Below are 144,179 nucleotides of genomic sequence, written 5' to 3' on the forward strand. Positions count from 1 at the left end.
AGATTATTTAAATGATGTTAACATTTTATCTGTATAATGTAATAAACATATTTTGCTACATTTCATCTTAAAAATGATATCGTCATCATATGTAAATACGCGCTTTATAAAGTGGCTCAGGTTGTGCAATATTATAACTGTAGTGCAAGTTTACAGTGAGGTGATTGTACTAATAAGTTCAAACAGTTCTACAAGGAGCACTTGATGGACTGATTGAGTGTGTTTATAGTTCTTGGGATGAAACTGTTTCTGAACCGTGCTGTCCCTACAGGAAAGGTTCTGAAGTGTTTGCCTTATGAGAGCAGTTCAATAGACAGCATGGCTGAGGCAGTGTGCGCTTGATGCTGTATACCGATAATTCTCTTTCCGATCAGATTGCACACTCAGATACAATGGGATAAATAGTCTGTGTGGTGCATTAAGAGTAACAACGCTAAAGCAGTTATGGTATTTGGAATAGTTTGGCCATTCTGTGGACCATTGTATTGTTACGGATAAATTACAATCAGATGCCTTAAACTAATAAACAATATGCAGTTAATTTCAGTGTATTTATAAAGCTGTGTCAGGGATGTGGATCTAAAAAAGAAAGGGAAACCACACTGGAACAAAAGCACTGCTTTGACACTGGGTGCCGCCAGTTTGCAAAACCAAGTGGAGAACTTGTGTACGCCAAGCATTTAACTAACGTGAAAATGTGCGTGGCTTTACGCCAAGTTTAGGTTTCATACATCGCGATTTGAGAGTGGAAACGGGAGTACGCAACATTTTTGTGCGTACTGTGGAACGAGCCCTGGACACAGACAGACGGACATGGTTTTAAGTCACCCAACACATGTTTATTATAAACTATTTACAACTATTAGACTGCACAAACCCCAGTGCCACAGCACCAATCACCCCAAAGTCCAGGCCACAACCACAGTATGCCTTTCTTCAGACCGCCTCCTTCTTTTTCTCTCTTCACAGACCTTGTCCTCTTCCACCCGACTCTAGCCCCTTTGTGAAGGGAGGCGGCCCCTTTTATATGCACCCAGATGTGCTCCAGGTGCTTCCCGGCAATCTCCCACCGGCACTCCCCAGTGTGGCCTAAGTGCCGGCTGCGTACCCGGAAGCACTCCGGATGTCCCCACTCATCTTCTCCCTAGCACTTCCTGGTGTGGCGGAAGTGCTGGGGTCCAGGGCTCTCCAGGCATGGGGGCGCCCCCTGGCGGTGACCACGGGCTCCTACAGGGTTGAGCTTCACAGCTCCGTACCCGCGGCCCCCAAAGGAACCAGGGCGGTCGCCCCCTCGTGGTCTGGAAGTGGCACAATCCCTCCTTCGGTCTTCCTCACCCCCAGCCGGGTGCCACAGTACCCACCATTTATACATGAGGCCCCAGGAAACTGGCACACCAAAAAGGGGCAAGGCAAGAGAATAGCCCAAAAACTAGCATGGCTCTAAACCTAGAAAAAAGAAACTCAGTTGTCAAATCACAATATGTAAAACAAAAAATCCCTGGCAAAATAAACTTTTTCGAAGTGTTTTATCGTATACTTGAACACTGCGGTATCGGCACCACCAGCTTAAATAATGGCAGTAATGATGATGTTATTTGACATGATGCTGCAAATCCCATTTTCAGAATTGAAATCATGTGAATATATTGTATACACAAGATGGTGGGGTGAAGACAGCACAAAGGTAACAGTAAAATGTATTGACAAAAAGAAAAGCAAAATATTTGGGCAAAAAAGTGACAGAAATGGAATGAAAAAGTAAAGGCAACACTGCTTTTGCCCGCTATATGAGCTTTTATTTGTTGTTAATGACAGTGTTCTTCCTGAGTGTAATTTCAATCAGATTTTGTGATACACAGTGTGGAAGTCCAGCCCCAGACACAGACAGGCAAACACCAATGGTTCCAAAACACACACATTTATTTACAGTTCTATTTACACTAAAGTCCCACACAGCACACAGTACCCCAGCACCAATCACCAATAAGTTCAGGCCTTCAAATGCCTTCCTTCACCATCTCCACTCCAAGCTCTGTCCTCTTCCTTCCGAGTCCGGTACATGACTGGAGGGAGGCGGCCACTTTTATCTCCACCCAGACGTGCTCCAGGTGCCCCCTGATGAGCTTCCAGAAGCACTCCGGGTGTCCCTGGTAATACTGGAAGTGTGAAGTGGAAATGCTGACGTCCAGGGCTTCACAGTCTTCTGGCACCCCCTGGTGGTGGCCACGGGCCCCTATAGGATTGAGCTTCCATGCTCAATTCCCGTGGCCCCCACACAAACAAGGGCGGCTGCCCTCTTGTGTTCCGGGGGAGGCATAGTCCCTTTCCAGATCCTTCTCTGCATCCCGGCTGGGCACAGCCCCCAGCCACCCGCCACAACAGGTAAAAACAAAATGGCTTCTATTACACAAGCTAATGTTTTCCTCCAGTTTTGTAAAGGCTACTGTGTGTTAGAAACTCATGATTTTTGCCTCCTCAGATCTACTGTTGGGATAGGCACATATTTTCTTTTAGACAAATGATCTTTTTAAACAGTGTAAGTAGCTATCACATTCTGAACACAGTTAGCTTAAGAGGTTAGGCTTCATGTTTTTTTAAATGCCTCCTTTCTGCACTGTTTAAAGTCTGGGAAGGGTCAAAGTGACAGTACAGTTCAATGAGTTTTATCATGAGCTTTTAGGTGTCACGTTATATGCAAAAGTTGTGTAATATTTTATCATTGAAAGCTGCGCTCTTATCTGTCTCACTTTTTCTTTAAAGTGCCACTACTGTAGCTAACTCATTAAAGATAAAAGGATTCCTCCATCTTCTATAATGGTATTAAGTGTTCTTGGGAGTGTAATGAGTATAAAGTTAAACCTGATGAACAACTTTTTTAGCAGGTTTGACCACCCTAACCCACTCTCACTCTCACCTCAGAGTACTGCACCCTCCACCCATCCTTCTGCTGATACCAGCATAGGATAGAGTTTCCCCCCATCCACAATTACAGCAGCCCAGGTAAGCAGAGAGCTGAGGAGACTTTGTGCCAGCAAAGCAGCGGGTCCAGATGGAGTATCACCATGACTTTTGTAGGCCTGTGGGTTGGAGCTGGGGAGTCCTCTACAGCGCATCTTCAACCTGAGCCTGGAACAGGGGAGAGTCCCGAGGCTTTGGAATACATCTTGCATCACCCCAGTCCCAAAGGTATCACGTTCTGGTGAGCTGAATGACTTCAGGCCTGTCGCCCTGACGTCACATGTGATGAAGACCATGGAGCGGCTGCTGCTTCACCACCTGAGGCCACAGGTCCGCCACGCCCTCAACCCTCTGCAGTTCGCATACCAGGAGAAGGTGGGAGCGGAGGATGCCATCATCTACATGCTACACCGATCCCTCTCCCACTTGGACAGAGGCAGTGGTGCTGTAAGAATTATGTTTCTGGACTTCTCTAGCACCTTCAACACCATCCAACCTCTGCTCCTTAGGGACAAGCTGACAGAGATGGGAGTAGATTCATACCTGGTGGCATGGATCATGGACTATCTTACAGACAGACCTCAGTATGTGCGTCTCGGGAACTGCAGGTCTGACATTGTGGTCAGCAACACAGGAGCACCACAGGGGACTGTACTTTCTCCAGTCCTGTTCAGCCTATATACATCAGACTTCCAATACAACTCGGAGTCCTGCCACATGCAAAAGTTTGCTGACAACACTGCTATCATGGGCTACATCAGGAGAGGGCAGGAGGAGGAGTATAGGAACCTAATCAGGGACTTGGTGTGTTAAATGGTGTGACTCAAACCACCTACACCTGAACACCAGCAAAACCAAAGAGCTGGTGGTGGATTTTAGGAGGCCCACGGACCCAGTGATCATCAGAGGCGACTGTGTGCAGAGGGTGCAGACCTATAAATACCTGGGAGTGCAGCTGGATGATAAACTGGACTGGACTGCCAATACTGATGCTCTGTGCAAGAGAGGACAGAGCCGACTATTCTTCCTTAGAAGGCTGGTGTCTTTCAACATCTGCAATAAGATGCTGCAGATGGTCTATCAAACAGTTGTGGTGAGCGCCCTCTTCTACGCGGTGGTGTGCTGGGAAGCATAAAAAAGAGGGACGCCTCATGCCTGGACAAACTGGTGAGGAAGGCAGTCTCTGTTATTGGCACATAGCTGGACAGTTTGACATCTGTGGCAGAGTGACGGGTGCTGAGCAGACTCCTGTGAATCATGGAGAATCCACTGCATCCACTAAACAGTGTCATCTCCAGACAGAGGAGCAGCTTCAGCCACAGACTGCTGTCACTGTCCTGCTCCACTGACAGACTGAGGAGATCGTTCCTTCCCCACACTATGCGACTCTTCAATTCCACCCGGGGAGGCTAAACGTTAACATTATACAAAGTTACTGTCTGTTTGTGCCTCACACTTTCCACCTTGCATTGTTTAACTTGCACTGCATTTTTATCACTCTTTAATTAATACTGTTTTTATCAGTATGCTGCTACTGGAATATGTGAATTTCCCCTTGGGGATTAATAAAGTATCTATCTATCTGGGTTAGGTTCAGGTTTATTTGTCATATATAGGTTAACACAGGGTCAACATACAATGAAATGTGTATGATGAGAAAAACAAGTCACTCAGCCTAGATCCAATACAGCTAAAAAATAATTAAAAAAAAAAATTACAAGTTAAAAATAGACAAGCCATATAAAATAAAATGTGTACGTTTTAAAAGAAGTTGTAGAGCAATATGAGTTGAATGAGCAGCAAGTACAAATGACAGTTATTGCACAGATAATGTTTTATAAGTACAGATGCATATTCTATAAAGTGCAGATCTATCTATCTATCTATCTATCTATCTATCTATCTATCTATCTATCTATCTATCTATCTATCTATCTATCTATCTATCTATCTATCTATCTATCTATCTATCTTTAAAGACCCTGACCCTTACTTTAATCATGATTATAAGGATTTATTGCATTTTTTTAGCTTTAACTGTATATTCCATCACAATTCATATACAAGGCTAACAAGATTACAAAACGCTAAGCACCAGTGGGAGACACCATTTGAACCCTGGGCAGATTTTAGGCAGTAAGAATCAAAATGGTCCTTAAAATCAAGGATTGGTAAAGTATAAAATTGCAGAACATGTGGATAACATTTCTAATAAACCACACAGCAAACAGACTCTAATAGAAAAAATTAATAAAAAACTACAAAATAGAATACAGAATAACAAAAAATAGAAACCTAATAAGGACAGCCGACTAAATTAACGTTTTACACCAAAGTGGTGGCAGCACAGTACAGTCACTCTGAATGGCAGCAGCCAAGGAAAGACACAGATGAAGGGAAAGCAAAGGCCAGAGGGAAACTTTACTATGAAGTGTACTGAGTTATGGAGTGATGAAGTAGTTCCTTTCATGCCTCTCTGTTAGATTTATAAGCAGTGTTCTATCAATTCAGTCATCCAAGAAAGGGCTAATGATGCAATGTGAATTGGGAAATAAGAAGACTAAAAGAAGCAACACAATCAGATGAACAGGCAACAGGCCTGACCAGGAGGTCAAAGAGATCATGTGCAAAAACTCAAAAAGTCAACAAAAACTCAAGAACCAAAACCAAAGCAAAATTCTAGCTGCCTTTATATGCTTTCCTTAAATAAATTAACTGTCCATGAATTTGCTTTTAGAATGCATTCAGATGCTTGGATGCTATTGTTGTCATTCTTTCATAGCCTGTTAATTACATGGCATTCAACAAATGTCATTGTCAAAAATAATAAACTCTCAGTGTTACCTGAAAATGGTGTCCTGATGCCAACAACAAGATAGTAAAAAATAGTAACAGTGTAAAATATTCAACAACATTTTTAAAAAGGCTCCAAAAACTAAGCACAACAACAGGGGATGCATATTTAAATTGGGTTTATCTAGCATGTGAAGTATGTCTCACAGGCCTTTTGCATCAGCATCTTTTGTTTCCTTCTTTCCAAACAGAAATAAATGAATAAAAAGTGCATACAGAAAATGATAAAGAATACTAATCCCATCACATTGCCCATGCAGATTTTTTAGTTAAAATGGCTTTAGTTAATGAAGTACAGTTATGTTTTCTGGACTGCTTTTAGATATGTTAGGCCTAAAGCAATTCACAACATAAATATACAAAAAAAATTTTTTTTAAATCACACCGAATCATACCGTTTTCCAAGATTACAACCTCTGGTTTTCTTACTTTGTGGCAGCAACGCTACTACCTGTGCCACCGTGTCACCCATTACACAGACAACATCGATATTGAAATGCAGCATTGGTTTGTTTTTTATCTCTTGTAATACATTAGTTCAAGAATGGCTTTCCATGCTTTTTTCAAGTGTGCTATAGGAAATGTTATCTAGAAGGTGTTCTCATTAATCACAGGTCATTTTTATGTGACTCCAAGATAAGACAGAACTACAGAATGTAAAGCAAAACCAAATTGTACCCACCTTCTAATTACACAAATATGATGTAAGGCTTAAAAAATGACAAAGCAACAGTAAATACACCTACAAGACGACCACAACTATCAAAAAAATTATCACTGTTTCAAATCAGTCTCTGAAAAAAATAAGAAGGTTCACAGGTTTCTAGAGTAATTCTTGTCATGTGTACAGAGTACAGGGAAATTCTTAACTTGTATGTCAACACTCTCTAATTCTTTGATTAGTAAGTATAAACACCTCACCTTGAAACTTCTGCTTTCATTCCCTGAAATAGCTGAAAAATCAGGAATAACACATCGAGCGGTAGACTTTTAAGCATCCAGATGTTGTTTCTGAGAATTAATAATGTGCCTCAGTGGCATTGTAGGTTTAAAATACGGTAGGTTATAAATGTTGTGGAGGGGACTGCAGCACACATTGTCAGCATACATTGAATACACTTTGACAGACTCATATCACACTGTCAATACTGGAATTCACACATTTGGTTTCTGTAATAGTAACCACATCTATCCAAAAAACATTTTAATTCCTTTATTAACTATTTGTTTTAAACACTCAAAATATAACTTTTAAAAATACATTTAACCTTATATTATTCCAGAGACATGTTAAATCCTCAGTTATTCCTTAGGTCTTTTTATGCTGAACATTGATTCTGGGACGGCATGGTGGCGCAGTGGGTAGTGCTGCTGCCTTGCAGTTAGGAGACCCGGGTCCTCCCTGCGTGGAGTTTGCATGTTCTCCCCGTGTCTGCGTGGGTTTCCTCCGGGCACTCCGGTTTCCTCCCACAGTCCAAAGACATGCAGGTTAGGTGCATTGGCGATTCTAAATTGTCCCTAGTGTGTGTGTGTGTGTGTGTGTGCGTGCGCCCTGTACTTAGGATATAGCAGGTTGGATAATGCATGGATGGACATTGATTCTGCACAGGTTATAGATTATTTAGTAATTAAGCAACTAAAATTAAATGATTCAGAAATCAAATCAATTGATTATTATAAAACATGCTAGATCCAGTCCATGATCCTGTGGGCCAAAGTCAAAATGATTCATTAACGGACAAGGTGCTAATCCACAGCAAGGCTCACTTACTGAATCAATATCCTTATCACTCACATCTATGAGTTGTAAGAAAAAAGCAGAGTAGTGGGAGTAAAACCAAAGAAAACACTGGAAGAAAGTGCACACTTGACATAGACAGTACTCAGACCTGGCATTGAAACTAAGGCCCTCATGGCATTAGCTAGCAGGGCTAACCAACACTGCTAACTCAGAGCTCACTAAGTTCAGAGATCATATTAACTACAAACCTATCATTTTTCACAGTGTTAAAATGGACATAATTGCATGATAGGCTAGGGTCAAAACCAGGATATCAAGAAAATCAATTGTCAAAGCTGAAAAGGCTAACCAACATCAAAGATATAATTTCCTACCAGAAACTTTAAACACTAGAAAGACAAACACAAAGATTGCGCAGAAAGCAGTTGATATCCATAATCTTGAACAACCAGTAAGTGCACAGTGCTGACCTTTATATGTTTAACCTGTGTGGCAAGCCACTGGATCCTCCAGCCAGAACAGCACGTCGGGGCAGGTGAGTGGAACTGGCCCCATAAAGGATAAGGGAGACCCCACCGAAAAGAACCGTGATGTAAGTGATCGGATTCAAGTAGGGGGGTCTCCGATAGTGGACGCAGCAGTGAGAGCCGATCGCTTGGTGAGGGGGGATAGAGCGAGAGGGCAGACAGGATGCGTGCCTAGTGCCCTACGCCCCGAGCCAGCAACGGTTTCACGCTGCTCTACAGGGATGCAGATGGGACAGGGTCTATACCTTTCTCATAGGAAGACCGAAACTGTCACAGCGTCCCAGAGAAAGAGGAGGAATCATAGGAAGAGAGCTGGTTCCTCCGATAAAGGAGGACGTGAGACTGGGAGCTCACATCCGGAGAATGGCCATCCTCTGCGGAGGCAGAGGGAAACCCCGAAGATGGCTAAGGCAAAGGGGGTGCAAGAGGTCCCAACCAGAGGGGCACGGAACCCTCGGAGGGAGTGCTGAAGTGGCAAAGGCTGGGGTGCCGGTAGGAGGGGGGAGCATTGCCTGTGTGGGGCATGGAAGGACACCACGTGGTGGTGTCCATGCAGCGTCTCTGCCCTGTGTCTGCTTTTTGTATTGCAGGACCAGACTCTGGACATACGCAAGTAGGACCCGCTTCATGGGAGACCTGCCCTTGTGGGAAGGGCTACTGGCCCCTATGGGTCTCAGCTGGCGGATGGGCAGTGTGGCAAGTTGCTGGGGGTGGCACCCAGCCGGGACGCCCGGAAGGACCGGAGGAGGGATTACGCCTCCTCTAGACCAGGAACAGAGCTTAGAAGCTCAACTCTATAGGGGCCCGTGGTCACCGCCAGGCAGCGCCCCAATGCCTGAGGAGCCCTGGCCTTCAGCACTTCTGCCACACCCGGTAGTGCTGGGGGGAAGAAGACCAGGGACACTCGGAGTGCTTCTGGGTGCGCAGCCAGTACTTCCGCCACACTTGGGAGTGCCGGCGGAAGATTATCGGGAGGCACCTGGAGCACGTCCGGGTAGGTTTAAAAGGGGCCGCCACCCTCCATTCGTTGGCTTGAGTCGGGAGGAAGGCAGACAGAGCTCGGGAGGAGAGGAGTGGAAGTGGCCTGAAGAAAGAGAGGCATTGGAAGGGCCTGGACTTTGGGGAAGTACTGGGGTTGTGTGTGGCACTTTGCAAATATGAACGGTGTAAATAAACGTGTGTTGGGTGAACTATCGGTGTCCGCCTGTCTGTGTCCGGGCCATATTCCACACCTGGTTATAAGGTACATGAAAGTCAATATCCCGTAAAATGCCAAAAAGGGACTTTGCTCTGTTGGGCCTTGAGCAAGGCCCTTAACCTACAATTGCTAAGTGCTTTGAGTAGTGAGAAAAGTGCTACATAAATGCAATATAACTAATAGTTGATACATCATTGGTACCAAAACAGAAAAAGTCAAATTGGAATGAGAAGTTCCTTGTGCATAGTTATGGATGGGAAGGTCAGCTAATTCCAACTTGAGTACTTGTTGAGGGATAGGAGTTCCAAAGCACACACATCCCAATAAGTTCCAAAAACACTTACAAAATGCTCACTAGAGAGGGTATAGGACCAAATGCCAGCTAGATATGGTAGCAACACAGAATCTTTATACAAATGAAAAGCTTAGCAGAGCACAAAAGGCAAAAAAGAAATCTAAAACAAGGTCAATAAGAAAAAAGCAGAGAAATAACAATCTGAAATCCAATAAATCAAAGAAACACAAGAAAACACATCCACTCATTTGCATAAATGGTTCTAAATGAACCACCAGGAACTGTGGGAGATCTTCCAGATTTATAGGGTGGAGGGCAGCTCCTGGTATTGATTGACAGGTGGCCCTGCCTCCTGATGAACCACCCACCAAACACATGGAACATAACATAGGCAGCTTGTATACGTACACAAAACCAAAAATTAAACCAAAGATGCATATAATCAACAAAAAAATAATTAAAAATGAACAAAAGAGACATCAAACATGAATTTGAACACCAGTCAGGGGTGGCTGAGACATGACCTACCTAACCCGTCATCCAAAAACAAGAAGATGTTAACACAAAGGACAGAGGACCTAAAAAGCATATACTGGAGAACTACTTGAACATCAACTGAGTTAATGAATTCTGTTTCCTGCTGCTTCTTTCTAATTTCTATTGATATTTGGGTGTACTCATGGAACAGACTGAATCCTTTGAAAGATGTATAGCTTAGGACTTATCAGTTTTTATTTCATATAAAGCTGTTAACAGCATGAAGCATCAAAACAAATAAGAGTACAATAATGCATCAAACGTATGAACTAAGCAGGACAATAATAACATAAATATTGGGAAAACTTGGAATAATATCTGGTGTGGCAAGCAGCTGGCGATGCTCGGAAGGACTGAAGGAGGGATTACGCATCCTCCGGACCAAGAGGGAGCGACCGCCCGGATGGCTATGGGGACCACAAGAAAGGAGCATGGAAGCTCAACCCTATAGGGGCCCGTGGTCACCGCCAGGGGGTGCCCAGATGCCTGATGAGCCCAGGCCCTCAGCACTTCCGCCACACCCGGAAGTGCTGGGGGAACAAAGACTAGGTAAACCAGGAGTGCTTCCGTGTGCACAGCCGGCACTTCCTCCACACCAGGAAGTGCTGGCGGAAGTTCATCGGGAGGCACCTGGAGCACGTCTGGGTGAGCATAAAAGGGGCTGCCTCCCTCCATTCGATAGCTAGAGTCGGGTGGAAGAGGATGAAGCCTGGAGGAGAGGAGTGGAGGCGGTGAAGAGAGGCATTGTGTAAAGCCGGACATGAGGGTGATTGGTGCTAGGACACTGGGTTGTGTGCTGTCAATATTGTAAATAATAATTATGTATAATAAAGGCGTGTGTAGTGGTAAACCTATGGTGTCCGCCTGTCTGTGTCCGGGCCAATCCTTACACTGGAAAATTAACAGGATGCACTAAATGAAACATTACAAACAAATAAGTTAATATATAATATTTAAAAGAATTGTACAATGAAAAAAGTGACAAATTATCAGTACAGGATAGTCTGGTAAATGCAGGGTAGAGCTTTCAAACTTTGTGGTATGTGACAGTACTTCTCAACTGAATATCAGAGACTGTTGAAACTTGTAAATGAAACAACAATAAAAGAGATGTAGTAAACAGGTGTGAATTAAGTTAGGGACTGAATGCCAAGACAAACAGAACATTACAAATGTAATGCCACATTTGCATCTGCATATCAGGAACTTGCCTTCTTGGCCGCAATGTATCCATCTACAAATGGAAAGTTTTCAAAAAGTGATTCCTGCATGCTTCCACATCTAGAGTCTAGAGCTAAAACAGCTGGATGGAAAAATGCCAAACTCGAAACTTAAGCCTATTATGAGATTAATTTTTGAGCCAAATTGTGCAAGAGAAAGAGGCACTCTGAAGGAACCCTCAGATACCGTTATTCTGCACTCAGTCATGAAATCTTCTTGTCAATTGCTATTGTAATGATCAGAAAAATCAGCATCACAGTGGTAAATGATTGATGTAATTTTATAGAATAGTTCAGGGTAACTTGGTTCCTAGGGTGCAAAGCCTAATGACACTCACATCCGATTTTTTTCTTTTTTTTTTACGTGGTTTGTGTTAGTCTACAATGCTAATCGTCTCACTTTTTAAAACTTTAACACTGGCATACTTTGGTGTGTGAATCTACAACCTGATCCTGAATCCAGAGCTGGTGGAGATGACAAACTAAAGGCTATTCCAATTGCATCCACATTTTCTATCCCAGATGAACTTAATGCATTCAAGATCTTATGACAACAAAGATCCTTCCTCTGCAAGTTTTTGAAAATATGCTTGATTCAAATTTTCTCTGTGTCTGTTAATGTAATAAGGAGCCAACATCCATAAAGCAGGCTGTCCAGATGGACTATCAGGTCATATTTTAAAACTTAAAGTGACCAATTAACTGGCATTTCAATGGGCTTTAAAACACATGGGAAAACAGGTGAAAACTCACATTTCCTACTTACTTATTCAGGCCTAATACCCTCCCTGGGAAATAGCTCATTCACAAGATCCTCCATTCATCTCTTCCAAGAACTTTTCTTTCTAGTTAGCTGAAGGTGACACCCATCTTCTTGGTATTTACCTTGAGGTTATGACACCAGTAGTTTCTTGGCTGTCCTCTTTTTCTCTTTTCTTGAAAATTTCAGGCCAATATTTGCCTAATAATATTTTAAGAGGGCAAGCAAAGAGTGTGGTCAATCCATCTCCAATGTTTATTTTATAATTTCATCATCTACCGGCATTGGTTTGTTTTCTGCCAGAGTTTCTTGCTGCTAATAACGTTGGGTGAACACATCCACAGGATCCTTCATAGACAGGTGTTGATTAATATCTTTACTTTCTTGATGGTCGTCTCTGTTATACTCCACGTCTCTGCTGCATAAGATAGAACTGACCAAGTTAGGTGGATTTACAGATGATTTGGAATCAGTTGAATCATTACAGAGGAACTTGGGCAGGCATGGGCACATTTACGGTAGATGAAATCTAATGTAAGCAAATGTAAAGTATTACACTTCGGAAGTAAAAATGTTAGGTTTGAATACATAATTGGAGGTCTGAAAACTGAACGTACACCTTATGAGAAGGATTTAGGAGTTGTAGTGGACTCGTCACTATTAACTGCCAGACAATGTCAGAAGCCATTAAGATATCTAACAGAATGTTAGGTTATGTAGCACAAAGTCCAAGAAGCCTATGTTCTAGCTTTTTAGTATAATGACAAGGCCTACCCTGGAGTACTGTGTTCAGTTTTGGTCTCCAGGCTACAAAATCGACATAGCAATGCTAGAAACAAGTCCAGAGAAGAGCAACTAGGCTGATTCCAGGGTTACAAGGGATGAGTTATGAGGAAAACTTAAAAGAGCAGAGCCTTTTCAGTTTAAGCAAAAGAAGATTAAGATGAGACATGATTAAAGTGTTCAGAATTATGAAGGGAATTAGTCCAGTGGTTTGAGACTGTTATTTTAAATGAGTTCATCAAGAACACAAGGACACAGTTGGAAACTTTTTAAGGGTAAATTTTGCACAAATGTAAGGTTTTCTTTGCACAGAGTACTACAGACACATGGAATAAGCAACGAAGTAGTGTGGCAGACAGTAGGATTTTAGGGACTTTCAAAACTCGACTTAATTTTATTTAGAATAATTAAGTGCATAGGAGTAAAGAGCTTTGTGGGGCTGAACGGCCTGTTCTCATCTAGATTGTTCTAATGTTCTAGTCCTGAACAAGTTAAAGGTTATGTTCTCACCCCTTCTCCTCCTTAACTGTCAGGTCAAAAGCTCTTGTCAGTAGAAAATCATCTTTTTTGCCTTTGGCCTGCACTGAAATACCAATGTGGCATCCCACAATAAACATGTCCTTTGCTACCTGCAGGCCCGAACAAGATTAATTCAGTTTTCACAGTATCTATTTTCACCCTAGGGTAGATTGCTGCAGTGATTGTCAAAAATGCTTTAAAACAATCATCAGGATATGCTGAAGTTTATTTTGGAATATTTTCAAATATTTGAACTGTAGAAGTGAGCTATGACATTTCTCTCGACACAAAGTTCCTTTACCAAACTTTGGAGCTAGCAATCAACAACTTCCAATCCTTGGCTGGGCACACTTTAATGCAGCAGGTTAAGGCAGTGTTTCTTTGGTGTATAAGTACAGCACATACTGTAAAGTTCATTTTTGATAAATGTTACTTCAGCAGTTTCCATTCTCACCTTTTCATTGATATTTAAGGGCTCCACAAGCTTTATTTGTATAATTTTTTAATGAAATTTTCATAGTCTGAAACTAACTTGTGCAAAAATGTACTTAATTCATGGTTTGGTTTGTTTGTGCCAAAGCTTTGTTGTGCAGGCTTATTCTGTAAAGTAAATATGCAGTCTATTCATAGACAGTGGCAAGACCAGAATAAACGCCCGTGAAATAATCCTTTTAGAGTCGATATTCAATGAGTTTATTTAATCTATGTACACTGTTAATATACCATGACCTGTTTTCCATATTGTGCATTGTTTAATGTGTATTTGAGAACCTCTGAGCCCCTCCTAGGTTTATAGAGTGGAACAGTAGCTCTTTTGACAAACTCCTAGGTAGATATTTACACAATGACCAACATAAACACATTCACTTCACCGGGAGTTTTCTTTAAACTTAATTATGTATGTTTACAATAGTTTTATACTGCTAACCTGCTACGACCTTCTAACACAAAGAGACCCTTCATGCACATTACTTGATGGAGGGATTCCAGCAACCCTAAGGATGGTGTGAAGTGGTGCTTGACAATGCTCCTCCAAAGTACTAAAGCTCATGCGATGCCACTTCTGGCAGGGATGCCTGATTTCATCCTTACAAAGACAATGAGGCCAGGCAGAGGTAAAGGATGGGTCAGTGTGAAAACAGTGGGGACTGATGACACAGCTGTTGGAGTTGTTTTATAGACTTGGATCGCCAAGGCCAATGGAAGAATCAGGGGGGCAGGGATAACACACAAAAAAACACTAAAATGAGTTTTAGGTTAGTGTCAGTGGAATGAACAGATGGCTACCTCTAGCCTAGGAAATGTTTGAAGGGCATGATTGGAAATGACCCTGAGTGGGAGCTCAAAGCTACCTCTGCGACAGAGAAATATTGAGCTAAGAAGGGAATGGAGTGAACTCTCCATTGGAGGAAGAAACACCCTTATCAGAAACCGAAGGAGAGAAACAGGAGGTGTTGAGGTAGTATGTTGGTGGACAAGTGGGCGCACCATCTAACCAGATACACTAAGATCAAAATCGGGTTAAATAGACCAGGAAAGGCAGCAGGTTTTGTAATTGTATCTTAATTTATTTGTATCTGTGTATTCCCTTTATATGTATCCCTTTCTGTGTTTATGTTATGTAATATGTATGCCATTTTGTAATCTTTGTAACCTTGTTACACATGCGTGTTGGAGGTATTTAATATCCCACTGGGATAAGAGGTGGCACTGCCGCTAACATTGTCTTCTCTTTTCTCCTTTGCAGTGTCGAGAAACCACCCCTTCAGGTCCAACTGCCATATATCCCAGGTGTCCCTGAAGGAGGTGTCACTTTTGGCATGGTCAAGCCAGACCCTACTTTGGTTCTTTGAAACCCCAGGCCAGGGGAGAAGCCCCAAGACACGCCTTTTTCGTTCTGTTGGTTTATTATTTTACCCTCGCCCTTGGACAAATAAAGAAGAGAACCCAGTTGGTGTCCCAAACATTTGCATTGTTTGAGTCTGTCATTGCCACACCCGACCACAACCTCTTCAGAATGTTTTTGAATGCTGAATACAGATTCAATGGCCCCCTTCTACCAAAATGGAAAAAATAAGTAAGTTACAATGGTTTACTCTTTTCAAAGAGTTTACACAATATATACATTTCAGGGTAAACAAAAATATTTAAAATCAGTCTAAAATACTTCAGTTTTCCCTTATAAGGCCTCAGAAGACTATAGCGAATCCCCGTAGCTTCAGGTGCAAGGCAGGGGTCAACCCTGGGCATCATTAATTCACAGAGCACATTAACATTCACTCTCACCTGGCCAGTTTAGAATTGCCATTGAGTCTAACATGCTGTGACATGTAGGGGGCACACTTGCCCCTCAAACACCCAGACATAGCCAAACCACACAGTCACAGTTTCTAGTGACATTCCTTTCCTTTCCTTTGTCACCTTTTTGTTCGCCTCCTTCTGATTCCAACTACTAGATGAGGCGGAGTGGCTGCTTTTCAGTATGAACTCTGGAGCACTTCCACTGTAACAGGTGTGGCGGACAGCCGGGACCCATGCCCAGTTGGGATGCCCCTTTGACACTGGATCCGAGGGAGCAGCCATGGGATGCACGCTATGTCCCCAATTGTGGCAGCCCCCCTTGGTTGCATCGGGGCCAGTATTTTGGAACACCGGAGCTCATTCCTGTTGGGCTCCGTGGCCACCTCCAGGAGTAGCTGCATGGCCTAACAAGCCCATTTGGGTGGGAGAGCAGCCACACCTGGAAGTGCAGCCGGAAGTAGGTCAACAAGCACCTGCAGCAGTTCCAGGTAAGCTATAAAAGGAGCCGACAGTCACCACTCTGGGCACCAGAGTTGGGAGGAGAATGACGAAGCTGCCTTGGAGGAGAAAGAAGAGTGTTTTGTGGTGGTGATTTGCTTTGCGGTTTTGTGTGTTTTGGGACTGTGTTAGGGCTGAGGGTCATGGGGAAAACGTGGCCCCCAGCTGAAGAAAAGAAATCTATTTGTTTATTTTTCATGTGCCTCCATTGCCAGTCTATGTCAGGTCAATGCCTATATAGTGCCTTTGCCACACAGGACTGTCTCCTGGAAGTCCTTCCATATCCAGCAAAACCTCTCTGTAATAGGGGAGCCTGCTCCAAACAGCTCCCCCTAGCGGCTCCCAAGAACCCCAAAAAAGGCTGCCCATCAAAACTGCAACTTCCATGTAGCCCTGGAGGTGTCCAAACAGGAGCCATACCAGAGGGACACTGCCACCCAGGGTACTCGGGGAACACAAAGCCTCAGGAGGCAGTCGCCCCCTGTTCTTCCTTCATAATAGCCTCCCAACTGGGAAAGGTACCACAAACCAACTCAGTCGGGATACCCATCCATTAATCTCCTTCCTTCATCATTAATTCCTGGCTGGGAAAGGAACCATCCACAACGGCCGGGGTGCCAATCAAACCAGGTCTTCTATGACAATGCTAATCTTTGGGATGAGAGAGATAAAGTTGAGAACAACACAATAACAATACAAGGAGACCAGGTAACATCCACACAGATAGGGGCTGGGTCAGAATTTAAAACCAGACACCCTGGTTAATAAGAGAACATTAACCATTATGCTGCTCTGCTTCACCTTCTAGGATGTATCCAGACCATTCCCCTGAGTTTAAAACCCGCTTATTAAGAAATTGTATTAGTGTCAGTATTGCAAGACAAGATCATTAAACTCAGATGTGCAGTTTTTTTTAAAATTTGAAACTAATAACAAACGGAGCAATAGTACAACAGCTAATGCAATCTCAGAAAATACCATTTACTATAGTCGTGGTTTATACATTTTACATTGTTCCATGATAGCCTGGCATCAAATCCAGGATTCATTTCTGCCAAGCCCTGATGCTGCCAGTAAAGAGCATAAACCCCAACTTGGGAAAAGCAGGTAGAAGGAATGGATGGCTGGATGTTGTAACACAGTTATACTAATGAACTAATCCTAAAGACCTGGAGAAAATTTACAAATGAGGCACCTGCAAGGAGTACAGGGAAACCACGATTATGGCACACTGACTGGGATTCTAACTTGTCATCGAGCCATGTGAGGAGGTAACAGTACCCACTGTGCTGCTGTCCTGTCTCCCCCATCTTTTTATTGTAAAGCACAGGCCTTAGCATAACAATAGGAGACACTCTACAAACTAGCACAGTACTTGGAACTTTCCTAAACAGAAAATAATCAATAAGATTTTACAAGAGATCTCTATAAACATTCATATGTTATAAGAATTTATACACTTCCTGAGAGAAAACCTACTGTAATTGAAGATGAAATTTATTAATTAACTTAAGTTTATAAAAAAAAAACATTTTATTCTTATAAATTAAAGACCTCATATCTCTGGGCTCACAGAGATAACAAACTTTCTGATAAAAAAGGGCTCTATAGTAATGGACCACAATAAATGATATAAAAGTGTCCGTGAAAAACATCTCGCAATACTCGTGTCACATAATCCACACATAGTCATCCGGTCATATTCTCACAACAAGCAAAAAGCATGCATTATTTGTTTAAATACTGTTAAATAAAATCATAGTATTGCACGCAGAGAAAACGCGTTCACACCAGGATCATGCTTATGAAAGGAACACCTGCCTCTTCCCCTCATTCAATGGCCAAGAGTCCTGTCTTTAATTCAAAAGTTCTTTCCTACTAGGGCATGTGTACTCTGCGTACCCTTCTCTGATTTTCTAGAATTATCTCTTTAACAATATTTTAGCAAAAAGCATGTATTTTACCCATTGTCAGTATATGACTAGGCAATCTGATGAGCGGATTACATTACATAAGTAATGTGATATTTTTTCACTGACATTTTTATATCAGTTGCCGCAGTCCGGCATTAGCCACCAACCTATTCTATCAAAATATTTATTATTTTTGTTCTTCATGAAAACTTTAAATTCAAAACTATTATTGGCTATCACTTTAAACCACATGAGGTAAGGTAACATATACAAAAATATGGAAGTTCGTGAGCATGGATGGAGACATCTGGCCTTTCCTCATTTATCTGAGGTGGTAAAGGTATTGTTGAGCCTTCTTGATGATTCTAAGGATGTGTTGTACCCAAATAAGGTCATTGATGATGGTAACTTCAAGAAATTTAATCTGCTTAGCCTCTCCAAAACATACCATCTGATATAAATGGGAATGTGCTGTGGCAAAATATGGACTGGGTAAATAAAAATATGCACTTGATTTCCATAAAGGCTCTCACAAGACTAAAATAATAAATTTAATAGAATAATGAACAATAATGAAGCATAGTGGTAGTATAGTATTACTTTCAGCACTCAGTTTCATTGTCACACTGAGAGAGTTTGTTCATTCTGTGTTTGCTTGGACTTACTTTTATTTGCAAAATGCAATGCTAGGCTAAATGGGGCCAATACATTGGCATGATAAAAACAAATGTTGGTGTGGGAGTGGGTGTATCACATGAAGTAATCCATTATTTATATTTTAATAGCTGATACAACAAAGTCAACCACAGAACATTTTTGAAGATGAATTTATTCAAATATTTCCTATCCCAGTTTATCCAGGTAATTGCCATCATTAACATAAATATTTTATATAAATGTTCAATCGCTAAAGCCGTGCCTTAGATTAACATCCAAGTTGCCTCTTTACTCATGGGACAATAGTGCCTAAAAGCCCACAAAGGACACTTGGTGTGAATGAAGCTCTGGTCAGTCCTTTCTTCCCAAGCAATCATTTGCAAAGCCATAACTTTGTAAATATTTTACCACATTTGTAATGCATAGTTATCTGCTTTGCATTCAACAATGAAACAGAACCACTCCTTTTATTACAATTTCTTATTTAACTTTGGAGGGTCCCTTTAAAGCTCCACGCACATTGGTCAGCTGTAGGAAAGCATGTATATAAAAATGTGTCAAAAGAAGTGCTGAATTATTAGGTAGAAAGGCACAGCAAGAATGAAGTGTTACCTGATCTTCATCGCTCTCTTCATCAGCTCCAGTGTGGGTAAGTACTGGAGATGTTTTAATGCTATCTTACTTAGGTTTTGGTGTGGCATGATACCTAACTGGGAATTAAAAAGAGATTTGCTGCAGCCAATTGATTTTCACTTACCAGCAGAATATGGCACATACTCAGTTCCTTAATGTAAGTAGTCATTTAAAGGAATGACACCTGCCTTTATCAAACTAAAGCGGTCAAATTAAACAGATGTGACAATAACCACACTTTAGGTCTAATGTGGGAGTTCACAACACAATGGCACCACATCTGAGCAGTACCATCCATCCATCCATCCATTTTCCAACCCGCTGAATCCGAATACAGGGTCACGGGGGTCTACTGGAGCCAATCCCAGCCAACACAGGGCACAAGGCAGGAACCAATCCCGGGCAGGGTGCCAACCCACCGCAGTGAGCAGTACCTTTGTCTATAAATAAACCCAGATATTTGCTTCTTATTAATTTGTCAGTATGGAAAAACACAATCAATTTGTTTCCTTTAAAAAAATACAAGAAATTGAACTTAACATAGAAGTAAAAAAAAAATTCAAGAGAATTAAATCAGTCTTCCAAATATTATGACTCTTTATAAACATAAAAACTTAAGGCGCATAATATTACTGTTATAATTTATAATTAAGTACAGGGCATTCAATAGAAATTCTGATGCTTACAGGATCAAACTATACTCAGTGATCCTGAACAACCCTAGATATACTCCAAAAATAAGAAAATTATGTACTTTAATGTTTTGAGTTGCTTAACTAGCACCAGGTAAATACATTAGAAATAAATGAGCTAAGGGAAAATAAAAATCTGTACAGTTTGATAGAACTGTATAAACCTGGATGTGTGTAGATAGCAATATTTTAATAGTCATACAGGACTAAATAAATAATGAACACTAGGGGGTAATATTGAGCCTCCCTAAACTGGAAAAAACACTATAAAGAGCTCAAGATAAGGAGAAAGGAAAGATGAATTAGTGATAATAACAGTAAGTAGAAGGGTACAAGATATCTAGGAGACAACAAGTACAAAACAATAAAATAAGGAGAACTCTATAATCACTCTAGGCCTTTATAATGCACGTTCTGCTCATGATCTGTGGCTTTGCCTACTTTAATGTAACTTTGTAGGTCTGTCTCTGTTCTTCCTTTCACATTTGCCTCCTTTCAGTGGCCTCTCATCCTTCCACTGTTGAGTGTTCACCCACACCTATCCTCACATGATTACAGTCACTGAAGCAATACCTGGAAGAATCTTTATAAGCACTGGCCAGGATCTACTTCCAGGGACAAACCAGTCTTCATTTCTGGGGTCAAGCTGTCTTCTGAAATTCCTAAGGCCATTGTCTTAGAAATCTCCACAGTGGTCTGCAATCTTTAACGTTAGTTCTAATTTAAAGGGCCATACAACATTCTGGTAGGCTGTCTACTTTAATGTGTACTAGTGAGTCATAAATACCATAATAAACTTATTTTCTTCTGCCTTTGGAATGTCAAACTCCTTGTCCTTCCTCGAATCCTAAAGTCCAGAAGCATTTACTTCTGGAGCATTTCCTACTGCTGCAAGGTGTCATACTGCTTTTGACAGAGGGTCATCCAAACCCTGTTAAGTACTGTGTCAGTTGCCCTTTAGCATTAAGCAGAAATGTAGCTGTTGTGTTCACAGAACACTCCATTTGTCATTTCTTATCAGAGCCCTTACTGGTTTCATTTTTGGGGCTCTCCACACAATTATGCGTCTTAGAATTATTAAATGGTAACAACACACTTGCATTGTTACAATATACTTTGTCACTACCTGCACATACGGTACTAGGCAAGAGCATCTTATGGCCTGGCATCTTTCCTGTTACCCAAGAAATTTCCTTTGCACCCCAATTCTGATGAAGTCCCCCCGTACAAAAGGAAAATACAAGATCACGGGCAAAATATACTGTACTTCAAGGATGTAGAGGTTCCAGTTTAATCATATAATCACACTCATAACTTCAGTGTAAATAAATAAAACATGCATTTCCTGACCTCATAATGAACTGTGATTTCTGTGTGGACCGGGTGGGCTGACAAATGCAGTCTGAGACCATCCTCATTTGTTGTAGTGAACCCACCCTCTCATCATTCAATGCAATTTAAACTTCTTGAAGTTCCAGCATACTCCAGCTTCCAGCTTCACTCCTAACTCAAGTAAGTGCAAACTAATTTGCAAAATGGGCATCATGGTGGTCAAGTGGATAGACAGTGTTACAGCTTTCTGAGTTCTGATCCTGTACCTGGACATTTTTGACTCTGAAGTTTATTTGCCCATAAAGGTATAGTTTTTCTTGGGGTACTCTGGTTTGCTTCCCTCATCCCATTGATGTTCCGGTTGTGTTATACTAAATTGACCTCTTGTCAGTGCATGTGTGAGGGGGCCTGGCAATGAACTGGTGTCCTGCTGAGGAATCTTTTCAGCTCGGTGCCGAGGGTCACACAACCCTGAGTTGGATTAAGTGGGTTGGGGAACATTACTTTATGTTAGTTTATACAACATCAATAAATCTGGATAGCAACACTAATAAAATAAAGCCTTCAAAAGAATGAAATATCCAGAAAAAAAGAATAATATAATTTTATTGAAAATGAGCCATATAAGGAAAAAGGTCAAATAAACAGCAAGTAATAAATATTACTGGGATCAGACACATTTTATATAAGAACAATTGCATTGTATTTTAAAAATAATCAAAACCAAACATTAAGCTGTCAGTAACAAGTCATGGAAACAGTTCTGAAGCAAACCCTTTGAACTAACCTCATATGCTTTTATTTCTTCTGTATATTTGGGGGGCTACCAATGGCTCATTTGTGGCTCAAGTAGGATATCCCTATAAAGTAAATGGGACGAGAAAGACAACTGCTAACAAATGAAATAGTCAACCCCACCACTCCCACTTAATTTCTTCCACCTAATGGCTGAAATAAAGAAAAAGCTGTCCAAACACAGGACTGTTCTGAACTCCCAGATAATTGACATCGACATATAGGAAGTTCAGCTCTTTAATTTATTTAAAAAATATTAATTGCAAATATATAAAGGATTACACAAAAAGAGTTAAAATCTAAAGTTATGCTCATTAAAGAACATTAAATTTCTATGTAAGGGTTCAGCATGTACAGTTTGGACATGCATGTTTTGCATAAGATGATTAATTACTAAAGTATGTACAGGAAAAAGAAGCTTAAGCTACTCACATTGCAAAGCTGCCTTTAAACATCAGTGTTATACTCCTGTACCTCTTTTGCAGCACTGGATTGCCAGCAGGTGGATGGACGTCTGAAACAAATTGATGTCAGCCTGGGCCAGGTGTTTGGTGTGAACAGCAACGACAACATCTACACCCGCTATGGCAGCACTTGGGTGCAACTGCCAGGAGCTTTGAAGCACATCACTATTGGACCTGCAGGCGTGTGGGGTGTCAACAAAGATAACCAAATCTACAAGATAGTGGCTGGCCAGTGGGTTAATGTTCCAGGTAGACATTTTTTTCTTCTATGGTAGAATAATGCGAGAACTGTGAAACTGTCAGGGAGATTTTTTTTTTCAGCTTGGACTATTATGAATATCTCTGAGACAATACATACTGTAACAATAACGATCACAAGACATTGCGAAGGTTTGGGGCAGCCACCCATGTAATTGTTCCCGGCTGCAAAATTTCTTTAACAACAGTTCCATGTTCACTCTACTCAGTCCAAAACAGAACTGACACAATATTAACAAGATGGTGGCTTTAAAGGCCATTACAGGAAGTGATGTCATCAGGACCGGAACCAGAATTGACGTCATTGGCTGCCCCAGAGCCAGGCAGGATTTCCCTAGAATAGTCTGAAAGAGATCGAGAGGGAGAATTAGTGCACTTCGCCACCCCCTGGTCAGGCATGGAATTACATGTATTCGAGCCCATTTGCTGCCTCCTAAGCACACGTGTGTGACAATACATACAAGCATCAAATGTGAATTTTCTCACATAATTTAGCAGCAGAAAATGAATACAGAGAGTGAGCATCTAGAAATTGCCAGTTTTAATTTTTTTAGAGGCATTTCAAGGAATAGACCTTTCACTTAATGGGTTCAAAGTGGCATAAACAGCTATAATTTTTGCATACTCAAATATAGTTCTGCAGTGTGGAGTTGGAATGTTCCTCTTGTGTGTAAATTTCCTCAGGGGTTTGTGGGTTAATGTTTCTGTTCAAAAGTATAAAATTAATTATCTAAGCAGCCACTTGTAATTTCTTGTGACTGTGTGCCTAAATTGGAATCTGGGACCAAATTGTTTTAAAATGATGTCTTATTCTTAAGCAGACTTAAGCCTTATTCTGATTAGAATGAAGGTAAACTAAAATCTGAAGTTCTTACCATGTTATCCTTAAATTCAGTATTTAAATCTTTGTATTATTTCCTCATTCACTACAGGCTTGCTGAAGCAGATTGATGCAGGTGGTGATGAGTTTGTCTCTGGTGCAAACATGGTTGATGGTATCTTCTGCATGGGCAGGCAAGCCACAATGGCATTTAGAAATGCCCAGACTCCGACTGCATGGGAGCAACTGCCTGGAGCCCTTAAGTACTACTCATGTGGCCCCAATGGCTGTTGGGGTGTCAATTCTGCAAACCAAATATTTATAATGAAAGGTGTGACGCCTACTGCTTGCAAGGGCAGTCAACAGTGGCAGAACATTCCAGGATCCTTGGCAATGATTGAAGTGGGCACAGATGGCAGTGTCTATGGAGTAAACGCTGATGGAAATGTTTTCCGCAGGTAGGTCTTCTTTCATTGGCACGTCTTTCTGTAAACGCAAAAAAACAATATTATAACACTTGTCACAAGGATAGCTCTTGATTAAAAAGCTAGACACTGGTTTGAATTGCAGAAATGGTTCACTGTAACACACTGAACATGTCAACGTAGCTGCTTGTGCTCTAAAGGAACCTTAGCCATAAAACCTAACAGATTAAAAACTGACACTTCTTACAATTACTTTTTTAAGACTGCCATTTGTTATTTACTGATTCAGAAATATGCATAGATGCATACATAAAGCACTATTCAAGTCTATCCGTACATTTTTAAATCATCTTGTAACAATTAGCTATCACAGCTTATAACAAATTGAGGTACAAACCAACCAAGGTTGAATTCTTTGATGTTACAAGGGGAAGAAATAGCTATACACACCTTATATACCATGCAATAAAGGCAAATCTATTGAGAATTTATATTCAAATCACAAGGAGATTCGCATACAGGAATATCTAAATAAGAAAATATATTACAAAAAAAACCTAAATATTATTTATTTTTAGCACTTCCTTTATGAAGTAAGATTGATCTCAACCAACCATCCAATGGGCTTTTCTTCTTCATAATAATGCTGGTTGCTTTTCCTAATTATAAAGTCTGAGAACATCAAGTGAGTATAATCCAGTTGGTGAATCACCCTGAGGATTCTTCATTTTAATTATAATCCGTAACCACATTATAATCTCAAATAAAAGTCCAAAATGTTTACATTCCCAAGTATTTATGAAGGTAACACATAACAGTCTTGGTTACAGAGATGGAATACCTAGCCTCTTCTCCCCAGGGGCTTCTTTATTCATTTTTTTCTCTTCTTTTTTCCTCTGCACTCCACAAGATGGTGTCATTCCTGTAACATTTTGCTTCACAATAAAAGTCCTTCCTGTCATCACATAAAAACAAGGCAGTCTTTTCAAAATAAAAGCTAAACAAGGAATTCAGGATTCTTCCTCCCAAAAAACATTGTAACTAAAAAATAATAGTTTATTGTGGCTTTGTCACAAGCTTATTGATTCACCAGGTCAAAGGGGGCCACAGCCTATACTATCAGCAGTGGAAGAATGACAGAGCACCTCCCTGGATAGTCAGTTGACTTCTGGGCACAAACACGCACACACATCCCTACACAAGTCAGCCAAGAAACATGAACATTTTTGATATGTCTGAAGAAAATGGATTATTTTAAGAAAACACAGGCTGTGACTGAGTCAGGATTTAAACCCTGTGCAGCTGCAACACTGGTCACGGCACTGCCCCATTTCCAAAATCAAAGTGCTATGTATGTAAATAATGAATAATGACTGTTGTCAATTCTGTTCCAAGTTTACACGGAATCTGATAACGTTTGTGCTTTTTTCACAGGGATGGAATAACTGACAGCAATCCTGCTGGTACTGATTGGACACAAATTAACATATGTGGGAAAATCAAGCACGTGTCCTACGACCTTGGGCAGTTATGGGTCATCAAGGATGATGACAGCATCTGGACCTGTAGCTAATCTCCTCTAGGATGAGTCCACTTGCAAGCATAACCCATTTCTAGTGATAATTCATTTGAAAAGTCGCAGAGCTTAACTTCTTAATCTACTTTCCAAAACCAAAAATATTGTCCTTGTTCATAAACACATCATAATGTGTCTTTATAGATTTACAGTTTTGTTCATGTTAAGATAACCATAATGAGCTTCAGAGAAAAGAGAACCTGTTAAAACATCTCTGTCACTTTCTTACTATCTGTAGTGCAACAGAGCAAATACCATACTGTTAAGAGTTGTGAATGGAAAATGAACTTTAAATTCAAATACCAGACACTTTCAATACCTCTAAAGTAACTTAACATAACAGGAAAGTAACTTACATTTCTAACTGTCTTTAATTCTGAAGTGATATTTTATTCAGCTATGCATGTCTCTGCAATACTGTGCCTTAATTAAATAAAGCAACTTATTAAAATTCTTCATTTTGATCAATTATCATTTCAAGCAACTCGCCATATTTAAGTTAATTCATGTTAATTTAAGTTAATCTTGCAGCCCCGGGATGTTCACTGGAAAAGTTAAGATGGGCCTGTACATGTGCCTTCTTGAGCAGGGGGACCTTGCGGGCACTGCAACATTTCAATCCATTATGGTGTAGTGTGTTACCAATGGTGTTCTTGCTGACTGTGGTCCCAATTGCCTTCAGATCATTAACAAGCTCCTCCATGTAGTTTTGGGCTTATCCCTCACCTTTCTCATGATCATCTTCACCCCATGAGGCAAGATCTTGCATGAATCACCAGACCGAGGGCAATAGATGGTCATTTTATATTTATTCCATTTCCAAATAATCGCACCAACAGTTGTCACCTTCTCACCAAGCTTCTTGATGATGGTCTTGTAGCCAATTCCAGCCTTGTGCAGGTCTACAATCTTGTGGACAGGTGTGTTTTATACACATAACAAGTTGAGATCAGGAGTATCTGTGATTGATTGATTGATTGATTAATTGATTGATTGTAATCTGTGTGCCACATGGGAACACAGTCAATCTATGGGAGCCAAAATTCTGACTGGGTTGTAGGGGATCAAATACTTATTTGTCTCAATGATATGCAAATCAATTTATAACTTTTATGTAATGTGTTTTTTTGAGGATTTTTGTTTGATTTTCTGCCCCTCTCCACTAAATCGAAACTACCATAAAATTAGAGGCCGTTTATTTCTTTGTAAGTGAGCAAACTAACAAATTCAAAGGGGGATCAGCTACTTATTTCCCCCACTGTACATTCTTGAAAAGGCTAAGAACATCTGCTTGTACATTGCTGAGAATATTTGGCAGAGTGCAATATATCAAGGATGCCTAGCGTTAAGTGGCAAAGCACAATGAAAAGCAGGGTAAGAAGAACGTGACTGCTCTAAGGTGACTAACAGATTCAACCTGCCATAAGCAACAAGGAGTCATGATGTGAGTGGAGATTCTGTCAATAAGGGCAACCTCAGAGAATTTACAGAACGGTTTGCAAAGTATGCTTATCTCTTGACAGTTCAGTTTTTCATTAATATTGCTTTCTGCGTCTCTGACATGTCACAGTTCACACAAAATGATTTTATTGTTGCTGCTTTAGGAGATTAATGATGAAGTCAAAACGTTTTGGCAAGTAGATGAGACAGCAGGCATTTCATATTGGTCATTATGATTATGCACGTGGATATTACTGGCTTAACGTGGGAGTGTTTCATTTGTTTCTTTGATTCATGAGATGCAAAAGCATATGAAAAACTCTGGTAAGGCGACAAGGAACACTTAACAAGTACATTTTTGACTCAGAGACAAGGTTTGAGAAGGCAGTTTATGATATAATTACCTGTAAAATACCATGCTCTCTTTACTATTCCATCCTGCTACCTTATGCAGACTGCATGGTGGATCAAAGGCCAAGCTGAATCGGAACATAAGACAGAGAGCTGCCTGGCAGCAAGCATCTATCCAGGTCATATTGGTATTACTGTCACTCTCACATCTACTACTTGCTTGTATTTAGCTTCATATGTTTTTTTCCTCTTTCTTTGTCTTTCACCCTTTAACACCACCCACATCCTTTCCCTTCCACACCACCTTCCACTCAACTTCTCGTACACTCTCTACTTCTCTTCTTCTTGTAATGTCCTTCTCCTCCCCATACATATGACATTAGCAATTCTACACCCTGTTTGGACAGGTTGCTCACCTACCTGGGTGGGTAAATACAAGGCGTAAATATTGATAGGATCTCCTGTTCATGAACTGATTTAATATATTGTGCAAACAAACGTTCTATTTATAACTCTTCTTTAACTCTTCAGCACAAATATGAAAGTAAAATTAAAATCTGTTAAAGGCTTTCTGAAACATAAATCAAGCAGAAGTTAATTTAGGAAGCCCATCTATATGTGTGAAAATGAAGCAGGGAGAGCTAAGCAGGGACACATTCATTGGTAAGGACACAGACAAATGAAAAACCAGTATTATGTTAAAAGCATGTCTGATGTAGTGCCATTTTCTGTCATAAATCTGCTGAAACCAAGAAGACACTGTTTGTTGAAATATCAATGTGTCAGCTGGTCTTTTCATTAAGCTCTTTGAAAAAGCCTTAGCCAAAGACAGACAGAGTGAAACACATATGCTCGAAATGCAAAATATACATCAAAACAAGCAGAACATGCAAAATTAGATAATTAACCCACTTGAAAGCTTGGACTGAGCAAAGTGAAATGCAAATATGACCATGCAAACACAGCAAGATTTGCATAAAGAGTGACAGGACTCAAGGTAAACATTTTGCCTAGAATCTCTCCATAATGCTCAGGTTAATTTGTAGTTCTGTTCCAGAAGAATATCTTATTGAATTGCCAGACATAAATCAGCTTAAGTAGAATTTACAGTTTAACTGGTCAAACACTAATAAACCTCTTTTATGGGTATTACAGTGCTGATCACATCATTAGTCATGATGGGTGGTATCATTAATAAGTGAGGTGAAAGGTGATGTGCAGGGCCTGCTGCGAAAGAAGCCTGCTAAGACACATTTCCTGTGCTTGAGTTTATAGGTTTGTTGGTCATTATTGTCACATTAACATAATACAGTGAAATTCTTACATGACTGTGCTAATCAATGTGGGAATTCACTTTCCAGTGCCATTATTATTGATAGACAGGAAAGATAGAAACTATTCATTTAAAACTGTACTCAGCAAAAAGTAAATGGTGTTTTGCTTTCTACAAAATCAATGCCATGGATACAAGGGAAAAATGTTTACTTCTTGTCTGTAAGTGTATTCATGCATTAATTCATATGTTTCTGCCTGTCATTTAGTATTTAAATAAAGATCTCTAGAAAAAAAATGTCACGTGTTGACATTTTGATGTGCCGTCATGTGTGTGTTATGGAGGGATGTACTACAATGTCTTTTTTGCAGATTATGATGAGAGTCCTGGTGATGGTTATCCTAAACGTTTATTGGAAACAGTAAAGAAATTTGAGGATCTATGGGACATGACACGTGCAAATCTTCAGCCAAGATGAGGCAGTTGCTTGTCCATTGGGATTGGAGGGGTGGGATGCAGCTTTCTGCAGAGGCAAGTGCTTTGTGGCGTTAGCTAAATGATGAGCTCCACCCGTCTGCCACACAGAGCCTGTCTCTGAGGACTCTGAGCAGTGCGGTTCCCTGGTGACATCGGCTGATCTCTCTGTGTCAGCCTCCACGTTCTCTGCACAGCACAGAGGCAGAGCGTTGGGACACCCATGGGAAAATCTGTATCATTGAAAATGATTTCAATCAAAATAAAACATGTGAAAATGCAAAACCATGTCTTCACTGATCAGAATTCTATTCTAACTGCACAAGACGGCGTGTCTTCCGATCATATGGAAGTGGGGCTGGAAGAGGTGGAAGGACACCAGAAGTGATGGTGCTGGAAGAGATTTATCAATCTTCTGGTCAGCAGAGATAGGAAAAGAGAGCATGTTATCACATAGTGCCACCCCTAGGATTGGAGGAGATTTACCATCACTTGAGCCCTTAAACTGTCTCTCGTGCACCTGAGTGTGATAATAGCCAGATCCACCATTTGTGTGGGGCCCTTGCAAATTCAAAAGAAAAAAAATCCCAGTAGCAGGAACTGGCACTGAAGGTTCTCATTGAGCAAAAATGTGAAAATTAGCAGAGTTTTTTAGCAGACTTTGTCAATTTTCAAAAAGCGTTCAACTCAGTGGATCGAGCTGCCCAGTGGGCCATCCTGAGACTTTGAGGGATCCCCCTGAAGTCACTGGATGTCATGGCCAGCCTCTACACTGGTACTATGAGTGCTGTGCAGAGTGGAGGCAGAACCTCTGTGTTTTTCCAAGTTGATTCTGGGGTTTGTCATGGTTGTGTTCTTGCTCCTACTCTGCTCAATGCTTGCATGGACTGGGAGTTGGGCAGGGTTGTGAGGTACAGTGGCTGTGGGGCAGCATCTGTTGGTGAAGAAAGCTTCACTGATCTTGACTTTGCCGATGATGCTGTGATCTTCACTAAGTCAATGGAAGCTCTGATTGGGGCCATTGTGAGACTGAGTGAGGAGTCTGAGTGTCTGGGCTTGCGAGTATCCTGGAAATTGCGCGAGTTCTTTAATGCAAACTTAATGCACATTCAGTATGGTTGTTTTGTTCTGCACTAGAGTTCAATTGGTGAGTTCACATCTCCCTCAACAAACTGAACTTTCAGGGAAAAAACTGGCCCAACCAAACAAGTGTAAAAATGCATTTAGAGAACTCCATGATATGCTGTTGTAGTGTGAAGTTATAACCACTGGCAAAGACACCATGTCATGACACACTGCTTCTGCCTACCAACTCCATTGCGATAAAAATCTATTTTAAACTGTGCTTAATAGTCAGTAGAGACTCATGCAATCCATCATTCCCCTGGTTATCTTAACCTAATCTGTTGCTGAAAATGTGTCTAATAATAACTTTTTGGATAACAGAAACAAGTGGTGGCTGGTGAAAAAAATTTGGGAGAGGGCACAGTTTTTGAGTGTACAAACTGAATCAACACGTACCTTACCTATAGTGCCTTTCACATCTATCTATCTATCCGTCCGTCCGTCCATCTGTCTGTCTGTCTATCTATCTATCTATCTATCTATCTATCTATCTATCTATCTATCTATCTATCTATCTATCTATCTATCTTTCTTTTATATAATGTGTTTCACATCTGTCTATCTTATCATTCTACATGCTCTCATGGTCCTCATCATATTATCAATGCACATCAGCCTGTCTAGTACCAGACCCATAGGACAAATCCAGGCTAAAACGCATTATACACTTTCCACCATGCTGTCCAATCTGATGCCAGCTTTCCCATTTCTGCTGTGCTCCAAAACTGCAGTCCGTGATGGACCATAACGATGGACCATAACGTCCATCCATCCATCCATCCATCCATCCATCCATCCATCCATCCATCCATCCATCCATCCATCCATCCATCCTCTTCCGCTTATCCGAGGTCGGGTCGTGGGGGCAGCAGCTTGAGCAGAGATGCCCAGACTTCCCTCTTTCCGGCCACTTCTTCTAGCTCTTCCGGGAGAATCCCAAGGCGTTCCCAGGCCAGCCGGGAGACATAGTCCCTCCAGCGTGTCCTGGGTCTTCCCCGGGGCCTCCTCCCGGTTGGACATGCCCGGAACACCTCACCAGGGAGGCATCCAGGAGGCATCCTGATCAGATGCCTGAGCCACCTCATCTGACTCTTCTTGATGCGGAGGAACAGCAGCTCTACTCTGAGCCCCTCCCGGATGACTGAGCTTCTCACCCTGTCTTTAAGGGAGAGCCTCACACTCCTCAGCCTCCCTGGAAAAGTCTATTCAGGGGTTCTGGAGAGTAGGGTCCGTCGGATAGTCGAACCTTGGATTCAGGAGGAACAGTGTGGTTTTCGTCCTGGTCGCGGAACAGTGGACCAGCTCTACACCCTTAGCAGAGTCCTAGAGGGTGCATGGGAGTTCGCCCAACCAGTCTACATGTGCTTTGTGGACTGGAAAAGGCGTTCGACCGTGTCCCTTGGGGAATCCTGTGGGGAGTGCTCTGGGAGTATGGGGTACCGGACCCCCTGATAAGGACTGTTCGGTCCCTGTACAACCGGTGTCAGAGCTTGGTCCTCATTGCCAGCAGTAAGTCGAACCCGTTTTCAGTGAGAGTTGGACTCCGCCAGGGCTGCCCTTTGTCACCGATTCTGTTCATAACTTTTATGGACAGAATTTCTAGGCGCAGCCAGGGTGTTGAGGGGGTCCGGTTTGGTGGACTCAGGATTGGGTCACTGCTTTTTGCAGATGATATTGTCCTGTTTGCTTCATCAGGCCGTGATCTTCAGCTCTCTCTGGATCGGTTCGCAGCTGAGTGTGAAGCGGCTGGGATGGGAATCAGCACCTCCAAATCCGAGACCATGGTCCTCATCTGGATAAGGGTAGAGTGCCCTCTCAGGGTTGGGAGCGAGATCCTGCCTCAAGTGGAGGAGTTCAAGTATCTCGGGGTCTTGTTCATGAGTGAGGGAATAATGGAGCGTGAGATCGACAGGCGGATCGGTGTGGCGTCCGCAGTGATGTGGGCTCTGCATCGGTCTGTCGTGGTGATAAAGGAGCTGAGCCGTAAGGCAAAGCTCTCAATTTACCAGTCGATCGACGCTCCTACCCTCACCTATGGTCATGAGCTATGGGTAGTGACCGAAAGAATGAGATCGCGAATACAAGCGGCTGAAATGAGTTTCCTCCGCAGGGTGTCTGGGCTCTCCCTTACCATAACATGCCCTATACATTTGGAAACGAACAGATATATCTGCCACTGAAATTTTTGTTACACCTGTCTATAAATTGCACAATCATCTCCAAACTTGCCCAGTTCCCCATTCTGCCAAAACCCACACCATAATGTCCTCACCGCCACCTCTGTAATCTTCCAATAACATGCACTTCCATCTGTCCTATAACTCATTCATTGCCTAAGTCCAATCCAAATCTTATTGTTCCTCTATTAATAGAGTGCCCAGTCCTTTGCCATTTCCACAGTATTCCATATATCCAAATCATGCAATCACTAGTCCTCTGATTTCTCTCAATTCTTGTATCCCAGTTTATCATTTACCATACACATAGAGTCATTCCCACCCTAATTTTATTCTAAACTTGCTACCAGTATACCCAGTCCTATGTAAGCTTGCCAGGACACAAATTCACATTGTAAGATGCACAGACCCCCACATCTTAAAACATAACTCGCCCCTCAACCTGTCTTGTACTTCACCCACAGGACAAGTCGAACCTAAGTGTTATTCTGCCTTTACGATCAGGATACCTATATTTCCTTGAACATAAATTTATGACCTGCTTTCCTCCAGGTCTGACAATTTCTCAATTACTAACTGATTAAATTGAGACATTTCACTAAGCCTGCCAAAAAAATTTAGCCTAATGCTATTTTCTAGAGCTGTATTTTCCAACCTATATTCTTTGGTGGCACACTTTTTGTAACAAAAACATCCTAAGGCACACCACTATCTTACTAACCACAACCACATTATATCTCACACATGTGTTCAACTGTCTGAAGGGGTGGGACTACACAGACACTGCACTCAGTGAGCACTTTGGTGGCATCTCCAATCTGCTTCATCCCTGTGCCCGCCACTCCCTGCCTCAGAGTCAACTCACATACCCACTAGCCACTGGCCTTGTGAGACTCACTGGAGACCACACTCCCATGGCAGATGGACTCTAGCAGCCTGGAGATATGTCTGAAGTGCTACAAGTGCTGTGTCTGCAACATAGCAATCACTGAGCTGCTTTTATGCCAGCTTCTCCAGGTAGTCCTATCCTCCTCAGACAGGTCTCAACCACCCGAGGAGTTTGTCTCTCTCAGGTTCAGATCCAGGTCCACTAAATATTATTTCCATGGCACACCTAGGTAGCTCTGACAGCACAACACTGTGCCGTGGCACACAGGTTGAAAAACACTGGTCTAGATGACTGCAGCTACTTTAATGCTGCTTGCATTTTTCATAAAGATGTTTTAGGTATCATACCCCTATCACTGTCCACAACACTTTAGTACTAACACTTTGAAAAAACAATCAGGGAAAGCTATAAAAGATATTACTTACACCATATTCAGTTAATCCACTCTATTTGTCATAACAAGAGGTGAAAAAAGTCCAGGTGTAATCTTGCCCTCAGTCACTTGCCTGCTGCTAAATTCTTAAGTCACAATAGTCTGGTCGAAGCTCCTTTATCTTCTTTTTTTTTAATTCAAGTGAACAATTTATGAAGTGTTTCATTAAACAAATAATACAATTTTTTTTCTTTGATTTCTGAAGTTCTACTTGAAGGTGCCTTATTCCCAAAGTCATGCTCGCTCATCTAGCATTAATGGCAGGTGTGAACTGCGAACAATTGACGTGAACATGAACTAGTGCATCAACAATTGTCCAATCAGATTATATTAAAAAAAAACAAAAACAATACGAATTCACTGCCAATAAATGTGGTAGTGTCCAGGGCACAGAGAGCTGCATCCCCGTAAATATCTGAAAGCAACCAATTAAAGGGGAGCCTCTGGTCACTTGCTTGCCAAAAGATGAAGGACTAGCATTCAGTCTCACCTGACCAGCGTCCTTCACTCAGGAAATATAGGTATTCACAAAAAAATTAATCAAATACAAGTCGGAACCCATTTTTAGTGGATGTTGACATGCGCTGACACCAGCCACATTGTGCAAATAAACACATTTATTTCATAATTATTTCACATCACCTAATTAATTTAAGTCCATCCATCCATCCATTTTCCAAACCGCTGAATCCGAACACAGGGTCATGGGGGTCTGCTGGAGCCAATCCCAGCCAACACAGGGCACAAGGCAAGAACCAATACTGGGCAGGGTGCCAACCCACCACAGGGGACACACACACAAACAAACACACCCACACTAGGGCCAATTTAGAATCGCCAATCCACCTAACCTGCATGTTTTTGGACTGTGGGAGGAAACCAGAGTACCCGGAGGAAACCCACGCAGACACAGGGAGAACATGCAAACTCCACGCAGGGAGGACCTGGGAAGCGAACCCAGGTCTCCTTACTGATAGGCAGCAGCACTACCACTGCGCCACCATGCCGCCCTTAATTTAAGTCGAGTTTTTAAAATATTTGGGGTGGGGGTGCCCCAGCACCCTGCATTAGAAATCGACACTGACAGAAACCTATATTCTGATATTATCATTTAGAAAAATAATCCCAGCCCATTCAAAGTCCATAAAATAGTTTTCCCAAATATAACTAAGACAGTCATAAACACCTGTATTACAGTCCATCCACGATTTGTGCATAATACAAAGCATCTAAACCACCAATTACCTACTTGTTTAACATTTGTTAGCCTCTATTGTGTGTGTCTAGTCTTGAATACCAATTACGTTTCCCTCTACACTGGAATGGACAGGCGCTGTGATAAAATTAAACAATGAAAACACATAACAAATGGATGAAACGCTCAGGAAAATAAAATAAGGCAATTTTTAAAACGTGGCTACATATCGTCAGAAGAGTTGAACTGCACTTGGGTGGAGAACAGAGGGGATGGTGAAGGGGAATTACTCTCCTTGTCCACTTCCATTTTTTGTGAAAATTTTCCTTTAATAAAGGGGCAAAAAATAATAACAAAAAATAAAAGGCAACACAGTTTTAAACAGTGAGGGCACCAAATGCAGTCCAGTGAACAGCTGAGCCACCATCTTTACAGCACTGCACTTAAACTTTTTGCTGGCTTGTGCTTTTACATTTTTTGGATACATATTCAAAATGTGGGTTTTTGATGTGGATAGTGAACTTTTGATGGAAATATAACAGCTCAAAAGAGATTACAAATAATGAAGGACTGGTGAAGAGTTAAGTAGTATAAGCCCGCAGTACAGAATAAGAGTTGAGACCACAATATAGTTAATAGATTTGCAATGGTAATTCCATCACAAATCTATAAATTTATAGGCAGCAATACTAAAACAAAGATACTGGTGACTCTTAATTATCTGTTATGAATGTGTCCTTCAATATCATTTCTGTTTTTCACCTGATGTTTTTGGAATGAATTATGGACTTCATGACTTTGAATTGGATTGACCAGATTAAAGCTGGTATAATTTTTTTTTCTGAACCTTTACATTCCAATACAGGATCACAGAAGCCTGGAGCAGGGTGGAAGCCAACCCAGGACAGAGAGGTAGTGAATCCAATAGTCACTTATGTGCTCTAGTTTTATTGAAGAGAACACTGGTTATTATTACTTGAATCTTTTAAGAACATCAGAGATTAAAAAAAGCAACTTATAATAAAATGGAAATGGTTAATTTCATTCAGTTAAAAAAAATGTATCTCACAGTGCTGATAAGTAAAATATTTGGTAAGCCTCACATTACAATTTAGCAAACATTTCCCTGAGAACTGTTTACAATGTGCCGTCTCCCACCATTTCCATGATTAACTTTGGGTCACAAAGTGAATTAACATTCTGGATAATACTTAAAAAATTAACACTTTTCCCTAAACTGCCACTCAATTTATCATTATACTTTACTGTTCTCACGAAGCAGCATAGCTTGACGCCCTGATATTGGTTAACTTTGATAAAGCTCACATATAAAAACTGGCCACAGGAGTTCTGATTTAATCACGAGGAAAGACAAAGAAAGAATGAAGAGTTTACTGATTCTCATTGCTTTCTTCATCAGCTCCAGCGTAGGTAAGTGCTTTTCACTACTGGTGTTAAAGATATTGAGAAGCTATTCATATGAAGTGTGTACGTTCCTTCTATGCCACCTTGTGTTTTCTTGCCACATCACAAATACTTGAATATTACATTGACTGGCAACTCTGAACTAAATCAGCGTGGGTGTGTGCACAAAAGTGACTGTGGTCAATTGGTGACCTTTCCAAAAGTAAGTAAAGATAAAGCAAAAGCATGACACATTTGAAAGACATCTTTTGAGGTAAAGAAATGAGACACAAAGACAAAACTACACAAAAAAGCATATGTCTTTGACACCTTCATTTGCACAAGTCTATGCCAACTTAATGTGGAATATATTGTACTTTGTTTGTAGCTCTGAATTGCCAGCAGGTGGCTGGGAGTCTGCAACAGATTGATGCTGGTCTGGGTATGGTGGTTGGTGTAAACAGCAATGACAACATCTACATTCTTTTTGGTGGCACCTGGGTGCAATTGCCAGGAGCGCTACAGCATGTCACAGTTGGTCCGGCTGGGTTGTGGGGAGTGAACAGTGCAAACCAAATCTACAAAATGGTGAACGGAAATTGGGTGCAAGTTCCAGGTAGGCATTTTTTTCCTGTGAGATTTAAGCACATAATTGACATGAGGGATGTAAAAACATTAGAGTGGAGACTGAGTATCTGAGATTTTTTCAGGAAGAAAGATTAAAATGACCTCAAAGAAAGGAAGAAAATGAAGACAGTATTTGGAAGCAGTCCAGCTATAGTAGCAATACTTCACAACTAAATGTTTCCCAATATCACACAAGATAAACTGCGTGGCATTTCAAGAAAACCAGGCAAGCAACCTAATGTGCCTACAAGAACTAGAAGATAAGATGCTAGAGAATGATTAGTGCAGATCTTTCTACAAATGCGAGTCCCAACCACTGGGACCATTCAGTAATGAAAGACAGTATTTATTCAAAATAGCAGATGTACTGAGGACATGTGTACAATCATTTGAACACTTCAAATTAGAAATGTCCACAGCCCCTTTGTTTTATTTACAGTGGATTCCAGGGGACCCTAGTCTTCTCTTACAGCTGGAATCTAAATCAACATCCATCCAGTGCTTTGTGCTAAGATCAGATACTGAGAGCCCAAGGACCATGAAGTTGAGAAGCCACTCTACGGCAGAATGAATGGTTTAGTCTCAAACACATGAGAATGAATGGCAGTGTGGCCACACTTAAATCTAAAATTTAGGCTCATCATGTTGAGTTCATCTTTCCCTTTTCTATAAGCAAGAAACAAGTGTCCCTTCATTCTTGACTTGAATATAAAAATGCAGACTGTGATGGCAGATCTTTGGTTATATTTGCCATGCTTAGGTCACAAAAACTATTTGAAATGTATTAATGTTTTCCTCATTAACTGCAGGTTTGCTTAATCAGATTGATGCAGGAGGTGATCAGTTTGTTGCTGGTGTCAACATGTATGATAATATCTATTGCATGGGGAGGAATGGCGCCATGGGAATTTCAAGCAATCAATCACCTGCTCCATGGGAATATCTGCCAGGATCCCTCATGTACTACTCTTGTGGCCCCGTTAGCTGCTGGGGTGTCAATTTCGCCAACCAGATTTTTATAAAGAAAGGAGTGACACCCACTACTTGCACTGGCAGTATATGGTGGCAGCATATCCCAGGCTCCTTGATAATGATCGAAGTGAGTGTTGACGGCAGTGTATATGGGGTGAATTCTCAAGGAAATGTGTACCGCAGGTAAGTCTTCTTCTGCTCCCTGTCCTTCAAACAGGCTGATAATCAATATTATCATTCTTTTTCAAGCATTCAAAAGATTGCTGGTTTAGTGAGTTGAGTGAATCCTACTGTACTTGTGCTGTAAGATTAGGGCAGGTGTCTCCAAAATGAGTTTTGTCATAATATTAGCGTGCTTACTATTTATCAGACATACCTTTTAGTATTTAAATTTAGGTAACTATATTTATATTTCTGTTAACCAATATGTGTATTGATTTGTTTTTCCAGGGACTATTAGTATTTGGCAGGGGGCACAGATTTTTAGGAAAATACAATCGCTTCTGTTTTCTGTAAAGAGTAATTAAATTTATCTTCCATAAAAGGTGCAACATACCATGTAGAATAACGAATAACTGATTGTCCTCTTGACTTTTAGAGCTGCAGACCAAACTGAATCAACTTTGTGCTCTTTTCGCAGGGATGGAATAACTGCCAGAAATCCTGCAGGAACTGGCTGGACTCATATAACGATAAGTGGAGCATGCCAGCATGTGAGCTACGACCTTGGACAGTTATGGGTCATCAAGAATGATGGTAGCATCTGGACCTGTAGCTGAATCCTTTAAAATGATCATTTGTCTTAAGTCACATCTTGAAATACTTCTTGTGAAAAACAGAACTGTAATCACTGAGTAGATCAGCCACAATCAAACTGTTGCCTAATAGATATAAAATATACAATGAGTTTTTTTCTTAATTTTAGAGGACCCATACTGTGCTTTAGTAGATATACTATAATCATTTCTCTCACACTGATTTTTCAGAACTTCAACACTGACAGTTCTAGGCTGTTCAGCTTATGAAAACCTGATTACTGTACAATGATGAGGTCCCATAAGTCCAGATAATCTGCAGTCTCAATAACTCTGTAGGTCTGCACAGTGACCAGCAGTACAGTAAATCAAAGTGACTCTGAATTTCAATAACTGTCTTTTTCTCCATGTATTTCCCATTCATAGTGTACCTTAATGAAATAAAGTATATTATTTGAAAGCAAACCTTTATCATGTTATCAAATTATTGTACTATATTTTTACATTATGCTCTTCACAGTTACAGAGACACTCTGAAACCATTATCAATAACCACAGAAAAACTGTAATAAAACACAAAGCAACTATTTGGCAGTTCAAGTTATTGTAAAGGAGAAACTGAAGGCAACGGTGAAAATGAAAAGTGGAGACAAATGCAATGTTGATGAAACTGAATGTTTAGTTAACCCTTTAGTTACCTTCAGTCCTTTTCCTTATGTTTTAATAATTCATTGTTACAACTTCATTTAAGCATATACTGTAATAATTTGTAAAAGATTATACATTAACTAAAAAATCCATACTGTATGACTCAGAAGTGCTCAAGATGACCACTGTTGCGACACCAGAAGCATTCCTGGGCCTGGTTTAAAACAAGACTGCCAGCATCTCCTCAGTGAGAAAGAGTCAAATAGCAGCATGCAACACTCAACAGGAGGGGAGAAGGAGAAGAAATCTGCATATACTTGTGCATTTGCCTATTATTTATTAGAAAAGCATTGGTAAAAAAATAACAATTGTTTATTTGAACCCCGAATTGTGTTATATAATATTTTCTCTGTGGTTGGGAGCTCGGTGGCACCCCCTTGTGGTTACAGTATGTATTCCCTGGTGTAAGCGATTATATAAACCATTTCAAGTCTGTTCTAAACCAGGCTTTTAACAAAAATGAGATTTAACAAATGGAATGAGACCATCTTGTTTATCTTTATTTTCCTGTAAGTGACAATGCATTACTTTCTGAATTGAACCCTACTTCATTTAAATCTATCCATTTGTTCACACACTTGGCTTAGTAGAAAAGGCCTTCATTAGCAGTATTTCATGTGAAAAAAAAACATGCCTGGATGGGACACTAGCCAAAAAAAATTGTAGGGTGCCCTCATACATGCTCACAGTTGGGACACCAGTAAATGCAACTGCCTATGCCAGGAATAACAGAGAGAAAACCCACGCAGAAATGTAAAAAATAGTGATGAGAAAATCCAGTGGAGTTTGCTTTACCACGAAAATATCATGAAATGCATTGAATTAGGGAAAGTTAGGGAAGCAGAACCTGAACTAGCTTTGAGTGGACTATAATGGTGCAGTGGTCTTTTATGTGATCCTGAGAGCTAAGGAAGCATCTGCCAACTATGCTAGACAAATTACCGTGGCCAAAAATGCGACCTGAATTGAGAGGCAACAGTACTAACCAGTTTGACACCACAAAAGAAGCAGATAGAATGATAACCACAAACAAAATGCAACAAATGGCCAAATATTAGCAATAAATAAAAAATATATTATTATGCTCTTAGTGTTCCAATCTTAGGACACAAATTGGTCATGCCTCAAGGCTTTGGGTGCAGCTGTAGCTTCATTTTTGTTTCCCATCTATTTGTGCAGATACGTTGCACTTTTTTTTTCTATCAAGAAGATAAAAACACATTGTAAATAGTAATTAGTCTTTCATTATTATTATTTTTTCACAGGTTCTCATTTTGACTTGAGAAGCGTGCAAAGAGACTAAACCAGTGCACAGAGATCAGTGTTCTATAGCCGGTAGCAGTACTCATATTCTCATAAAGCTGGTATCCCGAAGGTTGCCGGTTCGAATCCCAATCACTGCCAAAAGAGATCCTATTCTGCTGGGCCCTTGAGCAGGGCCCTTAATCTTCAATTGCTCCAGGGGCGCTGTACAATGGCTGACCCTGCGCTCTGACCCCAAGGGGTATGCGAAAATTAAGAAATTCCTAATATGAGAAATTGTATAAGGTGAATTAAAGAATAAAAAAAAAAATTATGGTCAGCTAATGTACCATTCAAATAAAAATGCTGCAGGTTTTATCTTTTTGGTAAATACATGCAGATGTAGATCTGTTGGATCGGGGGGGTATTTTTCGTACGTGGATTAGTCGTTTAGCCGTATTGTTGATGATTTGGCCTGATCCTGGATCTGTCGGTTTTTCGAAACTCTTGCTGGAAGTGTTGTCATAGCAACACATCCTAATCCTCAAACCTGCTCGGAGCAGGTTTGTTCTACGTAAACAAGGATTAGTTTACACACGTAATCAGTGATGGTGCATGGGAGTCATCCAGTCATGGCTTCGCCGTTCATGAATGAGCGACCAATTGATATTGGTGCGCAAATTATACGAAGAGAATTTCATATAGAGAGGGTTTTGCGCGACCAGCAAGATCCTTTATTGCTCCCGGATGAAATTCTTTTCGAAAGATACCGCTTTAGCCAGGGGGGAATATTGTACCTCAAAGATTTATTAGCACCTTATATTCGAAGTCAAACTAGGTGAAGTTGGGTTCTCACAATCACACAGGCAGTATGTATTGCTTTGAGGTTTCTTACAAGCGGCACTTTTTTTATATACTGTAGGCGATACGGAAAATGTAACTAAAAGTGCAGTTTGCCAGGCAATTCGTAAAGTCTGTTTGCCTCTGAAATATTTCCTTCGGGTTTTCATAGTGTTTCCTGGACACCTGCGTGTGCAGACAAAAGAGGCGTTTCATGCCATTGCAGGTAGGTAATATACAGGCAAAAACACCCACAGTTCCATGAAGAATCTCACAATCAGCCTAACATTCTCATTACCAGGATTTCCTAATGTGATTGGGGCACATGGGACTGATCAGAGTGGAGTTTGATCAAACATTATTTGGAAAATGTACCTCTCCTCCTGATGAATAATCAGACACAGTGTCTTCATCAAATATTTGACCTTTGTCAATATCTCGTTGGTCAGAAACAGGTTCTAGGGATATGACATTCCCTGCAACTGACCCAACAAAAAAGAGAGCTATATGGAACATACCTATGGCACACATGGAGGACAAATATATGCAATGACCATCCTTTACCTGAAATGAAGTGACCACTGCATCCTGCCACTGGTTCTGAGGAGGAGCTTCCCCCTGGAATGCCCTCAGAAACAGGGTGATGGGCATTTGGCTGGAGAGCCAACTCTTCTGCAGGGGTTAGGTCTGGACTGCGTGGACCTCCACCTTTTTTTTGCTTGTCTGCCTTCTTATTAGCTTTAAAATGAATGTTTTTTATATTATATATGATTATTTATGTCAACAATTCTTTAAATAGTTATATACCGATATTTACCAGTTTGAAGTATATTCTTGTACTTCACTTTAACCTGTTCCCATGTTCTCCTTGTGCTCACGTTTGATCTGGAATTATGACATATTAAATAATAATTAATCTGACACATGGGAAATGAAACGCTGCATTCAGTAAGTACAATACACACTACTTAGCGTTTAATTTGTCGGCCACTTTTTGCCAGCCGTCTTTTCTGGTCTGGGCTGCTTTCGCAGTGTTACCCCTTGTGCATATTAAATCTTGAAATTCTTCATGTCCTTCGAATTAAAGGTCTTGCGCCGCATGTGTGAAAAAAAAAATGTGCCCGTTCTTTCATCATTTTGTTACAGCCTATCAAAGACTTGCTGATCATGTTTTCTAGACTCAATATATATGGGCTTTTCACTCAGCGTGGGCGCGCGCATTCATCTCGTATGATTAGATCCAGCTAGACTAATCTAATACACGGCTGTGTTTGAAAAACCGACCTATCCTGGATGAGTGTCACCGGAATTAACTTATCCAAGATGAGGCACCTGATCTCGGATGATTTAAGAGACGTACGAAAAATACCCCCCAGGTCACGACATCACAAACGTGAAGCAGATATGTAAACAATCAGTACACCTTGTCACAAACTCCACACTGAGCCATAGCAAGGTTTGGGGCAGCCACCCGTATATTTGGTATCCTAGCTGCAAAGTCAAAAAATGAATACAGCACTGATGTATACAAAGCCAAGTCCAAAACAGAACTGAGGGATTAAGGGAAAGGTGGAGGCTTTTAAAGGGGAAAACAGAAGGTGAGGTCAAAGGGGTCAGGCTCACAAGGGTCTTTAGCTATAGGCTCGAGCCCGGAAGTGACATCAAAGGGGCCGGAGCCGGCAAGGTCTTCCTCCATAGGCTTGGACCCGGAAGTGACATCAAGAGGGCTAGGTGAAATCTCCCGTGAATGGTCTGCAGAAAAGGGAGAAAAAGAGTCAGTGCACTCTGCCACATCCTGGTCTGGTTCAGAATTGCCTTTACCCAAGCCCTTTAGCTGCCTCCCATGCGCACGTGTGTGACAACCTGCATAAAAGTTGTGCGCATGGCTGCTGTAGCTCTGTATTGTCATGCTAGCCTCACAAAACATCATGGGGCGCTGGGAAAAAAATGCTCACCTGAAGCCAAATAATGAATTTCAGGAAAATATTCGGTTAACAAGGTCACCGGCTACCATGTTATGGCAGGCAAAACAGATTACTAGTTTCTTGAGTAAACTAGGAGATGCAAGCAAAATGCAAAACAAACAAAAATTAAAAAATAATAATAAATAACAAATAACAGGCAATAAGTTGAAAACCAGGCAAGACTTGAAAAGTAATCACATGAGGAGTCAAAATGTAAACAAAGTTTTTATGTGCAGATTGGATGAGGCTGAGAGCAAAAGGCTGAGCTTTCATCTCATGTGCTAATAAACTCAATGTCACAACTCCAGAAACCATGCCCCAGAAACATGGCACATGTTCCTGACAACAGTACACAAAATGGCTTCCTCAACAGGAAAAGGCTACAAAACCTCAATCTTTACCCTAAATCATGACACCGGTGAACAGAGCATATTCACAGCAATAAAACTCTGTTGAATTTCGCCAATCAACACTGGAGATCATGCAAATTCTACATAGACAGTAGCCAGACCAGGAATCGAACAACTGAACTCGTATTCCTGAAGCTGTAAGTTAGTAGTGCTAAACACTGCCACATCATGCACCCTGAGTCATTTTCATTTTGAGGTATCTGCCCATTCATCTACTACCTAAACCTGTTCAATCCATTTTTTCCAACCTACCCTATCACAACTGGGCACTGGGCAGAAACTGGTTCAAAATGGCACATCAGCCTAAAGCTGACTGCATTCATGAACAAAATTACTCAGGATAGCTTGAAGATACCAACTAGCCTACTTGTCTTTGAAAAGTGCTATGCAACTGGAGGTCATGGCAGCACTCCACTGCTGCCTCCACCTCACTAAGATTATGTGAATGAAATCTGTGACTAAAAATCACTGTAACAGCTGGATAAATGTGGCAGGGCCTTTAGACACAGACAACTCCATTCATCTCTTCATTCTAAAACCAGTTTTCAAAGTTTTGCAAGAACATTAATAGACCTGTGCATGAGTTTATAGGTTTGTAGGTCATTATTGTCACATTAGCAGAGTACAGTGAAATGTTTACAAGCCTGTGCTAACCAATATGGAACATCACTCTCCAGTGCCATTATTAGTGATAGACAGGGTAGAGAGAAACTATTCACGTCAAACAGAATTCACAGTAAAACTCAATCTTCCAGATCAGTAAAAAAATTTGAAAAGCAAATGGTGTTTTGCTTTCTACAAAATTAATGCCATGGATACAAGAGAAAAGTGTTTATTTTTAGTCTGTAAGTTTTTTTCATGCATTAATTCACAACTCTACCTGTCATTTACCTTTCATTTAATATTTAAATAAAGATCTTTATAAAAAAAAAAAATCACTCATTTCTTGTCACATGGAGACATTTTCTAGTGCCACTTTGTAGCACGTACATCAATGTCTATTTTGCAAATTATAGCGACAGTCTTAACAATGGTTATCCTAAAGGTTTATCAGAAACAGAGGCTCTGTGGGGCAAGACACATGCATATATTTAATCAAGATGAGGCAGTTGCTTGTCCATTGCGATCAGAGTTGTGCGGTGCAGCTTTCTGCAGAGGCAAGTGTTTTGCAGTGTTAGGTAAATGAAAAGCTCCACTAATCTGCCACCTAAAGCCTGTCTCTGAGCACTCTGAGCGGTGTGTTTTCCTGGTCACATCAGCTGATCTCTCTCTGTGTCAGCCTCCACTTTCTCTGCACAGCATCTCCACTACAGCTCCATTTGTTTTATGTGAGTTTTCAGCTATCTGAGGTAGCTTCTTTTCTTGTGTACATTTTCATAAAGCCTGTTTTTTAAGATTATTTCTAGGGTTTTATACTATCCATTGTTAAAGATGACTCTTTCAGAGTGACTCCTACACCTTTACTAACAGTTCTTCACCCATGTTTCTTTTCCTTCTGTATACCGCATTTCTTTAAAGCCTGCTTCTCAGACTATGCTATAATTTTCAAGGCACCATTCTGACCTTTGATGGTGACTCTCTCACTGTGCCTCCTACGTAGTTACTCCTCCTTGTGCGTCTCACATTCACATTTCCCCTTTTGTCATGTCACCTAATCCAAAACTGACCAAAATGCTTAGTTACAAAATGCTCAGATTAACTTTGAGAAAGTTGCCGTCTGAAGTCACTGACCAGGTTAATGCACACACGGAGAATGAGGAAGATGCTGACCTTTAAAGGCCCTAAACATACACATTTAGAAACATTGCCAGGTTAACCTTTGCAGAATTTCAGGCCGATTTTGCCTTTTCAAACTTGCATCCCATTATACCATCAGGATCAGCTTTGTCAACATTTCGAATTATGTTTACTCATATTGTAGCTCTTCCAGGTAAATTGTCAGTGAATGAAACTACACATGTGAAAGGCACTTGCACAGAAATGTTAACCTCCAAATTAATTTAACTAAACTGCCAGGCTTTTACAGCATTTAAAATTTAACATGTGCCTTGCTAATATTGCATTCATGTATGCTGGTTGTATGAGACAAATGGCAAAGAGTTTTCACAAACTACATTTTTGTGTTTTCTCTTAACCCTAACATTTAAATCAAAAAGTTCAAAGAAGACTTTGGATATCTTTAATTCAGGCTGTTGGTCCACAAATTTGACCTCATCATCTTGGTTAAATGTAGGCAAAATTATGGTATTTAGGACATTTTCACATTCCTAGTTTGTTTGCTTTGTTCTGAATCAGGAGACGTTTTGCAAGTTTATTTCAATTTTTAGTTAGTTTGGTTTCATTCCACACTGTAAACTTTCAAGTAAATTAAATATATCAATAAACTTCCCATGGGTGTGCCGTGGACTTCTTTCATTGGGCAGAAAAAGTTTGTCCCAAGGAAAAAATATGGTGGATATTTGCGCACCACTGTATTTTCCAAAGTTATTAATTGGAAGACTACTTGAAAATTATACACTACTACATTTATGCGCTGAAGGACACATTTCAAATAGCTGAGGATACCACAAAAAGCAAGCTCTGTTGATGGTCTACACTGAAATGATAGTAGATGGTGACAATGTTACTGTGGGAATTGAGAGGACACTTCACATGCACACATGGTGTATTAATGGTGTAAGATTAGGATGTTTGATCGGTGGTTTTATAAACCACTGCTGCTCATTTCTTGCCAGCTTTTTATTTGTTCTGATCAACATGATCAAAAGTAATTTTACTCCAATCTTTTATTTTTTTCAAACATCAACTGCTTGCCCAATCATGCGTGCAAGAGGCTTTGACTCTGAATCAACTGCTGAGTAATGGTGTGAGTTGTTTTATGCAAATGGTGTATGTAGTATTATTAAGGAGGACTTTAAAGGGTTGTCAATAGGGGACAAGCAATTGTAAGTGTAATAATAGATCATAATATTTGTTCTTTATTATTTGGAGGAATTTGTTAGTTTAAAAACGTTAGTTTTCAAACGTATAATGAGGGTCTGTTGGGAACGTCTGGTGAATGAACCGGTCAGAAAGATCTTTAACTGCCACCTCCAGCAGAACTTCAACCTCATTCCGAGGGAGGCGAAGGACATTGAGTCTGAATGGGCCATTTTCCGAGCCTCCATTGTCGAAGCAGCAGAACGGAGCTGTGGCCAAAAGGTTGTTGATGTCTCTCATGGTGGCAATCCAGGGACCCGGTGGTGGACACCTAAGGTTTGAGAGGCCGTTAAGCGGAAGAAAGAGTCCTGTTGGGTCTGGTTGACCAGTGGGACTCCAGAGGCAGCTGAGGGGTACCGGCGGGCCAAGCGTGTGGCGGCATAGGCTGTTGCAGAGGCAAAAAGTCGGGCATGGGAGGAGTTTGGGGAAGCCATGGAAAACGACTTTTGGTTGGCACCAAGAAGGTTCTAGCAAACTGTCAGGCGCCTCAGGAGGGGAAAGCGGTGCTCCACCAACACTGTGTTCAGTGGAGATGGGGTCCTGCTGACTTCAACTTCAGACGTTATTGAGTGCTGGAAGGAATACTTTGAGGATCTTCTCAATTCTACCAACATGTCTTCCTTAGAGAAAGCAGAGCTGGAGGACTTTGTTGGGGTGGCGGGGGGGGGGGGGGCCGGGGGGGCGCCCATAACAGGGGCCGAGTTCGCTGATGTAGTTAAAAAGCTCTGAGGCGCCGTTGCCCCTGGGGTGGACAAGGTTCACCCTGGGTTCCTCAAGGCTCTGGATGTTGTGGGGCTGTCCTGGTTGGCACATCTCTTCAACATCGCATGGACATCGGGGGCAGTTCCTCTGGATTGGCAAACCGGGGTGGTGGTTCCCCTTTTTAAGAAGGGTGACCGGAGGATGTACTCCAACTATAGGGGGATCACACTTCTTAGCCTCCCCGGTAAGGTCTATTAAGGGGTGCTGGAGAGTTCGGTCGATCGTCGAATCTTGGATTCAAGAGGAACAATGCAGATTCTGTCCCGGCCATGGCACACTGGACCAGCTCTACACCCTGGCCAGGATCCTAGAGGGGGCATGGGAGTTTGCCCAACCAGTCCACATGTGTTTTGTGGATTTAGAGAAGGCATTCAACTGTGTCCCTCAAAGTATCCTGTGGGGTGTGCTCCAAGAGTACGGGGTACAGGGCTCGTTGTTGTGAGCCATTCAGTCCCTGTACAGGAGGAGCAGGAGCTTGGTCCGCATTGCCGGTAATAAGTCGGACTCGTTTCCTGTTGAGGTTGGACTCCGCCAGGACTGCCCTTTGTCACCGATTCTGTTCATAAGTTATATGGACAGAATTTCTATGCGCAGCCAAGGAGCGGAGGGGGTCTGGTTTGGTGGCCTCAGAATCTCGTCTCTGCTATTTGCAGATGACGTGGTTCTGTTGGTTTCATCGGACAGTGACCTCCAGCTGTCACTGGAGCGGTTTGCAGCCGAGTGTGAAGCGGTAGGGATGAGAGTCAGCACCTCAAATCCGAGGTCATGGTTCTCAGCCGGAAAAGGTCGGAATGCTCTCTCCGGGTTGGGAATACATTACTGCCTCAAGTGGAAGAGTTCAAGTATCTCGGGGTCTTATTCACAAGTGAGGGAAGAATGGAGCGGGAGGTTGACAGACGGATCGGTGCAGCATCTGCAGTAATGCAGGCTCTGCAATGGTCCGTCATGGTGAAGAGACAGCTGAGCCAAAAGGCGAGGCTGTCGATTTACCAGTCGATCTACGTTCCTACCCTCACCTATGGCCACGAGATTTGGGTAGTGACTGAAAGAGCAAGATCGCGGATACAAGCGGCCAAAATGAGTTTTCTCCGCAGGGTGGCAGGACTTTCCCTTAGAGATAGGGTGAGGAGTTTAGTTATCCGGGAGATACTCGGAGTAGAGTCGCTGCTCCTCCACATTGAGAGGAGTCAGTTGAGGTGGTTCGGGAATCTAGTTAGGATGCCCTCTGGACGCATTCCCTAGGGGGGTGTTCCGGGTATGCCCCACAGGGAGAAGGCTACGGGGCAGACCCAGGACACGCTGGAGGGATTATATCTCCAGGCTGGTCTTGGAATGCCTTGGGGTCGTCCCAGAGGAGCTGGAGTGGCCAGGGAGAGGAAGGTCTGGGCTTCCCTGCTTAGGCTGCTGCTCCCACTGCCCGACCTCGGATAAGCGGTGGATAATGGATGGATGGATGTTAGTTTATAGTTTTTGAACGCTCTTGAGAGACTTCCAGGGTGGTTGGATTCTGTTTGGTGAATGAAGCTGTTATTATAAAGTAAAGTCATTTGCTGGTCCCTTCATCATTTGTCTTTCTGGAGGATATCACAGTGTTATATTTGTACCTGTGTGAGTATTATTTTTTTTTCATCTTTTTATTTTTTTAATGCTTAATGCTAATTCTCGACTCATTATACTATGAAGGACATTCCCCAATTACTGACAGCAGACGCTCAGCGTGGCTACCACAGTACAGAAAATGTCACACATAATGCACAGCATTTCAAGTAGTTAAACTGGTCCCATGCTGCGTCACATTTAAGCCTCAAGCAAACCATTCTGGGGATTTTCTGGTACTGCACTAAGACCACTTTTTCCTAAGGGGTACAGTGCTGTTGTTTTGGTCCACACTAGAGATTATTATTGATGTGTCCACATCTCCTTAAACAAGCCAGACTTTCAGGGACAAAGCTGGTCCAGTTGAACTAGGAATGAAAATGCCTTCAGAGAACTCCATGATTCGCTGCTGCAGTTTAAAGCTTTAGCCAGTGGCAAAGACAGAATGTCATGACACACTGCTTCTGCCTACCCACTCCATTGTGATAAAAATCTAAATAATAAGTAAAGACCTCATGTAACCCATCTTCACTATTGCTATCTTAACCTAATCTGTTGTTGAAAATGTGTAATGTGTCAAACAATGAATCTTTGGGTAACAGAATCCTATATTCTGATATTTTCATTTGAAACAATAATAATCCATCCCAGCATATTTGAAATCCATTAAACAGTTTTCCCAAAGATGGCTATGACACTCTTAAAAACTTGTATTACAGTCCAACCACAAGTTCTGTATAACACTTCTAAAACACCAATTACCTACTTGTTTAACATTTGGTAAACTCTGTTATGTCTGCCTAGTGTTGGATACTAATTACGTTTCCCTCTACACTGGAATGGACAGGTGCTGTGATAAAAAAAAACAATGAAATCACATAACAAAAGGATGTTACTCTTAGTAAAATAAAATATGGCAATTTTAAAAGAATGGTTACTTACCGGCTGAAGAGTTGAACTGAATTTGGGTGGCAAGAGGAGGTTATTGATGGTGGAGGGCTGCAATTCTTCTTGTCCACATTCTTTGTGATTATTTTCATCTAATAAAGGGGTAAAAATAACAAGCACCACACTTTTAAACAGAGAGAGCACCAAATGCAGCCCTGTGAACTCCTGAGACACAACTGCCTGTAGTGCACTCTTCATCTATTAGAATATTAGAACAATCTAGACAAGAACAGGTCTGTTATAATATGTTTGTTATAATATTAAGTTTAATGTCACTGTCTCTGTGCACACTGTTATGGATTCATTCATACAGGCAGACCAAGTATGGTACACAGGGGCTCAGCATTTAGAATTGCCGAGCCAAGCATAGGACTAGATAGCCAAAGACAACTGGAGGATTGTATAGATAGTATACATCTGTCCTCTGTCGGCACAAAATCTTCTTTGCTTGTTGGGAGAATGAGAACTGCAAGTAGGCATTGTGCTATTCCTGTATTTTTTGGAGGTGGAGTCGAGTCCTTTCCTGTCCTTGTTTGATAGACCAGAGAAAGATCCTGCACGTGGAGCAACCAGTATATAAGGATGGACCTACTGGACACTTTGAAGCTGATGGACGGAAGATTATGTCATCCATCCGGAAAATCCTTTCAGCGTGGTGACGAAAGATGGCAGACTGCGTAGATCAAGATTCCCGCCTTGATAGAGTCTGTCATAAGCTTCCCGTCTGTAATGCCACGTAAAACCATCAGTAAAGAAAGCTAAAGGTATATTTTTTTTCTCATGTGACTTTGTACCGCCGTATCACTATGGGAGGGATATCGCCATTTGCATTATATAGTTTCTGGTTAATTTAAAAAGAACATATTTCCAAAGAGCTAGTGCCTCTTAGGGAAACAAGGCTATTCAGCTCAACAAAGCCCACCAGTGTTATCCACTTATTTCTTCCAAAAAAACGTCAAGTCTACTTTTGAAAGTCCCTAAAGTCTTACTGTCTACCACACTACTTTGTAGCTTATTCCAAGTGTCTATCGTTCTTTGTGTAAACAAAAACATCCTAATGCTTGTGCGAAATTTACCCTTAACAAATTTCCAACTGTGTCCACGTGTTCTTGATTAACTCATTTTAAAATAAGAGTCTCTAACCACTGTACTAATTCCCTTTATAATTTTAAACACTTCAATCATGTCATCTCTTAATCTTTTTTTGCTTAACTGTAAAGGCTCAGCTCTTCTAATCTTTCCTCATAATTCAACCCCTGTAGCTCTGGAATCAGTCTAGTCGCCCTTCTCTGGACCTTTTGTAGTGCTGCTATGTGCTTTTTGTAACCTGGAGACCAAAACTGCACACAGTACTCCAAATGATGCCTCACCAGTGCATTATAAAGGTTGAGCATAACCTCCTTGGACTTGTACTCCAAACACTGTGCTATATAACCTAACATTCTGTTAGCCTTTTTAATGGCTTCTGAACACTGTCTGGAAGTCCATAGCTTAGAGACCACTATGACTCCTAAATCCTTCTCATAAGGTGTTCTATCAATTTTCCGACCGCCCATTGTGTATTCAAACCTAACATTTTTACTTTCTAAGTGTAATACTTTACATTTACTGATATTAAATTACATCTGACACAAATCTGCCCAAGCCTTTATGCTATTCAAGTCCTTCTGTAATGATATAATGGATTCCAAATTATCTGCTAATCCTCCTATATTGGTATCATCTGCAAACTTAACCAGCTTGTTACTTATATTCCTATCTATATCATTTCTATATATTAAAAATAGCAGCAGCCCTAGCACCGAATGCTGTGGAACACCACTCTTAAAATCGGTCAATTCTGATTTGGTTCCTTGCACCATCACCCTCTGCTTCCTGTGTCTGAGCCAATTCTGCATCCATCTTAAAACATCACCCTGAACTCCCACTTGTTTTTAGTTTGATGCCCAACCTCTTATGTGGTACTTTATCAAATGCTTTCTGAAAGTCAAGATAATATCATAATCTCCACTTTGATCAGATCCTTTTGTTGCCTCCTCATAGAATTCCAGCATGTTAGTAAAACATGACCTCCTTCTTCTGAACCCATGCTGACTGTTCAGAATAACTCCTATCCTTGCCAGGTGTGGCTCAATCTCATCCTTAATAATTCCTTCCATTAATTTTCCTGTGATGTATGTTAAGCTTACTGGCCTATAGTTGTCCTGTCACCCTTTTTATATAACAGGATGATATTTGCCATTTTCCAGTCCTTTGGAATCTCTTCAGTGCTCAGTGACTTCCTAAAAATATGTGTCAAGGGTTTATATATGTACTTACTAGCTTCCTTAAGAACTTGAGGGTAAATATTATCTGGTCCTGGTGATTTGTTTGATTTCATCCTATTTAATCTGAGCAGCACTTCTCCCTCTACAATTTCCAAATCCCTCAGTACCTCCTTAGTGGTCCCGTTTACCTCTGGGAGGTTATCCACTTGCTCACTTGTGAACACCTCAGAAAAATTTAAGTTTAGGGCATCTGCTATTTCATTGTCTGTATCTTTTAATTCCCCTTTACTATTTCTGATGCACTTCACCTCCTTCTTAACTTTGCTTTTACTACCAAAATACTGAAAGAATCTCTTAGGGTCTTCTTTCACCTTATCTGCTATATTCCTCTCCAACTGTCTTTTAGCCTTCCTGATATCCATCTTAATGGTTGCCCTCATGTTCTCATACACTCTACGATTCACTATGCAGTCATTAGTCTTATATGCCTTATAAAGCAGTTTTTTCCTTTGCAACTTCTTTTTTAAATCTTTATTAATCCACTATGGAGTTTTTTTTTAATTTCTTATTAATTCCAAATTTAGGTATGTACCTGTCCTGCATTACATGTAAAACATTTTTAAACCTGTTCCACTGCTCCACGACTGTCTCCACACTTAAAAGCTTATCCTAGTGTATCCTACTTAGACTTTGTCACATCTGCTCAAAATTTGCCCTATCAAAGTTCAACTTAACAATTTTAGTCTTTGTGTCTGCACTCTTACAAAATACTGAGAATTGTATCACATTATGGTCACTTGACCCTAGTGGTTCAATCACCTCTACACCCTCAATTCTATCTTGATTATTACAAAATACTAAATCCAGACACGCTTCACCCCTTGTTGGTGCTTTAACATACTGTGTTAAAAAAGTCACTGATTACAAAAAAAACCTCATTCTCTTGTGTTCCTCTATCTGCAAGGTTATCCCAGTTAATATTTGGATAATCAAAGTCCCCCATGACTATAATATCTCCCTGCAAACTTGCCTTTTTGATATTACTAAAAAGATGTGTGTTGAGGGCGGCACGGTGGCGCAGTGGGTAGCGCTGCTGCCTCGCAGTTGGGGGACCTGGGTTCGCTTCCCGGGTCCTCCCTGCGTGGAGTTTGCATGTTCTCCCCGTGTCTGCGTGGATTTCCTCCGGGCGCTCTGGTTTCCTCTCACAGTCCAAAGACATGCAGGTTAGGCGGATTGGCGATTCTAAATTGGCCCTAGTGTGTGCTTGGTGTGTGGGTGTGTTTGTGTGTGTCCTGCGGTGGGTTGGCACCCTGCCCGGGATTGGTTCCTGCCTTGTGCCCTGTGTTGGCTGGGATTGGCTCCAGCAGACCCCCGTGACCCTGTGTTCGGATTCAGCGGGTTGGAAAATGGATGGATGGGTGGATGTGTGTTGAAATTACTGTCTGAATTGGGTGGTCTATAAGACTTCTTTCCCTAATATTTTCCAGATGAAGCCACATGGGGCTCATCATCCAGCTGAAGAGGACTTGTGTTTAAATTCTGTTTGGCATAAATAGCAACCACACCTCCTTTTCTGTTCTGTCTATCCTTCCTAAACAATGTGTATCCCTCTATGTAACACTCATCCCTATCTTTCTTACTTAGCCAGGTTTCTGTTGTAGCTATAATATTATAATTATGCTCTGCTACATACAGCTCTAACTCATTTACCTTATTTTTCATACTTCTACCATTAAGGCAAACTATTTTAATGTGTTACTCCTTCTACATTTAAATGTTTGCTTAGAATTCATATTACTATGTATTTTTATTTCTACACAATTGTTTGTACCTCCATGCATAGATTTAAACCTGGCCTATCTGAAACTCCCTTCCTCCAAGTCCCTAGTTTAAACAATCCTCGACTAGCCTACTCATACGCATCCCCAATACATTGAGCCTTTCAAGGTTCAGAAGTAACCCATCATGTCAGAACAGGTCCCATCTGTTCCAGAAGGAGTCCCAATGCCCTATAAACCTGTACCCTTCTACCCTGCCCCAAGATTTGATCCACGTGTTAAGCGTTCCAATCTTTAAGTCTTACTTGGACTGGTGTGTGGCACAGGCATAACTTCAGAGAAGACTACCTTGTCAATTCTGTTCCTCAGCTTGGCACCTAACTCTTTGAATTTGGATCGCAGAACTGACAGACCATCCCCATGTATGTCATTTGTTCCAACATGGACAATAACAACTGGATCCACCCTCGCTCTGGCCAAGAGCCTATCCATCCTTCCATGGAGGTCCCCCACCTGTGCACCCAGAAGGCAACACACCGTGCGAGACTCTCTGTCTCTGGAGCATGCCTGCACTTCAATGCCCCTAATGATTGAGTCCCCAGCTATCAATACCTCTCTTTATTCCGCACTAGTGGACCACTTAAACTTTTCAATGGTGTGCTTTTAAATTATTTTGTAGGCAGATTTAGGATATGGGGTTTTCATGTGGATAGAGAACTATTGATGCAAATATAACACTGGATTTATAGAATCAGAGATTACATATAGTGAAGGAATGTTGAACAGTTAAGTAGTAAAAGCTCACATTGAAAAGTGAAAACTGTAACTGCAATATAATTAAAAGTTTTGTAATGGTAATTCCAGTCCAAATCTGTAAACATAAAGCCAGAAATACTGAAAAATGCTGGGGACTCTAATTGTCTTGTTTTGAGTGTGCCCTATGTTGCACTGGCACCCCATTCAAGATCATTTTTGTTTTTCACCTGATGCTGTTGGAATGAACTCTGGACTCTATTGCTCTGCCTTGGTTTGACCAGGTTAAGGTTGGCATTTTTTTTTCTAAACCTTTTCATTTCAATACAGGGTTGTGGAAGCCAGGAACAAATTGCCAACCCAAGACAGAGAGGTAGACAATCCAAGATGAATTGATGTGTTGTAATTTTATTGAAGGTAACACTGGTTATTGCTTTTAAGAATATCATAGATTATAAAAAGCAATTTCCAATAAATGGAAATGGTCCATAATTTTCAGTTCAAATAATTATATTATTTATAGTGCTGACAAGCAAAATATTTGATAAGCTTAGCATTATAATTTAGCAAACATTTCCCTGAGAACTATGCAATTTCCCAGCATTTTCATGATTAACTTTGGGTCACAAAGTAAATTAACATTCTGGATAATACTTCAAACATGAACACTTTGCCCTGAACTGCCACTCAATTTATCTTTCTTGTTTACAGTTCTCAGGAAGCAGCATAGCTTGACACCCTGCTATTTGTCAACTTTGGGAAGGTTTATGTATAAAAATGGGCTCTGGGACTTTGAGTTAATCAAGAGGACAGACAAAGCGAGAATGAAGAGTTTACTGATTCTCGTTGCTTTCTTCATCAGCTCCAGCTTGGGTAAGTACACGATAAAGATATCGAGAAGTTATTCAAATAAAGTGTGTATGTTCCTTCTATGTCACCTTGGGTTTTCGTGCCACATTACAAAGAATATTGAATATTACATTGACTGGCAACTCTGAACTGAATCAGTGTGGGTGTGTGCACTAAAGTGACTGTGGTCAGTTGGTGACCTTTCCAAAATGACATTTCTGCTGATACCTCGAGGAGAGTCTGAAGCTCCTTACACCCCTAAATTCTGTGAAGAAGGTTGATCATGAATGAATATCTTAGCTTTGATATTTTTTGTCTTGGTAGAGTAATACTGTATATTACTCTATAATGTATTATTCTACTTTCTCCTTTTGTATTATTAATATGTAGCCTTTGTCAGAATGCCTTACATCTCACAGACTTACCACTGTTTATAAGGTATTGTACCATATAACTTCTCCCCACCTTCCCGTCTACATTTATAACCTCAGGCAATTGCAATTGCTCTGTGTATGAAAGGACAGAGCCGGTTATACTTCCTTAGAAGGCTGGCGTCCTTCAACATCTGCAATAAGATGCTGCAGATGTTCTATCAGACAGTTGTGGTGAGCGCCCTCTTCTACGCGGTGGTGTGATGGGGAGGCATCATTAAGAAGAAAGACGCCTCACGCCTGGACAAACTGGTGAGGAAGGCAGGTTCTATTGTTGGCATGGAGCTGGACAGTTTGACATCTGTGGCAGAGTGACGGGCACTCAGCAGGCTCCTATCAATTATGGAAAATCCACTCCATCTACTAAACAGTGTCATCTCCAGACAGAGGAGCAGCTTCAGCGACAGACTGCTGTCACTGTCCTGCTGCACTGACAGATAGATAGATCTATCTATCTATCTATCTATCTATCTATCTATCTATCTATCTATCTATCTATCTATCTATCTATCTATCTATCTATCTATCTATCTATCTATCTATCTATCTATCTATCTATCTATCTATCTATCTAATTAGATGTAGTAAAAGACAAGCAGGAGTTAAGTTACACTTTAAATGATGTAATAATGTATTATTGATAATATTCATAAACAACAGCAATATGCAAAGTACATTTGAATATTGGCAACCATACAACCTGATAAATGGTGATGTGTAGTTTCAGGCGGCACACAGACTTGTTAGTTACTTAAAATGTCTCTACTTAAGTCCTCATTTTTGGTCAGCTTTCTTCAGAACAGGCCGCATGCCTGTCTCAATACGGTTGCCAAGCTGTGCTCTTCATTGTGTTGTTCTTTTCAATTCATGGTTTGAGATGCTCCTTTTTCAGATGGTAACGGTTGGGGTAAAGCAAGCAAATTTATTGATTTTCTGTCCAACCCCTACAGCCAATAGGGCGTCATGGTATACTTAAGATTAATGGGGCAGAGACCACCTTCACACTTGTCCCCAAAACCATTTGTTAAGGTAAAGCTTGCCAGCTCGGCTGTCTGGCTTTCCTTTGGGGGTTGACGGAGAGAGTCCTGCAGAGAATCACTTGCCAGACTTGTTTTTGAGGCACTTAGCCCAACCCTGTCATAAAATTCACTATCCTGACTTAGTCCTAGGGGTTAAACATGAATGCTTCTCACTAATGTAATACTAATATTGCATTGCTTTGCCTAAGTTACAAATAAAGACATGCAAAATATTTATCAACTTGTACGCAAAATTTCATGCCACAACAGATATCGTTTGAATTAATCTTGGAAATGTAGCAATGGTGGGGCTGAGTAAGGAGAAAGTACAAGCATAATACATTTGAACGAAGTCTGATAAAAAAATAAAACACAATAGTGAAACTACATAGAAAGCACATATCTTTGACATCCTGATTTGCACAAGTCTATGCCAACTTAATGTGGAATATTGTATATTGTATTTTATTTGTAGCTCTGAATTGCCAGCAGGTGGCTGGGAGTCTGAAACAGATTGATGCTGGTCTGGGAATGGTGGTTGGTGTAAACAACAATAACAACATCTACATTCTTTTTGGTGGCACCTGGGTGCAATTGCCAGGAGCGCTACAGCATGTCACAGTTGGTCCGGCTGGGCTGTGGGGAGTGAATAGTGGCAACCAAATCTACAAAATGGTGAACGGAAATTGGGTGCTTGTTTCAGGTAGGCAGTGTTTTTTTTTCTTTCCACATTTAATCTCATAATTGATATGAGGGATATGAAAAGATATGAAAAAGATTGAAGACGAGATTGGGAATTCAAGGTTTTGTTCAGAAGAAAGATTACAATTCCCTCCAAGACATGAAGACAATGAAGGCAGTAACTGGATGCTGTCCACTTATAGTTGCAACATTTCATAACTTAATGCTGCCAATATTATACAACTTAAAATGTGTTGCATTTCAAAATGATCAGGAAAATAAAATGAAGTACCTACAACACCCAGCAAATAAGACGCTAGAATTAATACAAATCCTTCTACAAATGTGAATCCCCATCATTGAGACCATTCAGCAATGAACAACAGTATTCATTCCAAATAGCAGACATACAGAGGACATCTGTGCAATTACTTGTAAACTGCAAATTAGATATTTACACAGTCCCCCTCTATTTATATTTGGATTCCAAGGGACCCTAGTTTCCTCCTACAGTTGAAATTTAAATTGGTGTTGATCCTATGATTGTGCATCAAGATTAGTTTTTTCTTTCTCTTTTATATAAGCAAGAAACAAGTGTCATGGCATTCATGATTTGAACATTAAAATGCAGACTGTGATGGCAGATCTTTGGTTATATTTGCTACGCTTAAGTCACAAAACCTATTTGACATGATTTAATATTTCCTCATTAACTGCAGGTTTGCTTAAGCAGATTGATGCAGGAGGTGATCAGTTTGTTGCTGGTGCCAACATGAATAATAATGTCTACTGCATGGGGAGGAATGGTGCCATGGGAATTACAAGCAATCAATCACCTGCTCCATGGGAACTACTGCCAGGAGCCCTCAAGTACTACTCCTGTGGCCCCATTAGCTGCTGGGGTGTCAATCCCGACAACCTGATTTTTATAAAGAGAGCAGTGACACCCACTTCTTGCACTGGCAGTAGGCAGTGGCAGAATATCCCAGGCTCCTTGACAATGATCGAAGTGAGTGTTGACGGCAGTGTATATGGGGTGAATGCTCAAGGAAATGTGTACCGCAGGTAAGTCTTCTTCTGCTCACTGTTCTTCAACTAGGCTGAAAATCGATATTCTTTTTGAAGCTTTCAAAAACTTGCTGGTTTAGATGGTTGAGTGAATCCTACTGTACTTGTGCTGTAAGATTAGGGCAGGTGTCTCCAAAATGTGTTTTGTCATATTATTAATGTGCTTACTGTTTAACAGACATACCTTTTAGTATTTAAATCTATGTAACCTCTTATATTTCTGTTAACCAATATGTGTATTGCTTTGTTTTCCCATGTACTACGAGCATTTGGCAGGGGGCACAGGCTTTTAGGAAAATGCAATCCTTTCTATTTTCTGTAAAGGCAAATTAAATCTGTCTTCCATTAAAGGTGCTACATACCATGTAGAATAATGAATAACTGACTGTCCTCTAGACTTTTAGAACTGCAGGCCAAAGCGAATCACCTTTGTGCTCTTTTTCGTAGGAATGGAATAACTGCCAGCAATCCTGCAGGAACTGGCTGGGCTCAGATGACGATAAGTGGAGTATGCCAGCATGTGAGCTACGACCTTGGACAGTTATGGGTCATCAAGAATGATGGTAGCATCTGGACCTGTAGCTGAAACCTTTAAAATGATAATTTGTCTTAAGTCACATCTAGAAATACTTCTTCTGAAAAAACGACACTGTAATCACTAAGTAGATCAGCCACAACCAAACTGTTGGCTATTAGATATAAAATGTTATATAGAATGAGTAATTTCTTAATTTTAGAGGACCCATTTTGTGCCTTAGTAGATATACTATAATCATTACTCTCTCACTGATCTTTCGGAACTTCAACACTGACAATTCTAGGCTGCTCATCTGTTCAACACCTGATTACTGTACAATGATGAGGTCCCATAAGTCCAGATAATCTGCAGTCTCAATAACTCTGTAGGGCTGCACAGTGACCAGCAGTACAGTAAATCAAAGTGACTCAAGAATTTCAAGATCTGTCTTTATCTCTGTGTATTTCCCTTGGCCATAGCCCCTTTCATAGTGTAGATTAATGAAATAAAGCATATGATTTAAAAGCAAACTTTTATCATGTCATCAATTTATTGTATTTTATTTTTACATTATGCTCTTCACAGTTACAGAGACTCAAACATAAAACAGTGCAGATATTGTTAGTAACTACAGAAAAACTGTAACAAAACATAAAGTAACTATTTAGCAGTTCAAGTTATTGTAAAGGAGACACTGAAGGTGAAGGTGAAAATGAAAAGTGGAGACACATGCAGTGTTGTTAAAAGTTAAAAACTGAACGTCTAGCAGATCTAAGCCAGCTAGACAGTTTACAAAGGACTATGAACAAACACTAAAACAATGCTTTAGATTGAGATGGACTGTCCTTGTTTGGACAATTCAAACATCTTCAAATACCTTCATGAAATAAATCATATTATTTAAACACAAATGTGTTTCATATTATCAGATTATTGCATTTTGTTTTTACATTCTGCTCTTCACAGACATAAGACAGTGCGGATATTTCCAGTGACCACAGAAAAACTGTCATAAAACATAAAGCAGCAGTTTGGCAGCTCAGGTTATTGTAAAGGAGACACTGAAGGTGAAGGTGAAAACAAAAGGAGGAAATGAAAGTCTGGACACATGCAATGTTGAGGAAACCTCAGACTGAAAGTCTGATAGATCTAAGCCATCTAGACAGTTTCCAAAGGACTATGAAAAAACACTAAAACAATGCTTTAGATTGTGATAGACTAAATTTCTTTCGACAATTCAAACATCAATTTAAATTATCTATTTGCTGTGCTTAATGGTAATGCTGTGCATTGCTCAATTACCTCATTTTAAACTTGGAAAATCAAGCTTCTGGTTTCTGTAAAATAAGGCAGACCACACATGCTCAGTCTTTAAACCATGTTTAGTTAATCCTTTATTTACCTTTAAAACTTCAAAAATTGCTAGTTTATGTTGCCAATAATGTGTATAACAATGACCAGATATGCAATCCTTATACAAACAGCCATGCTCGCATCCCCAAGCTCACATCTAGAGGTGCCCCCAATGTACTTCCAGCTGTGGTCTACAGTATGCTGTTCCATTAAAAGCAGTCGGTTATCTTGCTATAAGTAGGAATCAATCCTCACTTAGGAAGATGTCAGACTACTCCCATTAATGAAAGCCACGAGCTTATGCTTGTAAATTGCAAGGGTTGTACCCAAGCTTTTTATTGGTGTTAAAATATTCTGCCACCAGCTGGGATTCTTGGTTTGTATCTGGTGTGAGGGATGGCCGGCCTGTCATCCCGACCAACACACCCAGGCTGCCAGATGGAGTTCTCCCTGCGGCATAGAGGTTCCCCGAATTCCAGCAGGGACTCATGGACCTTGTAGTTTTTACAACCAGCCCTACTGGATACCATGGGGATCTCCAGGAGACGCTGTAGGGAGGCTCAGGGAATTCTACATGCCCTATAACCTGGAAGTATGTCATAGGCAAGGCGACAAGGGAATTGATGTGCTTCCGGGATGAAGAAGAGGATTTTTATCTGACCCGGAAGTGATAGGAAATCACATGGACTGAGGGATTGGAAACACTTCCGGGTCAGGAAATATAAAAGGACTATGAGAAATCCCAGACGATGAACTGATCTGGGTGGAAGGGTGGCAACGCGTCTGGGAGTGGAGGATTGATTATTGTATTGGTTTATTGTGTATTATATGAGTATAGTGGAGTGTAGAGTGCTTGGTGCACATTATTATTATAAAATAAAGTCATATTGGACTTTTATCTGGTGTCTGACGTGTGATCTGAGGGTTCAAGGGGTCGAAAGTGCCTCTATCTTTCACACTGGACTTGCCAGTTTCACAAACTGCACACTCAACATTCCATGCATAATAAACTCCATTTCTGTTGTGCCGAATTATTACTTTGTTTTGCTATTTTCTGTATTAGATAAGGCTCAAGAAGCCAGAGTATTAGTTATTTATCCTGTATTGCCATAGACTATTTCTGTCTATATAGCCCTAAGTACCCCATTTCCTGAAAACACTGTTAAGTACTATCCTACAAATTTCTTTTCCCTAACACCTTGTTCTGCAAGCTTTAAAAAGTTTGTACTGTACATCGTATCTAATTTAGCAGGTTTCATCCTAACACCCATTATCACACAATTTGTATCCTAATGTTGTATCTACTGTAATGCTAATGCAAAATTTCCATTACATTAATATTGACATTTGTTCCATCCTTCTGCATCAAATATTGTTAGACAAATAAAATGAATATCCATCATAAAACAATAGTTATTAAAAATGGTACATTTTGCTTGTTTAAAGAGTCTTCTAGTTTAAACTATATCTTCACCTTATATTAATGGATTTAAACATTTTGTCCTGAGTGTCTCAATTCCCAAATTTATTAATATTTACCATACCCTAAGTTTACCACCACTCTTCATAGTTAACAAATTTCTTTATATGTTAAACCCAATATTATTCATTCTATTATTAAAATCGATTACCGAAAAAGCTTAAATTTTAGCTGGAAAGTGATAATGTGATAATTACTAATGTAATGTTATAAGTGCTACTAATCATGTATTAAACTCTTATTAACAGTTCAAATTACATACTGTATAATCATTTATCCTTAAAGGTAACTTGTGTTCTCATACTAAGTATTGATAGGCATAAAAAATATTTATCTAAAAATAATACTCTTACACATTGATTTTTCTCTAAGTGCTAACCATGTTATGCTATTCACATTTTTCTAAACTATTCATTTATAGTTGCTATACAGGTTAAAGCCATATGAAAGACACGGGGACATACCTCTCCCAAAACCCAAACACAGACAGACACAGAGACACACAAGTGCAAAGTACACTTCAGTGCACAGTACACAGTTGCTCTGCACAGTTACTACTACTCAATCCCTTTTTCTCTCTTTCTTTCTTCTGTCTCTTTCTCATCTGCTGCCTCCACTCCCCTCCCAGCAAGCTTTGTCCTCCACCTCCTGACTCTGACTCCTTGAATGGAGTGAGGCAGCCTCCTTTATAGTGCACCCGGAAGTGAACCAAGCGCATTCCGATCCTCTTCTAGCAGCACTTCCAGGTGTGGCTTATGGTGTATTCAACACCTTATAATTTAAAATCTATTTGTATTTAAAATGCGTTTAAGTAATTAGTACATCAAACTATTGCATACAGCACTTTATAGAAAATATTCTAATATTTAAAATTTAACTATGCTTAATAATATTGATTTCTTTTACCCATACCTTCTTGTTAAGGCTAATTGTTCATGCATGCTTTTTCGCTGATATCTTCCGAGATGTTTCTTGCATCTTTCCCAGAGTTGATTCTGTAGATAAAGCACAGTCTACTTTTTTATTACTTAATCCTCCTTTTGTATGTATATCTTGGTATTGTAAACTACCTAGACTTGAGACTAGTGCTCATCACCACCATCTTTTCTAATTTAAAGAATGTCTTCTTTTTACTTAATTTTAATTTATGGCCAGTACTAAAAGGAAAAGGCTACACATGTTTACATTAAATCTGAAAAGTTTTTTTTTTTTTTGACCTTATTCGTTTTAGTTTGAATTCAAAACAAAGTTTTATTATTATTATTATTATTATTATTATTATTATGGTTGCGGGCAGCATGGTGGCGGAGTGGTACCGCTGCTGCCTCGCAGAAAGGAGACGTGGGTTCACTTCCCGGGCCCTTCCTGCATGAAGTTTGCATGTTCTCCCCGTGTTTGCATGGATTTCCTCCGGGTGCTCCGGTTTCCTCCCATAGTTCAAAGACTTGCAGGTTAGGTGTATTGGCGATCCTAAATTGCCCCTATTGTGTGCTTGGTCTGTGTGTGTGTGTGTCCTGCGGTGGGCTGGCACCCTGCCTGGGGTTTGTTTCCTGCCTTGCGCCCTGTGTTACCTGGGATTAGCTCTAGCAGACCCCTGTGACCCTGTGTTAGGATATAGTGGATTGGACAATGACTGACTGACTGATTGTTGTTATTTGTTATATACTTATTTAAAGTGCTTACATGATCTTTACCCTCTCATGCTTACATTTATTTCACTTGACACAGAGAATGTACAAATCTGAACGGACATTTCTTGTTGTCAGGCAGCAGTGCTAACCACTGCGCCTCCTTACCACTGTTACATAAATTACCTAGCAATTCATGTAAAGCAATATCCATCCATCCATCCATTTCCCAACCCGCTGAATCCGAACACAGGGTCACGGGGTCTGCTGGAGCCAATCCCAGCCAACACAGGGCACAAGGCAGGAACCAATCCTGGGCAGGGTGCCAAACCACCACAGGACACACACAAACACACCCACACACTAAGCACACACTAGGGCCAATTTAGAATCTCCAATCCACCTAACCTGCATGTCTTTGGACTGTGGGAGGAAACCGGAGTACCGGAGGAAACCCACGCAGACACGGGGAGAACATGCAAACTCCACGCAGGGAGGACCCGGGAAGCGAACCCAGGTCTCCTAACTGTGAGGCAGCAGCGCTACCACTGCGCCACCGTGCCGCCCTAAAGCAATATCTACAGTATATATATATATATATATATATATATATATATATATATATATATATATATATATATATATATATATATATATATATATATATATATATATATATATATATATATATATATATATATATATATATACACAGTATATACGAACAGTCACATTTAGAACCTATTTAATAACTCAGTTGACATACACACACTAGTATTACCTATGCTCGATAAACATCCTGCACTTTCCAAAACCATCATAGTACACTCAACATCACACACACACATACCACTACCATTATATTCGTGAAAGAAATCATCTCCTTTGTATTTTCTAATTACTAAAGAACATTTTTCCCTAAGACTTGATCAGAGTCTGAAGAAAAGATATTTTATATGTTTGTAAACATTTTTATAAGCAAAAATGGAGATGTCATCATTTTACCATATATAACACCTAAAATATTTTAACCTAACTTTACATAGAGCTCTGGAAATTTATATCTGATTTTTCAGATCTTGTGACCATAACATATTTAATTACAATTACAAATATTATAATTACAATTACTGCAGCCCAGGTAAGCAGAGATCTGAGGAGACTTCGTGCCAGCAAAGCAGTGGGTCCAGATGGAGCATCGCCACAACTGCTAAAGGCCTGTGTGTTGGAGCTAGGGAGTCCTCTACAGCGTATCTTGAACGTGAGCCTGGAACAGGGGAGAGTCCCGAGGCTTTGGAAAACATCTTGCATCACCCCAGTACCAAAGGTATCACGACCTGGTGAGCTGAATGACTTCAGGCCTGTTGCCCTGACATCAAATGTCACCACCTGAGGCCACAGGTCCGCCACGCCCTTGACCCTCTGGAGTCCGCATACCATGAGAAGGTGGGAGCAGAAGATGCCATCATCTATATGCTACTCCGATCCCTCTCCTACTTGGACAGAGGCAGTGGTGCAGTAAGAATTATGTTTCTAGACTTCTCTAGCACCTTCAACACCATCCAACCTCTGCTCTTCAGGGACAAGCTGACAGAGATGGGAGTAGATTCATACCTGATGGCATGGATCGTGGACTATCTTACAGACAGACCTCAGTATGTGTGTCTCGGGAACTGCAGGTCTGACATTGTGGTCAGCAGCACAGGGACTGTACTTTCTCCAGTCCTGTTCAGCCTATATACATCGGATTTCCAATACAACTCGGAGTCCTGCCACATGCAAAAGTTCACTGATGACACTGCTATCGTGGGCTGCATCAGGAGTGGGCAGGAGGAGGAGTATAGGAACCTAATCAAGGACTTTGTTAAACCACCTACAACTAGAACACCAGCAAAACCAAGGAGCTGGTGGAGGATTTTAAGAGGCCTACACCCCTCATGGACCTCGTGATCATCAGAGGTGACTGTGTGCAGAGGGTGCAGACCTATAAATACCTGTAAACCTTCAACATCTTCAATAAGATGATGCAGATGTTCTATCAGATGGTTATGGTGAGCGCCCTCTTCTACGCGGTGGTGTGCTGGGGAGGCAGCATAAAAAAGAGGGATGCCTCACGCCCGGACAAACTGGTGAGGAAGGCAGGCTATATTGTAGGCACGGAGCTGGACAGTTTGACATCTGTGGCAGAGCGACGGGCAATAAACAGGCTCCTGTCAATCATGGAGAATCCACTGCATCCACTAAACAGTATCATCTATAGACAGAGGAGCAGCTTCAGCGACAGATGGCTGTCACTGTCCTGCTCCACTGACAGACTGAGGAGATCGTTCCTCAGTATAGTTCCACACAATGCGACTCTTCAATTCCACCCTAGGGGGGAACGTTAACATTATACAAAGTTAATGTCTGTTATACCTGCATTTTTATCACTCTTTAATTTAATATTGTTTTTTATCAGTATGCTGCTGCTGGAGTATGTCGATCTATCTATCTATCTATCTATCTATCTATCTATCTATCTATCTATCTATCTATCTATCTATCTATCTATCTATCTATCTATCTATCTATCTATCTATCTATCTATCTATCTATCTATCTATCTGTCTGTCTGTCTGTCTGTCTGTCTGTCTGTCTGTCTGTCTATCTATCTATCTATCTATTTTCAGCAAATGTTTGAATAATCAGTTTAGTATTAGTATATTTAAAATAAAGAAATCCAATTCACACAACTGCACTACACTCTCATTTCATATTCAACTTTGCTGCGCATTTAGATCTAGATATTTTAAGTAGCTACAGTATGAACCTAAATCCCAAGTTAACCACTAGAGCAGTATTAAACAGGAATTGTTTGCCTCAGTTCAGCCCTTCACTGGTTTTACTGAAAGAATATAAACATATAACGAAGCAGTATTCAAGTACTTTCTCCTACCAACTGAGTTTCGCAATATTATATTTTCATTATATTGGGGCAGTACCCAACGAACTGTAAGTATTCAAGGATTTTCACTTTTTTACAAACATATTTAAATATCCTTCAATTTGATCCCTCAGGTCTACACACTCACTGTTCTTTCCGTACTTTTTAATTGTAAAAGAAATCTTCTTACCACGTCTCCTTTGGAACAAACAAATTAATAGCAAAAATGCTTACCTTTAAAGGGCGCTACATTTGTGTTATTTCCTGGAGTCTTGCTCTGACCTAAGCCTCTTCTTCATCCTACATGGCTTGCCAAATTACAGTATGTTGTGAAAAAAATGTTCCTCTGTTTTCAAAGAAAGCAGTCACAGAGTGCAGCTGAGAATGCAGAACATTTCTTTATTTGAAGAAAGTTGTGCACAAATGTTTCGGTCCATGGAGTGAGCAATCCATAATACAATTCGTTTGCTTTCATTCTGTTCTACCACCATTACCTCATTTAATGCATCATGTCATCTGACTGTTAATATACATAGCTATTTTATTTCAGCTAGTGCCACCAGTATTTACTGACTCCTTTCATCTCTCCTATTTCGCTGAATGTTACCTTGTAAATAAAGGTGATCTGTGGACTCTTTTATTAATGTTAGCAGCACTTCATAGGAGAGGTTTTTGACCTTTCCCATTAGTCTATCCTCCCTTTCTAGAAGGGTGTTCATTACTCATTTACCTCATTTTAACCTTTGAAAATCAAGCTGATGGCTTCTCTAAGATCAGGCAGACCTCACCTGCTTAACCTTTAAGCCACATTTACTTAATCCTTTAGTTACCTTCTGTCCTTTTCCTTATGGTTTAATAATTTATTGTTACAACTTCATTTAAATATATACTGTAACAATTTTTTAAAGGTTATATATAAACTAAAAATTACATTCTGTATGACTCAGAAGTGCTCAGGATGACCACTGTTGTGACACCGGAAGCATTCCCGGGCCTAGTTTAACATAAGACTGCCGCCACCTCCTCAGTGAGACAGAGTCAGATAGCAGCACTCAACAGGAGGACAGAATGAGAAAGAATCTGTGTATACTTGTGCATTTGACTTTAATTTAATTAGAAAAGTATTGGTAGCAAAGAAAAATCATTTATTTGAACCCAAAATTGGGTTACGCACCCCCTTGTGGTTGTGGTATGTTTTCTCTGGTTTAAGCGATGATATAAATCATTTCAAGTCTGTTCTAATCCAGACTTCTAACAAAAATGAGATTTAAGAAATGGAACGAGGCCATCTTGTTTATCATTGTTTTCCCTGTAAGTGTCTAGGCATTACTTTCTGATTTGACCCCTACTTCATTAAAATCTATCAATTTGTTCATTTACTTCAGACACTTGGCTTAGTACAGCGTTTCTCAACCTTTAAGTATTTGCGACCCGAGTTTTCATAACAGTTTTAATCGCGCCCCCCATAACGTTTTCTGAAAGGAGCCCACTAATACCAATTTGTTCTTTTTTAATTAATGATATATCATAGATGCATATTTTATTATACCCACTTAACTTTTATCGACATTTATCTAACTCTATATTTATTTTTCTAGTATCAGAATGTAGTTTAAGTTAATTTGTTTTGGTTTCAATAGATGGATTTTTCATATTTTTGATTCTTGTTTTCTTTTTTTCACATCTTCGCGCCCCCCTTTTTGTTACTTCTCACCATCCTAGGGGTCCCTCCCCACAGATTGAGAACCACTGGCTTACTAGATAAAGACTTCATTCGCAGCATTTTAAGTGAAATACATTGAAGTCAATAAGGAAGCAGAACCTGAACTAGATTTAAGTGGATTATAATGTTGCAGTGGTCTTTAATGTGATCCTGAAAGCTAACTATGCTAGACAAATTACTGTGGCCAAAAATGTGACCTGAATTGTGAGGCAGCAGTACTATGAGATTTTTTTGAGATACTATGAGATACTTTGAGATTGTTAAATATAAAGCGCAATATAAATAAAATGTATTATTATTTATTATTACTAACCACTCTGACACTGCAGATAGAATGATAACCACAAACAAAATACAACAAATGGCCACATACTAGCAATAAATAAAAAATATACATATCATTATGTTCAAAGACTTCCAAACTTGGGACACAAATTGGTCGTGCCTCAAAGCTTCAGTGAGGGACTAGGTCATTCCTTTGTTTGCCTCCTACACATTTATTCCTCTTTGTGCGTCTCACACTCATTTCCCCTTTTGGCATGTCATCCAATCCAAAACTAACCAAAATACTTAGTTACAAAATGTTCAGATTAACTTTGAGAAAGCTGCCATCTGAAGTCACTGACCAGGTTAATGCACACATGAAGAATGAGGAAGATGCTGACCTTTTAAGGCCCCAAACATACAAATTTAGAAACTTTGCCAGGTTAACCTTTGCAGCATTTGCAGCTGATTTTGCCTTTTCAAACTTGTAGCCCATTATAGCATCGGGATCAGTTTTGCCAGCATTTCCAGTTATGTTTACTCATGTTACATTTATGCGCTGGAAGACACATTTCAAATAGCTGAGTGTAATAATAGATAATAATATGTGTTCTTTATGATTTGGGGGGAGTTGTCAGTTTATACTTTTTGAACGTACTTCAGGGACTTCCAGGGTAGTTGAGTTTTGTTTGGTGAATGAAGCTGTGTTATTACAAAGTAAAGTTATTTGCTGGTCCCTTCATCATTAGTCTTTCTGGAGGATATCACATTGTTATATTTGTACCTATGTGTGAATGTATTTGGGTTTTTGTTTTCATTATTTTATTTTTTCTTTACGCTTAATGCTGATTCCCTAATTACTGACAGCAGACACTCAGCGTGGATACCACAGCACAGAAAATATCACACATAATGCATAGTAGTTCAAGTACCGTATATACTCGCGTATAAGTTGGGTCTTGAAACCCGAAAAATCAATCATATAATCATAACCCGACATATACGCCCGTTCACAAAAAGCGGCACTTAATGTTTTTTTTATTTACATCTTCATGCCTCCTCCAATCTCGCACCAGTTTCTCAGACATATCGAATTTTGTTGCAGCAGCACAGTTACCAATTTCTTTCGCCTCTTCAACGACTTTTAATTTTAAACAAGCTTCAAATTTTCAATTGATTGAACACTCCATTGTAGATGAGGGATGCTCTTACAATAAAGGTGTATGAGGGTTTGAGATACAAAAAACACAAAAGAGTGCAAGCATCGCTCGCTTTGGAATAGTTCAGATAATACATAGTAAAAAAAGGCTGTGTGCCCAGTGGTTACTCTCTCAGGTCCCTTGGACCGATAGCGTGACCGATAGCGTGAGTTTTCCGCATTCGACTTATACAACCAACATTATAAAATAACAGAAATTATGCAATAAAATCACGCCCTGACTTTTCCGTGGGAGAACATATCCGCATGTATATACAGTAGTTATATTTGTCCTATGCTGCACCAAGACCACCTTTTCCTAAGGAGTACAGTACTGTTGTTTTGGTCCACACTAGGGATTATTATTGGTGTATCCACATCTCCTTAAACAAACAGACTTTCAGGGAAAAAACTGGTCCAGTTGAATTAGGAATGAAATGCCTTTAGAGAACTCCATGATATGCTGCTGCAGTTTGAAGTTTTAGCCAATGGCAAAGACAGAATGTCATGACACACTGCTTCTGGCTACCAACTCCATTGTGATAAAAATCAATTTTAAACTATGCTGAATAATCAGTAGAGACCTCAGGCAATCCATCATCACCCTTGCTATCTTCACCTAATCTGTTGTCTCTTTTGTTGCAAATGTGTCTAACAATATATTATTGGGTAACAGAATCCTATATTCTGATATTTCCATTTGGAAAAATAAGAATTAATCACGGCACATATGAAATCCATTAAACAATTTTCCCAAAGATGGCTAAGACACTCTTAAAAGCTTGTATTACAGTCCAACCACAATTTCTGTATAACACTTCTAAAACACCAATCACCTACTTGTTTAACACTTGGTAGACTCTATTATGTGTGTCTAGTGTTGGACAAAAATTACATTTCCCTCTACACTGGAATGGACAGGCGCTATGATAAAAAGAAACAATGAAAACATATAAGGAAAGGATGTAACGCTTACTAAAATAAAATATGGCAATTTTAAAAGAATGGTTACCTACCGGCTGAAGAGCTGAACTGCATTTGGGTGGCAACAGGAGGTGATTGATGGTGGAGGGCTACAATTATTCTTGTCCACTTTCTTTGTGATTATTTTCGTCTAATAAAGGGGCAAAATAATAAGTACCACACTTTTAAACAGCGAGAGCACCAGATGTAGCCCTGTGAACACCTGAGACACAACTGCCAGTGGTGCACTCTTCATCTTTCCTGCACTAGCAGACCACTTAAACTTTTCACTGGCTTGCTTTAAATTTGTTTTTTGTATGCTGAATTGGGATATGGGGTTTTCATGAGGACAGTGAACTTCTGATACAAATATAACACTGAATTTTCAGAATCAAAGATTGCAAATAGTGAAGGATTGGTGAATAGTTAAGTAGTAAAAGTTCACAATAGAAAGTAAAACTTGAAACTGTAATATAATTAGAAGTTTTATAATGGCAATTCCAGTCCAAATCTGTAAATATCAAGGCAGAAGAACTGAAAAAACGCTGGGGACTTTTGTTGTCCTGTTTTGAGTGTGCCCTATGTTGGACTGACACTCCATTCAAGATCATTTTTGTTTTTCACCTGATGCTGTTGGAATGAACTCTGGACTCTATTGCTCTGCATTTGTTTGACCAGGTTAAGGTTGGAATATTTTTTTTCTAAACCTTTTCATTTCAATACAGGGTTGTGGAAGCCAGGAACAAATTGGAAGCCAATCCAAGACAGAGAGGTAGACAATCCAACATGAACTTATGTGTTGTAATTTTATTGAAGGGGACACTATTTATTGCTTTTAAGAATATCATAGATTATAAAAAGCAATTTCCAATAAATGAAAATGATCTATAATTTTCAGTTCAAATATTATTTATAGTGCTGACAAGCAAAATATTTGATAAGCTTAGCATTACAATTTAGCAAACATTTCCCTGAGAACTATGCCATTTCCCAGCATTTCCATATTTAACTATGGGTCACAAAGTAAATTAACATTCTGGATAATACTTCAAAAATGAACACTTTGCCCTGGACTGCCACTCAATTTATCTTTCTTGTTTACAGTTCTCAGGAAGCAGCATAGCTTGACGCCCTGCTATTTGTCAACTTTGGGAAGGTTTATGTATAAAAATGGGCCTCTGGGACTTTGAGTTAATCAAGAGGACAGACAAAGCAAGAATGAAGAGTTTACTGATTCTCATTGCTTTCTTCATCAGCTCCAGCTTGGGTAAGTACACGATAAAGATATCGAGAAGTTATTCAAATGAAGTGTGTATGTTCCTTCTATGTCACCTTGGGTTTTCGTGCCACATCACAAAGACTTGAATATTACATTGACTGGCAACTCTGAACTGAATCAGTGTAGGTGTGTGCACTAAAGTGACTGTGGTCAGTTGGTGACCTTTCCAAAATGACATTTCTGCTGATACCTCGAGGAGAGTCTGAAGCTCCTTACACCCCTAAATTCTGTGAAGAAGGTTGATCATGAATGAATATCTTAGCTGTGATATTTTTTGTCTTGGTAGAGTAATATATTACTCTATAATATATTACTCTACTTTCCCCTTTTGTTTTATTAATATGTAGCCTTTGTCAGAATGTCTCACATCTCACAGACTTACCACTGTTTATAAGGTATTGTACCATATAACTTCTCCCCACCTTCCCGTCTACATTTATAACCTCAGGCAATTAGATGTAGTAAAAGACAAGTAGGAGTTAAGTTACACTTTAAATGATGTAATAATGTATTATTGATAATATTAATAAACAATAACAATATGCAAAGTACATTTGAATATTGGCAACCATACAACCTGATAAATGGTGATGTTTAGTTTCAGGCGGCACACAGACTTGTTAGTTACTTAAAATGTCTCTACTTAAGTCTTCATTTTTGGTCAGCTTTCTTCAGAACAGGCCGCATGCCTGTCTCAATATGGCTGCCGAGCTGTGCTCTTCATTATGTTGTTCTTTTCAGTTCATGGTGTGAGATGCTCCTTTTTCAGATGGTAAGGGGGGGGGGGGGGGGTTTGGGGGTAAAGCAAGCAAATTTATTGATTTTCTGTCCAACCCCTAAAGCCAATAGGGCATCATGGTACTTAAAGGCTTCTGATACAAGCCAATTCCAAACAGCCATACTTAAGATTAATGGGGCAGAGACCACCTTCACACCTGTCCCCAAAACCATTTGTTAAGGTTAAGCTTGCCAGCTCGGCAGTCGGGCTTTCCTTTGGGTGTTGACTGAGGGAGTCCTGCAGAGAATCACTTGCCAGACTTGTTTTTGAGGCACTTCCCCCAACCCTGTCGTAAAATTCACTATCCTGACTTAGTCCTAGGGGTTAAACATGAATGCTTCTCACTAATGTAATACTAATATTGCATTGCTTTGCCTAAGTTACAAATAAAGACATGCAAAATATTTATCAACTTGTACGCAAAATTTCATACCACAACAGATACCTTTTGGATTAATCTTGGAAATGTAGCAATGGTGGGGCTGAGTAAGGAGAAAGTACAAGCATAATACATTTGAACGAAGTCTGTTAAGATAAAAAAATAAAACACAATAGTGAAACTACATAGAAAGCACATATCTTTGACATCCTGATTTGCACAAGTCTATGCTAACTTAATGTGGAATACTGTATATTGTATTTTATTTGTAGCTCTGAATTGCCAGCAGGTGGCTGGGAGTCTGAAACAGATTGATGCTGGTCTGGGAATGGTGGTTGGTGTAAACAACAATGACAACATCTACATTCTTTTTGGTGGCACCTGGGTGCAATTGCCAGGAGCGCTACAGCATGTCACAGTTGGTCCGGCTGGGCTGTGGGGAGTGAATAGTGGCAACCAAATCTACAAAATGGTGAACGGAAATTGGGTGCTTGTTTCAGGTAGGCAGTGTTTTTTTTTCCTTTCCACATTTAATCTCATAATTGATATGAGGGATATGAAAAGATATGAAAAAGATTGAAGACGAGATTGGGAATTCAAGGTTTTGTTCAGAAGAAAGATTACAATTCCCTCCAAGACAGGAAGACAATGAAGGCAGTAACTGGATGCTGTCCACTTATAGTTGCAACATTTCATAACTTAATGCTGCCAATATTATACAACTTAAAATGTGTTGCATTTCAAAATGATCAGGAAAAGAAAATGAAGTACCTACAACACCCAGCAAATAAGATGCTAGAATTAGTACAAATCCTTCTACAAATGTGACTCCCCACCATTGGGACCATTCAGTAATGAACGACAGTATTCATTCCAAATAGCAGACATACAGAGGACATCTGTGCAATTACTTGTAAACTGCAAATTAGATATTTACACAGTCTCCCTATCCTTTGTATTCCAAGGGACCCTAGTTTCCTCATACAGTTGAAACCTAAATTGGTGTTGATCATGTTATTGTGCATCAAGATTAGTTTTTTCTTTCTCTTTTCTATAAGCAAGAAACAAGTGTCATGGCATTCATGATTTGAACATTAAAATGCAGACTGAGATGGCAGATCTTTGGTTATATTTGCTACGCTTAAGTCACAAAACCTATTTGACATGATTTAATATTTCCTCATTAACTGCAGGATTGCTGCAGCAGATTGATGCAGGAGGTGATGAGTTTGTTGCTGGTGTCAACATGAATGATAATGTCTACTGCATGGGGAGGAATGGTGCCATGGGAATTACAAGCAATCAATCACCTGCTCCATGGGAACTACTGCCAGGAGCCCTCAAGTACTACTCCTGTGGCCCCATTAGCTGCTGGGGTATCAATTCCGCCAACAAGATTTTTATAATGAGAGCAGTGACACCCACTTATTGCACTGGCAGTAGGTGGTGGCAGAATATCCCAGGCTCCTTGACAATGATCGAAGTGAGTGTTGATGGCAGTGTATATGGGGTGAATGGTCAAGGAAATGTGTACCGCAGGTAAGTCTTCTTCTGCTCACTGTTCTTCAACTAGGCTGAAAATCGATATTCCTTTTGAAGCTTTCAAAAACTTGCTGGTTTAGAAGGTTGAGTGAATTCTACTGTATTTGTGCTGTAAGATTAGGGCAGGTGCATCCAAAATGAGTTTGGTCGTATTATTAATGTGCTTACTGTTTAACAGACATGCCTTTTAGTATTTAAATCTATGTAACCACTTCTATTTCTGTTAACCAATATGTGTATTGCTTTGTTTTTCCATGTACTACGAGCATTTGGCAGGGGGCACAGGCTTTTAGGAACATGAAATCCTTTCTATTTTCTGTAAAGAGAAATTAAATCTGTCTTCCATTAAAGGTGCTACATACCATGTAGAATAATGAATAACTGACTGTCCTCTAGACTTTTAGAACTGCAGGCCAAACCGAATCACCTTTGTGCTCTTTTCGTAGGGATGGAATAACTGCCAGAAATCCTGCAGGAACTGTCTGGACTCAGATAACGATAAGTGGAGTATGCCAGCATGTGAGCTACGACCTTGGGAAGTTATGGGTCATCAAGAATGATGGTAGCATCTGGACCTGTAGCTGAAACCTTTAAAATGATCATTTGTCTTAAGTCACATCTAGAAATACTTCTTTTGAAAAATGGCACTGTAATCACTAAGTAGATCAACCACAACCAAACTGTTGGCTATTAGGTATAAAATGTTATATAGAATGAGTAATTTCTTAATTTTAGAGGACCCATTTTGTGCCTTAGTAGATATACTATAATCATTACTCTCTCACTGATCTTTCGGAACTTCAACTGACAATTCTAGGCTGCTCATCTGTTCAACACCTGATTACTGTACAATGATGAGGTCCCATAAGTCCAGATAATCTGCAGTCTCAATAACTCTGTAGGGCTGCACAGTGACCAGCAGTACAGTAAATCAAAGTGACTCAAGAATTTCAAGATCTGTCTTTATCTCTGTGTATTTTCCTTGGCCATTGCCCCTTTCATAGTGTAGATTAATGAAATAAAGCATATGATTTAAAAGCAAACTTTTATCATGTCATCAATTTATTGTATTTTATTTTTACATTATGCTCTTTACAGTTACAGAGAATCAAACATAAAACAGTGCAGATATTATCAGTAACTACAGAAAAACTGTAACAAAACATAAAGCAACTATTTGGCACTTCAAGTTATTGTAAAGGAGACACTGAAGGTGAAGGTGAAAATGAAAAGTGGAGACACATGCAGTGTTGTTAAAACTTAAAAACTGAACGTCTAGCAGATCTAAGCCAGCTAGACAGTTTACAAAGGACTATGAACAAACACTATAACAATGCTTTAGATTGAGATGGACTGTCCTTGTTTGGACAATTCAAACGTCTTCAAATACCTTCATGTAATAAATGATATTATTTAAATGCAAATGTTTATCAAATTATCAGATTATTGCATTTTGTTTTTACATTCTGCTCTTCGCAGACATAAGACAGTGCGGATATTTTCAGTGACCACAGAAAAACTGTAATAAAACATAAAGCAGCAGTTTGGCAGCTCAGGTTATTGTAAAGGAGACACTGAAGGTGAAGGTGAAAACAAAAGGAGGAAATGAAAGTCTGGACACATGCAATGTTGAGGAAACCTCAGACTGAAAGTCTGATAGATCTAAGCCATCTAGACAGTTTCCAAAGGACTATGAAAAAACACTAAAACAATTCTTTAGATTGTGATGGACTAAATTTCTTTGGACAATTCAAACATCAATTTAAATTATCTATTTGCTGTGCTTAATGGTAATGCTGTGCATTGCTCAATTACCTCATTCTAACCTTGGAAAATCAAGCTTCTGGTTTCTGTAAAACGAGGCAGACCACACATGCTCAGTCTTTAAACCATGTTTAGTTAATCCTTTATTTACCTTTAAAACTTCAAAAATTACTAGTTTATGTTGCCAATAATGTGTATAACAATGACCCGAGATAGAATCCTTATACAAACAGCCATGCTCGCATCCCCAAGCTCACATCTATAGAGGTGCCCCCAATGTACTTCCAGCTGTGGTCTACAGTAGGCTGTTCCATTAAAAGCAGTCGGTTATCTTACTGTAAGTAGGAATCAATCCTCACTTAGGAAGATGTCAGACTTCTCCCATTAATGAAAGCCACAGGCTTATGCATGTAAATTGCAAGGGTTGTACTCAAGCTTTTTATTGGAGTTAAAATCTTCTGCCACCAGCTGGGATTCTTGGTTGTATCTGGGCTTGCCAATTTCACAAACTGCACACTCAACATTCCATGCATAAGACTGTTGTGCCAAATTATTACTTTGTTTTGCTATCTTCTGTATTAGATAGACTCAAGAAGCCAGAGTATTAGTTATTTATCCTATTTCTGTCTATATAGCCCAAAGTACCCCATTTCCTGAAAATACTGTTCAGTACTATCCTACAAATTTAATTTCCCTAATATCTTGTTCTGCAAACTTTATAAAGTTTGTACTATACCTTGTATCTAATTTTGCAGGTTTAATCCTAACACCCATTATCATACAATTTGTATCCTAATGTTGTATCTACTGTAATGCTAATGCAACATTTCCAATACATTAATACTGACATTTGTTCCATCCTTCTGCATCAAATATTGTTACACAAATATTTATGAATATTCATCATAAAACAATAGTTTTTAAAAAATGGTACATTTTGCTTGTTTAAAGAGTCTTCTAGTTTAAACCATATTTTTGCCTTATATTAATGGATTTAAACATTTTGTCCTGAGTGCCGCTATTCCCAACACATTTTTTATTTACCATACCCTAACTTTACCACCACTCTTCAGAGTTAACAAATTTCCCTTTATGTTAAACCCCATATTATTCATTCTATTATTAAAATCAATAACCAAAAAAGATTACATTTTAACTGGCAAGTGGTAATTTGATAATTACTAATGCAACGTTATAAGCGCTAGTAATCATGAATTAAACTCTGATTAACAGTCCAAATTACATATTGTCATTAATCCTTAAAAGTATTGATAAGCATAAAAAATATTTATCTAAAAATGCATACTCTTACACATTGATTTTACTCTAAGTGCTGACCATGTTATGCTAGTCACATTTTTCTAAACTATTCAATTATATTATCCCAATTGCTATACAGGTTAAAGCTCCCCCATGTGAAAGCCACGGGGACATGCAGCTCCCCAAACCTGAACGCAGACAGACACAGAGATCACAACTGCAAAATACACAGTTGTTCAGCACAATTACTACTACTCAGTCCCTTTTCCTCTCTCTCTTTCTTCTCACTCTTTCTCCTCTGCTGCCTCCACTCCTCTTCCAGCAGGCTTTGACCTCCACCTCTCGACTCTGGCTCCTTGAATGGAGTGAGGCAGCCTCCTTTATAGTGCACCTGGAAGTGCACCAAGTGCATTCTGATCCTCTTCAGGCAGCACTTCTGGGTGTGGCGGTAGAGCTGCAGATCAGGGCTCCAGAACTGTCCAAGCACGACCATGGCAGAGGCCACGGGCCCCAGCAGGATGAGCTTCCAAGGTCCAAGCCTGTGGCCCCAATGCAATCCACTGGGGTTGCCCTCTTGTGTTCCAGCGGAGGTATTGCCATGAACCTGTCCTCTCCCCTGGTCCTTCCATCACTGGAACATCCCAGCTGGGCAAGCTATCCGCCACACCAAAAATAATTTAAATTCATAATAATCGTGCAATATTTCCATTAATAAGACAATATTTACCAATATTCAATAAATACATGTTGCTTATGAAAAAGTGTTCATTTGCTTTGCTGTGCCTGCACATAATTTGCGTTTTCCTCCTATACCATTCATGACTTGATGGTTCAAATCCTCTGTGAAAGAAGTTGCTGCAGAATAATAGATATTAAAGTGTGATTTTGATTCCTAAGGCCAGAAAAACAGAGTGTTCATTTCAAGGAGGGAACAGAAAGAACAATTGCAAGAACAGCACTGCTAACAAGAGGCACGCATAGTCAAGGTGGAAAAAATGTTTTTCAGAAAAAATTAATCTGAAATTAATTTACTATGAAACATTATAAACTCCCCTCTTAAGACACCTGTGTCAATTTTACTATTATTATTTTATGCTTAGAAGAATTGTAGAGCAAGATGGCATTGGTCTGTAAGGACCCTGAAATCGACCCCATTAATATACAACTTTATAAGAGCTGAATGTTATAATTTCCCTACAGATAATACACATACGTCCAGAGATGAGAAACAACAGCTAAAGAAAAGTGAAGGCAGAATGGAGTGGAGGTTGTTAGTTAAAGAGCCATGTTCTGTGGAGGATCTTGCAGAAAACAAGAAAATCCCAGTTGATTATACTAAAGTGCAAATTTATTTGAATCTGTGTTCACTGTACCCTTCACTAAATGGATAGCAATATAACACCAGTGTCCTCCAAAGAACATCTCAGTGTCAGCAGGCAGAAATCAAGAAAGAATTCCACACTCTGGATTGGTAGTTTCCTAATTATTTAGAAATGAGATCAAAATAAATTAATAAAACATTTAGGCTCCACATTCCATTCTACTATTTTTCTAATTACAGAATATTATTCAAATATATGCAGTCTTAGAATTTAAATCATTTACAAAATAAATTTATATTTCAGTATGTCTAAGTATATCAGTGTAATTAAGTCCCTTAATTATTTCAAAGGTTACTTAAAACAACATAAATTATGTTGAAATACATCTATTAACATCTCTTAACATTTCATCTTAAAGTTAAAACAGTTTCTTTATGGATATCCCAGTAATGTTTTCTTAAGCTATTATTGTATTACTAATGAAATTAACATATACATTTCTACCTGAAGCTGTAGAATTTTAACAGAGTGTTCAGAATATTTCCATAGAACACAAAATTATAGGAAGTAAAACTATTTCAAATTTAAAATATTCAGATTATGAGCAAGGAGTGGATGGGAAAAATAAATCACGTTATCACATTGTATTCAACACCTTATGAATTAAAATCTATTTATATTTAAAATGCTTTAAAGTATAGTTAGTGAATCACACTATTGCATCCAGCACTTTACAGAAAATATGGTAATATTTAAAATTTAACTTTGCTTAATAATATTGATTTCTTTTATCCATAACTTCCTGTTAAGGTTAGTTGTTCATGCATACTTTTTCGTTGATATCTTCACAGATGTTTCTTGCATCTTTCCCAGAGTTGATTCTGTAGATAAAGCACAGTCTACTTTTTTAATTACTTAACCCTCCTTTTGTACAGCATATCTTGATATGGAACACTACCTGGACTAGAAGCTAGTGCTCATCACCACCTTTCTTTCTAACTTAAAGAATCTGTCTTTTTTTTACTTAATTTTAATATATGGCCAGTACTCAAAGGAAAAGGCTACACATGTTTACATTAAATCTGAAGAGTTTTTTTTGAACAAATCTTATTCATTTAAGTTTGAATTCAAAACAAATTGTTATTATCCATCCATCCATCCATCCATCCATCCATTTTCCAACCCGCTGAATCCGAACACAGGGTCACGGGGGTCTGCCGGAGCCAATCCCAGCCAACACAGGGCACAAGGCAGGGAACCAATCCTGGGCAGGGTGCCAACCCACCGCAGAAATTATTATTATTATTATTAGTATTATTGTTGTTGTTGTTTGTTATATACTTATTTATAGTGCTTACACAATCGTTTCCCTCTCATGCTTACATTTATTTCACTTCACACAGGGAATATACAAGTCTGAACGGTCATTTGTTGTTGTCAGGCAGCGGTGCGAACCACTACGCCTCCTTACCACTGTCACATAAATTACCTAACTCTTCATGTAAAACATTTAAAACAATATCCATAACATACAGTAAATATACATGCACATTTAGTACTTATTTAATAACTCAGTTGACATACACACACTAGTATTACCTATGCTCAATAAACATCCTGCACTTTCCAAAACCATCATAGTACACTCAACATCACACACACACATACCAGCAGCATTATATCCATCCATCCATTTTCCAACCCGCTGAATCCGAACACAGGGTCACGGGGGTCTGCTGGAGCCAATCCCAGCCAACACAGGGCACAAGGCAGGGAACCAATCCTGGGCAGGGTGCCAACCCACCGCAGGACACACACAAACACACCCACACACCAAGCACACACTAGGGCCAATTTAGAATCGCCAATCCACCTAGCCAGCATGTCTTTGGACTGTGGGAGGAAACTGGAGCGCCCGGAGGAAACCCACGCAGACACGGGGAGAACATGCAAACTCCACACAGGGAGGACCCGGGAAGCGAACCCAGGTCCCCAGATCTCCCAAATGCGAGGCAGCAGCGCTACCCACTGCGCCACCGTGCCGCCCGCAGCATTATATTCTTTAAAGAAATCATCTCCTTTGTATTTTCTAATTATCAAAGAACATTTTTCCCTAAGACTTGATCAGAGTCTGAAGGAAAGATGTTTTATATATTTGTAAACATTTTTATAAGCAAAAATGGAGATGTCATAATTTTACCATATATAACACCTACAGTATTCAAAACTTGTATTTTAACTCAACTTTTACACAGAGCTCTGGAAATGTATGCTTGTGAGAATAATATATTTTCAGCAAATGTTTGAATAATCAGTTTAGTACTAGTATATTTAAAACAAGGAAATCCCTTTCACACGTCATTTCATAGACATAATATGACATTTTCAAGCAGACGATGCATTCTTTTAACACGTTTTAATCACTTGCAATATTTTCCTTCAAAATGTCATCTTATATAATAACTAAAGCATCATTTTACACCTTTCAGTCTTTCCAAACGACCTTTCGATCTCACTTTCTCGCTGCTTTGCACTCTCATTTCATATTCAGCTTTGCTGCACATTTAGATCTTAATATTTTAAGTAGATATTTTAACTAATCCCCTTTATGTTTTCAATTACCCTCTGCACATACTGATTTCGCAAGTGCTGCTACAATGAAACTTCAATGACTCTTCAGTTTTCTGATCTACAGTATGTAAATTGTTAAAAAGAGCATACCCGGTGCTCTCACATTAAGATGTAAAAAGAAAAAAAAAAAACTCTAGAGAAGAATGAATTAGCTGTCATTACCTTTATATTTTGCCCTCACTCACTTTGTTGGTTAGAACAAACATACACCCGACTGCCTCTGATCACATAACCTCCGATTGCTGCTTCAAGTTCCAACAAAGAGCAGAACCGCAGCATCTTCTCAACCACAGAGAGAACACACAATCACTACACAGAAATCATATACCTTACAATCTATTCCAATGAGAAAAATCTTACCTTTTAATCTAAGACCTATTCTTTTTGTTTGAAAACCTGTATAAACACAAAGAACACATACAATCTTATTTTCTCCGCTAAACCTTCACTCTCTCTGGGCTCCTATATTTATTGTCCCTTAATCACAGAGAGTTATACTGTATCTATGGCCTTTTCCTTGTTTAATTTATTTATTTTAAAATGAAATCTTTACTGCTCCTTTGAGTGACCTATTATTTCAACCCTCCCTAACTGAATACTTCCTTGCCGTTATCAGCACCAAAGCAACTTTCTGCTGTGGCCACTCAGCGCTCCTCCTGAAGCCTCCTAGGGATAACCTCACCAGAGTGAGCTTAGTTTGTTTTGTAGTAAAGCACTCAACCCCAGGCAGGTAAGGTCGGATTGTATCCCAGATAATCTTACAATACTCGGAGAGTACATAAGCCATTTACCAAAATGAACCTAAAGACCCCACGCCTTCGCATTGAAGCAGTATTCAATAGAATTTCCACCTGGTCACCACTCACTCCAATGGAACTACCGGCCAGGTGCAAATCTATTCCACAGTGATCGGCTCATTATTATCTTACAACTATGAACCTAAAGCCCAAGTTAATCACTGGAGCAGTATTAAACAGGAATTGTTTTCCTCAATTCAGCCCTTCACTGGTTTTACTGAAAGAATATAAACATATAATCAGCAGTATTTGAGGACTTTCTCCTACCAGCTGAGTCTCCCAGTATTATATTTTCAATATATTGGGGCAGTACCCAATGAACTGTAAGTACTCAAGGCTTTTCACTTTTTTACAAACATATTTAAATATTCTTCAATTTGATACCTCAGTTCTATACATTCACTGTTCTTTCTATTTCGCTGAATGTTACCTTGTAAATAAAGGTGATCTGTGGACTCTTTTATTAACGTTAGTAGCACTTCATAAGAGAGGTTTTTGAGCTTTCCCATTAGTCTGTCGTCCCTTTCTAGAACGGTGTTCATTACTCATTTACCTCATTTTAACCTTGGAAAATCAAAGCTGATGGTTTCTCTAAGATCAGGCAGACCTCATCTGCTCAAGCTTTAAGCCACATTTACTTAATCCTTTAGTTACCTTCAGTCTTTTTCCTTATTGTTTAATAATTCATTGTTACAACATCATTTAAGTATTGTAATAAAAAGCAGACACAATCGTAAAGGTTTAGAGTTTTTTAGGCCCCATATACTGTAAAACAAAAGAAGGTTCGTCAGTGTTTTCAAACTCAGTACAACAGACGGGAAAACAAAGGCATGGCGGACAATTTATAGTGGAGGACAGGAAGTGATGAAACGATGAGGAAAGCTGTGGTGATTGAAGGGTAATTGACGTCATCATGAAGGGACCAGAAGTAAGAAAGGATCCCAGAAGTGGGTGGAATCAACAGTCTTCCGGGAATGGTTATGGCGGTAGTGCTTCGTTCCTTCTGAAGAAACAGAAAAAGAGAAGTTAGTACCCCTCCATTGTCCCCTGGCACGACTTGTCGCAGCGCCCGTCGGGTCCTTAAGCCACTCCCCATGCGCTTGTAAGTGACAGTATGTACTGTAATAATTTGTAAAAGGTTATATATTAACTAAAAACTCCATTCTGTATGACTCAGAAGTGCTCAGGATGACCACTGTTGTGACACCGGAAGCATTCTCAGGCCTAGTTTAAAATAAGACTGCCATCATCTCCTCAGTGATACAGAGTCAGATAGCAACACTCAACAGGAGGACAGAATGAGAAGGAATCTGCGTATACTTGTGCATTTGACTTTCATTTAATTAGAAAAGTATTTGTAGCAAATAAAAATCAGTTAAGCAGTTAAAGCTCACAATGGAAATTAAAACCTGAAACTACAATATAATTAAAAGTTTTGTAATGGCAATTCCAGTACAAATCTGTAAATATAAAACCAGGAAAACTGAAAAAATGCTGGAGACTCTTATTGCCTGCCTTGCAGTTGGGAGATCTGGGGACCTGGGTTCGATTCCCGGGTCCTCCCTGCGTGGAGTTTGCATGTTCTCCCCGTGTCTGCGTGGGTTTCCTCCGGGCGCTCCGGTTTCCTCCCACATTCCAAAGACATGCAGGTTAGGTGGATTGGCGATTCTAAATTGGCCTTAGTGTGTGCTTGGTGTGTGGGTGTGTTTGTGTGTGTCCTGCGGTGGGTTGGCACCCTGCCCAGGATTGTTTCCTGCCTTGTGCCCTGTGTTGGCTGGGATTGGCTCCAGCAGACCCCTGTGACCCTGTGTTCGGATTCGGCGGGTTGGAAAATGGATGGATGGATGGACTCTTATTGCCCTGTTTTGAGTGTGCCCCATGTTGGATTGGCACCCCATTCAAGAACATTTTTGTTTATCACCTGATGCTGTTGGAATGGACTGTGGACTCTATTGCTCTGCATTGGTTTGACCAGGTTAAGGTTGGAATATTTTTTTTCTAAACCTTTTCATTTCAATACAGGGTTGTGGAAGCCAGGAACAAATTGGAAGCCAACCTAAGACAGAGGGGTAGACAATCCAACATGAACTTATGTGTTGAAATTTTATTGAAGGGAACACTGGTTATTGCTTTTAAGAATATCATAGATTATAAAAAGCAATTTACAATAAATGGAAATGGTCCATAATTTTCAGTTCAAATAATTATATTATTTACAGTGCTGACAGGCAAAATATTTGATATGCTTAGCATTACAATTTAGCAAACATTTCCCTGAGAACTATGCCATTTCCCATCATTTCCATGATTAACTTTGGGTCACAAAGTAAATTAACATTCTGGATAATACTTCAAAAATGAACACTTTGCCCTGGACTGCCACTCAATTTATCTTTCTTGTTTACAGTTCTCAGAAAGCAACATAGCTTGACGCCCTGCTATTTTTCAACTTTGGGAAGGTTTACTTATAAAAATGGGCCTCTGGGACTCTGAGATAATCAAGAGGACAGACAAAGCAAGAATGAAGAGTTTACTGATTCTCATTGCTTTCTTCATCAGCTCCAGCGTGGGTAAGTACTTTTCACTAGTGGTGTTAACGATATCGAGAAGTTATTCAAATGAAGTGTGTATGTTCCTTCTATGCCACCTTGGGTTTTCTTGCCACTTCACAAAGACTTGAATATTGCATTGACTGGCAACTCTGAACTGAATCAGTGTGGGTGTGTGGACAAAAGTTCCTGTGGTCAACTGGAGACCTTTCCAAAATGATGTTTCTGCTGATACCTCATGGAGAGTCTCAAGCTCCTTGCACCCCTAAATGCAGTGAAGGAAGTTTGATCATGGATCAATGTAGCAATGGTGGGGCAGAATAAGGAGAAAGTAAAAGCATGACATATTTGAACAAAGTCTGTTAAAATAAAAAAAATAAAACACATTGGTGAAACTACATAGAAAGCACATATCTTTGACATCTTGATTTGTACAAGTCTATGTCAACTTCATGTGGAATATATTGTATTTTATTTGTAGCTCTGAATTGCCAGCAGGTGGCTGGGAGTCTGAAACAGATTGATGCTGGTCTGGGAATGGTGGTTGGTGTAAACAACAATTACAACATCTACATTCTCTTTGGTGGCAACTGGGTGCAATTGCCAGGAGCTCTGAAGCATGTCACTGTTGGCCCGGCTGGGCTGTGGGGAGTGAACAGTGGCAACCAAATCTACAAAATGGTGAACGGAAATTGGGTGCTTGTTTCAGGTAGGCAGTGTTTTTTTGTTGTAACATTTTATTTCATAATTGATATGAGGGATGTGAAAAGATATGAAAAAGATTGTAGATGAGATGGGGAATTCAAGGTTTTGTTCAGAAGAAAGATTACAATTCCCTCAAAGACAGGAAGACAATGAAGGCAGTAACTGGATGCTGTCCACTTATAGTTGCAACATTTCAGAACTTAATGCTGCCAATATTATACAACTTAAAATGTGTTGCATTTCAAAATGATCAGGAAAACAAAATGAAGTACCTACAACACCCAGTAAATAAGATGCTAGAATTAATACAAATCCTTCTACAAATGTGAATCCCTAGTACTGGGACCATTTAGTAATGAACAACAGTATTCATTCCAAATAGCAGACATAATGAGGACGTGTGTGCAATTACCTGAAATTGCAATTAGATATTTGAAGAGTCCCTCTTTATTTATTTGCAGTGGATTCCTAGTTTCCCCCCACAGTTGAAATCTAAATTGGCATTGATCCTTTGATTGTTTGTCACTATTGAGTTCATCTTCCCTTTTCTATAAGCAAGAAACAAGTGTCCCTTCATTCATGACTTGAATATTAAAATGCAGACTGTGATGGCAGATCTTTGGTTATATTTGCTACGCTTAGGTCACAAAAACATTTGAAATGTATTAATGATTTCCTCATTAACTGCAGGTTTGCTGCAGCAGATTGATGCAGGAGGTGATGAGTTTGTTGCTGGTGTCAACATGAATAATAATGTCTACTGCATGGGGAGGAATGGTGCCATGGGAATTACAAGCAATCAATCACCTGCTCCATGGGAACTACTGCCAGGAGCCCTCAAGTACTACTCTTGTGGCCCCGTTAGCTGCTGGGGTGTCAATTCAGCCAACCAGATTTTTATAATGAAATCAGTGACACCCACTACTTGCACCGGCAAAAAGCTGTGGCAGAATATCCCAGGCTCCTTGACAATGATTGAAGTGAGTGTTGATGGCAGAGTATATGGGGTGAACGGTCAAGGAAATGTGTACCGCAGGTAAGTCTTCTTCTGCTCACTGTTCTTTAATCAGGCTGAAAATCAATATTATCGTTCCTTTTGAAGATTTCAAAAACTTGCTGGTTTAGAAGGTTGAGTGAATCCTACTGTACTTGTGTTGTAAGATTAGGGCAGGTGTCTCCAAAATGAGTTTTGTCATATTATTAGTGTGCTTACTGTTTATCAGACATACCTTTTAGTATTTAAATTTGTGTAACCATTTATATTTCTGTTATCCAATATGTATATTTCTGTTTTTTTCCATGGACAGTATTTGGCAGAGGGCACAGGTTTCTAGGAAAATACACTCCTTTCTGTTTTCTTTAAAGAGCAATTAAATCTGTCTTCCATAAAAGATGCTACATTCCCTGTAGAATAATGAATAACTGACTGTCCTCTAGACTTTTAGAGCTGCAGACCAAACCGAGTCAACTTTGTGCTCTTTTCGTAGGGATGGAATTACTGCCAGCAATCCTGCAGGAACTGTCTGGACTCAGATGATGATAAGTGGAGCATGCCAGCATGTGAGCTATGACCTTGGGCAGTTATGGGTCATCAAGAATGGTGGTAGCATCTGGACCTGTAGCTGAAACCTTTAAAATGATCATTTGTCACATCTACAAATATTTCTTCTGAAAAATAGCACTGTAATCATTGAGTATATCAGCCAGAACCAAACGTTTGCCCTAGAAGATATGACCTGCAGTACAGTAAATCAAAATGACTCAATAACTATCTTTTTCTCTCTTTGTTTCTCTTGGGCTTATCCCCAAGTGTACCTTAATAAAATAAAACACTATTTTGAAGCATATTATTATCATGTTATGAATTGATTGCATATTATTTTTACTTTCACAATTACAAAGCTACAGAGTCTTTCAGGCATAAAGCAGTGCAGATATTATCAGTAACCACATTAAAACTGTAATAAGACATAAAGCAACTATTTGGCAGCTCTGAAATGGAGACACTGAAAGTGAAGGTGAAAACTCTAGCCACATGCAATGTTGATGAAACCTCAAACTGAGCTTTTGATAGATCTTAGCCAACTAGATGGTTTACAAATGACTAAGAAAAACATTGAAGGAATTCTCTAGATTGTGATGGACTGTCCTTGTTTGGACAATTCAAATGTCTGTCTGCTGTACTTAATGGAGACAGTAACCAATCACATCTGTGATTAAAACTAACCTTCAGAATGAGAAGAAGGGAATTAAATGCAGAGGAAAACAGAATGAATCTCAGTTACTAATGAACAAATCATGATGTAATTTTATAAAACATTCAGCATGTTGTGCTTTCAATGTATTGTTGATGCCAAGGCAAGTGAACTGGCATCTTGCCTGGGACAGAGAGGGAACCATTACCTGGCCATAATGGAAGAACAGCATGGAAGGAGTTGGGTTGCAGCCAGGATGATTGGTGATATTTATCCCAGTTGGGGTAATATTAATAGATATATTGGGCAAACATGGATTCCAGAGGCAGTCCAGTCCCCTACACCATAGGTGTCAGTGTACCTCAAGGTTGGTCCCAGTTAGGACTCTCTTAGGGTTTCATGGGAATTAGAGTTTAAAAGAACAACCTTGTTAGGGTGCCACAAGAAGGTGCTATCAGAGGAAGACTGCCCTGGTTTCTGTATGACTTAGAAGTGCTCAAGATGACCACTACTGTGATCTGGTTTAAAAGGAGACCACCAGCATCTCCTCAGTGAGACAGAATCAGGAGGCAGTGGACAACGCTCATCAGGAGGATGGAAGGAGGAAGAGAATCTTGTGCATTTGGCTAGCATTTAATTAGAAAAGTGTTGTTGGCAAATAAGTCCTGTTATTTAAACCAGGAATTGTGTTGGGTTATATTGTGTCTGTGGTAGAGGTGGCGTGGTGTGGTTATGTATACTCAGGTATAAAAGATTGCATAAACCATTTCAGGTCTGTTCTAATCCAGACTTCTAAAATAAATGAGATTTAAGAAATGGAATGGGGCCATCTTGTTTTCTTTGGTTTCCCTGTAAGGGTTAGGGTTTTACTTTTTGATTTAACTCCTACTTCATTTAAATCTACCCATTTGCTCATTTACTTCAGTCACAGTAGAAGGCTACAAGGAGAAAAAGCCTTCATTAGCAGCATTGTATGTGAAACAAATAAAAATGCCTGGATGAGACACTACTTTAGTTCATTGGATGGTGCCCTGATACACATTCACAGTTGGAACATCAGTTAATTCAACTACCTACGCCAGGGATAGCAGATTTCCCAAAGAAAACCCATGCAGACATGTGGAGATAAGTATTGCGCAAACCCAATGGAGCTCATCAAAAACAAAAGATGCAGATAGAATGATAACCATCCATCCATCCATTGTCCAACCCGCTCAATCCGAACACAGGGTCACGGGGGTCTGCTGGAGCCAATCCCAGCCAACACAGGGCACAGGGCAGGAAACAATCCCGGGTAGGGTGCCAACCCACCGCAGAGAATGATAACCACAAACAAAAAAAACAACAAATGGCCACAAACTTGCAACAAGTAAAAAAATATAAATATCATTGTGCACACAGAGTTAAAATCTTGGGACACACATCTGTTGTGCCCTGAAGCTTTGGCATGGGACTGGTAAATTTCCTTTGTTTGAAGTCAGGGCTCTGGGCATAGGTTTAACTTTTTTTGTTTAATATGTAATTGTGCAGATACTTTGCCCTTTTTTCTTCTATCAGGAAGACAGAAACACCTTCCATTATTATTATTATTATTATTTTTTTCACAGCGTCTCGCTCTGACCAAAGAGTATGGGCAGGGCTTCTTCAAGATTTGGTATACTTTATGAGTACAGCACAAGTCTAATTGCACAAGCAGAATGAATGAGCCAAAGCACAGGGATCAGTGTCTGTAGCTGGTGGCAGTAGTCATAATATTCTCATTGTGGTCAGCTAATGTATTCCTCAAATGAAAATGCTGCAAGTTTTATCTTTTTTTTAATAACATGCAGTTGCAGATCTGCTGGGACAGGTCATGATATCACGAATGTGCAAAGCAGATAAGTAAGTGATCAGTACATCTGCATAAACCTTTTTGTGCATGGCTGTTACAGCTCTGCCTCACCAAGCATCATGGAGTGCTGAAACAAATGTTTGTCTGAAGCCAACCACATGGCAAAATTCCAGGACAATATTCATTGAATAAGGTCACCAGCACTTCAAAAAACTCCTTGGTGAAGTCTGCCAATCAACAATCATTTTGTATAGAACATGTAAGTACTGCAGAGACACTAGCCAGACCAAAAACACTGCCACATCGTGTACCCTGACTCATTTTCATTTTGAGGTACCTGCCCATTCACCTACAACCTATATCTGTTCAATCCATTTTCTCCAACCTCTGAGGGCTTCATGCTTCCCTATCACAACCGGCACTTAGTAGGAACCGGTTCAACACAGTACAGCAACCTAATGCAGAGTGCATTCATGAATACAATCACTCATTTTGGGATAACTAACCTATTTGTGTCTGGACGTAAATGGAGGTCATAGGAGCACTCCACAACTGCCTCCAATTCACTAAGATTATGTATACAAAGTCTGTGACGGAAAATCACTGGAAAAGCTGGGTAATGTGTCAGGGCCTTTAGACACAGACAACCTCATTCATCTGTTCATTTTAAAACCTGCTTAATCCATTAGCAGTTTATGAAATGTTCAGTTCTGTCCCTGAAGCATTTGGTATCAGACAGAAAACAAACACAGATGAGACACCACACACTAATGCACACTCCAACAACAGACAGGTTAATCAATCTGTCAGTCTCACTGAGTGCACTTAGAAATATCCACATGAATTAATTTATGGTTGCCAAATACACTAACTTGTGTCTGTTTTGGATATGCAGAAACACAATTACAAAAGTAAAACATGCAAAACACCATACAAACAGTAATCAAATCTGGATTCATGTCCATTATCCACTGAAACACCTGGACAGCTTGGCCAAAGCGTAAATCACACTACCTCTTGCCCTAGTATACCATGGGGTAGAAGACTCCTTCATCTTTCTCAAACATTTTTTATTGCAGTCTGGCTAGTAGCCTCGTTTCCATCTTTACAGACAATAGAGTACCTCACAGTCCATTCTGGTAATAGGGCTTCTCCTGTATAACTTAAAGCAAAATGTTCATATTTGGTCCAACATACAATATTCACTGAACTATCTGTTTTCTATTAAATTAGACATTTCTATTAAATTTCACATTTTCTTTCCATAAATGCTTGACGGAAAGGAATTTGAATCATTCTTAGATTCATGCCTGTTAATTTTATTACATCAACAAATTATCAAACGCTAATCCTTTAAAGTTACAAGGGGCAGATGATAAGTCTTTGTGCTTTTATATAACATTAAACTGCAGTTTTGACACATTTTTTACTCAACATATTCCCCCCTTCAGAACACTTATTACTTAAAACTTATTACCAAGTTTCATCCATGGCAGCAGGCCAATTCTGAAAATCCCCCAGGATCCCTCTTGAAACAGTCCAAAATTTCTTGTGAAGCAAACACTCGACCATGCTTCAGGTCAGAATATTAGTAACATTAGAACATAAGAAAGATTTACATGAGAACAGGCCATTCAACCCAACAAAGCTTGCCAGTCATAGCCACGAACATTCCTCAAAATTACGTCAAATCAAATTTTGAAAGTCCCTAAAGTCCTATTGTCTAACACAAAACAAATGCATCAATACATTTGGTGACGTACTATGCAGAAACTAATAATGCAGTGACACACCAGAAACACAGTCTTGTGGGCACCAATTCGTGACAAGATATTGTCAAAAATGGGAACTAGTTATTTCCTGTGTTCATGTGCACTACAAGGTAATATGACAGACCATAAAAATCAATGTTCATGGGTATCTGCAGCAACATTTAAAAGTATTTAGTGCTCAGCAGTGCCAGTGCTAGGTTATTTTGCACTCTGGACATGCTTATTAGTGTGCCAATTGACTGTTCGGTAGCTAACCTGTGCGGCTGGATCACCCTTTCCACCCTTATGATCTGTGCTCTATGCGAATGCATAATTCACTTTAATGGTGCTCTGCGAAAATGAGGTTCTTTTGCATGGCCTTCAGAAAGGTTGTGTTTTGTAGAAGAATGGGGGGGATGCTGAGCCATCCCTGACTCAGTATTATTCTAAAGAGGCCAAAACACAACAAAAACAGATTTGGATCAATGTAATAATTAAAATAGAGATGTAAGTTTACTGATGCATTAAGAAGACTATAATGCTGAAGCAAGCAGTAAACACCTTGTTCATTTCTTGGCCTTCCTGCCAAACACCCTAAGTTTTGACTTTCTCACCAAACACGTCCCTTTAAAATCTGTTATTTCCTTTTTGAGTTATGAACTCTGAATTCTCTTTCCACCAAAACAGCCCCTACAATACCAATGTCCAACTATTATTATCAAATGTCAGACAGCTTTATGTGCTTTGTTTCCCCCTAAAGCAGGAGTGTGCATATAATACTGAGGACCCACAGCTGGCATATACAGTAGACAACTAGGGGCTTCTGATAATTTACCTATTGTTACATGTTGCCAGCCACATACACCTGAGCCATTACTTCAGGGATATTAACTATGAAAACAGGAACTACACTATTTGGATCAAAACAATATGATGTATAGTAAAATGACATAGAACACGGCAATGTCTTCTATAAGAAAATATGGAAAATGTTGTTAGGGTAGTGTTTTGTCTAACAAGGTGCAAAACAATGGTTACCCCAAAATCCTGCCTGACTACGCCAATTGTTTTGTCTTGGTAGAGTAATATGTTGCTCTACTTTCCCCTATTGTATTATTAATATGTAGCCGTAGAATGCCTAATCTCACAGACTTACCACTGTTTATAAGGTATTATTGTAAATAACTTATCCCCACCTTCCCTTCTATATCCATAACCTCAGGCAATTAGATGTAGAAAAAAGACAAGCAGAAGTTAAGTTACAATTTAAACAATGTATTATTGATAATATTCATAAATAATAACAAAATGCAAAGTATATTTGAATATTGGCAACCATACAACCTGTTTAAATGGTGATATGTAGTTCAGGCGGCACCAGGGCTGGATTTTCCTATAGGCTAACTAGGCTTCAGCCTAGGGCCTCAAGATCAAGAGGGGCCTACATTCAGATTGTTAGCAAAATTTTATTATCTCTCATGTAATTTACAAACTTAAAAATGGAAGGTGAAAGGGCCTCATAAGTGGAATAGCCTAGGGCCTCTTTTCATATAAATCCGGCCCTGGGCAGCACACAGACTTCTAGTTACTTAAATGTCTCTAGTTAAGGCATCATTGGTGCTTCAGCTTTCAGCCACATGTCTGTTCAAAATGGCTGCTGAGCTGTGCTCTTCATTGTGTTGTCTTCATCATCAGGTTAGCAAGAGAGATGCTTCTTTCAGATGTTGGTTAGTAAGAGAGAGAATGTGAGCTTAAACAAGTAAATATATAGATTTTCTGTCCAACCCCTACAGCCAATAGGACATCATGGTACTTAAAGGCCTCTGAGACAAAGCCAATTCCAAACAGCCATACCTCAGACCAATGGGGGAATACAACATCTTAATACCTGCCACCCCCAAGACCATATGTCTTTAAGTCTTTCTTGCGGGGGTAGAAATGAATTAAGCAAAGAAACACTAACCAAACTGGTTTAAGGCACATCTTCCCCCAAATCCTGTCATAAAATTCAAAGAGGCTCAGTCGTAAAGGGGGGGGCAAACACAAATGCCTCTCACCAAAGTAATACTAAATTACATTGCTTTGCCTAAAAATCAAATAAAGACATACAAAACATTCATCAAGTTATATGTAACATCTCACATCACAACAGGTAGACAGAGCATCACTGATTTCCCCATACTATATCTCTTAATCTTCAGTCGAAGATAATACACTATATATATTACATGCATTTAGTATATAAATGCATTTAAAAATAAAGCAGCAGTTAACTAATGAAAATGCTAGACAACAATTTTTTTTTCAAATGTTTTGCTTCCTGAAAAATATTTGGTGATTATGATATACTGTATAGCTTCACAGAAGTATAATTGTACACATAGGAATTTGGAGAAACATGAATTTAGTGGGTTTAAGCACTTAATGATAAATGTATGTGACAGGTGACTGGTCACACTTACACTTAGTTAATCTAACCTAGACACCGTTAAAATATCCGAATACGTCACGCAGTTTTTTTAAATAACTAGTAACTCTTGAGACTTAAAGAACATAGCACACAGGTTTATTTAAATTGGACAGTGAGTAAACACACAATGAAAGACACAGAAATTTCAGGAAAACAATAGCAACTTGTATTACACAAGACAATATAATGTACTCCAAAAACATAAAAGAACATAAGAATCTGCCAATATCAGAAACAAACACCCTTTTTTTTTTAAAAAAAAAACCACACAGTCCACACTCTAAACGTCCATTAAAAAAACATAAAGTGTAGGATACAACCTTTAGTGGTGCAGAGTCCAGTTTGCGTGCTGTGTTACCCCATCTGTCCACGGGTGCACTCTGTTCACTGGACGCTTTTTTCCCAACAGAAGTTTTGCAAAATTGTCAAATTTCTGTCAGCGTCTCTTCCTCATGGAGTGAGTGTTCCTTTTTTTTCCACTCTGGGCTCCCTGTGTTAGCCAAGGCACACCACGCTTCATGTCCTCCAGCTTCAATCCTTTCACGAATCTTCTCTCTCTTGCTGTACCCACAACTGATGTCTCTTCCTCCCTGGAGGTAGGTGTTGCCGTCCGTGTGCTCTGCATCTTGCCTGCCACATACCCTCGTCTGCCTGTGAACCCCAGTGCTCTGTGCGAGTGGTCCTGGCAGCGTTCTCAGTAGACCATTCCTCAGCCCATACCTTCTACTACCCAGAAGTATAAATCTTCAATCCCTGCCTAGGGCAACATGATGATGGATTAAACAATGGTACATGTCAATTTACTGAGCTGGACAAATAATGTAAGCAGAGGTTAAACAAAAAGTATTGTTGGCAACTATCAACGAGTAGATATATGCTGATTTGAACCCAATGTCCTCAGACATGTTCATTTTCAAGCCAGGTAAAAACGAACATTTTCCAAGGAAGGAGGCAGTTCTAGTTATCACAATATTGAATTGTATGTATGTTTAAGCAGTTCACATTTCAAAGCAGATGACTCTTTTGCAAGACAGAAATTATCTAGGTCCTGTAGACCAGGGGTCACCAACTCCGGTCCCGGAGGACGACTGTGGCTGCAGGTTTTCTTTCTAACCCTTTTTTTAATGAGTGCCCTGTTTGTGCTGCTAATGAATTTCTTGTGAATTCATTTTAATTGAATTGCTATTTTAAGATTTGCTCCCCTAAATTTCTTAATCGTTCCTCTGAATTGCTTCATTTCTTTCCTTAAATGGCACCCAAACAGAAATTAAATGTGAGGTGAGGGAGCCAACAGAAGACCAACTAAGTCAGGCCCTCAAACTCCAACCAATTTCACTCCAATCAGCTGCTTAATGAGGTGCCGATTCTTGTCATTAATTAAACCCGTTCTTTAATTCCATGGCTTGTTGCTGCTGTCGTGGTGCATTACCAGACATTTCCGAAATTGTTCATTTTCTCTTTCTAAGAGCACCGTTAAAATGTTTAGGGGACTTGAGCAGATCAACATTCCTGAGACCTTCCTGAGATATTGTATGATGGACACCAGTTGTTTTTGCTCATTTTGTATCTCATTATTGTTTGGCTGCTATTTAAGGAAGAAGAAAACATTAAGGGATCTGAGTCTTCAAGAGCAAGCCAATTAAAATTAGTTCAAAAGAAGATACTTAGCAGCAAAAACAGGTCACTCATTAAGAAAGGGGTTAGAATGAAACCCTGCAGCCACGGTGGTCCTCCAGGACCGGAGCTGGCAACCCCTGCATAGATAACCATCACAATAATCAATAACAGGAATATTCAGGAAATTTGCCTTTAAACTTATCACCCCAGTTTCAACAATGGGTGCCTATTGCTCCTTCATCTAATGTCTTTTAAATATAATATTTACATGTGTCTTTGCCTAAGAGAAAAAAGAAACCACCCAGTGTACAAAAAATGTCCCCATCTGACATACTGTCACCCTGCATTAGCTCAACTGAGCTAAACATGTTTTGCTGCTGTTGGTGCTTCTTATTTCAGTGTCAAATAATAGTTGGCCAGCATTAATGGGTTCTGCCTGCTCTAATACCACTGGTGAAACCTTTCATGATATTTATCACTGGCTGCACCATGATTAGCAGGGGGGTCCATATGTGAATCTTTAGCAACATGTTCCGCTTCATGGTTTTGTATGCTTCATGTATGTTGTCAACCAGCTGGGTGAGGTTTAGTGCTCTGCATTTGCTAATAAAATTCTCAATAACATCCTTGAGTGTCTCTTGTGTGATTTCCTCTGGCCCCATTAGCAGATCTTCAGAGAGCTTGTAAAATGCCTCCCTTGATCTTTGCATCAGTTATTTATGGAAACATACACATATCCACAAGTAGATTCTTCTAAGACTCACAGACAAATGCATTTTTCTCAGAGAAGGGTAAAACAAAATTTTTAGAAACATTCTTAGATAAGACCAGGTTAGCAACGGTAGCCACAGCTAATCTATTTTTTAATCATCTTGATCCAATACAATATCACTGCAGCATCATTTGCAAGACACAATCTAACCCTGGATCACGTGCCAATCTATTGTTCAGGATCTTTGAGCAGACATTATCATGCGAGGAAAACCCAGAGGGAAACAGGGAGAATGTGCAAACACCACATAGACAGAAACACATCCTGGGGTTTGGCCCCATTCTTCATGGAGCTGAGGGGTACCAACACAATTCACAGTGCCAACAAATATTAACCCTAAATGGAAATCCAGTAGATAACCATTCCTTATTGTTTCATGAGACAGTGTAACCCTAGGGGCCTGTAAAATGCCACAGGTGCCAAAAGGGAATCATTTGAGACCAATTAGCTCTGGAAATATTCTCTTCATTTGCACTGTGTGGCCATCTGATTTACATCTCCCAATGAAATAGCATCCTCCTGCTCTGTTTAGGTTTCTCATGGTATTTACCTACAGACAGTCGGTTCACATTGCCAAGTCTACTATTGGTCAATTTCAACTAAGCTTCTGTATAAGAACATATCATGGAAACGCTGAGTTAACCAAAAGAAAGCGCTGAGCAAGAATGAAGTGTTACCTGATCTTCTTCACTGTCTTCACTGGCTCCTGTGTGGGTAAGTCATCAACAGTATTTGAGTGAGTAAAATATTTAACTGAATTAGCTTTTAGAGATGTAAACATATTGGATAGGAAATTTTTAAAAGTTGTGTTGTACATTTGAAGCCACTTCTCTCCTAAACAGGCTCTTGAAAATTTACACTACATAGTGAAGGGAATAAAAATGAAAAGCTTGCAACATTACGTACCGTAAGTAAATTGTGTCTGCAGTGGGAGGTGAAGTTGTAAAAACTCCTTAGTCAGACTTTGCTTCATAAAAGGTCATTAGCCTTACTGCATCATGACTTCAAGAACCATCCCGTCACTGGCTCGGTGGTCTTCATGTTCTGAACCCCCCAAACATCCCAAGATGTGTTTCTTAGGTTTATTGTAGTACTAGGGTGTTGTACCGTGTTAGCCATTATGAATGTAGTGAAAAGTCACATCTTGCCTGAAGAAGGGGCCTGAGTTGCCTCGAAAGCTTGCATATTGTACTCTTTGTAGTTAGCCAATAAAAGGTGTCATTTTGCTTGACTTTTCATTAGGTTTATTGGCAACTCTAATTTTGCTCAGTAAGGGTGTGAAGTCAATGCGAGGACTTGTGGCGTAGCTACAATGGGGCAAGGGGTGCAATGCACCCGGGAGGGCCCATCAGGCCTCTTTTTTTTTTTTTTTTTTTGCGAGCGCACGAAGCGCGCAGGTTTGGGGGCCCATTCAATGATGATTGCACCCGGGCCCCTGTGAACCTTGCTACACCGTTGGCGAGGACATGCTTCTGCTGCCAACTTATGGAACAGAAATGAAATGAGTTAATGTCTCATATACTCATATATCTTTGATTTAGAAATGAAACTGAGGACATTGATGTATTGATGCAAAAATAAATAAAAGTCTGAATTAGCATAAGCTGCCCTCATTCGGGGTGTTCATAAGAAATGTAATAACTTACTTCTGAGTTAGAAGTGCCAAATAAATAAAAGTAATTACATTATATATTTGATTTTTTAAACCACATGCTTCAATTAAAATGTTTAAAGTCAAAATATTCTGTTGTAATAGAAAATGGTACTTTTTCATTCCATGATAGAGGTTGATAGGGGATTGGATCCCAAGTAAAGGATCAAAAATCAAAAATAACATCCATCCATCCATCCAACCCGCTTTATCCCAACTACAGGGTCATGGGGGTCTGCTGGAGCCAATCCCAGCCAACACAGGGCGCAAGGCAGGAAACAAACCCTGGGCAGGGCGCCAGCTCACCACAGGGCACACACACACACACCCACACACCAAGCACACACTAGGGACAATTTAGAATCGCCAATGCACCTAACCTGCATGTCTTTGGACTGTGGCAAGAAACTGGAGCACCTGGAGGAAACCCACGCAGACACGGGGAGAACATGAAAACTCCATGCAGGGCGGAACCCGGGAAGTGAACCTGGGTCTCCTAACAAGAGACAGCAGCACTACCAATGCACCACCGTACCGCCCTCAAAAATAACATTATATTTAAAATCACTGACTTTGAAACTGTTGAAAAAGATACCCCACATGCTTATGTTTGAAATTTATCGTTTTTACCCTTCCGGGAGTATCTCTTAGGGGGCTAGAACTGCGGTAAAGAATTAAATATCACAAATATGATACAGCAACCTGAAAAAGTGATACTCAAAAAATGATACTCCACATACCTGTATTACCAAACTCCATTTTTTTTGAGGTTTTGTGAAAAGGGGTAAATTTCACCCCTTGTATCCCATTAGGGGGTAAACCGCTGGAGTTGTTTGATGTGGCGTGCACAACTTCAAGTTCTTCTGATCATTTTTGTTGAATTAGTTTATTATAACAGTGTAATTTTCTGCACGAAATATGCTCCAAAAATTGCCTAAAAGCAAGGGCTTTCTCCTGTCTAGAGGGCCAAAACTAAGGGGGAACCCCTAAAAGCTTAGTGTCTTGCATAACTCGATATCAAGACACATAAACAGTATATCATATGATGGGATTTACTCGTGGTCAAGAAGCACTACAAAAACCTGAAGTGATTTCACAGTAATAAGTGTACAATATGAACATGCAAATGTAACACTTTAAGCTGCAATCTTCAGGTAGTTTCTTGTGCTGAAATGAGTGCTACCAGCAGAACACAAGTGGTGCTGTACAACAGAACAACACATTTATTTGATGACATCTCTTCTAAACCTAAAAATCGAATGACTTTAATACAGACTTTAACATCTTAGACATTTCAGGAAAGTCTGGAGGCAGCAGTTTGAATATGCTTATACGAAAGGGTGACAGTACAGCTACCTTACATCTCTAGAGGTTGGGTTCAAATCAGTGAGGAGTTTACAGTTTCTCCCCATGTCTTCTTGTGTTTTTAATGAACTCCAAAGATGTGCATGTTAGACTTTTGTTTATTACTTGGGGTATGTTGCAGAAAATATTTAGTAAACAAAGATGAGCTTTGAGTCATCGCTATATATGAACACCTATAGGTGAAGTTCCATGTGCTCTCTTTTAATGTAGCATGGCAGACTGAACAAATCAAACAGTAAGCTTCCTTTATTCAGCTAGGTTCATTTACATAAGACATTTGAATATATTTTAATTTTCACAATCAGCTTTCAATAAATTGTATACTCCAGAAATACACATGTGAATTAAGCATTATGTAAAGTCTTCAACTAGTCAAAAATATTAAAAGTCCTAAATAAAACAAATAAGACTTCTCACATGTAAACTGTGTCATGCATGTGCATCGGTCACCTGCTGAGTTCTTCACAGGTATGTGATACCCTCCTAAGCCAAGAAAGGGGGCAGTTGCTATCTGCTTTATCTTCTTTTTCCTCCACAACACAGAGAAACTGCCCAGTGACTCTGCCCCTCGCAGTCCTTAGGCCATAAAAAAAAACACTTCTGGTTTTAGTGACCCAAAGAGACGAGCTCCACAGCCCACTCACAGAATTCTTGTTATAGTCTTTAAAACTAGGCCATGTGTTACAAGGCACCTATTTGTTATTCTTTTTTTGAATGCCATTGTGCATTGTTTTGTTGCAAGAAGTTCAGTGAGCAGCGTTTTGTTGCAACCAGTTCAATGGTCCACAAATTAGCTTATCGGGAACGCCAAAAAAACTACTCCAGGGCACAGACCACTGCCAGATCTCAATACTATTCAAATTTAATCAACAACAGTCCTGGAAATTCCAAACAACTTTTTTCAGTGATAAATCATTTACTCAATCCTCACACCTATACCTGTAATAATTTCACAGAGGAGCAGTGCAATAATTTTATTGAATATTTCACCTCTAAAGTAGACATCATCCGCTCCTCATTGTCTGCCTCCAGCCCTCCATCGCTGGATGTTTCTACATCAAAGCCAATGGGATGCCTTTCCCAGTTCCTCTGTACCACAGTTAAAGAAGCTGAGGGCATTGTACAGAGGATGAGACCTTCAACGTGTTCATTGGACCCTTTTCCTACTCCTCTGGTAAAAGCTAATGTATCAGATATAAGCCCTCTTATTGCTGACATCATTAATCACTCTCTCCAGAGCGGCTTAGTCCCACTAGCCTTGAAAACCGCAAAAATTAGACCTCATTTAAAAAAATCCAATTTGGATCCTGAAGTGATAGCAAACTATCGTCTGATCTCCAACCTTCCATTTTTGTCTAAGGTTTTGGAAAAGGTTGTTTTGGTTCAGCTTCAGGATCACCTCAAAAAATTCAATCTGTTTGAAAAACTTCAATCTGGTTTCCAAACTTCTCACAGCACAGAGACAGCCCTGGTCAGAGTCACCAATGACCTCCTGATGGCTGCTGACCAGGGCTCTCCATCACTCCTTACCCTCCTGGACCTTACAGCTACATTTGATACGGTAGATCATAATATTCTCCTTCATCATCTTCACTATACAATTGGACTTTCTGGTATTGCTTTGGAGTGGTTCAAGTCCTATCTTACAGACAGGGCTGAGTATGTGGCCTTGGGGGATGCTAAATCTCATACCCACACTGTCACCTGTGGGGTCCCACAAGGATCAGTCCTTGGGCCGACCCTCTTTAATATCTATATGCTACCCCTGGGTCACATCATCCGCAAGCATGGAGTTTCATTCCATTGCTATGCTGATGATACGCAGCTCTATGTGAGACTGGATTCGACTTCTTTTACACCTCCATCAACTTTTTCCTCTTACTTGGATGAGATTGAGGCCTGGATGTCCAAGAACTTCCTCAAGGTGAACAGCACCAAAACTGAAGCTCTTTTAATTGGCACCCCCATCAACTTTGTTCCTCTGTAAATTGTGTTTCCTTTTCTGACCGTACCATTACCCTCTCCCCTTCTGTTACAAATCTGGGTGTCAAGTTAGACTCCCATCTGTCATTTGATACACATATCCATCACCTTTGTAAAATTGCATTCCTTCATCTTCGAAACATAGACAAATTCTGTCTCTACCTCTCCCTCTGTGATGCTGAAAAGTTGGTTCATGCCTTTGTCTCATCCAGACTGGACTATTGTAATGCACTCCTCATCAGGATACCCAACAAGAGCCTTCAAAAGCTACAACAAATTCAAAATAGTGCTGCATGAATCCTGATGAGGGTGCGGAAATATGAACACATTTCACAAATCCTTCGATCACTTCATTGGCTCCCAATCCATCTCCGAATTGAATACAAACTCTGTTTTTTACTCACCAGTGTATCCATGGAAATGCTCCATAATATCTTAAAGGAACTCCTTATACTAACATCCACTACAAGAAACCTCCGTTTTACAAATACCTACCGCCTTTGCCCCCCTGTGACCAAACTTTATACAATGGGAGATCGAGCCTTTGCAGCCGCTGCTCCACGGCTCTGGAATGCCCTACCAGAGAGCCTAAGAACACAGCAGATTGTGGGCTGTTTTAATAAACAGCTAAAGACTTTTCTATTTAGGAAAGCTTATTAACAAGAATGCTATAAATATTATTGTTTTATCTCTGTTTTTATACTTGCTTTGCCTTTGTTTAAACTTTTTATGTTGCATCTTTGAGATTTACTGCTAATGTAAAGTGCCCTATAAATAAAATGCATTATTATTATTATTATTATTATTATTATTATTATTTTTATTTTTTTTTTTTATTAGTTTTCCCAGCAAGTAAACGGGGACAGTCAGTTTGGTATCCCAACAATTCGTTGTTGGATCAACCTGTTATTCACTTGGACAACCACAGCTGTTATCAGAAAACAAACCCCAAAGTTAAATGTTATACTGCATGTGATGTCATTTTCTAAAGAAAATGAGCTGGTACAAACAAAGTCATAATGCCCTAGTTTAACTATCTGGCAGTTTCAAGAATTTTCTTTTCCCTTACAGGTTTCAGAGTATATTCCAGTGGCATCAGGTGCAAAGCAGGAAGCAGCTTTAGCTGTGCTACCAGACCATTACATTGACTCATACTTGACCAAATTAGATTCCCCGACAATTTTAACCTGGCATTTTTGCACAATGGATAAAAACTGAGTATCTGAATAAACAATAACACAGATACTGTATAAAGAATATGTGTAAAGCCTACTAGGGCATTTATTAGGTCAGAACGTAGAGCCCATGTCCTACATTTGTGATGAAGTAACATTAATCACTGCATCACTGTGCCAGCCCTTGTAGGTTGTTTCCTGACTCCATATCGGTCCTCTGTGTTCTGACCAGGATTTGTTCCTGTCTTAATGTGCCAGGATTGTTTCAGGCTCTATATAGTCCTAAAACTGAATCAAGACTTTTGGATATATGAATACACAGGGCCATTTTAACACATAAAATACCTGATTTGTTTGCAGCTCTGAACTGCCAGCAGGTGGATGGGAATCTGAAACAGATTGATGCCGGCTTGGGCCAGGTGTTTGGTGTAAATGCAAGTAATAATGTCTTCACTCTCTATGGCAATACCTGGGTACAGCTACCAGGAGAACTGAAGCATGTCACTGTCGGGCCTGCTGGGGTATGGGGAGTCAACACAGACAACAACATCTTCAAGATGGTGGCTGGTCAGTGGGTGAATGTTCCAGGTACCAGTCACATATTTAATCTTTTTAAAATTGTGTCAAATAGCATGCATACATCTTTCTGAAAATAGAAGCAAAGAAAGTATAATAATGAGCAATTACTTTGTACTGTTTTCTGTTATGTTTTTACACTTACACTAATAGTAAATCAATGCATTAAGAATAACAGAATGAGCAGATGTTTCTTACTACAGCACATACAGTGGGTTCAAAAAGTATCCAGACCTTTTATTTTCTGCACACTTTATTGTGTTGTAGATTTAATTTTAATTGGATAAATTTGGAAGTTTATCCAAATGTTCCTGGAAGATCCTCTATGGCATTTAAGTCTGGGGTTTGGCTGGTCCACTCAAGGATAGCCAGAGACTTGTCTCGAAGCCACTCCAGTGTTATCTTTGCTGTATGCTTCAGGTCATTGTCATGCTGAAAGATGACTTGTCACCCCAGTCTGTGATTACATACACTCTGGAGCAGCGTTTCTTATAAATATCATTTGGCAGAATTCGTCCTTCACTCACTTCTAAAACAGTCTCCTTGCCCCTGACACTGAAAATCACCCCTATAGCATGATACCGCCACCACCATGGTTCACCTTAGGTACGGCAGGTGTTGAGCAGAGGCTTGTCTTTGGCAGACATAGTGCTTAGAGTTTTGCACAAAGAGTTAAATTTTTGTCTTATCAGACCAGAGAATCTTTTTCCACGTGCTCTCACAGTCCTTTAAATGTCGTGGCAAACTCCAAGTGGGCAGTCATATATGCCTAATTGAAAGAGTGCTGCCGAGATGGTTGTCTTTCCAACAGGTTCTCCCATCTGAGCAGAGAACCCCAAAACTCTCTTAGAGTGACCATTGGGTTCTTCTCCCTGATCAAAGCCATACTTACCTGGTTACTCAGTTTGCCCAGATGGCCAATCCTATGAAGAGTCTTGGTGGGTTCATACTTGGTTTCATTCCATTGCCTCATTATTTAGTACTTTTTGTCTCATTATACTGATGAATCTTGTTGTTCATGCTCTCACAGCCCAAGTTGGCTGGCATATGACTTTTACTGAAGAGCAGCTTCCGTCCAGCCACTCTACCATAAATGCCAGATTGATGGAGAGCCGCTGAGATACTTGTCTTACTGACAGGTTCTCCCATCTCAGCAAGGGAATTCTGAAGCTCAGTTAGAGTGACCAGTGGGATCTTGGTCATGCCCTTCTTGCCTAAAGAGTCAGTTTCTCTAGGAACTCTAGGGGGAGTCCTGGTGGTTTCAAACTTCTATTTCACAATTATTGCGGCCACTGTGCTACTAGATCTATGCCTCACCACAATTTGATTGCATGGGTCTACAGAGAGTTCTTTGGATTTCATGGCTTGATTGCTATCCTGACATGTCATGTGAATTGTGGGACCTTATAAACACGGGTGTGTGTTTTTCTAAATGATATACAATAAATTCAGTTTTCCACAGTTGGACAGTTCCAATCCAATTCTAGACACATCTCAAGGATAAATAAAGCAAAGCTTTCTTGAAAACATGTTTTCCCTTTGTCATTATGAGTTATTGAGTGTAGACTGATGGTCAAAAATGGATGGTGTAAATACCTTATGAATCCACTGTACGTGATGTTCTAGCAAAGACACATACACATTGATACCAAGGTGAGTGCACATCACATATTCTGTGAAATTCTTTAGAAACATGAAATAGTTCTCATATTTAGTAATAATTGCTCATAATTAATTACATTTTTTACATATACATACAATTCCCTGTGTTTTTAGTGAGATGTACATGTTCTCCCTGTGATTATTCCATTTGATGACATGATTTTAAAGGTCATTTGGCAAAACTGGCTCAAAACTGACTTTTCTGTGATATACCAAGAGCACAACCTAAAAATCAAGTGGTGTGCAGTTGTCCACCTGCTACTGCAACCATTTTAAGCAGCTACAAGAGAACAACATTAAAATGAAGAAATGTAATACAAAGTAAAACAGAAATGTTAATAGTGTGTTCACCCACCCAGTTCAAGATAGTAATATAGAAAAGAGACTTCTGCATTTGTTATTGGAATATTAAGGTACAAACTGTGATGGCAGGTCTTTGTCATCTCTCTAAGCATCGAGCCACAGAAGTCACTTGACAGTTGTATTCTTTTCTTGTTAACTTTAGGACTGTTGGTGCAGATCGATGCAGGAGGAGATGAGTTTATTTCTGGAGTTAACATGTTTGACAAAGTCTTCTGTATGAACAGCCAGTATAGCATGGCGTACAGTAATGCCCAGACACTCACTCAATGGGAAAATCTGCCTGGAGGCCTCACGTACTATTCATGTGGCCCCATTGGCTGTTGGGGTGTCAATTCTGCAAACCAGATCTTTTTAATGAATAATGTCATACCAACTTCTTGCATGGGCAATCAACAGTGGCAAAACATCCAAGGCTCCTTGGCAATGATTGAAGTTGGCACAGACGGCACTGTGTATGGAGTGGATAATACAGGCAAAATATTCCGCAGGTAGGTTTGGAATGGAATAATAATCTAGATGCTAAGATTTGAAGCCTTTAAGCTCATCTATGATGTTTACTGATAGTATTTTTTACTATTTACTGCAGAATTTTTAGATTAGTACAATTAGCTTTGGATAGTCTCTTGATAAACTCAAAGGCGATATTCTAATTATTTTCTTAGGAATGAAAAAAATTGCTTTATGGTTAAGGGAAAAGACTTTAAACTACAAGGCTACTGGTTTAATTTCATGCAATTGTACACTTTGCGACCAAGTGCTTAATGGTAGATGCCCCATCCTTGTGGTTTTGAACAGCTTTTGGTATCTGAAAGGTGAAAGGAGACATCCATATGGAGCACATGGTTGAAAGATTCCCTGGATGGGAGAGCACATCACCAGAGTCCTAGTCAGGCACTCAATCACATAGTTATGTTAGGCTTTAATCATCAGCCAAGTTTGACAACCATAAAAAATGATAGCAATTTTTAAGGTTACAACCATACCGCTTCACATTTACATCACATCCCAAGTGGAATGTCATAAGTGAGATAAAGTTATAATACAAAGTAAATATCACTTACATTAAAACATTTAAAACTTTGAAATGATGAAAATGTACATAGAGGGCCTTAAGATTAGATAGATAGATAGATAGATAGATAGATAGATAGATAGATAGATAGATAGATAGATAGATAGATAGATAGATAGATAGATAGATACTTTATTAATCCCAATGGGAAATTCACATTCTCCAGCAGCAGCATACTGATACAATAAACAATATTAAATTGATCAATAAAAAAGAGAAGAATAAAAGTAGAAAAATAAATAAGTAGAAAAATAAAGTCGTACACGGAGCTGCTGAAAAGGGATTATTTAAAAGACAGAAAATATTACTTTTTAAGCTTGTTTACCTACTTATTGAAATTGTGGCATAGTAATCACTTAATATTTTTTCAACAAGCTAGTTACTGTACACACGTCTTAACATTGTGGCGTATTCAGGGATTGGGTTAACTGTTTTGAATGTTGGAGTGTTTTTAATTTTTTTTATTAATGTCATCAAAGAAACATTTTTATTTATTAATATATTTTGTCATAAGGTAGTGTGGTAGTCGTACTGACCACCGAGGATATGCTTGCTGAACCAAGCAAGCTGTTGGATGTGTAAAAAAACGAAAATGTTGTATAAAAAAATATACAAACTGAAGTGACCTCTCTGGAGGTAAACTTGAGACAGTAAATTAACCCCCTAATTGAATTCAAACAGAGAGTTTCTTTGTTCTCTTCTGAGGAAAGAAATGCAAAAGGGAGTTGCTTAGGGTGACATGAATTTAATTGTCATATTTATGGATTATTAACATACTGTGGATTCAGAAAGTATTCAGACCCTTCCATTTTCTGCATATTTTGTGTTGTAGTTTTAATTTTTAATGGATAAATTGCCCATTTTTGCTCATCAATCTATGCTTCATAACCCATTCTGGCAAACTTTTTAAAAATATTTGCAAATTTCTTAAAAATCAAAGTCTGAAGTTTCCCATTCCTATCAGTATTCAGACCGTTTTTGCTGTGGCACTCCATTTGCTTAAATTCTCCTTGAGATGTGTCTAGAACTTGACTGGAGTTCTGTGGCAAACTGAATTGACTGACCATCATTTAAAAGCCACATACATCTGAGCAGAGAAGCTCCAACCATTCACACTGCATGCCAGGAAATCCAAGAAACTCTCTGTAGACCCTCGCAATCAAAATGTGGTGAGGCACAGATCAGGGCAAGGGTATAAAACCATTTCTAAAGCTTTCAGTGTTCCTAGCAGTATAGTGGCCTTAATAATTGTGAAATGGAAGAAGTCTGGAACCACCAGGAATCTTCCTAAAGTTGGCCATTCAGCCAAACTGAGCAATTGGTCAAGAAGAGTCTTGGTCAAGGAAGTGACAAAGTATTCAACGGCCACTCTAGCAGAGCTTCAGAAGTTCTCTGCTGAGATGGGAGAACCTGTCGCATGGAAGACCATTTCCGGGACACTCCATTTATCCAGAGTGTATGGTAAAGCAATTAGATGAAAGCCAATCTTGAATAAAAGGCATATACTGTAGCTGCCTGCTTGGACTCTGAGAGCATAAAGAAAAAGATACTCTAATCTGGTAAGACAAAAAGTTTTTAGGCAGAACTCCAAGCACAGCTCATCACCTGCCTAACAGAAGCCCTAGGCTGAGGCATGGTGGTGTTGGTATCATGTTACGGAGGGGGCTTCTTAGTGGCAGGGACAGGGAGATGGGTCAAAATTGAGAGAAGGATGAATGCAGCCAAATTGTTGATGAAAATTTGCTCCAGAATGCACATGACCTCAGACTGGGGTGACTGGGCAATGACTGAACTTGCTAAGGAGACTCCGGTCTTTTGATGTGTTCAGCAAGCTACTGGAAATGTTCTATCAGTCCATAGTAGTAAGGGTGATGTTCTACACTGTGGTCTCCTGGGGAAGCAACTTGAGCTCAAAAGAAGCACAATGCTGGAAAAAACTTATCAGTAAAGCCTGCAACATCACGCTGACAAACCCTGGACACACCGGAAGTAGTTGTAGAAAAGAGGATGGTGACAAAAATTAGATGCCATCGTGAAAAATCCCCTCCATCCTCCCCAGGATCTCTTTTAGCCGCAGGCTCATTCCACCATGGTATGATAAGAAGTGCCTCTGGGGTTCTTTTCTGTCCATTGCTTTCTTTATATTTATTTATTTATATACACATATCGATTTGGCTGTATTATTTGTCCTGTGGAGTCTAAATCTTTGTTTTTACGTTTCTACTGCTGTATGTATGTGAATTTCCCCATGAGATCAATAAAGTTTATCTAATTAAATCTAATCTAATCTAAAACAATGTTGGAGCGGCTTCAGGACAAGTCTCTTACTGTTTTTGAGTGGCCCAGACTTAAACTCCACAGAACATCTGTGGAGAGACCTTAATATGGCAGACACTTGCCATCCAATCTAATGAAGCTAGAGGATCTGCCAAGAGGAAGGGAATAAACTGCACAAATCCTGGTGTGCAAAGCTTGTAGAAACTTACCCAAGAAGACTCAAAGCTGTAATTGCTGCTAAAGGGGCTTCAACAAATTACTGAATTAAAGATCTGAATATTTATATGAGCAAGAGTTTTTAGTTTTTGATTTATAGTGAATTTGCAAACCGTTCTAAAAACATGGTTTCACTTTGCCATTGTGGGTTTTTGAGTGTAGATTGATGGGCAGAAATTGCAAACTTATGCAATTAAAAATAAATCTACAACACAATAAAGTAAAGGGGTGAGATGTGGCATTAAAAGAAAAAAAAACTTTTGAGGAAAAATGTTTATGTAGGACTAGAACGCTTCCGATAAAGTGGGCCAGATTCCCCGGCCACCCCAAAAACTGCACATAGGCAATCTTGGATTAAGGGTTGACTTTATTGGGTAGGGAGTAGAATCCCCCTTGACCTGCACAACAGCTTGAAATCTTTGAGACATGGATTCAACACGATATACCAGAGGCATTCATTAGGCATGTTGGTCCAAGATCATTTCACATCATCACGCCATTCCTGCAGCTTCTTCAGTACACACTTGGTTCCATCTTACCCTGAAGGTTCTCTACTGGAGTGAAAACCTTGGGAGCAAACTGAAATCACTGTCATGTTCATGGAACCAAGATGAGATGAGGTATGCTTTGTGACATCGTGCATTATCCTGCTTGAAGCATCTACTTGAAAAGTGGCTAATTGTGGCCATAATGGGATGCATGTGATCAGCATCAACACTTAGGTACACTGCAACATTCAAATCATGTTCAGTTGCTATTAGCAGGCCAAATGTGTGACAACTAAACATTCCCAACACCATTGAACTCCCACAACCAGACTGCACTATTCACAGAAGGCAGGACAGATCCACAAATTACCTGCTGTTTAGGTGAAATTCTGACCTAATCTGTGTGTATCCTCAGGAGACTTTTTTCCCAATCTTTGACAACCTGCTTTTGGTCACCACATACCCACTGTAGCCTCATCTTCCTGTTTTCCACTGACAGAAGAGCAATCCAACGTGGTAATGTGCAACAGCAGACCATCTGCTACAAGGTCCAACGCGGTGTGCATTCAGAGGCACCCTTCTGCATGTTACTGTTGTAAACAGCCAATATTTATCTTTGTTGGCATGTTTTAATATATTGCAGTTTAGACACGATTGGGGCTGTTTGTTGATACCCATGGAATAGATCATAAATAATTGAATTACAGTGCTTTTTCAAACTGTTTTCTTTAATTCATATCACACGTGTCTCCAGTTGTGCAATCAGTCAGTGTAATGCTTTTGGGAGAATGTACGTTGGACAAATGAGACAAAACCCGAGCTTTTTAGCAAGTCACAACAGCTCTATGTCCACAAATGAAAAAAATGAGGCTTTCAAAGAAAATAATACCATACTTACTGTGAAACATGAAGGCAGCTCGATTATGTTTTGGGGCTGCTTTGCTGTGTCTGGCATGGGGTGCCTGAAGGCTATCAAGGCATTCTGGAGCAAAACGTACTTCCCAGTGTCAGTCGAGGACATGGATACTCCAACAGGATAATGACCCAAACCACACAGCTAAAAGCACCCAAGAACTGCTAAGGCTATTCTGAAGTGGTCTTCTCTGAATCCCATCAAACATCTATGGAAACAACTGACCCATGCAGTGTGAAGATGGCCCCCTTCAACTCTGACTCTGCTGGAGAAGTTTGCTCAGGAAGAGCGGGCCCAGCTCCTTGTTGACAGGTGCAGAAGTCTCATTGAGAACTCCAGCTTGTTTGCAGTGATACATGTCCATGCAATTTTCATTTGTGTTATTATTTGAAATATTCTGTTGAATCAAAACTCTCTAAAGCAAAGTCTGAGTTTTGTTTAATATGGAATACACAACGATTGGTGCTGATTACTTTTGTCAGTTTCAAGTCATTTCAGAGACCATTGTGGATTCTCCTTTTTTATGGGAGGGTACCAGCAACTTTGTCAAGGTTTGTGGCAACATTACTAAACCTGCTAAAATTAAACCTTTGTTTTACAGGGATGGAATAACAAACAGCACTCCAGCTGGCACACAGTGGACTCTGGTTAACATCTGCGGAAATTGTAAACATGTATCCTATGATCTTGGTGTATTATGGATCATCAAAGATGATGGCAGCATCATGACCTGTAGCTAAACTACTCTGAGAAGTATTCCCAGCTGACATAATACATCTCTAATAACATAAAAGATAATGTAAGGTGAAAGCACATTTATCTTCAACCTGTTTTTCAAGACTCCCTGTTTTCCAATACAAAATGTGAAAATTTAATATGTTTTTGATATATATAATATTTTTGTTATTATCACATCTCTAACGCAAGTTTTATCATTCAGGCTGCTGTAGAAATGCTTTTTAGAGTTGGGGATTGTGAACTGACGAAAAAATGATAATATTCATAATCTGTACACTTTCAATAAACCCCAAGATCTTCTCCGTGACCTAAAAAGTCAGAAGATGTTTTTAGTTTTAATTCAGTATGTACTCTTTTCTCCAAAAGTTTCCAAGTGGTAAATGCACATATATTCAAAAATTATTAAAACTAATTGAGCTTAGAAATTACTGTAAAAACTTAAAGAAACTTCTGTAAATATAAAAAGTGTAAGAATGCAACATAAAGCCATGTGAAGCATATTAACATGGTATCTGGGATATATTTTTAGGATATACTGTAGTCAAACAACATACTGGAATATTGGAAAAAGTTAGTACAAATTGGTGAATCCTGGCATATCTGAAATGATCTTTGTAGCTAAAAATATGTGGATGACAAAAGTCTCATACACAAAATAAAAGAACACATGCTTTTACAAGATTATGCACATCCTATATGTTGGGTCAAGGGTGTCAGTTTTGCTAAAATGTGTTGGAATCCAGAGTTTGTTGGATTAGGTATTTGTATTAAAACTGGAATGGCTAAAGGTAGCCTTCACCATTCTGGAAGTGCATTTGAACGCTCAGTTCACACTGCTGGCAAATGTTAACTTCATACACAGTATAAAAGGAAAAACACGTCTTCACAACAATCATTTTGCTTTACATACTATTTACATGGTTACTAGGCCAAAAAACACTCAAAATCTCTTAATCTAGGAGATGTAAATGTTACTACAGTGCCACATGCTGGTGTGTCGACACAGAACAGACCAGTTTACCATAAAAACACAGAAACTCTTTCCTCAGAATTTATTGGAAAAGTCACAAGACAATGTAAATGAACAGTATTTCCTTTAGCATACGATGGAATTGAATAAGTCTACATGGAGTGTACTGTGCTGTGTTATAATAAATTTATTCAACAGGCAGGCATCAACAGAGAAATAATCTGGACAAGGACAGTTGTATTTTCTAATAGTTTAGGCTCTAAAGCTTTGAATAATATCTATACAGTAATTGCATACAGTATGTTTGATCTGGACTGCTATAGCAGCTGGTCAGAATCAATGTTGCTGTAACATTTTAAGAAAGGAATAACAAACAATGTTAATAAAAAGATTTCTGGCAAAAAATATGAAAAATTAAGTGTTACACTTATTGTGTCATACAGTATAACAATAATGAAAAACATAGGCATGGTACGAATGATTTGGACATTCACAGTAATTAAAACAGTCACAGTGTTTGAAATTTTTATTCAACTGACCATTTTTTTAAATCATGCTCTCTTAAGACAAACTCAACAGTTGTGCTACAAAGTATGTATTAATATCCATTCAATGTTTAGTGTTCATTATGGGGGATTCCAACATATGAAATTACATTTTACGCATGTAAAACTGGGAAAACATTTCTCTTAGCGTGCTTATTTTTTCACTCCTTCAATATCCACAAGTTGGATACTTATAAAAGTTGTTCAACAGTAATGAACAGTTTACAGATATAAGTTGTAACACTCATTGTGTAAATAAGATATTGCTTTAGTGGAAATCTTCATTTTAGTGGGTCTGAAGAAAAGGTCCTATAATTCAAAGAATAAGGTAATATGCAAAAAAAAAAAAAAAAAAGTGATAATGTCAGATTCATTCAGTTACAAAATGTATTTAGTGTTACAGGAACCGATTAAGACTGCTGGTTTACTCCATGATGATGAAGAACAGAAGGCAGACTGCAGTGAGGAAATCATTTAATATGGCATCCTTCTCTAATGAGGAGCAGGCCATTCATGGCCCAGTCACATGCAAAATAAATACTTTTTGCTTTACTTTGCATGTGGAACATAGTAGGAATGACATACAGAATGCACCACAAAGTAACAGGACAGAGCAGTATGAAACAAGTCTGTAATCTCAGAGATGTTCAAGGCTTTGGTTTCATGACACCATACGGTCTTGTTCCTCAAGCAATCTCTTGACTTTATCATAAAGGGGCCTGCACACACGTGCATAAGCAGCTCGGGTCAGGTGGAGGTAGTCATACATGTCATTATGTGAGATAGTTCCATCTGAATGCACAAATCCATCATCCAAGTTAAGGAAGTTTGCCCAAGGAAGTGTGGGTAATGCCTGCTGCACAAACTCATTAACTCTTGTATTCTTCTCACGTAATGGATTTGGGTTCTTCCCTCGAGGCAAAAGACCCTTAAAGCAATAAAATATATTTTACCTTTTTCAAGATAACCTGTATATTATTTATAATTATCTCAACACATCTAAAAAAACACACTTACCAATATAAGCACCTTGGCACTAGGCAGCTTTTTATGAATTTCATAAGCAATAGCCCCAATGCCTCCAGCTACTTGCTCAGCAGTATGACCATGGTTGTTAGTGCCTACCCATACTACCACCACCTGTAAAACACATAATTAATATTAATAATGTAGAAGAAAATAGGGTCAGTTGCTATGAGCAAGAAAAACAAAGAAATGCACTCAGGGCCAAATTTAAACACAAGCTACAATATAGGATAGAAATTACTTCAAATGAGCAACACAGACCTAGACTTTTGCTATGTTCAAAAACTTTGGGTATCACCAATAATTAAAAGTATGCTTAACTTTATTTCATAATTTTAATTTATATAAATGTCAATTGTGTTTTTTCACATGAGCATAACTTAATATTAGCAAACATATAAAATCTACAGTTCAGGTTGAAGCATATGTATATTCAGTAGGGAATGTAAGTGTGTGAAGAGTTTAGAATATCTGTATAGATAACATTCATTTTATGTAAATTGTGACCTGATCTTTATTCAAGTCTAAATAATGGATAAAAAAATCCAAATAACAAACACATTACTGAATACAATGATTTAACATTCATGTGGACCAATGTCTTTTTTGAAAAAAAAAAACATATTTAAACCCATAAGATAATTTAATCTTCAGAAAACAGTTTTATGTTGTGTAAGTGAATCAATAATAAATTAATCACTTAGGGATGGATCTAAAGTTCTCACTTTAACTCAGCTAAAATGTTGCTGAGTTAAATGAGGCAATTCAGTTTCAAATATTTGTTTTTTTATAGAGTCTCTTTTACTGTGCGACTCTGTACACCTCAGACTATAAATATAACACCAGCTCATGTTACTTGCAGAATTTCTCAGATGACTCTGCATCTCTGGGGTGTATTGATAAAGTGCTATTAAATCATTTGTTGTGTGTTCTCCAAGAGATGTACAGTACTGAAATTGTTATAAAAGAGTTTAAATACAGTATATAAAATTATCTATATTATAGCTTAGAGCTACTGTAGCAAGTTGCAGTTTAACTTTTGCCTTAGTTACTTTCACCTTAGGATTAATATGATCAAGTTCCCCATTCTGCAATCTCCACAAGACATGCTGAGTTGCATCGCCTCCAATTCCAAAATTCAAAGCATGAAGAGGGGAAAACAGCTCTCGCCATATCTGTAAAAGAAGAAGAAAAAAGGTCACACATAAAGGTATGTGAAATGACTAGATGGCCACATATAAAGATGGTCGTTACCTCAAACTGATGAAGCAACTGCACCAAAGAGTCTCCAACAAATAGAAGCTCTGGCTCTTTTCCTTTGCTGTCTGACACAAAACGGTTGTGCTGCAGGACAGAACAATGACAAGTCCACAAAATGCTTTAGTCTTTGTAATGATGTATGAACAATCCAATACATAACTTGGGTCAAGCAGAAACAATACTGAGGCATGGTAATGCAATATCTCATCCTATTAGACTAAATTCTTGCACTGTTCTTTTTTCAAAAAAAGGTAGGAACTCAGAGAATGCAACCCTCCTTCTAAAAATAAGTTACTCTCAAAATGAGAAAGGAACTATTAAAAAGCATGAACCAGTGAGACTACCATATGGTCTTGTATTCATTATTTTAGGCAAAGATTTCTGTAGTCATGGACAGTAACAGGCCACTTAGTATTGGCACAGAAAGAGAGACCATCAAAGGCAACTGAAGAAAAAGCATCACAACACCTCCTAGTACATCACCATAAGCAGGCTCCTTGCACATGTGTAAAGAAACAAAAAAAAAATCAAATATTAGGATCCAAGAATTCAAAGACATATGCCTCAGATCCCCACAGGGCACAATGGGACATAGAATTCTATAACTCAATTCTGTTGGGCTCTGTGGGTGCCACCAGGGGGTGCTACAAGGATTGGCAAGCCTTACTTCGTAGGAAGTGCTTCTGGAGAATGCCAACAGGCCACCGGAAGTATTCCTGGATGCAGCATAAAAGGAAGCAGCTGCCACTGCTACACGTGTCTTAATCAGGAGGGGGGAGACAAAGCTTGCTGGTGGAGGTGGAAAGAGAGAAACAAAGACAAAGAAAAGAAGGAAAAAAGGCTTTGCTATAGGCTGTTTGTGTTGTACTGTGTTGGTTGGTGGAAAGTAATTTGGGAAGTATAGCCCACAGCAAAATAAAAGCCATATGTTGTCCTGGAGTTGTGTCTGTCTCTGGTTTGGGATGCTGAAGCGCCCCCTTCAGGCCACACTTCCTTGGAACAGTTTTTCCTAACAAATAGCTTAAAAATTACCACTAAAGTCACTGCAAAAGGTTGTCCCCAAATCCAGTATTACATTCATGTTCAAATTGATCAGTTTATTTTATAAAAATGATTAATTAAATATAAATTGACAGTGAATAAAGGCAGGTATTTCTTTTGTTAATGGACTGACAACATTACTTTTTGACTAGTTTACTGTATAGATTATATTTATATCAAAAAGCTCCATGCTACCAAACACCTCCTTTTTCCATTTCCACATTTGAGCATCCTTGCTAAATGCAACTGGTTTAAAAAGTTGTGATTTTAAAACATTGGACTTGTTACCTCTTTCCTTTATTCCTTGTCTAAAGGAATATCCAAGCTACTGCATATTCACACTAGTCTGAAGAGTAAGACTTTAGGAAGACTAAAGTCCCCAACCTGAATGAAGTAACATTTATGTTCGGTAGTAGAACTTTTGCAGAAGATGTTAAGTAAAAAAATTGCCATTTGTTTATTTAATTTTTAAAACAGGCAAGCCAAGTCAGATTTACACCATATACTGATCACAGTACACCATGTAAAGTCAATCCACAGCCACCTCTTTCTAATTTCAATGGAAGCTCAACATAAAAATAAGCATATCAATAGAGTGAATGGTAAAAGGTATAACACAACATTATATAGCCAGAAATTAAACAGCGAACAGTTTAATTTGTTGTCTGATAGTTTATTATCTGAAGCATGGTAGAAGAATTAATGTGCAAATATAAAATGTGTCTTAAAACAGCCGTGCGCTAGCAGAAATAAACTTCACAATAATAGAAATAGTACCATCTGTTATATAACATAAATTTCAAGTTATATGTTAAATGTAATAATAAGAAGAAACAACTGGCAACAGATATCCTAAATAGTGTATGAGGTCTAAAATGCCGGCTTATGACAACAGCAATTGCTTTTTTTTCCTTCTAATAAATTTTTTATAGCTTTTGGAGTCTAAAGGGTATTGCAAGAAAAGTATGAGTATAGTATAAAAGAGGGATGAGTGGAATAATAAACAGCAGAAATAAATAGGACTTATACACTATATTTTATTTACTGTCCATAATTAGGGATTCCACAAAAATTCAATTACCTATATATTAATATCACAATATAATGTTTTAAGTGTCTTCTTCAGTTTAAGAATTTCAGCAATTTGCCTCTTGTATGTATTTACCCAGGTGTTGGATTTGAACATGCTGACTTCTGAGTTCTAAAATAACTTCTTAACTACGAAGTTAAATTAAGCTAGAATAGGAACAGAAAGTAGGTACACACATTTAAAAACAAACACTGAACATCAGTCTGAAAACCTAAAGACTGACAAATGCAAAACCAAAAGGTGCCATTAAAAATCAATGAGATAAAGATTTAGATTATGCTAATACATCTAAGTACATTTCCATAGTCCTTTAAAGAAACAACTATTCCTATAAAGTTCTACAAACAAAAGCAGCAACATTTAAAGGCAACATAATCATAACTACTGCACTGGAGACAGTCTCCCATTTTCCTTACCAGTGAAAGCCAACGGCCATCACCTTGAATATCAAGAGCTGCCATTGGAACAGCAGCTGGGTTTGATTCATCCATGTTCATCATGTTCCCAGTTTAAATTTGTCCGAGTAAAAAACAGAAAATATCCTAAAAAAATAAATAAAATGAATTTTGGTTTCTGAACTGAAAAAGCATTTTCCTTTTTGACGAAGTGGTCCTTCTGCCAACTGTTTGTACATTTGATTTTAACATATTTAGCTAATAAATAAAAAATAAATATTCTGTAAAATCCATTCATCATTTTTATAAACATAAATATTCAAATACAGGGCCCCAGACACTCAGATCTTCAACCCTCAGCATCAGGCACAATAAATTAAAAATAAATATTTTGTAAAGATGCATTCATCATTTTTATAAACATGATGATTCAAATGTAGGGCCTCAGACACTTTGATCTTCAACCCTCATCATCAGGCACAAGTCAGGAACCACTCATGTACAGAATGCCAATACACCACATACAGCATTTTGGAGCAACCACTGCACCACAAATGCTTAGGCGGAACATAATATGTGCAAATTAATAGTAATACACCACACCTATATGTAAATGATTATCGCTATGTATTGAAATGTTAATGTTCCTGCCTTGTGCCTAGTGTATGCTGGGAATGGCTCCAGCTTCCCTGTGACTCTCAGGACAAATGGGTTTGAAAACAGAGGTTTTTTCTACAGCCTTAAAATTACAAGGTGAAAACCTGAATACTGTTAATGACAAAAGCATACAACAAATGCAAGGTTGCAAGGTTTTGTGCTATTGTATTAATTGTCAACAGTAAATGGTTTACAGTATCAAAATGTCTAAGAAAACTTGCAATTATCCAAGTGCTACTTCATGAATTATATAAATGTTTAGAAAATCAATAACAGATCATCATGAGGGAAAAACAATAAACCAAGACAAGTCATTTAGCCTTCCGATAACTTTTTGTACACAAACTAAGGAACAGAAGCTGAGAAGGTTTTCATCTACCTCCCCAGAAACACATGTACTAAACCCACTGTTATAACAGAGTCAGTAGCATTGTGAAAGACCATTCCCACCCATTACATGGTCTATTCTCTCTTCTATCATCTGGAAAATGGTATTGTAGTTTCCACTCTGGTTCTATAAGACAAGAGTGCACAAAAATGTCTAGTTCCTCTATAACCAAGTGTCTTTCCAAGATATTCCCTTTCACACTGTACTGTAACCTTGTTGCATTGTCTATTGATTGCATTGCTTCTATCAGAACTTACACTTTGTTGTATGTTTCTATATGTTACACAGTGGCTCGTATTGCTACCTTGGCCTTGACTTTACACATTTAAAGGAGAATACATCTTAACATAAAAATTAGATCAAATGTTTAAATGTATCTAAACCTGTCTAAAACAAAAACAATACGGAAGTAGAAATCTAGACAGAAATAGACAGGCTCTGAATGCAAGTGTTCTGATCTAACAAGCAAAAGACTAAAAATGTGATAGAAAAACGTGGTTTATTTTTAGTCATTAAACACGCAAAGCATTTCGGATTCTGCCTTTCTATAAGTTTTAATGCTTAATGTGAATTAAAAAGCGTGTTTTCACAATTAGTGTGTTTTAAAAACTAAAAAAAAAGAATTACATACCAGGTAGTTTGTGCTGTCTGGCTCGTTTTTTTTATACCATAGTTAAGAAAAAATGACAGCTGAATGACAATGTAAACACAGTTAATTTGTACTTCTCATTACAGCAAGTTAATGCAATCCCCTGTTAAACACATGGTGACTCTTTCTATTAATTTAATTCCTTGTTTAATTTCACCTCTTATTTCAACTTTAAAGTTGCACAGTTTGAAATCAACTGTGGATCTTTATTTACTTCAAGGTACAACAAAGTTTTGTCACTGCCTTTGCACACAATTCTTGTAAATTTCTTTAAATACACAAACCAGCTGAAGCATCAAAGCAGAATCACATCCAGGGCTGTGAATGGATTTTTGCCTTTGTTGGTGATCATCCAAAAGAAAGCAACGTCCTCAAAAGTTTTAAAAAAAAGCAAAGCAAAACCATACAACCTATCTATAGTATTCTACATTTTTCTAAATTGATTGTGAGTGAGAAAAAATGGAAAATACTTGGCCAAATTTTCGAACCCCCAAAGATTACAAAAATGGCTAACAAATAAATCACACAGTCATTATGGTACGGTAGAACCTGGACAGTATGCCAATCCGTGTCAATAAACATTTATTGAGTTTCAATTCTAGCAGGCAGTATGTTTTGCACTCGTTGGACATTTTGTATGCCATAAGAAACAGTTTATAAAACTGAAAAATCCTTCCATTTTCTGAATTCTTATTCCATGACATACTTATACAGAACAAGTTATAGCAAAATTCGGTGCAAGAATAGCACCAGCCCTGAAAGTGACACCTGCAAAATGATGGATAAGTTGCGTCTAGTAGCTGTTTCTAATTTTCGGTTTTAAATCAGGTAAACACATACAAATAAAGTGCATCACATTTGTTCCGTTTCAAAGAATAAAATAAATAATCAGTAGGAAAGCCATGAGGTAAACGAACTGTCTGCAGCCACCACTTCGTAATAGCTTAGTGAAAATGCATCCCTCATAAGGTTCTGCACCTAAAATGTCTGTGCGTCAAAATATTAATTATACCACGTATTTATGGTTCATTTGCAAAAAGTCTCCATTGTCATTATTTAATATGCGATTTCAAAGGATTTTTTGTTGTGCGTGCAGTGAAAGTTAAGCTGCATTTAATGTCTGTTACACCTTTCATTTTAAATGTTTTTTTATTTGAATCTATTAACAATCGTTTGCTTATAAGTGATGCAGAGGATGCAGGCTACCTCTAGTGTTGTCTACAGCAGTATTGCCAGGCAGCCTTTTCACATAAGGCATTGGGAACAAAAGGCTTTGTCTCGTTCCCATTACTTTTTGAAATACAATCGGTAAGAAGATTTAGGATGTATTAGCCACCCGTTCCCGTAGTTACAATTAAACTCTATACACTCTTATCAAAAAGTTACGGCCCGGGCATTTACCTGTCGCGCGGCTTCGCTGAATTCACTTCCTGTTGGCGCCGACGACACGCCTTCCGGACTTTACTATATTTTACAATAGGGGGGAAATATAATAAATAATACAGTATTGTCTTCTAATTCATACATTAATATCCATATAAGATATTTTACAAGCCATAAATTATTATTTTAAACCAAAAAGTGTATCTTTTTAGAAGTTCTTCTTTCAAATTTCTGATTACATATTCATTATAACTTCCCCCCGCTGTTATAGAAAGTGCTTCGTAAGCCCGCTCTGCATTGAGATAAATGCGTCAGTAACCTAACAGAAGAAAACAGCTACTGCATTTTTTTTTACTGTATGTAAGGCATTTTGAAAAATAAAGTGGGTTTGGTATTGTACAATTACATGAATTGGTGCAGAGTGTAGGGCTGGTCCCAGCGATGTGACTAATGTTAAAAGGCAGACTCCGGCTCCCATGTAATTTTCAATTGGATTATACAATTCATAGGATATAGGCATTATCTGTGTGGAGCTTTCATGTTTTCCCTGTGTACTAGTTTTTCCACTCAGATCCTATAGGTCCTGTAGATATGCTGGTTATATTAATTTGCAACTTTAAATTTTCCAGTTAAACACGAGTGAATGCATTTGTGGGACTATCAATGCTAAGGGATGGACGCATACCCCAAGTTGGAATGTTCGTGCATTGCACTTAATGCTTGCTTATAGATACGCACCAGTTTCCTGCAACTCAAAACTGGACAAGAAGGTTACAAAAAGGATGGATGCATTTTTCACGGTGGCTTTTAATAATGCAAATTACACACATCGTCTTTATTGCGAACCCAAGTCATGCACTTCGAGCGCTAAAGGAAGTCATAAACCAGAGTTACTCAGTCTTTATAATGGACTCGGGATCTAGTCGTACTTTTAATTTCAATGACGACCATTGACAGAAAATGAAAAGCGGTTAGGAGGTTTGGAGGGTGTATTTTTTATGGTGAAACGATCGAAGAGTGGGGACGAAATTTACATCACTCGACCCACTTTTCGAAAATGAAATTAAAACGACCACAAGCAATGTATTTTTAAGAAAGAAAGCAGACCAGATTTTGTCTTTATCCTGCTTTAAACTCATTTCCTGAAAACATCTGTTGTTGAAGGGGCCATATGCTGCATTTGTAATAGGCCTAAGTTACTAATTAAAAGGGGGATTTTAGTTAAGTTGGAGTGGTGGACTGTCCAGGGTTTCTGTGTTACATTTAATTCTTTGAGAGTGAGTGCATCTTTCAACATCATTTCTAATATTTGAATAAACTTTTTAAATGGTAACCCTGCGATCCTTTTATGAATTGTATAGTGACTTTACTGTTAGCTATTTTTGTCTATGTCTTATTTTTAAATCGTAAATCGGTATAAATTTTACTTGAAAAGGACAAATGCCCCATGTTCGCATTATAAGTGCGCTATAACATAATGTTACATCGTAAATTTGCCTTTGCGTGTGGAAGGTGCAATTTAAATTAGCTGTCCATTATTGTAGCCTGCTGTTTTCCGGGTCAGCTTCCCCGCAAATGTCAATTGGATGTAGTTAACAAAAAATGGGCAAATGTACTAAAATGATGTCTGAAGTAAGAGCTTAGTTTAAGCAGTTCAATTATGTTTGTTGGAAAAGGACCCAATCTGGTGTAATATGCCTTACTGATCTGATGGCTGAAATGAATATTAAAATACGGCGGTGCCAAGTTCAGTTGTGCTTGCTCCGTCCGTAGTCTTGCACGGTACCAGTTCGTCGGCAGATTGCTGCCCGGACAGTTCGAGGTGACACTGCGGGACACCCGCTCGAGAGATGTTACTTTAATTCAAACATGACAATCTGACAACAAACGAAGGAATGCTACGTTATTCAAGAGGTTTTGACTCTATATCGTTAAAACATGAAGATTACATTATTTCACGTGTAGGCTACAGGAATTATCAAATCTACTGGTGGACCTGAGTACCCACTGATTGGCGTCATCGCGGTCGATTCAACGGGTAAAGTAATACTTAATAAAAGTTGTATCATATATTATGCGGATGTCTCACACACACACACACACACATAACCCCTGTTTAAATCTATCTAGTGAGTGGCACAGGCACCCATCGAAAAAAGAGGAGATTAAGCATTTTCAGGTGGCCTTGGCCTACTCGCTGTACGGTGCGGCTCAGTTGCTTCGAGTGTTGCCATTTTTGTGTACTTTAGTCGCTGAGAGCTGGCAGGCTCTGTGAGCAAGCATGAAACATTGAACATAGCAAATTATGTGTACTGAAACATTGAACATTGCAAATTATGTGTACCAGTTCTCAGTTTTCTCACAGTTAACTAATATATGCCTTTTATTTTTACAATAACCTTTTACAAGTTTAGATTCCAGCGTCAACATTTGTATTACAGAAAGGTGGCGATAATGTGTCACGATGTTATTTCAGGTTTGATCAACTCGTACTTTTTTTTTCTCTTCTAAGGTGAGTGTAGGATCTCATTTTGAGAATCGCCGGCTAGCTTAACTCCTTGATCAGAAAAAATTGAATATCTGAACTAATAATAAGCCACGTTTTCTAATACAAATATGATACATATTTAGATGTACGACTAGAAGGTCATAGACTCAGAAGTTAAAACCAAAATAAATGCTACAATGTCAGACTAAAGTAGTTGCAATTTGTTATTTTACTTATAAAGAAAAATAAAACAAAAATACAGTTTTAATTACGTATCCTATTTGCGTTGCTAGCTGCAAGTATCCCTTGTTTTATATACAAGTAGTACCCATTTGTAACAAACATACACAAAGAGACAATTTCAACGATAAAGTACAACTTTTTACACATATATACTGTATTTTTAACTGGATTGTTCAGAGACACATAAATGAATTGAATCAACAACCCACTGGGATAGGGGCTAGCCAGTTTCTTAATCAATTATTCACTACTTTAATTCATCCATTAATTTCTTAACTTCCTGATCCAATTCAGGGTTTTGGTGCATCAGAGTCTGTGTTGTGAGCATTAGGCACAGCACCCAAACCAACCCTGGACGTGTGTCCAGCACACCACAGAGCTTTTTAATCATCAATCCAATTTATTTTTAGAATATACAGTTTGATTTTCAAGATCAGCCCACTGAAACACAGTTACTGTTATTATATTTATTTAATTACTAACTATATAAGACATTAACACATACACATTTATTCTGAATGAACACTTTAAAGTTAAGTTTTCTTTTCACTGTGTATTTTTATTATTCACAAAGTATCTCTGGATACTGAGTTTTGCATTTTATGAATGTCTTATGAATTTGGTAGGACAATAAATCTAATTACCTGGATGAAAATCCATAGTAACAGAAGGAGAATGTGCAAAATTCACACAGGTAGGATCGGAATCCAGGAACCTGGAGTTGTGATGCCACCCACCAATACATGTGCCACCCAAGTACAAAAGTTGTAAATTAAAATACAAAATTGCACTGAACAAAAATATAGCATGGAACACAAAATCATTATGCACCATACAACACAGTATGTACTTAGAAATATAACTATACATTTTTTAATATACTATAAAGTTTCTTAAAGTGCCAAGAACTGTAGGCCTAGATTCCAATTATTCCAAGTCAGCTGGCTACCTAGACCCATTACAGGTGCCCTGCAAAGAATCACAGTACAGTTGAAAAATGATGGTTTCAGAAGAATCCCACATTGACGTTGTTGTATGAACTTGATGATCCTTTTCCTAGATTAGCAGAGAAAGAGAACATGATCAGTTATAATTTCAATAAAGCTATTTTGGTTTGTTTGCTAAGGATGAGTGCCATTTGTTTCACTTTGGGGTCATTTAAAAGTCCATGTCCCTATGTGCTTTTTCAGAGGTAGATTTGTAGAGTTATGTCTGTTAAAGTTAGCATCAATGAAGTTATATGTGAAATTGTGTTTTTTTTTTTTTTTTTTTAATTCCACTGTATATCATAGCACTCCGGGTCTGAGCACCAGTGCTGCATTTCAGAGGTAGAGTTGATATAAATTTCACCTGGACTGCACAATGCAGATGTGGTGTTGACTTCAGACAACACATGTTTAGATATGCAAAAAGGCAGTAAGTATTAGTTCCTTGAGTGCATGTTCTCGCATGATCTCTTCATGTTATCTGGTTATAGTTCTCTGTCTACAACAGACAGGTCATTAGTATGGCAGGTCAGACAATAAAATACAAAACATTAAATACCACATCAGACATTAACAGTGACACCAAAGCATTCTTGGGCAGTTGTGAGTGTGATCATGGTGGAGTTGTGTAGCCTTTTACTTTGAGATAATGTTGCAGATCAGTAAAACATAAATTATTACAGTTTATTCAGATCCAATAGCCTTTCTCTCTCCATCTACTTGAGGTAATTAAAAATACTGTGAGTGACTGTAAATTAATAGCAGACTCCATTACAAGACACAAAGGTCTCTCCCAAAGTTAGCGTGAATCCTCACTTATAACTGTTATGACAACACTGAAAACTTGTAACTGTTAACTTAAAACTGAAAAAAAACTTAAATGTTACAAATGAAAACTTGTAACTGTTATAACAGCACTGAAAAATATGCATTAACCTAATTATTTTTTCATTCTTTGTTGTGATTAATATTTTTATTTCATATAAGCCATTAACCTATATGATAGCACAAAGTTACTGTGTGGCCTGGACTAGGTAACAAACTAGCAACAAAAGCAAAGCAATAGCAAGTTATGGGCTGCTTATATCTGAAAAAGCTGAGTGGTAAAAGGCTTCATCAGTGTCAAAAGTGTTTGATAAAGAAATCTGTTTCCAAGAGGTTCCTAAGTACCTCCAGGTTGGGAGTATAATGGATTGTCAGGAGGCAACAGCTTTATAGCATGAAACAAGAGAAGAAGTGTATATTTTAAGTGTTTAGTAAATAGAGGACATCAAGCTAGTAGGTAGGCTGAAGCAGACAGAGCTGAGTAGCTATGTGGAAGTGAGAAAAAATTTATTTAATTGGTTTGTAGTAGAAATTAAAAGTCAGTGGAGAAAGCAAACCGTGAAATTGGGTGGGCATAGTGAAGGGAAGATTTTTACAGACAGGTAAGGCATTCTGGATCACTCGAAGATGATGGTTGCTAGAAAATGTGCCAGGGAGAAGCAGTAATCCAGCCTGGAGAAACATAATCCTGAAGAAAAGGTCTGTGTGTTGTGTCCTTTTGATGTGTCATTGACATAGTAACCTAAACATGTTTTTGCACATTTTTAATCTTCTATTAAAATTTTAATAACTGAAACCTGCTTCAACAGGTTTTAAATGTTAAGGTTGTCTTTGAGTTCTGTTAGCTGCCTCCCAGACTTTACGTTTTGCTGTTTTTGTTTTTTTTTTCCTCCCTGGGTGGCCCAGTAAGAGAATAAAACTGCAGCTACCTTCCTTGTTAAGCAAAATTGCTACCGTGTAGTGGCCCACTGTTATTAAAATGGCCTTCTTGTTATTTTCTGTTTTTGTTCTTTGCATTCACATTGCTGCCTCTTAAATCTATGTGTTCCTAATACTAATCTTTATGTGAAGATCAATAAAAGATGTACGTCAGCATTTAACTACTTCACTCATTCCTTAGAGGCTTGATGTTAGTGGCTGAATATGTGCAGACCACATATGGATAAATACTAGACAAAGAAAATTGCTGTGCTTCCTGTAAGATACTGTATTCAGCATACTCTAATTCAAGTTTCATCCTTTTTTACTTACACTTTAGATTTTGTCACTTATTTCCCAAATTCTATGTTTTGATACACAGTAACAGCAATCTGAACATCGAATATCACATTTCAAATGTAATTAAAAGTTAATTACTACTACTACTACTAATACATTTTATTTATATAGCACCTTTCCCATGCTCTGTCATTGACAGGCATATCCCCTTGTAGGTTGCATTGCTGCATTCTTTCTTTAGATGTTTTTTCTGTGCAAAGTAAGCACAACTTCACACAGCTTCAGAATATTGCAATGAGAATCTTGATTCAGAACAGGTTCAGCATTTTTGTGTACAGTACTGTATGTTTCAGCTGGTTCTACTACACTGGTTTCTTGACTACACAGAATCATCTGCTAGATTCAATAAAAAGCTGTAAATTGGAGCATCACCCGATTTGTCTGTGCTTCTTACTACAATTAAAATTTCCAAATACCTTAAATCATTTTGGCGGTAGCATTCTTGCTAGCTCAAAAACACAGCTATTGTAAAATGCGTATCAATGTAGACCTTTATCTTAAAATGTTTGTTCTTATGTACATCTGTATGGTGATATAGTGGCTAGAGCTACACCTCACAGCTGTAGAATCCTAAGGTCCAATGACCACTGTCTTTTTCAGCTTTCCATATTCTCTTGTTGTCCTCTCTATATACTCCACTTTTCTCACCCATTTCAAAGAAGTGCAGGTTGTGTGCTACTTATTTAGTGAATCACACTGTTGGTGTTTATGAGCACGACCTTCAATTAACCAGTACAATACAATACAATACAATTTATTTTTGTATAGCCCAAATTCACACAAGAAGTGCCACAATGGGCTTTAACAGGCCCTGCCTCTTGACAGCCCCCCAGCCTTGACTCTCTAAGAAGACAATGAAAAACTCCCAAAAAGACCCTTTTAGGGAAAAAAATGGTAGAAGCCTTTGGAAAGGCAGTTCAAAAAGAGACCCCTTTCCAGGTAGGTTGGGCGTGCAGTTGGAGCCAAAAAGAAGGGGGTCAACACAATACAATACACAGAACAGAACAAATCCTCAATACAGTATATAAATAAAAATTTTACAAGTACGGACCAGAATTTAACAGTAGATGATATCACATAATATGATTTGGATTTGTTTAGAGTCCTGGAGAGCCATCAAGTTGCCTCTCCCATTTGGCCATTCCACAGCTAAAACAGTGCTGGGCCAGCCAATCCAATGAAAGGACCCCTCTAACCCACGATTCCTGCAATCCGCCATCAGGGATGACTTTACCTTAGGCAGGCAAAACAACTTGGCAGGTGGGCTATGGCACCAAGTGCCACATTTGAGTACCGAGAAGAGAAACAGAATAGGTGAGGGTTAGTAACAAATTATAACTATCATGTTACTTCTGTTTTAGTGCTAATGACTAACAACAGAGATGTAGTCTGTACAGTTAATCAGCAGCTCTAGTCAGGATATGCTAAACTGAAATAGTGAGTCTTCAGCCGGGATTTAAAAGCTGAGACCAAAGGGGCATCTCTTATAGTAGCAGGCAGACCATTCCACAGTTTAGGGGCCCTGTAACTAAAAGCTCGACCTCCCACTGTTATTTTATTAATCCTTGAAATCATAAGCAGACCGGCATATTGAGATCTTAATGTGCGCTCTGGTTTGTAAGTCATGATAAGTTCAGACAAGTAAGCCGGACCTTGGCCATTTAATGCTTTATATATTAAAAAGAGGATTTTAAAATCTGCCCTAAACTTAACCGGGAGCCAGTGTAAGGATTTAAGAACTGGTGTTATGTGTTCGTATTTTCTTGTTCTTGTAATAATTCTTGCAGCAGCATTTTGGATTAACTGGAGGCTGTATAAAGAACAGTTTGAACATCCAGTGAACACCGCATTGCAGTAGTCAATCCGACTAGAAATAAATGCATTAATTAATTTCTCAGAATCCTGTTTATTTAGATAGCGCCTTAATTTCCCAACATTTTTAAGACAGAAGAAACATGATTTGGACAGCTTTGTAATATGCGCTTTAAATGACATGCTAGAGTCAAAGATAACTCCTAGATTGCAGGCTTATTCAGTAAAATTAATGGTGATTCCAACTGAGTTAAATGATGACCAGTACTATGTCTATGGATGCTTCTCTTCTTGCAAGCAATGCTGCTGGAAACATCTGTAAAAAGCTTGTTAAGAAAATTAATGAATGTGCATGTATTTCACTGCTTGCTTTATATTTAATTATGCTGTTGTTAAGATGCTGCTTTAAAAGGTGCTATGTTAAAAATAGTTTGGTTGAATGTGTATTATGACACCCATATTTATGAAATAATAGTCAATGAATTTACAACCTGAAATGCTTTAAGTGCCGTATTACATTTAAATAAAATAGCATATTTTAGATTGTTTATATAGATCATTTATATCATGAATAAATTGTTAAAAGTTTCTAGTATGTTTATTCTCAGTTGCAATTCTATAATTATCCAGCAGTTGTACTGTGTGCATAGTACAGTGATATTGGTAAGTGCATGTCTAACCATAAAGCAACATGATGCCACTCTGTGACACCATAAGAAATAGTAGAATTTCTTTTTAATTAATGCTCAACTTAAACAATGTAGTCCTTAATCCAGTTTATGTGGTCCCTTTACCTGAAGACTAGAGGAACAGCATAGTTAGCATATAAAAAGGTAATGGACTGATATCCCATGTTGGGCTGGTTCTAGTCCCATGCCGATACCATTGATATAAGCTGTGACTGCTGGGATCCTGAAGAAAATTTGATCTTGGGTGTAAATAAAGCATGTGTTATAATATAAGGCATATTATCTAATATATAAAGCTTAATGTGTGTTTGCTTGTTTGGCTGGTTTGCAAATCCGCACAGCTGAACCTATGTCTGCCATATTTTGTACAGACTTACTATTTGTATAGCGAAGACCACAGGCTAAATATTCCTATGATATTTGACTGCACCAGCACTTTATTAGGGAAGTGTTGCTGGAGGCATTTTTGTGACTTGGCACAAGCATGTAAAGTTGCTCCACATGGTGTGTTTAATCAGTAAAATTTTGCATAGGTGCCACAATGTTTCCCCTAGGCAGTGTATTTAGTGTCCCTGCTATTTATTGCATCCAGGGAAGTCCTGGGTACACCTGCTAATAATATTAGCAGTGTTTGGTGGCATTTTCTCAATCGGTTTCCTATTACATATACTGTACATATTAGCCAAAAAAACTCTACTTAGCAGTTTAAAACATTTTCTGCATTATTATATAGCTTGATGACTGGTATCTTGTTTGCAGAGATGTTAGTATGTGTAGTATTCAGCCAAACAGTTAGAAAAAAACCATGGAATTGTAATATTTAATCTCTGTCTCTCTCTGTGCATAATTTATTGACTTGTTTAATTTCCTGCAGCGGAAACCACTTAATTTCACATTTAAATACCCAGTGCAACAGTTCAAAATGTTGTGAAGAATATGGACTGGAAAACCCGTGTGCTGGTCAAATAGGAGGTAGCTTACTGACTGACTGTCACATGAAGACTTATTGTTTAACAATTAGCTTGCTGCGTACTAATTTTATACACAATTTAATGTCAAAAAAGGGAGAACACAGTAGTATTGTTTTTCTTTCTGCATCCCACCCTCACCGTACGTATACATTTTTAATTGTGATAGTGTTATTAATGGGATCCAGTATGCTATCCTATCTTGAGCCATTTACTTTTAGTAGACATTGGCTTCCTGCAACAATATCGTGGTGCAAAAGCAAGTTTTGGAATTGGAGGTATATATGATATTAGTATTGCATTAATTGAAATGTAATCCAAAAATTTATCCTCTATCTCAATGTTAAAATCAACACTGAATCAAGATTGTGGTCATTGCTTTACAAGGCCACAATCCTGTCAATTTCATGATCTGTGTTGTTATCATGTAACTTTCATATATCAAACTTTTAACTTCATCTTCTTTTGTCTTTTGTTTGGCTTTTCTTTAGTACTAGAATGAGTGCAAAGTCAAAATCATTGAAGACTAACAAAATGCATGATCTGCATTTGTCAGAGAAATGTGGCAGAGAGCACTGTAAGGAATGGAGATCCTTGGAATCATCACCTAGAAGTTTAAATGCACCAGGTGCTTTGCAAAAGAAACCTTTGGTGCAGAGCATGGTTAGGAAAGTGAAACGGTGGCGATCTAGAAGGGAGAGAAATCAACTGATACGTGAGACTACAGAAAAAAATGTATAGTGCTGCAAATATCTATAGGACCCATCACAGCCATGCACAGAGCAGGTTCTACCATGGGACAACAAATGTCTTAAAAAAAGGCAGAATCGGTGTTAGCCTGCCGTGCAGGTCAAATACCCCAGTTATCACTGAAGGTCGTCTAAGCACCCATCTTGGCCTGTTTAACAGGAAAGTAAATTCTGTTGACATTGAACGCCTTCTAAATGAGCAGAACTCAAATGAGACCATTTCTGAACAAAACATCAGTAAAGTAGCAAATAGTATTGCAAATAGTCAAACAACAGAATTATCTTGCACAATCACTGCTGTACAATCCCAGGTTCCACATTTGTATGACATAGAAAGTCAAGACCCACACATACAGGATTCAGAATCAGTTGGTGTGGGTGTGGAAGGTGTCAGTTTAGGTCAGCAACCTGCAGTTTCAGAAGAAATTATTTCAGAAATGCCTAACCTGCCAAATCAGAATTTTGATCAGGCAGATGACAGATCTCCAGATTCACATACCAATGTTTCAGCTATTACTAACCTTAAAATGGCAGAGGCACATTCTCACCCTCCAGTTCTGCCTGATAATAAATTAGTTAATATACAAAGCCAGTCTAAAAATTCCACAACAAATGAGATGGGAATGTTGTCCAAAAAGGATAAGAGTGTTTTCTTAGAACTGGAAACTCACAAACGTGGAATTGGTGAAATGGATGTGGAAAGCGGCAGACCTCGTGTTCCAGTAGATGAAATAGCCTCAAAATTAAACAGACTTATAAGAAAATTACCTTTGCAAATTGGAAGGGATCTCCTTTCAGAAACAAAAGTCGTACTTCAAAGACTACTCAAGGAAAGACATGAGCGAATTCCAGATATGAGCCAGTTGCATATCCAGAAAAATGTGGACTGTCAAACAGTATCTGCTTCAGTTGAAGAGGGAATGCTACCTAGATCAGGTCAGTTTCTAGCTTCTTCCGTGTTAGTTCTACCTGCAGATGATGAAACTAGATTATAATTAATTGGAATGTCTTCTCAGCTATAGATATAATTTTCTCCGGTTGACATATAAATGACCAGTTTCTGAAGCTATCTTTAAGCTCTCTGGAGTTTAATATAAAAAGCTCACTTATGTACATGTGTGTTTGTTTTTAAATTTTGCACAACATGATTTGCAGTTGTATTAAATTTTAGTAGCAAAGCTTTTTGAATAATGTTTATTTATTTATTTTTTAGAATGGAAATTGCCCAGCGACATTGGCAATAGACATTTACAGGCTTCTCAATTGCAATTAATGCAAAACATGTCAAGGAAAAGAAGGAGAAAAACGGATTTTTCACGAAAAATGAATGAAGCTCTCAACTTCTCTGACCAGCCATTTATCATTTTGGTAAAATCATTTTTTGCAAGTGATTTTGAAAGCCATTGATTTATTTTGAATGCTTTATATACTCTTATAATGAAAGGTGAACTCAGAAGCAGTGGTGATATATTTAACATGACTGATACAATTAAGAAATTATTACAGAATTGCAGTAAACTTATTTATGTATGCAAAATGAAGCTATATGTTGAGTTCATAGCATGGAGTCAAATATAGAATGATGTCTTGTGACACATTTTTCCTTGAGAGAATAGAGGTAGATGCTAATCCTGTGTCAGTGTTTGCCAAAGAAGGTTACTAATGTTGTATAGGCGTTCTCTTTTGATATCACCTATTTGTGATTGGACATTGCATTTTGGAAAGTGGTGACAGTCAAGCTTGGCTTGCCTTAAAGGTCATATTAGTGGTAACAGAAACTTGCCTTACCTTTGCCTAAAATCAGGAGCAGAACATATTTAGCTCAATTGAATCAATGCAATGCATCAGCATCATTAAGCAAATTAACACATTACGTTTTATTGAATCTAATTTCACGTTTCTCCAAATTTCTACCAATAATCAATGACATTATTCAACAACAACAACAACAACATTTATTTATATAGCACATTTTCATACAAAAAGTAGCTCAAAGTGCTTTACATAATGAAGAGAAGAAAAATAAAAGACAAAATAAGAAATTAAAATAAGACAACATTAGTTAACATAGAAAGGAGTAAGGTCCGATGGCCAGGGTGGACAGAAAAAACAAAAAAAAACTCCAGAAGGCTGGAGAAAAAAATTAAATCTGTAGAGGTTCCAGGCCACGAGACCGCCCAGTCCCCTCTGGGCATTCTACCTAACATAAATGAAATAGTCCTCTTTGTAGTTCGGGTTTTTCACGGAGTCACTTGATGCCGATGGTCATACAGACTTCTGGCTTTTAATCCATCCATCACGCACACGCCACCACCAACAGGGCACCGGAAAAGGAAACAATTCAATCATCCATAGAGTCTGCAGTATCTCAGCAGGTTATCGAAATCATTTTGATAAGTCAAAATAACACCCATACTGAGTGATCTATCTACTGTATCTCTTTTCATGTGCTAGTCATGCCATGCCACATAACATGGTACACTAGACTGACCACTAAACCTCTCAGAACCCTGACCCCAATCAGAATTATTCATGGCATACTACAGAAAAACACAATGTCAAGTGATTATTTGTGTACTGTAGTGGCAAGAGGAGACTGCTGGTGTCACTATCATTGGTCTCTCCATTTATATATGATGAACCTAATTTTGTAAATTTTGTGAGTGTAATAGTTGAAAATTTAGTGTAACTTGACATGCTTATCTCCCATTTTCATTTTGATGCATATTGAACTACTACTTCTTGGTTTAACTATTTTTATATTATGCAATGTGTATATGGTATGCTGTGGTAATCAGTCATGTACTGTGATAATTAATCTGGTTGTATTCTCATGATGAGAATAATTATGAAACTAATGTTCTATTAATGACACCTCACACTCATGAAGTCTCTGTCTATAGCTTGTAATTCCTATGCAGCTGAATGGCATAGCATTGTATTTGAAACCTTTATCACACTTGCAGAATTGCATCTATATTCTCTATTATATATTACCAGTAATAGTGGTAATAATGACACTCTACGTATTACATCTGAGATGTAGAATTTTAAGAATATAACGTTTGAAACTAGGAGAAGCTTTGTGTTCTTTTTAATATATATATTAAAGTACATGCAAGTATAAGATTGGAGTGTTTCCAAGACTCCTATTCTTCTGTGTAGTGTTTATGTTTATTTTCTGGGTGTAGTCTTGAATGCAGTACTTTTCAGTTCCTACTTCATAATTGCAGTTTTTTTCAATTTCTTTTTAGGACACATTAGAATCTTTATTAGCATCTTTTTTTGAGAGTATTTAAGATTTTGAGCAATTCTATTAGGTCACTGGGAAGTGTAGCTGTAACAAGTGATTTTGTTCCCTTAGCCTTCAGATGATACCCTTATTAAGCTTCTTTTTTGTGTTGGTTGTAGATGACCATATTAGCTTAGGTGGCACACCTGAAGAAGAGCTCCCTTAGTTAAATGACAGGAAAAGAATCATAATGTAATTTTTTAACTTTTGATCTTCAAGAGTAAATATCCTTTTGTCATATTTTATTAAGGGACATTTAAGTTATTCTTTACAACAGACGTTCATTACATGTCACATACTGTAGTTTTTGTAAAACAAACACACATATAAATTATGGGTTCATGTGTGTATGTGTATGTATATAACAGCTGAAGTACCCAGCATTGCCCGTATAAATAAAAAGGGAATTTCTTTTGGAAAATTCAACATGGCTAAACACAACCCATGATGAGTCAAAATACATTCACATAGACAAAAGATGTAATCTACGGAGTCAGTGAAAGTTATCCATATAGATTGAAAAGAAAATGCTGTATGTGTTTTTGGTCTACATGAAAATTGGTTCAGCTTTTTTGTGTGATTAGTGAACAAACAGACATCCGAACAGCTTGCTATTTCTATTTCTGTGAGTATGTACAGTACTGTGCAAAAGTTTTAGGCAGGTGTGAAAAAAATGCTGTAAACAAAGAATGCTTTCAGAAATATAAATAATGATTGTTTATTGTTATCAATTTACAAAATGCAAAGTGAGCGAACAAAAGAAAAATCTAAATCAAATCAATATTTGGTGTTACTACCTTTTGCCTTCAAACCAGCATCAATTCTTATAGGTCCACTTGCACAAAGTCAGGGATTTTGTAGAATTCTAGTCAGGTGTATGATCAACCAATTATACCAAACAGGTGCTAATGATCATCAATGTCACATGTAGGTTGAAACACAGTCATTAACTGAAACAGAAACAGCTGTGTAGGAGGCTTAAAACTGGGTGAGGAACAGCCAAACTCTGCTACCAAGGTGAGGTTGTGGAAGACAGTGTCATGTCATGGCAAGATTGAGCACAGCAACAAGACACAAGGTAGTTATACTGCATCAGCAAGGTCTCTCCCAAACAAAGATTTCAAAGCAGACTGGGGTTTCAAGATGTGCTGTTCAAGCTCTTTTGAAGAAGCACAAAGAAACGGGCAATGTTGAGGATCGTAGATGCAGTGGCCGGCCAAGGAAACAGTGCAGCAGATGAAAGACACATCAAACTTATTACCCTTCGAAATCAGAAGATGTCCAGCAGTGCCATCAGCTCAGAACTGGCAGAAACCAGTGGGACACAGGTACACCCGTCTACTGTCTGGAGAAGTCTGGCCAGAAGTGGTCTTCATGGAAGAGTTGCAGCCAAAAAGCCATACCCCAGATGTGGAAATAAGGCCAAGCGACTCAAGTATGCACGAAAACATAGGAACTGGGGTGCAGAAAATTGCAGCAGGTGCTCTGGACTGATGAGTCAAAATTTGAAATATTTGACTGTAGCAGAAGGCAGTTTGTTCGTCAAAGGGCTGGAGAGCGGTACAATAATGAGTGTCTGCAGGCAACAGTGAAGCATGGTGGAGGTTTCTTGAACGTTTGGGGCTGCATTTCTGCAAATGGAGTTGGAGATTTGGTCAGGATTAATGGTGTTCTCAATGCTGAGAAATACAGGCAGATACTTATCCATCATGCAATACCATCAGGGAGGCGTATGATTGGCCCCAAATTTATTCTGCAGCTGGACAACGACCCCAAACATACAGCCAAAGTCATTAAGAACTATCTTCAGCGTAAAAAAGAACAAGAAGTCCTGGAAGTGATGGTATGGCCCCCACAGAGCCCTGATCTCAACATCATCTAGTGTGTCTGGGATTACATGAAGAGATAGAAGGATGTGAGGAAACCTGTGGTTAGTTCTCCAAGATGTTTGGAACAACCTACCAGCCGAGTTCCTTCAAAAACTGTGTGCAAGTGTACCTAGAAGAATTGATTCTGTTTTGAAGGCAAAGGGTGATCACACCAAATATTGATTTGATTTTGATTTCTCTTTTGTTCATTCACTGCATTTTGTTGATTGATGAAAATAAATAACACTTCCATTTTTGAAAGCATTCTTTGTTTACAGCATTTTTTCACACCTGCCTAAAACTTTTGCACAGTATTTGTATATGTTTATAAACATATTGTCATATATACTGTGTGTCTGTATATATATATATATATATATATATATATATACAGTGATCCCTCGCTATATCGCGCTTCGCCTTTCGCGGCTTCACTCCATCGCGGATTTTATATGTAAGCATATTTAAATATATATCGCGGATTTTTCGCTGCTTCGCGGGTTTCTGCGGACAATAGGTCTTTTAATTTCTGGTACATACTTCCTCAGTTGGTTTGCCCAGTTGATTTCATACAAGGGACGCTATTGGCAGATGGCTGAGAAGCTATCCAGCTTACTTTCTCTCTCCCTCTCTCTCTCTCTCTCTCTCTCTCTCTTGCGCTGACGTAGGGGGGTGTGAGCAGGGGGGCTGTGTGCAGCTGCTTCCTGAAGGACATGCTGCACGGAGCTTCGCATACTTAAAAGCTCAAAGGGCACGTATTGATTTTTTTTATCTGTCTCTCTCTATCTCTCTCTCTATCTCTCTCTCTCTCTCTCTCTTCCTGCTCCTGACAGAGGGGGTGTGAGCTGCCGCCTTCAACAGCTTTGTACCAGCGGTGCTTCGCATACTTAAAAGCCAAAAAGCTCTATTGATTTTTTTTTTGACTGCTTGCTTTGCACTCCTTTGAAAAGGAAGATATGTTTGCATTCTTTTAATTGTGAGACAGAACTGTCATCTCTGTCTTGTCATGGAGCACAGTTTAAACTTTTGAAAAAGAGACAAATGTTTGTTTGCAGTGTTTGAATAACGTTCCTGTCTCTCTACAACCTCCTGTGTTTCTGCGCAAATCTGTGACCCAAGCATGACATTCTAAAAATAACCATATAAACATATGGTTTCTACTTCGCGGATTTTCCTATTTCGCGGGTGGCTCTGGAACGCAACCCCCGCGATGGAGGAGGGATTACTGTATATATATATATATATATATATATATATATATATATATATATATATTGTGAAAGAATGAGTCTCAACACACTAAAAAAGGTTTGGAGCAGCCACCCGTATATTGTTCCTGGCTGCAAAAGACTTAGATTGAAAACAACGATGTTGCTAGTTTGAGTTCCCAGAATGAACTGAATTAGTTTGGCAAGATGGAGATTTTATAGTCTATAAACTGAAAGTGATGTCAGTCTGGGTGCCGGAACCGGAAGTGACATCAGTCTGGGCGCCAGAACAGGAAGTGACATCAGATCATGCAGGTTTTCCCGCATCCAGTCTGCAGAAATAACAGAAACAGGTTTAGAGCACCCTGCCACCCCTTCGCCCGGCAGGTAATCACCTCCACTTGGTCCACCCAGCTCGCTCCCAGTCGCACGTGTGTGACAATATGTATATATATATACTGTATGTATATATATATATATATATATATATATATATGACAAATGAAATAAAGTGATGGTGTAGTTACATGATTCTTAACAAATACTACTGTAGTCTATTAGGTGCTTCAATTTACTGTATTTTTCAAATATATCATTTAATATACAGTATATAACTTCTTGAAAGCTGTTCCAAAGTGAAAATGAACTAGTTACAATTAAACCACTTTCAGCTTAATCTTTCCATACATTTGGAAAGGTCCATCCATCCATTATCCAACCCGCTGTATCCTAACACAGGGTCACAGGGGTCTGCTGGAGCCAATCTCAGCCAACACAGGGCGCAAGGCAGGAAACAAACCCCGGGCAGGGCACCAGCCCACCACAGTGGAAAGGTACAACTCCTGTATTATACTTGTGTATGTTATAAGATTGAGTATCTTAATATTTGCCAGACAGCTTACAACTTTACCATTTAATGATCTGTTTGATTAGATAGTGAAAAAAAAGCTTGTGACATTTTCAATAATATAATAACATTTACAATAAACAATGAGCAGTAGATTGAATAATACTTCAGTAAGCACTATTATTGATAATGTTTAATTTTTTTTTTATTCATACATTTTCTTTGCTTAATCATACATAACATAAATGGTCACAGTTCTAGGAAGAAACACAAATGGCAAACTGTTATAAAATATAAATACTTATTCCACATAAACCATTAGTAAGCAGACTATAAAAAAGTAATGTTTCTTTGTAGAAAACAATGCTTCATGTGGTTTAACTTGCATCCCAAAAGAGGAAGTAAACCTCAAGTAGTTAGGTGCCATCTAATCCCTTTAGACTGAAGCAATGGTTTCTGAAACCTTGCCTGCAGGTGGGACATAGTGGAGTGGCTTAATACATAGTCTGCAACAATAGCAAATGAATGTAAGGGTGGAGTGGTGGCTCTGAGGGTAAGGATCTGTGCTGGTATCCCGAAGGTTTCAGGTTTCAATCCCCGTCACTGCCAAAAGAGATCCTACTCTGCTGGGCCCTTGAGCAAGACCCTTAATTGTAATTGCTCCAGGGGCACTGCACAATGGCTGACCCTGTGCTCTGACCCCAAGGGGTATGTGAAAACTAACAAATTCCTAATACAAGAAATTGTATAAGGTGAAATAAAGAAAAAAAAAATGACAATTTATCTACACATTGACAGTGGCCCTGTCCATTGCCATTTGAGGCATTATGGACTACACTTAAAACTGAGTAAATGTGTCCAATGACCTAAACTTTGAAATTAGGCTTTTTAAATGTGTCATGATCAAAGAATTTTTCCAACAGGCCCTTGTTAGTTTAAGGGAATATAATGAACTTTTGTGTGTCTGTAATTGAGTAGAGGATTTAAACAAATTGGTAACCGTATGTGAAGGTATATATAAGCTTTAACTATAGCTTTTTTAATCCTGGAATAGTTGTTCTTCTTTTTTCCATCAGTATTACCAATACAAGCTACAGATTTTTTTATTTCCTAATTGCTTCAGTACATTTCTTTGGTGATAAAAATATTATTTCTTTTAAACCCTTTTTATAATGTTGCATCTTTTTATCATGTGATTGTCAAACTGTGTGTGACATTTCAGATTTATTTTCCTATGCTTTGTACATATATGTAAAAAAATAGTAAATATTTCTCTCTAAAATTTTATTTGGTGTTTTATTGAACAGGATAATGAAGAGCCTTTTACAATTCTTAATCAGCGCTCAGAGAGCCCAGCAAGTTATGGTGAACACTCAAATCCAGTTCTTTTTGAAACAAATTTTTTGCATTTTGATGATGAGCAAAACACAACTAATACCAGTTTTTTTACAAAGTTTAATTTAAAACCATCTGTACAAGCTGATGACATCTTTCACCTTGCAGAACCAGTGACGAATGAAGTGGACTATGTCTGCATATCATCATCTAGCACTAGCTTGGACTCTTTAAAACTGTCAGAAAAAAGAACAAGATCCATGTCTTATCCTGTGACTTCATACCAGTCACACGCAGGCGACTGTCAATCATCCTGCACATTTAACACAGCCAACCCTCCCTATGATTTTCCCCATTGGTCTTTGCAGACAATGCAGGAAGGGTGTCACTATTCTGCCTTCAGCATGAGTCCGAAGTTTTATTCTATTGATGCTGTTGATCCTTGCCATTATACAGACAATATTTTTTTTTTACAATAATAACTTACTTTTGGGACGTAACAAAAATCAGATGGGTCTTTTTCCAGAGATCAGCAACTATCAGATAAAAAAGGAAGACAATAACTGCATGGCAAAGGTAAAACCTGCTGAGGATCACATGCACACATGTGATGGGAAAGCATTAAGGGGCCAGTTTTTTTCACCATTTCCTCTCTTGATGCATCATTCAAAAATAACAAATAGTCTGCCTATGACTACCATTCATAATTGTGACTTGGCTGAGGCAAGCTCGTCTCAATCAGATTCATTGCGGTTAAGCAGCAGTCCAGATGTCTGGACTTTCCCTAGAATGAAACTCTATTAACTGCTCAAGAAATGTGATGTGGTTAAATTTCATGTGGTTGTGTGGACCTCGTTATGACAGAAAAGAAACTTATGAGTTCTTCTGATCAAGAACTCTACTCTTTATACTGGCTCGATCTATAAATGTTAGTTTTTCTTCTATCTAAAGTAGTGCACCTGACAATGTAAATTTGTACTATTCATGTTATTTCTTTTTTCTTTTTTACATTTCAAATGACAATCCTGTGCATGGTTTATAGTGTAAAATAAAATCTGTTACTGTCATAAATAATTGATGAAGTGTGATATTTTGGATCGAGTGTCCTTAAATAAGTTTACTTTTGAGGAGTTTTGGTAAACCTTTCCCTAATTTTAAGTAGTAGAATATTAATTCATTTGTAGCCTTATGCATATAGTACTTGCTATTGGTTTTAATTCTTGAAGAGAATATGAGATTTCAATTAATTAACCTTTTTCATGAATCCTCAACTGTTATTTAAACTAGTTTTACCTTCCCAGTAAGTACTGCAATATCGGGCAGTTTGCAACACTATATAACAGAATATTATGTTAGAACAGATAACATTCTTACTTTAATAAACAAAATAAAACAATTTATTCATAGCTCAAGAATTATCCAAGATGGATATATGCATGTATATACAAGTCGAAACAAACTTGAGCTGAATAGGTTTCTTGTTCTCTTTGTTCTTTAAAAAGGTTACGGTCTAATGAGTTATATTTCCTGTTTTTAATTATTGTGCAATGAATCATACAATACTGTACTATTGTCTAAGCTCACTTAATCCAGTTATCCAAGGAACCATTATTCACAAGGGTCCCACGAGCTTACCTATTAAATTTGTAGAAAGAGAAACTTCTAAAAGCAAAAACCTTTGCTTCCACATAATTTATTGTTTTGACCTTGAGTAAAACTAATAACTAGAAATTCTTATAACAATACATGGGATTTTACCCCAGCTACATTTTTACAAGCATTATTAGTATCAAAACCCTAAGTACAAAACAGTTTCCAATGGAAATGCTGAATGTGTCCTGAACATATGAAGATGGTTTCCTGGCACACATACAGTAGAAGAGCTGTGCTTTGTTTGCTGTTATCTGGGTTTCTAGATTTGGTAGCACTAGTATGTGTCTGCTCTGTAGCTGCAGCCTTTTAAGGTATCACACACTGAACTTATTTTCCTAGTGTGAAATACATCTGTTGAGGGTGATCAGTTAACCCGTTGTTTCAGCAAGATAAGCAGAATTGCTGCTCCTTTGTATGGTCTTGCTTGCTTTATAGACCCCACTTTGTTCAGTGGGACTGGACTTGGAGGCACCTGTGTCAAATTCTCTTACATGCTGTTTTCTGCTTCTGAGGACTGGTACTAGAAATTACCTTAAAGCAGAGGTTTGCACAAGCCCATTCCCTAAGCAATAGGAAGTTTCTACAGAGAACAGGCATAGAGCCCAGGATAAGAGCAGAATTAGAAGGGAAGGATTCATGTGTTTACACTGAATGAAGAAAAACGAGGTAACATGAACACTTTCAAAAGTGAGTAATCATCTCTATTTAGGACTATGCCACATTAGGCAACTTTTCCAACGATTTACAGTAGTAGCCTTCATTTACATAATCTTAGTAATTCAGAGGCTTTTGTCAGTTTGCTTCTGTGAAAACCGGTTGCTAATATGAAATGCACAGCAATTTACTCCAATTAGTCTGCCACATGCTCAGAAAAAATCAGATTGAGTTGTGGAGGTGGGATTTGTAAGCAGGAGAGCTGACAACTAGTTGAATGCTCATCCAGGAGTAGAATGTACACACCTATCAGTCACAACATTAAAATAACTGAGAGGTAAAATGAATAACATTGATTATCTTGTTAAAATGACATCTGTCAAGGGATGGGATATATTAAGCAGCAAGTGAACAGTCTGTTTGTTGAAGATGATATGTTGGAAACAATACAAATTCCCAAGGATCTGAGCATCTTTGATGAGAGACAAACTGATGGGTAGACAACTGGGTCAGAGTATCTCCAAAACTGTAGGTCTTGTAAGGGGTTCCCAGTATGCGGTGGTTAGTACCTACCATAAGTGGTCTGAAAGAAGGACAGCCAGTGAACTGGCAACAGGGGAAGGGGTAGCCAAATTTTATTAATGCACATGGAGAGCCAAGGCTAGCACATCTGGTCTGATCTAACAGAAGAACTACTGCAGCACAAATTGCTAAAAAACTTAATGAGAGAAAGATGTCAGAACACACTGCATCGCAGCTTCAAGGTGGCCTGGTCTGAGGAATCACATTTTCTTTTAGATCATGTGGATGGCTGGGTGCATGTGTGTTGTTTACCTGGTGCAGAGATGGCAGCAGGATTCACTGTGTGAAGAAGGCAAGCTGGTGGAAACAGTGTGATGCTCTGGACAATGTTCTGCTGGGAAACCTTGGGTCCTGGAGCTCATGTGGCTGTTTTGACATACCAACTACCTAAAAATTGTTGCACACTACATACACCCCTTCATGGAATGGTATCCCCCAATGGCAGTGATCTCTTTCAGCAGGATAATACACCCAGCTACACTGCACAGATTGTTCAGGAATGGTTTGAATGTTACAAGGAGTTCAATGTGTTGAGTTGGCCTCCAAATTCCCCAGATCTCAATCTGACTGAGTATCTGTGGGATGTGGTGAAAAAACAAGTCTAGTCCATGGAGGTTCCACCTCACAATTTGGTCTACTAATCTGCTAACATCTTGGTGCCAGATAGCACAGGACACCTTCAGGGGCCTTATGGATTCCATGCCTTGAAGAGTCAAAGCTGTTTTGGTGGCATGAGGGGGATTTAAAACAATATGTTCAATACACTGTTATATCCATCTTGTTCACAATGATTCTGGAATAGGCTCTGATTCTGGAATGATCAAGTTTTTTTCATATTTAGATTTGATCAGAAACATTGTTGCTGTAATGAGCACGTTAAGGGAATAAGGCATACAAGTGCATCAAACTACAGTTCAATTCATTTAGTCATATAGAGGTTCTTTGGAGAAAGGAATTGATTTTCAGTGTCAGATAAAAAGAAAAGTAATAAAACTGTGAATAAAACCAGCTTGCTGTGGGTGAAGTAAAATAGTCCATATCTTAAATTTACCATAATATTAACCCCAATTTTCCAGATACCACCTCAGAAGAATTTTATGGAACATATATAAACCACACCTCTTTAATGAAAAATTTAGACTTGAAAAAATATTTTTACCTTTACATAATTAATAGTCATGTTTCAAATGATCATACTTGTCCAGTCCATCATTATCATATATACAGTCAAATACACATATTTAATATACAATCATGTCTGGGAAGTTCTGTCCAGTACAGCATTTGTAGATCTACCCTAAAGGAATCAGAAGATTACTGTGAACTGATTAGACATTTCTTTTCTTCACATTCTGAAGTATCACATCCCATAAGACTAGATATCCTTAATGCTTCTTTTAACTTAGTCCAGAAAAACTCCTGTTCTTCTGTGGTCTCAGGCCAATCAATATATGTTTTCTTTAGCATAACCCTCCTTATTCGGTGATAAGTAGACAGCTCTCGATTAGGAATCTTTTCTAGGAATATCAAGATCAGCACATCCTTCATCTCATGAAAGAGACGATAACTAGCCATTTGTATCTCAAGAGAGCACCACTCGCTGCGGAGGTATTGCCGACTAACCACACAGATTGTCTTCCTGCTGTTGTAGATGCTGTCCACAATATTGTCCACAATGTTCCTTCCCAATTCAAAATCCCTGTGATGCAGGCATAATTTAAAAAAAGAGGTTCCTTCCATTTCTAGATTTGGCAAGAGCTGCTGTAGCACCCAGTCTTCATCTTTAGAGTTGTAAGAAATAAAAGCATCATATTTATATGGAGTCTTATCCTCCATTCTTCTCCAGTGATCATTGAACCAAGAGCGAAATATGTAGTAAGTATATTTGATTTTCCAGTACATTTTGAGATAAACAATAGGTGACACCATTAGCAAAATCAGGAGGGGACTAATTGACAAAAAG

At 39.0% G+C, this 144,179-nt stretch overlaps 7 protein-coding genes across 8 annotated transcripts in view; 5 read left to right on the forward strand and 2 right to left on the reverse strand.

Moving 5' to 3' along the window:
• The first annotated feature begins 19,241 nt into the window (after positions 1 to 19,241).
• On the forward strand, positions 19,242 to 38,909 carry LOC114667553 (fish-egg lectin-like). 2 transcript variants are annotated; one of them, XM_051920641.1, is made up of 4 exons: positions 19,242 to 19,409; positions 22,698 to 22,925; positions 23,867 to 24,212; positions 38,756 to 38,909. In XM_051920641.1, exons 1-4 carry the CDS (start codon positions 19,361 to 19,363, stop codon positions 38,892 to 38,894), a joined length of 762 nt encoding a protein of 253 aa, XP_051776601.1. In that variant the 5' UTR covers positions 19,242 to 19,360; the 3' UTR covers positions 38,895 to 38,909. The 2 variants fall into 2 exon arrangements, with proteins under 2 accessions (XP_051776601.1, XP_028678727.1); XM_028822894.2 differs by lacking the exon at positions 38,756 to 38,909 and adding an exon at positions 25,614 to 26,211.
• Positions 36,491 to 75,777, forward strand: LOC114668145 (fish-egg lectin-like). The gene is made up of 4 exons (XM_051920642.1): positions 36,491 to 36,543; positions 36,905 to 37,132; positions 74,844 to 75,189; positions 75,639 to 75,777. Exons 1-4 carry the CDS (start codon positions 36,495 to 36,497, stop codon positions 75,775 to 75,777), a joined length of 762 nt encoding a protein of 253 aa, XP_051776602.1. The 5' UTR covers positions 36,491 to 36,494.
• Positions 75,778 to 85,455: 9,678 nt separating this feature from the next.
• LOC114668146 (fish-egg lectin-like) lies at positions 85,456 to 87,863 on the forward strand. The gene is made up of 4 exons (XM_028823776.2): positions 85,456 to 85,536; positions 85,997 to 86,224; positions 86,911 to 87,256; positions 87,708 to 87,863. The coding sequence occupies exons 1-4, from the start codon at positions 85,488 to 85,490 to the stop codon at positions 87,844 to 87,846; spliced, it is 762 nt and encodes a 253-aa protein (XP_028679609.2). The 5' UTR covers positions 85,456 to 85,487; the 3' UTR covers positions 87,847 to 87,863.
• Positions 87,864 to 97,341: 9,478 nt separating this feature from the next.
• LOC114667769 (fish-egg lectin-like) lies at positions 97,342 to 111,435 on the forward strand. The gene is made up of 4 exons (XM_028823207.2): positions 97,342 to 97,570; positions 103,391 to 103,618; positions 105,774 to 106,119; positions 111,199 to 111,435. Exons 1-4 carry the CDS (start codon positions 97,522 to 97,524, stop codon positions 111,335 to 111,337), a joined length of 762 nt encoding a protein of 253 aa, XP_028679040.1. The 5' UTR covers positions 97,342 to 97,521; the 3' UTR covers positions 111,338 to 111,435.
• A 935-nt stretch (positions 111,436 to 112,370) lies between these two features.
• Positions 112,371 to 120,816, reverse strand: LOC114667770 (platelet-activating factor acetylhydrolase IB subunit alpha1-like). The gene is made up of 6 exons (XM_028823208.2): positions 120,758 to 120,816; positions 117,684 to 117,809; positions 115,131 to 115,220; positions 114,935 to 115,051; positions 113,868 to 113,990; positions 112,371 to 113,778 (listed from the first exon to the last, which is right to left on the reverse strand). Exons 2-6 carry the CDS (start codon positions 117,765 to 117,767, stop codon positions 113,512 to 113,514), a joined length of 681 nt encoding a protein of 226 aa, XP_028679041.1. The 5' UTR covers positions 117,768 to 117,809; positions 120,758 to 120,816; the 3' UTR covers positions 112,371 to 113,511.
• Positions 120,817 to 129,885: 9,069 nt separating this feature from the next.
• Positions 129,886 to 140,521, forward strand: LOC127526145 (uncharacterized). The gene is made up of 4 exons (XM_051920634.1): positions 129,886 to 130,032; positions 130,520 to 131,713; positions 131,991 to 132,145; positions 139,300 to 140,521. Exons 2-4 carry the CDS (start codon positions 130,762 to 130,764, stop codon positions 139,804 to 139,806), a joined length of 1,614 nt encoding a protein of 537 aa, XP_051776594.1. The 5' UTR covers positions 129,886 to 130,032; positions 130,520 to 130,761; the 3' UTR covers positions 139,807 to 140,521.
• A 2,822-nt stretch (positions 140,522 to 143,343) lies between these two features.
• The window catches only part of tlr21 (toll-like receptor 21), a 9,644-nt gene continuing 8,808 nt past the window's right edge, over positions 143,344 to 144,179 (reverse strand). The window contains exon 2 of the mRNA XM_028823439.2: positions 143,344 to 144,179. This exon is cut by the window's right edge and continues 2,282 nt beyond it. Coding sequence (XP_028679272.2) covers positions 143,531 to 144,179 — 649 coding nt within the window. The 3' untranslated portion in view covers positions 143,344 to 143,530.

This window comes from Erpetoichthys calabaricus, chromosome 17 (genome assembly GCF_900747795.2).
Source record: "Erpetoichthys calabaricus chromosome 17, fErpCal1.3, whole genome shotgun sequence".
NCBI lineage: Eukaryota > Metazoa > Chordata > Cladistia > Polypteriformes > Polypteridae > Erpetoichthys > Erpetoichthys calabaricus.

Coding starts and splice junctions, on each gene's coding strand:
- LOC114667769 (XM_028823207.2), top strand. CDS start 97,522: ATGAAGTGTTACCTGATCTTCTTCACTGTCTTCACTGGCTCCTGTGTG. Junction 97,571..103,390: donor CTTCACTGGCTCCTGTGTGG/GTAAGTCATCAA, acceptor ATTTGTTTGCAG/CTCTGAACTGCCAGCAGGTG. Junction 103,619..105,773: donor TCAGTGGGTGAATGTTCCAG/GTACCAGTCACA, acceptor TGTTAACTTTAG/GACTGTTGGTGCAGATCGAT.
- LOC114668145 (XM_051920642.1), top strand. CDS start 36,495: ATGAAGAGTTTACTGATTCTCATTGCTTTCTTCATCAGCTCCAGCGTA. Junction 36,544..36,904: donor CTTCATCAGCTCCAGCGTAG/GTAAGTGCTTTT, acceptor CTTTGTTTGTAG/CTCTGAATTGCCAGCAGGTG. Junction 37,133..74,843: donor AAATTGGGTGCAAGTTCCAG/GTAGGCATTTTT, acceptor CATTAACTGCAG/GATTGCTGCAGCAGATTGAT.
- LOC114667770 (XM_028823208.2), bottom strand. CDS start 117,767: ATGATGAACATGGATGAATCAAACCCAGCTGCTGTTCCAATGGCAGCT. Junction 115,221..117,683: donor ATGGCCGTTGGCTTTCACTG/GTAAGGAAAATG, acceptor TCTGTCCTGCAG/CACAACCGTTTTGTGTCAGA. Junction 113,779..113,867: donor GTGCCAAGGTGCTTATATTG/GTAAGTGTGTTT, acceptor TATTGCTTTAAG/GGTCTTTTGCCTCGAGGGAA.
- LOC114668146 (XM_028823776.2), top strand. CDS start 85,488: ATGAAGAGTTTACTGATTCTCATTGCTTTCTTCATCAGCTCCAGCGTG. Junction 85,537..85,996: donor CTTCATCAGCTCCAGCGTGG/GTAAGTACTTTT, acceptor TTTTATTTGTAG/CTCTGAATTGCCAGCAGGTG. Junction 86,225..86,910: donor AAATTGGGTGCTTGTTTCAG/GTAGGCAGTGTT, acceptor CATTAACTGCAG/GTTTGCTGCAGCAGATTGAT.
- LOC127526145 (XM_051920634.1), top strand. CDS start 130,762: ATGTATAGTGCTGCAAATATCTATAGGACCCATCACAGCCATGCACAG. Junction 131,714..131,990: donor GGGAATGCTACCTAGATCAG/GTCAGTTTCTAG, acceptor TTTATTTTTTAG/AATGGAAATTGCCCAGCGAC. Junction 132,146..139,299: donor ACCAGCCATTTATCATTTTG/GTAAAATCATTT, acceptor TTTATTGAACAG/GATAATGAAGAGCCTTTTAC.
- LOC114667553 (XM_051920641.1), top strand. CDS start 19,361: ATGAAGTGTTACCTGATCTTCATCGCTCTCTTCATCAGCTCCAGTGTG. Junction 19,410..22,697: donor CTTCATCAGCTCCAGTGTGG/GTAAGTACTGGA, acceptor CCTCTTTTGCAG/CACTGGATTGCCAGCAGGTG. Junction 22,926..23,866: donor CCAGTGGGTTAATGTTCCAG/GTAGACATTTTT, acceptor CATTCACTACAG/GCTTGCTGAAGCAGATTGAT.